Here is a 120,972-nt window from a genome sequence, read left to right on the forward strand (position 1 = left end):
GCTCTGGCCTTATATAATCCTGTGACATGAGTGTTCTTAGCAGCATTTGGGGATGAGAAAACTCAAGGAAGACAATCAGGTTGCCTTGGATCACACAGCTACTAAGAGATCGAAGCAAAACCAGGAAGTCTGACTTCAAAATACCCACTCTTGACAATTTCACACAGCTCTGATGAGTGAGGGATGTTTGCTAGGTTTCTACTTTTCAAAGTAATGGGTGGAGGACCCCAAGAGGGCCTGTCTTGGGTTGATATGTTGGCCTTATTATATCCAGAACACTGAAGAACCCCAGTTCTTGAGCCCCAGTTCTTGAACCTTCATTCAGGTTCCAACTGTTCCTCAGGGCAATGTTATGGTGAAACAAAGGATTTTTTACAGTGGTGATAATAACTTGATCGTTACAATAGACCTCCATATTCATTATCTAGAGCTGCCATCACAAAGTTGCACAGAAGGTAATTTTCTCACTGTTCTGGAGGCTGGGAACTCCACAACCCAGGGTCGGCAGGGTTGATTTCTTCTGAGATGTCTCCTTGGCTTGTAGACAGTCTTCTCACATGGTCATCCCTCTGGATGTGGGCACCCCCCAGTGGCTATGAGTGTCCACTTTTCCTCTTAAAAGGATACCAGTTTGGATGAGGGCCCACCCCAATGGCCTCACTTTACATTAATCACCTCTCAAAGGCCCCACCTCCAACACTGTCACATTCTGAGGGGCCAGGGGTTGGGACTTCAACATATGAATTGGGGAGGGGCGCAGCTGAGCCCACCACAATATCATGAAGGCACAATGACAAGTTAATACAGGATGTGTTGGCCGAAAGTAACAGAATATCTGCTGACACACCAAAGACGTGCATTTATCTCAGACATCAAGTCACCTGGGGGGCTCGGGGGCTCGGAAGCTCACCTGGGTCATCTCGCCAGGCTCCCACCTCCCACACTGCCTTCCTCAGGGGGTTAGTTTTTCACTCTTGGGCTTGCTCAGTTTTGCTTGTGAATGACTGCCTTCCCTCCAGGAATCATGTCCTTGCAGAATAACTACAAAAGTAAGTAGATAAGATGGGGACATAACAGGCATTTTTAAAAACACTTGTCTCTCTTTTTGTGCTAGATAAAACTCTTTCGCATAATGACCTGAGCAGATTTTTCTTAGTGTCATTGGTTGAACAGTGTCACATGATCTCCCCTAGTCCAGTCCCTGGCAAGGAGGAACAGCAGCGCCCCGAGTTCCTTAAATCCACCAAAAGTCACCCCTGAGGAGCATGTTGCCATCTGAATCATAGCAGGATTCTATGAGCAAGGAAAAAGGAGGGAATAGCTTGTAATAGGCAACCCACAGTGTCGGCTGCAGGCAGTACAATGTTCCTACATCCTCAAATTCACGTTTCCTTAGCACCAACTATGGGCTGAAAATGCAGCAGCGAGCCAAACAGGAAAACTATTCTGTGCCTTCTTGGAACTTACACTGACTACATGCCAAGTTCTGAGGATGCAGAAGTGATTAATGAGAGTCAGTCCCTGCCTTCTTAGGCTCTCATGATGTTCTTTCGGTTTGTGGGCTGAGTCTGCATACCCCACAGGACATACATTTCCTAAGGCAGTTAGAGGCGGTGCAGTGGTTCGCAGGGCTGTCTTCATGTCAAACTTCCATCTTCCCTCTTTATAAACACTGATAATAAGCAGCAGTGTTATTTCCCAAGAAACTCTGGCATCACTCTGGAACCATAAAAGCCTGACCACTGCTTTCTATGTCTTTGCTAATATGGGAGAGTGGACAAGTAGGCGTTGTCTCCCAGCCTGTCCTCCAGCCTCTGAAAAACACCACTCACTGGATGTTTGACACGTGCCAAGAAGTGTACTAAGTGTCTTATTAGCCATCTTTTACTTAATCTCTTTGAGGGACTCATTAGTAATCTTATTTTTACAACCTCAGAGATGTGGAGGAATTTGATCAAGGTCAACGGCTAGTTAGTGCATGTTCTTGCCCAGTACCCGGTAATGCTGCCCACTTTTTGAAGCTGTTGGTTGAGGAACAGAGTAGATATGAGAGCAAAAGTAGGTGTTTCACAATGTCTAAAATGCCTTAAAATGGGCCAATGCATAAGTGAACAGGGCAAGGGAAATATGAAGGGAAGCAGCTCTTCATACACAAGAGTTTTGATCATTTGTTGATATGTAACAAACCACTCTAAGACTCAGTGTCTTCAACATACAGATGGCCAAAAAACACATAAAAAGATGCTCAACATTGCTAATTATTGTGTATGTGTGTGTCAGTTGCTCAGTCACGTCCGACTCTTTGCAATCCTATGGATTGTAGCCCATCAGGCTCCCCTGTCCATGGGATTCTCCAGGCAAGAATACTGGAGTGGGTTAGAGAAATTGAAATCAAACTATAATGAGGTACCACCTCACACCAGTCAGAATGGCCATTATTAAAAAGTCTGCATAAAACAAATGCTGGAGAGAGTGTGGAGAAAAGGGAACCCTCCTCCTACACTGTTGATGGGATATAAATTGCTGCAGCCACTATGCAGAGCAGTATGCTGCTGCTGCTGCTGCTAAGTCGCTTCAGTCGTGTCCGACTCTGTGCGACCCCATAGACAGCAGCCCACCAGGCTCCCCTGTCCCTGGGATTTTCCAGGCAAGAGTACGGGAGTGGGTTGCCATTGCCTTCTCCAGTATAGAGGTTCCTTAAAAAACTAAAAATAGAAATACCATAGGATCCAGTGCCGGGGTCCAGCCCGGTGGATCCAGGGAATTCGAAGCTGGGACGGCATCGGCGAGGATCAGGAAACAACTGCTTAACTAAATGTTAATTAAGGATATAAAGAGTAATAGAATAAGGATAGCTCAGTGAGGAAATTCAGTGGAGAAAAGAGGCTGAAATAAGGATAGCTCAGTGAGGAAATTCAGTGGAGAAAAGAGGCTGAATAATTCAGCCAGAAGGTAAGAGAAAGAACGACATGGGGAGACCAAGTTTCGGTGAACAAGGCCCGTGACTTTATTTTCCAAAGTAGTTTTATACCTTAAGTTATGCATAGAGGATAATGGGGAAGGGTAGAGTCATGCAGTAAGCCAGGCTTTCTTCCTGCAAACTTATCATATGCAAAAGTTTAGGTGATTTGCATCATCTTCTGGCCCAGAGGCCTGTTAACATTTTAAGACTCTTTCTTCAGAAAACTTATTTTTCTCTAAAGGTGATAAGTCAAGCGCCACCCTCCAAAAGCATTAGATAAAGTTGCATTCCTACAGAGCAGAGGTGTGGTGGGCTATAACAAGAAAAAGAATTAACTCAAGGGTCCCAGGTTACAAACATTAAAGCTACTACTTACACCAATTATATTAATCAATACACTGCCAGGGACACAGCAGGTAAGGGATATGGAAACTTAGCAGCAAACATTGGCCCAAGAAGTGAAAATCCTTCACCAATACAATTTCTAATCAATCTTTTAACTGCTCAAAGGAATCTGTATTTAGACAGTTTAGAACATCTCATGCCTCTCACAGTTGGGAGGCTCTGAGCAATCACATGTGGCCGGAAAAACTTATTCAGGCAGGCTAGAGGACTTTCAAAGGAGTTGGGTTGAAACACTGTCACACCCAGGAATTATTAACTGGAGCTGTAAGCTAACTCTTTTTTCAGAGAGAGGTAGTGGGGGACAGCCCCCCGTAAAGTCAGAGGTGTAGGTGAAAGCACAAAGCAGAATGTAGGCAGACTCTGGTTTGGGGGGTAGATGCTCGAGAATTTCCAGGGGAACTCCTGAGGCTTGATCCCGCCTTTGCGTATGCCAAGCCTCCTTCCTCATGACCTTTGCCACGGGCGGAGCTCGCTCCCAGCAATCCAGCAATCCCACTCCTGGGCGTATATCCAGAGAAAACCACAACTCGAAAAGATACACGCACCCCTATGTTCATTGCAGCACTATTTACAATAGCCAGGACATGGAAGCAACCTAAATGTCCATCAACAGATGAATAGATAAAGAAGGTGTGGTACACAGACACAATAGAACATTACTCATCCATAAAAAAGAATGAAATAATTCCATTTGCAGCAACATGGATGGATGGACCTAGAGCTTATCATACCAAACGAAGTAAGTCAGACAGAGAAAGACATACACCACATGATATCACTTATAAACGGAATCTAAAGTATGGAACAAATGAATCTATCTACAAAACAGAAACAAACTTACAGACATAGGGAGCAAATTTATGATTACCAAAGGGGAGAGGGGGAGGGGATAAATCAGGAGTTTGGGATTAATATATACACACTACTATATATAAAATAGAAGATCAACACAGGGAACTCTACTCAATATTCTGTGCTAACCTAAACGGGAAAAGAGTCTGAAAAAGAATGGATGTATGTATCTGTGTAACTGAATCACTTTGCTGCACACCTGAAACCTATACAATATTGTCGATCAACTCTACCCCAATATAAAATAAAAATTAAATTAAAACACACTATTAAATGAAAGAAAAAGACTTAGTGACTTCAAATAACAGCCACTTTGATCACGTCTGTGGGTCCAGTGGGCTCGGCTCTGTGGGTCTGCAGTGCTCTGTGGGTCAGTCCTCTGCTTTCACTGCGTGTGGTTCCGGGCGTGGTTGGGGATCCGCTGGCAGCTGACTGGGACACCAGGAGGGCTGGGCCTGGGCCTCTCTCCCTCTCCATACAGTCTCAGGGCCCATCACTCACCCTCTTCTCCCTGAGATCTATCAAGATAGCCAGAACTTCTTCCGTGGCAGCAAAAGCCCCCTTAAGGTGAAGGCTTCAAGAGAGAGGAAGCCAAAGGTACAAGTCTCCATTAAGGCTGGACCCAGGACAGCAGATCTGGGCAATTCTGGCAGGTGGGTGGTGAGGAAGCCGGGATGACCCTGCCAGGGACATAGTAAGAGATACTCACAACTAAGTGCCATTTATTGAGAGCTGCCTGTGTACTGGGCTTTCTTCTGAAACTTTTGTACATAAAAACGCATGTCCTCCTCACAATAACCCTAGGTACAGGTGTTTAGCTCCATGGTACAGATAAGGAGAGTGAGACACAGAGGAGCTAAGTAACCTTCCCTGTACACAGAACTGGGCTTTGAACCCAGGCAACCTGGCTCTGCCTGTCCGTGGGGTCGCAGAGTCAGACAGGACTGAGCGACTGAGCTGAACCGAACTGAAGACACGTGCAGCTGGTGGCTGCCATATTGCACAGTGCGGATCATCATGGAACGTTCTTCTGACAGTGCTGAGTTAGCTGGAGAGCTGCCAGGATGGCATTTATATGTGACTCAGGCAGACAGATGGAGAAGGAAATGGCGACCCACTCCAGTATTCTTGCCTGGAGAACCCCATGGACAGAGGAGCCTGGTAGGCTACAGTCCAAGGGGTCGCAAAGAGTCGGACACGACTGAGCGACTTCACTCACTCACTCATCACTCAGGCAGAGAGAAGCAGGTATGACTGCACAACAAGCCAGTTTGGAGGGTACAAGGGTCAGAGAAGCACATGGTTCACAATGGTAAAAATGCAAATAGTCCAGGTATTCATTCATTCATTCATTCACATATTCATCTGTTCCACAAGAACAGAGTGCCACCCTTGGTGGCGGCGGGGGTAGCAGTGGCTCATCAGAGGTGACAAAGAGGCAGGAGTGGGAAATCCTCTAGAGTGAGGAATGTGGTGAGGAGAGTGAATGTCCAGAAGGCTTCCCAGAAGGGGCAATGCTGAGTTGAGAGCTGAAGGATGACTGGGAGTTGGCCACATGGAGAAGCTGGAAGAAGAGGCCAAAAGGGGACCCAGCTTGGGCAGACTCAGAAGCATCACACAGCCTGGCCATACCACTTCACACCAGACTATTGAAGGAGTAGGCACGCAGTAGAGGGGAGGAGGGATCGGGGGAAACGGTGGGCAAGAGAGAGGGAACCGGGGAAGAGAACTGTTCAGACTTGAAGCACTGGAGGCCGGGGTGGCTGGGAGGGAAGCAGGAAGCAGGTTGGAGTTCTAAGAGGCGCTGACTGGCAGGGCCCTTCCCTGAGCTGGGTTGAGTATCCCCTGGAGCTCCTCCAAAGTCACACACACGTTTGCACAAGTTGGCCATGTTGCCTCCAGCAGCAATCCAAAGCAAGAGACTTGGAAGAGGACTCCATCCCAGAGGGCGGAGGGCAGAGTGCAGAACCACACACCATCTGCCCTCTGGAGGGTCTGAGAGGCTCTCAGGGGGAGCAAGAAGGCGTGGTCTCCTCCCTCAGGAAGGGGGAAGGACAGGCCTTCCCAGATGTGTGCCCCGCTTTGTGCTTTGTGCTCACCAGCCATATTTTCTTATCCTGGCCCAGACCCAGCAGGTGCTACTACTGTCCCCTCTTTATGGAGGAGGGCTTCCCCTGTGGCTCAGCTGGTAAAGAATCCACTTGCAATGCGAGAGACCTGGGTTCGATCCCTGGGTTGGGAAGATCCTCTGGAGAAGGGAAAGAGTACCGACTCCAGTATTCTGACCTAGAAAATCCCATGGACTTGCATAGTCCATGCGGTTGCAAAGAGTTGGACACAATTGAGTGACTGAACTGGAAGCTACCCTCGCCGGGAGTTGGTGATGGACAGGGAAGCCTGGCGTGCTGCAGTCCATGGGGTTGCAAAAAGTTGGACACGACCAAGCAACTGAACTGAACTGAACTGAACTTTATGGAGGAAGCAACTGAAGCTTTTGAGGTTGTAGCCCTGGGCCAGAAATCACACAACATGGCAGGCGTAGGTGATTGAACATGGGATCCTCTTACCTGATCATCTGGGGAAGGAGGCAGGAAGAGGAGGCTACCCTTCCCTGGGCCACTTTTTCCATGGAGCATGTTGCATCCATAAAGCAGTCTTGGGATCAAGAAGTAAAGCTAAATTCAAAAGGAAAAGTTCTTGTGATATAAAAACAACAGCCTTGGGGGCTTCCGTGGTGGCTCATTGGTAAAGAATCTGCCTGCTGATGCAGGAGACATGGGTTCAATCCCTGATCCTGGAATATCCCACATGCTGAGAGGCAACTAAGCCCAGTTGACACAACTGCTGAGCCTGTGCTCTAGAGCCCAGGAGCTGCAGCTACTGAAGCCCTGGACTCGAGAGCCCGGGCTCTGCAACAAGAGGAGCCAGCGTGATGAGGAGCCTTTAAACTACAACTTGAGAGTCGCCTCCACTTGCCACAACTAGAGAAAGGCCTGTGCAGCAACAAAGACCCAGTATAGCCAAAAATAAACATAAATAAATAAAATTATTAAAAACACAAAAAAGACAGCCTCGGACTTCCCTGCTGGCCCAATAGTTGAGACTCTACGCTTCTACTGCAAGAGGCATAGGTTCGATCCCTGGTCAGGGAAGCTCTGCATGACATGCGGTACAGCCAAAAAAATAAATAAAAATAAAAAAACCCAGCAGCCTTATTTCGCAATTCTGTATCTTCTACTAAAATTATGGCCTAAAATGAGTTAATGTTTCCCTTTTGGAGATAATGTTATCATATCTAAATTACTTTGCAGTTTTCCAATTAAGCTAGCTTTTAAATGGTGCCTCTAATTAGTCATGGTGATAAGCTGAACAGATAACGTGGAAATCTTGGATAGCAGGGTTCAGGGTGACAGGCAAAGTCCCAGCAAAGGTGGCAGCTGCCTCCCTAGGGACAAGCATTGGTGGGGAGTTCCAGAACACAGGATGTAGGAAGCAGGGGGAGAGCCTCCCTGGGATTCCAGGAGCAAACACATCATTGCTAAACAAAGACCATAAATTATGCCATTAACATTTAACAGGATTTGTAACTTTCTCAAAGTTCTACTAAACAGCAGAGGCTGGTGTCACATAGGGTATGACAGGTAGAAAAGCGGGAAATCATAACTCCTGACCTCAGGGAGCTGACCTGACCTCAAGGAGAAAGGAATGCAGGTAATAATAATAATAACCACACAGATGTACTATATATTATCATTATATAAAATGAATCTGTCACATGTGGGAGGTAGAATTGACAAGACTAACACATAGTGGGCATTAATGTTAAAGTGGAAGTAAACTGCTATAAAGACATGGAATAAGTGGCACTTAACTCCTGCAGCACCTGAGAAGGCTTAGGGGAAGAGGTTTACAGTTGAGCTATTTTTGAAAAAAAGTGTGTAAATGTGCAAATGTATAAGAGAAGGCATTCTCAGTAAAGAAACAGCATGTGCAAAAGAGTGGTGGTGTGGCTGGCTGCAGCAGGCCACCCAGTGGGAGATAAGGTAAGGTTCTGTAGTTTATCTTGGTTCTGGGGTACTGATACGAAATAGGAACTTGGTAATCTGGGGGCCTCTGCCTGAGACGCCTCTTCAGCTAGCTCTCCCCCAATCCCTACCTCTACCCCATTCCTTTCTAGTCCTTCAAGATCTAGGTTACCAGGCACCTTAGGGTAGCAAACAGCCAAGTGTACGTGAGCAAACCTGGAAGGCTAGTCTACACAGATGTTTAAAAAATCTAGAGAACATAGCCCACTATTCCAATACTGAGGTCATTATCAGCTGCTCAGAGCTGGTCCCCAAGTATAGTACTGAAATCATCAGAAAAGTGTGCAGGACACGACGACTCAGCTGTGCAAACATGTTTCTCGGAATTTGATCCAGCAGCCTAAGCCTTCAGGTGGGATCAGCAACATGAACAACAGAGAGATTATTAATTTGGTTTAAATAGGTGTTGAGTCTATAGCAAGAATCACAGAGATGTTCATGCCCTGTGGGCAGCATCCCAGTCCTGAGAAGAGACTTGTCTGAGCTTGGCTCTCCCAGAAGCAGACCTGAAGACCGAGATTCCAGTGCATAGATGGTTTATTTGGGACGTGAACCCAGGAAATGCCTGTGAGGGAGTGGGAAGTGAGCCCGGGAGGGTAGACATTGCTGTTGTCATTTAGTTGCTAAGTCGTGTCTGACTCTCTGCGACGCTGTGGACTGTAGCCTGCCAGGCTCTTCCGTCCACGGGATTTCCCAGGCGAGAATACTGGAGTGGATTGCCATTTCTTTCACCAGGGGATCTTCCCAACCCAGGGATCAAACCTGTGTCTCCTGCTTGGCAGGCAGAGTCTTCACCACTGAGCCACCTAGGAAGCCTGTGGTAGACATTAACAGAGCATTATCAAGGCCATTACCATCTGGGACAACTGAGCTCCCTCGGTGGGGAGCTCTAGAGATGGTGTGAACATGCCTTAGAGTGATCTTGAGAGAGATGACGGATTGACCCAGTAACTTTGGTCAATAAGGGTGAGAGTTTCTCCTGAGAGGCTAACTTTCAGAAACTTCCATCCTGTTCCTTGTGTGCAGAGGGAGGCAAGGAGCCACGGGTGTCTGCATTGAGAAGCCTTACATGGTGTAAGGGGTTAAGGTAGGGCATTGCCAGTGTCTGCTGTAACCCTCAAGAGATAACTCAGAAGATGTTCATAGCAGTGTTGACTAGGATAGCAAAACTGAATAGATGGAGAAAATCACACATAAAATCTAGCAAATGGAGATGGACTACTGAAGGTCCATTCATGAAAGGAGACTCAGCCACCGCCATGCTGATTTCAAAGCCATTTAGCAACATGGAAAAGACTTCCTATAATGCTAAGAGGTAAAGGCAGGATTCAATGTGAGCTATTTATATGTATACTATGACTGTGCCTGAATAAAATGTTTATCTTCAAGAGAAGAAGCATTCAAAGGAAGCACAAAGAGATGAATATGTGTTAGGGGGATGAAACTATGAAAATTCTTTTGCTTTGTTGTCTTTTTGATCAAATAAGAGACAAAGATTCAATATGACTAACAAAAACACCAATTCATGTAGAATTGCACCCTTTCCCAAATAAGCTGCTTGCAGTTGAGTTCTGTCTCAGGTTTCTGAGGGAAGCCAGACTAGCGTGGGTCTGTTCCTAGGACTGCGATGTCTGGGCCGCAGGGCATGAACAGCATTCTGGTTCTTTTTAGGGACTCAATGCCCTATTTAAACCAAACCTGCTCTCTTCCTGTTTCCCACTTACTGATAATGCAAACCAGGATTTGGAGGCTTGGGCAGCTGGATCGGATCCCTGGAATCAGGTTTACATGGGTCCAGTCATGTCCTGCCTTTTCTTCACATACACAGAGGTTAATGCACATTGAGAGCTGACATCACCCAGATAAATTCTGTGCCCAGGAGTCTGCAATTAATCAGAAAATGAAGAACATGAAAATGGAATTTAGCCTGCAGATTTGCAATCCTTATCGAATGTCGCCAAGCACATTCCATGCGGGACATAAATTAAGCCTTTACCCAGGAGATACACTATCTCTGCGTGTGGCCTTCCACATAGATTTCTAATGAAAGTCATTTGTTGCTTGGCCCCTAGAGATAAGAGGCTAGCTCTGCCCAGCCTGTGAGTCAGCGTTGACATCGAATCTTACCCAGGGCCCTGCCCGGCGGAACGACTCCTGAGGGCTTGGAAGGCTTCTGGGAATGGTAATTGGGTTGGGGGCAGGGGTTGGTTTTCAAAGGTCAGCCCCAGGGACCTGGGATGGGGCCAGGCTGGCCAGTACAATTGAGTCCTACTGTGTGCCAGCCAAGGGATACATGGAGATTAACAGACATCATTCCTTCTCCCCAAGAATTGCACAGAATAAAATAATCCAAGTGTACCTCAACAGAAAGATGGATAAGCAATATGTGGTCTATATTACCTGCAGTAAAAAAGGAATAAAGTGAAAACTTAGAAAATATTATGCTAGACACAAAGGCACACATAGGATTCTGTGTGTATGAAACATCCAGAATGGTGAAGTCCATAAAGACGGAAAGTCGGAGTTGCCAGAACCTGGGGGAGAGATGGCTGGGAGCGAAAAACAGAAAGCGGTAACTTGGGTCAGAGCGAGTTAACAGCTTAAAGCCAAACGTTAGACCTTTGGCCACCCTGCCATGAGAATCCACTTACCTGATACCTTTTCTGAAGGCTCCAGAGTCCCACCACGTTGCATGGCTCCCTTCTCCAACCACAAATTACTAACTTCTTACGTAGCCCATCTCTTCCGGCACTGTGTTTTGTCATAATGGTATAAACCAGGCCCTGGAATCACCCCTATCACAACCCAAATGGCCTACATAGATATCTTTCTAAAGAAAAAATTCCCTAGAGAAACTCTGGCATTTTCCCACTGCTAAAGTATCATAGTAATTCTGGCAAACTTAATTAATATTAAAAGTTATCATGAACAACAAACATAACCCAGAAAGGCAAACGAAAAGCTAAGGTGGGGATATAACATATCTGAAAGACCCTTCCTTGAACATTTATTCTATAAGCTTTTTAGGAATGCTCTCCCCACCCAAAAAAAGGAAGGAAGCATCAATACCTGCTATAAGATGGATGAACCTTGAAGACATTATGCTAAAGTGAAAAAGCCAGTCACAACAGGCCACATAGTGTAGGATTCCATTTAGATGAAATTTCCAGAACAGTGGATATATGGGATGTACCATATTTTATTAACCAATTTTCTCTCAATGGATGTTTAGGTTGTTTCCAATCTTTCCTTCTCACAAAATTCTCCAACGAATAACCATATATCTATATACATGATATTTCACATATGTATGAATTTTTCTGTAGGCAAAATTCCTAGAAGTGGAACTGCAACATTACAGAGCTTTTGCTTTTAAAATGTTAATGTTTTTTGATAGATATTTCTATACTGCCCACAACAGAGGGTGTACTAATTTATAATTCCAACAGCAATCAGTGAAAGAGCTTGTTTCCCCACATTTTGGGGGTGTATTTGGAAACACTGTCAGGGACCAGTTCTTATAGGGCCTTGAATACAAAGCCAAGAGGCTTGAACTTGATCCATTGACCACGGACACCTGTTGGAGGGTTTAGGCAGTGGGTGAAGATGGGCAGGTTTGAAGTTTTAGAAGCTTGTTTTCATGATGACATCAAATAAATTTTGTAGGAAATATTTATTCTCAAATAGGCACGAGTGGTAATGTGATGAGTCAGAGAGCAGAAAAAAGTCTTCATTAGGATGAAGCCACGCTGGGAGAATGTGATTATCATCTGGGCAGAGTGGCCACTCCAGACAGTAGGGCTGGATATGAGCACAACTTGGTTTCTTTACCATCTGTAACTCTAGCTTTCCTGCTGCTTTTCTTTTATCGCATAGTTCCCACAAGCTGATGGCTCCTCACGAAACATTGAGCCATGAAGGGTAATGACATAAAACCAAGAACCAGGAATTTTTATCGGAAGCTAACAGTTGACCGAATGACAAGCAGACAGGAGATACAGCACTGCTATCTTTCTCTACAAGACTGTTTCGCAAATTAACTGGATTTGGAACTGTCATGGAACAAAGAGCTGGGGGAAGCAAAACAGCAGACACATTCGTCCTGAGTGTTTTGTCTCTTACACAAGAGGTTAGTCACTATGATGTGATACAAAAAGAGGAGGGAAGATGGATGGCAGTCAGTTGTGAAGGCACCAACATATGAAGGACCTGAGCCGGCTCCACCCAGATGTTCCAGCCGTGGTTCAAAGATGAGCACCTTGGCCGTGGTACTCCTGGGGCTTGCTCTGGAGTTTGGGGCCATTACTGCTAAGCCAGATGACGGCAGCTTTTGCTCTAAGAACCAAGTGGCTTTCAGAGATGCTTGCTACGAATTTGTGTCTCTCAGCCGCACCTTCTACGGTGCCCAGAGCTGGTGCGAGAGGCAAGGAGGTCATCTGGTCTTCATTCGTGATGAAGCCACCCAGAAATTTCTGCAGAAGCACCTCTCCCGGGACAGGGAATGGTGGATTGGACTCACAGGGAGCTCAGCTCGGAATGGAACCGCAGAAGGTAGGTGCTGTGATAATTATACTTTATGGGGAGTTTGTGGCTGTGATTCTCACCATAGCTTCTTATCCAGAGCTCCATGGAGCAAATTGCTGCTGCTGCTGCTGCTAAGTCACTTCAGTCATGTCCGAGTCTGTGCAACCCCATAGACGGCAGCCCATCAGGCTTCCCGTCCCTGGGATTCTCCAGGCAAGAACACTGGAGTGGGTTGCCATTTCCTTCTCCAATGCATGAAAGTGAAAAGGGAAAGTGAAGTCGCTCAGTCGTGTCCGACTCTTCGCAACCCCATGGACTGCAGCCCACCAGTCTTCTCCGTCCATGGGATTTTCTAGGCAAAAGTACTGGAATGGGGTGCCATTGCCTTCTCTGATGGAGCAAATTAATATGTGCCAATTCTCATGATTAGGAGATTCTCCTTTTGGTTGTTTTGGATCAAATGAAATAATTCTTGCTCAGTAGCTAGCAGAGAATCTGGCACACAGCTAACGTGCTAATGTTAAAAGCCAATGTCCTTTTCTTTACTTGTGCCTAAGACTAGCTGTGGCATCTTCACTTCTTGGTGGAACAGTGCTGGGCACTGCCCTGAGGGCTTCACATCCATTTTCACACTGAATCCTTATCATAATTGATGAGAATTATCACTGTTGTCCCTACTCGATAGACAAGAAAACTGAGCCTCAGGAAATAATGACTATTTCCAAAGCACTCCCATATGTCTTTCCTTACTTGTTATGAGGCTGAAGTGGGTTAAGTGCTTAACACAGCTCAGTTCACAACAGAAAGTCTCATGTTAACGGTCGTCCTGGAAACCCTTCCTTATCCTTCTCTCGGTTCTTGGTGGAATAGTGAGCCTTCCTTCAACCCCTCCATGTTCAGGTGAGTCCTCCTCTTTGCACCTGAAGGACCTTGTCCACTTCTGGCATGACGTCAGTTCTTAGGTGTCTTCCCCCACACTGTGAACTCTTCAAGGGAAGGAACAGTATTGTGGCCATTTTTGTTTTCCTGGGGTCCGTTCATAACAAAGAATGGGTGTTCATATTTAAGCTTTACACCTGCCCCATGAGGCGAGCACTGCTACACTTATTTTATGGACGGGGAAAATAAGTCCAGAGAGAGGACATGACTTGCTCAAGATGACAGTGTCCTGCCACCTTGCATTGCCCTGTAGAAACTGCTGGGCTTTAGTAATGAGAAGCTAGGTCTGGCGGAGAAGGCAATGGCACCCCACTCCAGTACTCTTGCCTGGAAAATCCCATGGACGGAGGGGCCTGGTGGGCTGCAGTCCATGGGGTCGCTAGGAGTCAGACACGACTGAGCGACTTCACTTTCACTTTTCACTTTCATGCATTGAAGAAGGAAATGGCAACCCACTCCAGTGTTCTTGCCTGGAGAATCCCAGGGACGGGGAGCCTGGTGGGCTGCCGTCTATGGGGTTGCACAGACTCGGACATGACTGAAGCGACTTAGCAGCAGCAGCAGCTTGGTCTGGGCTGAGCACCTGCAGCAACATGCCAGCATAGATGGAAAGGCTTTAATAAAGGAGCAGCTGCCAAAGCTCAGTTTAGGAAACTCACAACCAGGAGATCTGAATTCTAAGATGCATCTTCAGGTGACATCCTTTGAACGGTTTCTTGTTTTGTAGGCACAGAAAGCGTGGATTTCAGTGTATCAGACACTCCTTTACATGCAGTTAAAGGAGCACGTCTACTTTACATTTTTATTTGTTTATTATTGGCTGTGCTGGGTCTTCGCTGCTGCATGAAGTCTTGCTCTTGTTGCAGCGAGTGGGGGCTACCCTCCAGATGCAGTGGCTTCTCTCGTCCCGCAGCACGGGCTCTAGGGTGCACCGGCTGCCGCAGCTGTGGCATGTGGGCTCAGTAGCTGTGGCACACGGGCTTAGTTGCCCTGCAACATGCAGGATCTTCCCAGACCAGGGATCGGACCAGTGTCCCCTGCACTGGCAGGTGGATTCTTTACCACCGGACCACCAGAGAGGTCCAGAGCATGTCTATTTACAATCTCCAAGGGATACTGCATGGCTGTTACAGAAAATGGGGTAGATCTGAGTAGGCTGCGAGGTCCTGACCTCCAGCATTCAAAGTTGCTTAAGCAGCAGGGGACTGTCCTGGCCGTGTGCAGTACCATAGCATTTGAGTACTACACTACGTGCCATTTGGGTACTAGATTCCAGGTGCTCTAGAGGTGGGTGTGTGGATGCCACTTGTTCTGGAACAATTTGCAAGAGACATAACAATGATGGGAGAAGTCTGGAGTTGAAAGAGATGTTTTCATTTTATACCTTTTTGCTCTCTTTGAATCTTCCTTAACAATATGTATGGATTCTTTCCTCTAAAAAATGGTAAATGTATTCTTAAGTCTTCACAGTAAATATTTCATATCCAGTGCTTTCAAGATCTCTGGTGTCCTTGATATACTTACACACACACACACACACACACACACACACACAGAGTCTCTCTCTCTCTCAATTCTTCAGTAGCCTTGTCAGTGCATTCAAGTCTCTGAAGAGTACTGAGGCTATGAAAACTACTTCTACTTTAACTTATCACTGTCCACGTATATATAACAAGTCCCCTGTTTCTTTCTGGAACATTTCTTACCATCCCAAGGCACATTGCTATGCTCTTTTTTCAACTGTGCTTAGACATTGCTGGAAGCATCATTTATTTAATCAAACTGCCTTGCATGGGCTTGGTGCCCTGGTTTGCAGGTCAAGAAACCTGGAAGACAGGTCTTCCTGTCTTACGTTGGAAGACAGTGGCTAGGCAATGCCCCTGCACTGGCGTGGCACAGAGGCCTTCAGGCCATCCGTCAGCACTGATTAAGCACCCACTGCACACAAGGAGTGGCGTTGGGGCAAGGCCTGGTGGTCATGTTCCCATCCCAGGGCCCAGGATCTGGATGGACGCCTCATGTGTGAGCTACAGCCACTGGCGCCGAGGGCAGGATGCTTCTGCACCCAAAGCCTGCAGCTACATCGGGAAAGACCCTTCCTTTAGGTGGGTGGCCTCGGACAACTGCACGCAGGAGTTCGCCTTCATCTGTGAGTTTGGTGAGTTGGGCTCTGCTCTGGGGTCTTCCTCCACCTTTTCCTGTCTCTTGGTTTGTCTCCGTCTCTCTGCATCTCCTCTCTCGCTGTGTCTCTCTTTGTCTCTCTCTGTCTCTCTCTCTCTAAATGCCCGCAGTCTCTGTGTGTGTGATGCTCCGTGTCTCTGTGTCTCACTCCATCGTCTCTCCAGCTTGCATCCCTGTCCACTCACCTGCCTACCTCCGTGCTGGTCTCACAACCAGCATTAGATGGAGATGCTCGGCCGCATTTCCTCTCCTTTCCAGTCTTCCCATGGAAGGAGATGTGGTCCCAGGAGATTGTTCTCACTCGCCTTTGACTCCTGCTCCCTGGTCAGCCTGGCTTTGAGCCCCTCACCCCCAACTCCTGAATCCCCTCCGTGCTCTGCCTTTGTGCCCTTTCCATCTGCTGCCTGTGGTTGACCCTTTCTGGGCCCTGGGGGCTGTGTGTGTGTGCAAGTCCCTGAAGGCATGGCCTGTGGCTCCACGCTGGGTCCTGCCTGCCATGTGGGGCTTGGTCTTGGAGTTGAGCTACCCCATGGTCCCCTGACCATCAAGCCAGGCTCAGCTGAAGCTTTTGTGCTTCCTGGGCCCAGCTTTCTTCCTGTTTCTAAGCCCCTTAGTGGAGACTCTGGCTTCCAGGCCCCGTTCTGGGTTTGGACACTTACAGGGGTCCCTGCTCTATTTCCCCCATGCTCAGCTTTAGATAGGTGCCATTCGAGCTTAACTCTCCTGCCTGGCTGATTGTGAAACTCAGAAACTTTGTGCACCTGTGGGTTATGCAACTTCCCTGGCTTCTTACCAAGTCCCTCCCCAACCCCCACCAAGCTCCTCCCCCTTCCCCACCCCCACTGCAAGCCTGTCTCAGCACCTTCAGCCCCAGGAGCTGAACTGCGCATGCCTGTGTGCGCTTACTCGTCACACAGTAGAAGGACCTCTACTATTCTGTCGCAGGCCCACTACAAAGCTAAGAAAGGGAGGCTTGGAAGTTCTGGGGTAAGTTCCTGCCCCAAGGCCACAGGTCTAGGAAGTGATGAGACGAGATGTGATGATCAGAGAGACAGGGGGAGATGCTGTGCTGCTGGCTTTGAAGACGGAGGAAGGGGCCACAGTATGAGGACCGTAGGGGCCTCTAGAAGCTGGAAAAGGCGAGGGAATCGATTCTCCCCTAAAGGCTCCAGAAGCAATCAGCCCTGGCCACACCTGGATTTTAGCCCAGTAAAGCCCACACTGAACCACGACTATCAGAAGATACATTTGTGATGTTCAAGCCACTAAGTTCTGTGGTCATTTGTTACAGCAGCCACAAGAATGAACACAGATTTTGGTCTCAACCTCTGCCCTGTGGTGCTCCCACCAGGCAGACAGGCTTGAGTTTGAAGCCAGTGGTTCCCACTTTCTGCTGTTCACACCTGAGCTAGGTCAATAAACAAATGCTTACCGAGTGTGGACCACATGCCAGGAGCTGGGCTGGAGTGGGATCTCAACACAGGGACCCCACAGAGCCCAGTGTCACCAATGAGGATAACAGTACAGTTCATAGGACTGGTAAAAAGACTCAATGAAACTCACTCATTTTTCAAAAAATGCTTGTTTAGCATCTTTGTTTTCAGATAAGGCTCAAGGAAGGTACTTAAACAGGCGGAACAATAGTTGCCGCTTCTGTAGCCCTGACTCTATGTGTAAAGATTCATCTGATCCTCCTAACAGTTCTATGGGGTGTGATGTTGACTACCCCATACAGGGGAGGCACAGAGAAGCTGGGTAGCCTGCAGAAGGCAGCACAGCCAGGGCAAGGCCGGGCTGGCCCAGACCCTGGGCAGTCTGGCTCCAGAGCCACACTCATGCCCATCACATTGTTTCTCAGCCCTGCTAAGTCAGCTCCCGCTGTGTCCAGCATCTCACAGTCCTGGCCCAAGGCCCCTCCACTTCCCATCAACGGGCACTGGCCCATCTGTGACCTGTGTCCCCCTTACCTTTGCCACAGGTGTCGGCCAGAGTCTGGCCTGCGAGGGCCTCAATGCCACCCTGCACTGTGGCTCGGGGGAGGTCATCCAGATCCAGGACGCTTTCTACGGGCGCCGGACGCCCCATTACTGCATCCAGGGCGCCGGGCACCCCTCAGACCTGGAGGAGGAATGCAGCTGGGTCAGCGCCAAGGATGAAGTGGCAGGTAGGACCCAAGGGCTCTGGCTGCAAGTGCAGGACACTTCCCAGTGTCCCGTGTCCACCGAAGGGGTCTGGAAGGATTGCACGGCCTTCACATCTGAACTCCGGCCTCTTTCATGTGGGAAAACTGGCCAGTCTGCCCACACCAAGTAGGGGAGTAAGGGGGCCATGGCTCACACCTCACCTGACATCAAAGCCATCTGATGAGTCCGGTGGGCATTTTGCTCCCCATCCCAACTGGGTGCAAACAATATTGCTTTCTCTTCCGAATTTAAACTTCTAAAATTTCAAAATAATTCAAATGTACAGACAAGACTAAAAAATACTTCAACAGACTCCTTGGATTCAATACCCAACTTGGTCAGATCTTAACGTTATTCCATATTTGCTTAACATTCTCTCATTACCAAAATGAATAAAATGTTAGATTACCCACCACTCCTCTTGATACATGTACTAGCATATTTATTTCATCCATATGTGACTATATCATAGTTTGTCTCTTCCTCTGTTGAGAGATGTGTGGATTGATCCTTGCTATGCGAACAGTCCTGAAACAATTGTTTTTCTTTGTCTAATCAAACCACCATTCTGGATAGTATCTCCCCTTCACATGAGAGGATTTGTCTAGGCCCTTGTTTTCCTAAACCAGATTAAATCCGCCTCTGAGCCAGGTTTGTCTGGTGACAAGGATTTTCCCTTGGAAAACAACTTGCTCCTCTCCCCACACGTCTGACCCACATTGCCCTTGCTCCCCTTAGAGCAGGCGCCGGGGAAGGAAATGCTGGCTTCAGCTAGTTGGTTCCCTCTGACTCCTTCGTTAGCCCCACATCCCTGAGACGTGGCCCCCCAAGGGGGAATGGCCTGGGCTGGACAGGCTGATGAGTGTGCCTCCCTCTCAGGTGGAACTCAGTGGGCTATTTCCTCAAACACTCAGATGCAAGCTCTCAAACCTTGTAGCCACACCCAGGGGCACACTGGATGAAGCCCTGCATCCTTTGGGGGAAGGTTGGAGGAGATCTGGGCGGAGCCCCAGGAGGTGTCTGTTTGTACCTAAGAGCCACCATCACTCGTTCATCAATCAGTTTGCCAACAGACATTAATTGAGTACTGACATTATGCCACGCACGATAGTGGGCTCTGTGGATTCAGTGATGAATAAAACACAATCTGTTCCTCAACAGAGGTCACAGTCAAATGGGGAGACAGACACAAATGCAGGCAATTACCTAGCACTGTGCTCAGTGTCACACAGAAGGGGGCAAAGCTGCTCCTTAGTCACTCACGCAGAACTCACTTTGTGCCTACTCTATGTGTCAGGTACTGTTCTGTGTGCAGGAGAAAGAGCAGTGGACAAGAACAAAGCAAAACCAGACATCCCCTCTCTGTTGGAGACTGCACTCTAGTGCTATGGGCGCCCCTAGTAGGGAAAGAACTCACGCCGAGTGATGTAGCGAACTGGGTCCTGGCAGGAAACTAGAACTCATGGTAGGTCTCCCAGCAGAGCGGACTACCCGTCATGGAAGTGCTGAGAGGCCAAAGATGAGATAAGGGTGCAACCCTCAGAGTGCAGCAGCATGAAGCCACTACTATCCCAAAGGGCTGGAGGGACAGCCACAGTGGATGTCACACCAAAACCAGAAGTCAGGGCTGCCCAGCAGGCGCTGGAACCATGACGGAGGCTGCCCCGTGGGAGCAAGGACCATGGGGGAGGTCCTTGCCAGAGGGAGCTGGGGCTGCAGAGGAGCTACCGTGAGAAGGGGTGAGAGGCATCCTGCCCACACCTCTTCCCATCCGGGGCAGGTAGAGTTATGAACACCAAGGTTCCCGCCCCAGTCTCTGGAACTGTGGGTATGATGAAACGCCATGCCCACGAATAAGCTAAATTACGTGGCAAAAGGGTCTCTGTGCAAGTAATTATGGTTGCTAATCTTAAAATAGGAGATTATCCTGGATTACCTAAGTGGGCACAGTCTAATCACATGAGCCCCTCAAAGCAGAGAACTTTTTCCAGCTAGAAGCATAAAACAGACATGGCAGATGGATAAATTGGATAGATTCAAGCATGAAACAGATCTGATGGTCACTGCAGGCTCTGAGATACAGGGGGTCACATGAAAGGACTGGAGAGAGGCCTCTAAGAGCTAAGGGTGGTCCCAACTGACAGTCAGCAAGGACATGGGACCTCAGTCCTACAGTCCCAAGGAACTGAGTTCAGCCATCAGGAAGAATGGGACTGGAGGCAGGTTCCTCCCCAGGAGCTCCAGGAAGGAAACACAGCCCTGCTGTGATGCTGTGATTTCAGCCTGTCATACCCTGAGCCCACCAAGACCTCTGACCTCCAGAACTGTGAGGTAATAAATGTGCACTGCTTTATGCCACTAAGTTTCTGTCATTTGTTACAGCAGCCACTGGAAGCTAATACATTGCCTCCAGTCTTCCATCAGCACCTGCTAGAGCACAGGGGAGTGTGGGAAATGTAGTTCCCCGAATTTGAGACCAAGTGGGGTGAGGGTGGATATGCGGGCTGATGGTCAAAGGACTGGCCCACTTCCCAGGGGAAGTGAGATCTAACTGAGACCTGAAGATCTGATAGGAATCATGCAGGAAAAGGACAACAGGGTGAATGGGGAGGGGTGTTTAGGGAGAGGGAAGAGCCTGTGTCGGTCTCAGGGCCGAGAAAGAGCGTGGTAGGTGCAGGGAGCTGCAAAGTGTTCAGCGCAGGTGGAGGTGGGGCACTCGCACCCGAGGAACCCAGGCTGTAGCCCAAGATGTTGGGGAAGCACTGGAAGCTTTACAGCAGGGGAGGAACACAGCCAGGTGTATTTTAAAGCCACCCACAGGCTGCTGTGAGTCCAGGCAAGGGAGGCTGATGCCAGAAACCCAAGTGAGAGAGGCTGGGGGCACAGACTAGGGCAGTGCAGATGGACAGAAAGGGACAGGTTTCAGAAACAGGAAGTACTGATGGGATTCATCAATGGTGGGAGTCCAGGACGACCTTGGCATTGAGAGGAGAGGCTGCAGGAGGAGAAGCTGGTGGAAAGAGGAGAAGGGAGATCTGGCCTGGGGCTGCCTTACCAAGTACCACAAACTGAGTGGCTTAAAACAACAGAAAACACATTCTCTGGCAGTCTGGAGGCCAGTCCAAAATCAAGATGAGAGCTGGACTTCTCTAGCTCTGAAACCTGCAGAGGAGAGCCCTTCCTCTCCTCATCTAGCATCCAGGATTTGTTGGCAACGCTCCACCACAAACCCTTGTAGATGTGTCTCTCTAATCTCTGCTTCCAGCTTCACATGTCCTGTCTCTGTGTCCAAAGGACAGCGATCATACTGGACAAAGGGCTCACCCTAATGACCTCATCCTAACTTGATTATGTTTGCAAAGACTATTTCCAAGTAAGCTCACATGCACAGGTACCAAAGGCTAGAACTTCAAGATACATTTTGGGGGACACACTTGAACTCTAATTAGAGATCAAAACCTCATTTCAGGATATGAGAAGCCCAGGGTACCCTGTGACACCCATGTGTAGATGCTGTGTAGATGACTGGACACATAGGATCGGAACTCAAGAGAGAGCTAGACAAGAGACATAAACTGAAGAGTCATTGGTCCATGGCTAACAATAACAGGTGAGGCTTATTAGTCTAAAATCACTACGGATGGTGACTGCAGCCACGAAATCAGAAGACAATTGCTTCTCGGTAGGAAAATTATGACAAACCTAGACAGTGTGTTGAAAAGCAGAGACATTACTCTGCTGACAAAAATCCATATAGTCAAGGCTATGGTCAAGGCTATGGTCTTCCCAGTGGTCACATACGGTTGTGAGAGCTGGACCATAAAGCAGGCAGAGCACCAAAGAATTGATGCCTTTGAACTGTGGTGCTGGAGAAGACGCCTGAGAGTTCCTTGGACAGCAAAGAGAAATCAACCCTGAATACTCATTGGAAGAACTGATGCTGAAGCTGAAGCTCTAATATTTGGTCACCTGATGCGAACAGCTGACTCATTGGAAAAGCCCCTGATACTGGGAAAGGTTGAGGGCAGGAGGAGAAGAGGGCATCAGAGAGTGAGATGGTTGGATGGCATCACCAATGCAGTGAACATGAACTTGGGCAAACTCTGGGAGATGGTGAGGGACAGGCAGGCCTGGCATGCTGCAATCCATGGGGTCGCAAACAGTTGGACATGACCGGGCAACTGAAGAAGACAAGACAAGAGGGAGGCATGAAACCATGACACAGGGGGAGGAATCAGGGCCAGGAGAGAATCTGAGGATGGGGTGGCGCTTGCCTGGCAAAGTAACTGGGCAGGCAAAGAGCACTGAGATATGTCAAAATCTGGGACTTTCCTGGTGGCGGTGGATAAGAGTTGGCCTACTGATAAAGGGGACACAGGTATGATCCCTGGTCTGGGAAGATTGTACACGCCACGGAGCCGCGAAGCCCCCAGGCTGCAGCGACTGAGTCTATAGGCCACAACTACTGACGCCCGTGTGCCTAGAGTCTGCTCTGCAGCAAGAGAAGCTACCGCAGTGAGAAGACCAACGCGGCCACAGAGAGTAGCCCCAGATCGCTGCAACTGGAGAAAGCCTAGAGTCTGCTCTGCAGCAAGAGAAGCTACCGCAGTGAGAAGACCACACGTGGCCACAGAGAGTAGCCCCAGATCGCTGCAACTAGAGAAAGCCTAGAGTCTGCTCTGCAGCAAGAGAAGCTACCGCAATGAGAAGACCACACGTGGCCACAGAGAGTAGCCCCAGATCGCTGCAACTAGAGAAAGCCCATGCAGAGCAATGAAGACCCAGCACAGCCAAAACATATAAATAGAAGTAGAAAGAAAAGTAATTTTAATTTTAGTCGATCAGTCGTGTCCGACTCTTCACTACTCCATGGTAGCAAAGAGTTTAGCTTTGGTATCGCTATACTCTTTTGAGTATAGAGAAAGAGTATAACCATGGTATAGCTCACCAAGCTCCTCTGTCCATGGGATTTCCCAGGCAAGAATACTGGAGTGGGTTGCCATTCCTTTCTCCAGGGGATCTTCCCAACCCAGGGATTGAAGCCAGGTCTCCTGCATTGCAAGTAGTCTCCTGCATTGCAGGCAGATTCTTTACCTACTGAGCCACCCGGGAAGCCCCAATAAAGTTGTTTAAAAAAATAAATATGCATGCCAAAATCTGGAGCAAGCATGGGTTTCTAAGAGATGAAAGAGGACAAGGAAGGTGATGCTGCTGCTGCTGCTGCTAAGTCGCTCCAGTCGTGTCCGACTCTGTGTGACCCCATAGACGGCAGCCCACCAGGCTCCCCCGTCCCTGAGATTCTTAGGCAAGAACACTGGAGTGGGTGCAGGGCAAACCTACAGGATGCTCTGGAGCCAAGGAGGGAACCAGGACCTGCCTGTCCCTTCTCCAGGCCTCTCTAGGCAGCTATTACATCTACATGGGTGGAGGGAGGGGCGTTGGCATGACCCCGCAGTTTCTGACCAGAGCTCTGACCAGACCACACCCGTCTCCTGTGGACACCTGGTGCCCTTGGCAGACTCAGAGTTCCTAATCTTGTCCCCTCTTTGCCAGTTCTCAGGGTGTGGGATTCTACCTTAGGTCATCTGACTAGATGCCAGTGGACCGGTGGTTCTCAAAGTGAGGTCCCTGGGCCAGCAGCCTTGACATCACCTGTTAGAAAAGCAAATTTTCAAGCTGCTGTCCAAATCTACTGAATCGAAATCGGGGTCTAGAATCTGTGTCTTCACAAGCCCTCCTGGGGATTCTGGTGTATTCCAACATTCTGGACCCTGAGCTATTGGAGGGAAGGAATCTACTTCTCTCACAGCCAGCACCAGGCTCAGTGCTGGGTCTTCAGTAGGTACTAACTGGTGCTTGTTGGGGGCGTGGTGGGTGAATGAACAAATGCAAGGTCGTTCATCTCTTGTCTGTGTTATCCCCTGTCTCCTTCACACGGCTCCTGTTTCCTCTGGGATGTGGGTGCCTCCCAGGCCAGTGCCAGGGGCTGCAGGCCTGCCAGGTGGCAGCAGATGGGACCTACTTTGGAGACCTGTGCCCCGGCCGAGGCAGCTACCTGTGGGTGCAGTACCTGTGCCGGGAAGGTGAGTCTCCAGCTTGCCGGGGTGCGGGAATTCCCTTCTTATTTCCAAGCCATGTCTAGTCTCCCTTGGACCAGAGGGAGCAGCCATTCACGGGGCAGATCTGCTGTGTGTTAAGAGACCTCCTCGCTCAAAACTGCTGTCCTCAAAACTCCCTGCCTGGCTTAGTCTGGGGGAAAACCATTTGAGGTTCAGTTGCAAAACAAGCCACCAAACCAGAAGTTTAAAATAACTGTTTTAACTCCAAGACCTTTCAAATTAAATTTCATGGATTGAGCCAATAAACACAACAGACAAAACCGAGATTACTTGATTAGAAGGATTCCTACATGCCACACCCACTCAACCACCACCCTCCCCATAGGCTGCCATTTTAGAATGCACAGGGACTTTCACAAATCTAAAAAACCATAAACGGAACCCAACTACCACAATTTGTGCAAGTTTTATGAATCAAGAAGGAAGACTCCCCCCATTCAATTCTATGATCCTATTTGTGTTAACTATTTAGAATAAATTCTTCCCTCCTTTTAAAGTGTTTTCATAGACAGCCATAGACATGAATGTACAGATGTATATTTTCATATAAATATAATGAGTTAAACATTTTAGTCTCCAACTCAATGTTTTTCACTTAATAATATATCTTGGACCTCTCTCCAAGTCACTACTTTATCCTTTTAATGACTGCACAGTATCCCATCATAAGTGAAAGTGAAGTTGCTAGTCGTGTTCAACTCTTTGTGACCCCATGGACTGTAGCCCACCAGGTTCCTCCGACCATGGGATTTTCCAGGCAAGAGTACTGGAGTGGGCTGCCATTGCCTTCTCCCATCATAAGATTAAGTCAAAATCTATTTAACCTGTTCCCCTCTTGATGGACACTTAGACTGCATCTGAGTTTTCCTTCTTACAGATCACTCTGCGGTGATCTCTTGTGCATGTATCTTGGCATGTACCTGGGATTATTTTTAGAGGAGAGATCTCTAGTAGCAGAAATGGTGGGTCATAGGGTATGTGAATTTTAAATGTTAGTAGATATTGCCACATTACCTTCCAAAATGGCTGTATCGAGTTCATTCTTACTAACAGTGCCAATTCCCCTTGGGTTGGGACACCACATTATGCCCTTGTCCAACCAATTAATCGGTCAGAACAGCAAATTCTACTGAGGCTGTGAGTAATGGAGCAAGGAGCTCTGCAGGGGAAAGATGAGTCAGGGAACGTTGGGGTCCCCAGGGGCCATCCAGGAGAGCAGAACCCACAGAGACAGGAGGAAGAAGCCTACATAGAAGAGAGGGTACAGGACGTGGGGGTGGCATTAGTTTATGGAACACGCATGGGTGGAATAAGAGTTAGCAGGGTGTCTCGTTTTGTTTGCTGGGAAGAGAGGCCACGTGGTTTGGCAGCAGTTTCCGTTTGGTGATTTTGCTCCCGGACAAAGGGTGCCCTTGGAGATCTGCCAGTCGCAGCCTCACTGTCGTCAGACAGACACGCAGCTTAGGGCAGTGGGTGAGCTGGGTCTGGCTGCCACATGGACCAGATTTTCTGTCTTGACTTTGATTTCAAATATCCTGTCCCTTGTGAATCAGTGTGTTCTGATCACATCAGTTTTTGATTTCTGAAGGGAGGAACTTCATCCAGCAGTCTCCTCTCCCTCCACCCCCTGGCCTTTGTGCCCAGAATGGCCTGCTGCATCCCGAGTTTCCTCGGATGATTGTGAGTCAGGACCAATCAGGACCGCGGTGGCTTTCTCACCAGCTCAGGAAAGTCCTTTTCATTTGTGTCTGCTTTTTATTTCTTTTCCCTTCTCATTTGTGCCAGAAACCAAAAGATGGTATTGCACAAATTAGCCCAGGGCTGCATGAACCCCAGAAGTTCTACCCTTCACCCCATCCTCTAGGCTAACTTATGAAGCTTTAGTTTTCGTAAAATTTAAGGTGCGCTAAATGGCTAACATTGATTCATCAGCCACCCTAACCAAGGAGATTTTCCTAAAGATGCTTTGCCTTTTGTCTTTTTAAACATTATAAAGTACATTTAGACAATCAATGGATCCTAGTTAAATAAATTAGGCTACACTGTGCAGCTTTTAAAGGGTATAAGAGCTCTCTGACTGAACTCATACAGAACAATCTCCAAGATATATTAAGTGAAAAAAAAAAAAAAAAAAAACGGAAGGTGCCAAATAGTGAACAGAGCACCATCTGTATAAATAAAAAAGTATGTACATGCTTGTGCATGTATTCAGTTCAGTTCAGTTCAGTCTCTCAGTAGCGTCCAACTCTTTGCGACCCCATGAATCGCAGCACGCCAGGCCTCCCTGTCCATCACCTTCTCCCGGAGTTCACTCAAACTCATGTCCATCGAGTCAGTGATGCCATCCAGCCATCTCATCCTCTGTCGTCCCCTTCTCCTCCTGCCCCCAATGCCTCCCAGCATCAGAGTCTTTTCCAGTGAGTCAACTCTTCGCATGAGGTGGCCAAAGTACTAGAGTTTCAGCTTTAGCATCATTCCTTCCAAAGAACACCCAGGGCTGATCTCTTTAGAATGTACTAGTTGGATCTCCTTGCAGTATCTGTAAAAGGTGACCCAGGAGACTGGTTAACAGTGATTGCTTCTGGGGACCAGAACTGGGGGTCTGAGGGGTAGCAGTAGGGAAGGACTTTCTTTTCACTGTAGACCCTCTGTACATTTCAAGTTCTGTATCCTGGATGAAAAACAAGATTCAAAAGAACCTTATAAAGTAGAATAAACATGCAGAAGCTGTAAAAGCTCCACTAAGGACAGGTAGACAGAAGACAGTAAGTTTTAAACAGAAACATGCAATTTTGCTTCATAATAGCAAATGGCATTTGTGTTTTGATCTGCAGGCCTGCAGTTGATGGTGTCCAATGAGAGTTTCATCTTTGACAACATCACCATCTCCCTTACATGGCTCCTTTCTCCCTACATCGGAAACCTGTCCTGTATAATTAATATGGGAGATGGCCACATTTTCGATCCCTACTACCCACCCAGGTAAGAGGTATCTCTGAGCCTTGATTCAGAATGTATCAGTCAGTTTTTGCTGCATAACAAAACAACCTAACACTTGGTGATTTACAATAATAGTGATTATTTTCCATGGTTCTTTGGATTAGCTAGGTGGCTTTTCTTGTGTGGACTAGCTCAGATGGATGGCCTAGGAAGGCCTCATTCATGCGTCTGGCAGTAAGCTGGATGTTGGCTAGTGGCATGTGTCACTTGTCACCCACAGGCTAGTCTAGGCTCAGCTGCATGGCGGCAGAAGAGTCTCAAGCAACGAGAGAAAGCAAAGCACAACATGCAAGCATTTTTGAATCACTACCTATGTCACATTTTCTAATTTTCCCATTGGCCAAAGCAAGTTCCAAGGCCAGAGAAATAGTCTCCACCTGTTGACAGAAGGCATGGCAAAACCACAGTACAAAGTGGCATACATATGGAAATGGGAAGAACGGTGTTCACAGGTTTTCTCAGCGAAGGTCACTCCAGCAGTCATGGAGAGCCGGGTCCTTTCGGCTTGGCTCAGTAGAGTCTTCCCTGAGTCACTGTCCAAGGAGTCAGTAATGGGGTGAGGAAGATGCTCACCTGGGGGTGGGAATGTTTTTTATTGATAAGGATAATAAAAATAATAGTAGCATTACTAATAATAGAGCAGCTAAGCAGCTTTCATACATGATTTCACTTAATCCTCACAACAACCTCATGAGCTAAAGCTATGCTATCCAATATAATAGCCACTCACCATATGAGCTACTGGGCCCTTGGAATAAGGCAGCTCTCAATTGAGATGTGCTGTAAATGTAAATACACATGGAATATTGAAGACGTAGCTCCCTCCCCACCAAAGAGTGTTAAATATCTCACTAAATGATGTTTTGATATTGCTTATACATAGAAATGGGCTGTCCCCAGGCGGCGCCAGTGGTAAAGAACCCACTCACCAATGCAGGAGACATGAGACGTGGGTTCGATTCCTGGGTCAGGAAGATTCCCTGGAGGCGGGCACAGCAATCCACTTCAGAGTGTTTGCCCAGAGAATCTCCTGGACAGAGGAGCCTCTTGGGCTACAGTCCACAGGGTCTTAAAGAGTTGGACACAACTGAAGTGACTTAGCATGCACCCACACATACGTATAAATGCTAGTGTTATGGATCTATGAGGTTCAGTTCAGTTCAGTCGCTCAATCATGTCCAGATCTTTGCAACCCCAGGGACTGCAGCACGCCAGGCCTCCCTGTCCATCACCATCTCCCAGAGCTTGCTCAAACTCATGTCCATCAAGTTGGTGATGCCATCCCATCATTTCATCCTCTGTCGTCCCCTTATCCTCCAGCCTTCAATCTTTCCCAGCATCAGGGTCTTTACCAATGAGTCAGTTCTTCGAATCAGGTGGCCAAAGTATTGGAGCTTCAGCTTCAGCATCAGTCCTTGCAATGAATATTCAGGACTGATTTCCTTTAGGATTGACTGGTTTGATCTCCTTGCAGTCCAAGGGACTCTCAAGAGTCTTCTCCAACATCACAGTTCAAAAGCATCAGGTTAAAGGAAATAAATTATTAAAATTAATTTCACCTGTTCCTTCTCACTTTTTCAATGTGACCATTAGAAAGTTTACAATGATACACGTGGCTCACAGTTTCTGTTGGACAGTGCTGAGCTAGGTAAGGATTATCTTGTTTTACAGACAAAGCTGTTGAAGCTTAGAGGGTTTAGTAGCATTGCCCAAGCCATGCAGCTAGTGAGTGGCAGCACAGCCGGATATGTCAGGACCGCCTGGGAATCAAAGCCCTGGCTCTTAGACCCTAGTGGAGAACATGGCTTGCAGCATCAGGGCCCAAGGGCATTGAGTGCTGCCTCCTCTAGGGAACAGAACCTCCCCAACTCAAAGGCAGCTGCACACAATTCATAACGTTTCAGAGTCCTACCTGGGCCTGGGTAAGCTCCATTCTGCCCTGCTGGGTGCCCCAGCCAGAGGACTGACCCATCAGTTCCAGGTCCTTCTTGGGTTCTGGTTCATTTCAGGGGCTCCAGTTCAACAAGGATCCTCAGGGAAATCATGGAGGCCCATAAGCCCCTCACCTAACCCTGAAACATCTCTGGTTTCTACCTCGTGGGGCTAGGTCTCTGAATCCAGCCCTGCAGGGGCCTAGCCTTCCTGGAAGGCCTGGGTGGGGTGGGGCAAACGAAGGGCAAGCCCCACCCACAGCCCAGATCCGGTCCAGTGAGTGTGCTGGGTCTCAAGCTCAGAAATCCTCTGGGGTCTCAGGCATTGTGCCACGCCGCCAAATAAACTGCATCCAGAGGCTGGGGTTCTTATCCCAGATACAATTTGAGAATCAGAGATGATACCTGGGTTTCCATTTTCTTCCCTATCCCATTTATATTGATGGCGATCTTAATACATTTGTTGACCAGGGAATTTTTGTAGAAATTAATACCTGTGCTGTTAATATGTTTCTGGTCAATAATGTGTTAACAGTTTTACAGAATAAAACAAATTATACATGAAGATGCTTTGTGGGGAAAAAAAAGGTTTAAGTGATAGAAATACCCAAGGCATTATTCTGTGAATTTCTTCCCATTTGCTAGTATTTCATTCATAAAACAAGAAATGCTATGTTACACAATCTTTCACCCCCCAAATTTCATACAAATTGTACTTGGCATAAGTTAAAACTGACTGTAGCCCTGCTAAGCTCTTTAGTTACACAAGGACATCTTAGTAACATACAAATATAGTTAAAAACTGGAGCAAGTGGGACAAAATGCAAATATTTGTCCAGTCAGGATGCTGAATTCAAGGGTGTTTATCATACTGCTCTCTGGAATTCTCTGATTAATTTTTTTCATAATCTAAGAGAAACAGCAATAAGCAATGCTTTACGTTTGCAATCCCTCAGGGCATTCCTGTAAGTAAAAGCTACTGGTATTTTTTTTCTTCTCTTTCAAAAGAAATAGATGGTGACACCCTTCACCATTACCCCACCCAAACAATCCAATTTTGTCTACTTTAAAGATTTGTTAGACCTTGAAACTACCCACTCACCTTCTTCTATGATTCTTTTTAACATTAGGATATATATTTCTGATGCTCTCTTATCTGCACCAGCAGCCTCAGCACTCAATTTACAATGTGAAAATAGCATGAATTTTAAGTGTACAGAGGTCACATACTTTGCATAAATGTCACTATGCTCTTTTAAAATGTGTTTGTACAGACTCCTACTTTTGCTTAACTCCTCATTAGAGTACAAGGTGGGCTTTTCAAACCGAACTGTTCATCTCCATGCCAGATAAGTCACCTGAGTTAATGGGATAGGAGGACTCTCCCAGTGGCTCAGCAGTAAAGAATCCACCTGCCAACGCAGGAAACAATGGTTCTATCCTTGGGTCAGGAAGATCCTCTGGAAAAGGAAATGGCAACCCACTCCAGGATTCCTGCCAGGGAAATCCCATGGTCAGAGGAGCCTGGCAGGTTATAGTCCACGGGGCTGCAAAAGAGTCAGACCCGACTTAGCGACTAAACAACAATGGGATAGGATCAGACCTCAAACCGAAACAACAGTTAAGTCAAAGAATTTCTCCTTTAAATGCTTGCCTTGCACCTCCGTGTCTTGTGCTCACTTGCATGGCAAGCTGTTTTGTTTCTTCGTTTGTCATGGGCAACTTTCTACATTTCTGAAATTATCTCAGTGCCTTAAGGGACAATTAGCATAAAGTGAAATTTGTCCTGGTGCTGGATAACTCACTGCCACCTACTGGCAGATCAGGGTGTTGCCGTTATTCTTGGGTCTTATTTCAAGTCACCTCTGGACACCTCTGAGTCTGGAGGGCGACCTTCCCTTCCCATTAAGCTGTATCCCATTCATGTCAAAGCAATGTATACAAATCAGTAAGTGAGGGAGCCTTGAACTAATTTTTAAACTTTTCATTGAGGCACAAGGTGTGTACAGAAAAGCGCATAAAAAGATACAGCTCAATTAATTTTTACACAAAAAACTCGGGCATATAACCAGCATCCAGATCAAGAAACAAAACATGATTCTCCCCCTAGAAATCCTCCAGGGCGTCCCCAAGGATGATTTCTAACATCATTGAATACTGTGACCTGTGTTTGAAGATTATATAAATATAACCATAAAGTATATTTTCTTTTGTGTCTTACTTCTGCTCAATAAGCATGTTTCTGAGATTGATCCATGTTATTGTGTATAACTGTGGTTTCTTTTTTATCATTGCCATATACACTCTGTTGTATGAATATTCCTCTATTTATTCATTCATTCAAGTATGTCAATGCTACATGCATAGGGGTGGTTTCGCATTTGGATTATTATTAATACAACTTGTACAGCTGTGAACATTCTAGTAAATGACTTTTCAAGCACATATGTACACATTTCTGTTGGGCTTATACCCAGGAGTGGAATTGTCGGGCCATAGGATTATTAAATTTAAGTTCTTGTCTCCATTGCTTTGTTCTCCGAGCATAGCTTCTCTTTGTTGGCCGCAGTTACTAAACCACTTTGTGCTCTTCTCTCTTGGGTAAGATCACTGAGAGAGAAATCAGGAAAAAAAAAAATCCATTTCTCTGCTTTTTAGTCCTGGGCAATTTCAGTTGGCATCAGAGTTTAGAGAATGAAATAAATTGCTTCTTCCAGATGGATTGCTAAAAAACGGGCTAGATTCAAAGCTATCCTTCACATTTCTATAAAGAGTTAGAGCTAGTTTATTCTTAAATCTACATTGTTTGATATTAATAATGGACACTCCAGCATTCTTTTGATTAGTGTTTACTGTTACATCTTTCTTTATCCTTTTACTTTTAACTGAGCCATACTGTCATATTTAAAGTGGGCATCTAGTAGACAGCATATGGTTGAGTCTTGGTTTCTATTAAATTCCATCTGGCATAATAATTGTTATGTTTAGACCTTTTACAATTGATATAATTATTGATATAGTTAGATTTAGGTCTGTTATTTTGTTATTTGTGTTCTATTTTACCCTCTGTTTACTTCCTCCTTGTTTCTCCCCTTTCTTGCCCTCTTTTGGATTATTTGAATATTTTCAGTATTCTATTTTTGCTTATTTATTGGCTTTTTTGGTAATACTTATTTGGATAATGTTTTAAGTAGTTTCTTTGGGGATTATAATATATATATTTAAAGTTTCACTTTATTAACTCTCAGTGGTAAAATATTCACTTAGAGTTAATATTTTACCACTTCAGGTAAAATGTTAAGGCCTTGTTAGCATATGGTTTCCTTTGCCTTTCATCTTTTATGTTATAATTGTCAATTGTAGGGCACTTATATACACTGAAAAGCCCTTTCAACAGTTATGCGTATATCAAAGAACTTGAGAGGAAAAAACCAGTCTACATTTAAAAACCAGTCTACATTTAAAAACCAGTCTACATTTACCGAGACATTTACCTTTTCTTGTGCTCTCCCTTCATTCCTGAAATTCCAAGTCTCCCTCTGATATCATTTCCCTTCAGCTGGAAAAACTTCCTCTGGCATTTTCTTTAAAGTAGATTTTACAGCAACAAAGTCTCTTAGAGAATTTCTTTATTCCTGATCAGTTCAGTTCAGTCGCTCAGTCATGTCCGACTCTTTGCGACCCCATGAATCACAGCACGCCAGCCTCCCTGTCCATCACCAAACACCAGATAATGTGTTTATTTTGCTTTAATTCCTGGAAGATACTTTTGCCAGCTATAGAATTATGTGTTGACAGTTCTTTTGACACTTTGAAGATGTCATTCACTATCTCTGACCTCCACAGTTTCCAAAGAAATCTACAGTCATTCATATCACTGTTTGCTCTATGTGGGAGGCAGGTCACTTCAGTTGTGTCCAGCTGTTTGTGACCTATGGACTGCAGTCCTCCAGGCTCCTCTGTCCATGGGATTCTCCAGGCAAGAACGCTCGAGTGGGTTGCCATGCCCTTCTCCAGGGGATCTTCCTAACCCAGGGATCCAACCCACATTTCTTATGTCTCCTGCATTGGCAGGCAGGTTCTTTCCCAATAGTGGCCCTGGGAAGCCCCTCACTATATGTAGTGTATCATTTTTTTTCAGACCGATTTCGAGATTTTCTTTTTATTCTTTTGATTTTCAAGCTATTCAGCAATTGTGTGGGCATGCTTCAAGTTTTTTTGCTTGTTTGTTTTTTGTTTACATTTGGTTTCATAGAATTTCTTGAATCTTTGAATTTATGTGTTTTGCCAAATATGGAAAAATTTCAGCCATCATTTCTTCAAATATATTTTTCTACAGCAACCTCTCCAGTGCTAAAATAACACAAATGTTTTACTTTTAGATATTGTAACACAGATTGCTGACATTCTACTCATTTTAAAAAATTAAATATTTTTTCCCTCTGTGTTCTTTAGGTTGGATAGTTCCTCTTGCTCTTTTAGTTAGGTGACTTTTCCCTCTTCCATCTCTGTTCTGCTGTTAAATCCATCCAGTGAATCTTTTGTTTCATACACTGTGCTTTTCATTTCTAAAATTTCCATTTGGCTTTTAGTGGTTTATACTTTTCTGCTGAGAATGTCTATCTTTCCATTCATTTCAGGAGGATTTCCTTTTATTTCACAGAGCATGGTTATAATCCCTGGGTTAAAGTCTTTGGTAATTTCAATATCTGAGTCATCTCAGAGCTGACATATATCGATGATATTTTCCCTGAAATTTGGTCACATTTTCGTGTTCTTTGTGTATCAGGCAATTTTGAATTGTATTCTGGATGTTTTGGGTAGTAGGTTCCAAGACTCTGGGTTCTTTTTAAAATGCTCTGGAAAATGTTAATATTTTGTTTGTTTGTTTTGTTTTAGCAGACAACCAACCCAATTAGATTCAGACCGCACATTCTGACTTGCCTTCTATGAGCAGAGATTCCCACACCAGTTCAGTTTCCAAAGCTGTCAGGTTCCGTTCCACTCGTGTGCCACTTGGGGTGCTGGTTTCCGCTGCAGTTTAGTCCTTTACTAAAGGCTTTTACTATGTTTCTTTGGGTCTGTTCTGCACATGCACAGTTTATGGGTGAACTCGTGATTCATGCTAGGTCACACACAGAATCAGGGAGCTCTCCTCTCTCCTTTTCAGGACTTTCCCTACACTCTCCAGCTTCCACAGTCCCCTTTCCATGGTTCATCTGGATAGAAAGATCAGTTTTCTCTTAGGTATTTCTGCATCATCCCACACAGTCCGTGCAGCTCCAAGAGAGAGGATAGCTTGGGATGGGGACGGGAGAGAAGAAGAGATAAACAACACAAAACAAAAAATGGGTATTTCCCCTGTACGCTCAGACTCCCTAGGCCCCTTTCTCTGGTCCCCTGGCTAACAGAAGGGATTTCTATCTGGGTTTTTGTTTCCTTTACTCACTGTGCAGTACCATGACTCAGGCTACCACTGGGACAAAGAAAGCAGGAAACCCCCATCTTTATGGATGGCTCCTGAGCTTCTGACTTTGGTCCTGTCTGCCTGCTGGAGTTTCCTTCTCAGGGTCCTCTCATAGTTTCGTTTTGTCTTCTGCCCGTATGTTAGTTGTGATTAACGGGAGAAACAGGCTCTCCTAGGCTAACTCCAGGCCACTGTCCTCCAGGCTTTTTCACAACTGTGTGCTTCTGTAAACTATTTCTCAGCACTTGCTATGTGCTAGGTGCTGCGCCAGGTGCAGGTACACAGGGGGAACTGACAGTGACTATCTGCACCGACGGCCCCGCAGAGAAGAATGACGGGGAATAAGCAAGGTCACCCAGGAGAAGCAGAGAAGCCACAGTGTCTGTAAAGGGAATCCAGGAAAACTTCCCAGAGCAGGCAATGTTTAAAATGAGAACTGAAGGAAGACCAAGAGTATGAGCAGAGAGAAGGGCAGGAGTTTTCCCTGCAAAGAACGGCATGCTTACTGGCCTTTGGGTGGGGAAGAGGTGACAAGTCCTATGAACTGCAAAGAGGTCTGAGCTACTAGGATAGTCAGAGAAGGGGAGTGTGGCAGGGGATGAGGAGAGGGACAGGAAGGGAGATGATGGGGATGTTTGCAGGCCATTTTAGAGATTTAAATTAGTCCCCTCGGGAAAATGAAAAGCAAAACAGCCACAATTTTGATATGTTTGGACTCTGATCCCATTTTACAGATGGGGAAAGAAAGCCCAGAGAGGTAGACTGGGCACAGTATTTTACAGACTAAGCAAGAAGGCCCGAAGAGGGGGTTTGTATGGACCACAGAGGCAATAAATGGCAGAAAACAGACTTCCGGCCAAATATTCGGCTCCCTGGTTAGTCAGAGCTATTTCTTCCACTTCTCACTTGCTTTGGGAGTCTTAATGTAACCTTTGTGAACACTGAGACCCTGGCTTGGTCATGTAGCATCTTTTTCTTCATTCTTTTTATCTTTGCAGAGCAGGGAAGATGTGCCGTGGGTGAGTACATGTGTGCACACGTGTGTGAATGCATGTGTTTGTGTGAGCCTAACACTGGTAACTTTTCTGACTGTTGCTGGCAGTCTGTCCAGCAGGGTGACCCACCAATTCACAGCCCCCGGGGATTTCACCGTGTTTGCTGAGTGTTCAACCAGCGAGTGGCATGTGATGGCTCAGAAGCAAGTGACGATTCAAGACAACACGGAGAGGCTCCGTGTGACTGGGTGTTCTGGCCTGACCACGTCAGGAGCCAGCCCTCTCTGCTGGGCAGTCTTCGGGGACCCTCTGTGGATTCAGGTGGAGCTTGATGGAGGTGAGTCTACAGAAATGGTCAAGATCAAAGCAACCTTGATTTGCCCCAAATCTATCCATCCAGCTCCCAGGCTTCAATGAATACTAACAGCAATGATTTATGGAGTCAGTTTTTTTAGCCATTCATTTATCTAGCACCTAGTGTATACCAGAACCTTGTCTAAGTGCTTTATATATACTAGCCCACCCAGTATATTTTACAAAGGAAGAAATGGAAGAAATGTTTAGAAATTTGGCCTAAGTCACAAGACTAGTGAGAGCAACTAGCCTCCTAAAGATCCTTGGCATGCCCATGTCCCATTTCAAGAAATGGACTTCCAAGCCACCCCCTGTTGAGGGAATGTGAACAGTAGTGGGAGGGCTGCCAGCTTGGCCTGAGCACATCTCAGCGCTGCCAGCATTGACCAGCTTGGCACAACCACACTGCCCCCAGTTCAAGCTAATATTCAGCTGCACACACTGGTACAGCCACAGCAGCTGTTATGGCTGGTGTACCTCTGGTTGCTCAGTTTCCCTTCTGACTGGTTACAGAGGCCATTCTGCTTGGTCATCATGTCCATTTTGATTGGTCATGGTATCCATTCTGATTGGTCATGGCATTTATTCCAATTGGTCACAGCAATATTTCTCATTGGTCACAATGTCCATTCTAATTGGTCACAGTATCCATTTAGATTGGTCACAGCGTCCATTCTGATTTATCAGGACATCATTCTACTTAGTTAGTGCCCATGCAGTGGCAGTTGCTAAATATTTTGCCTATCACCCCTTCTGTCCATAGAGAATCCTTCCAACCAAGACCTGACCTCATCCGAAGCAGCGTCTTTCCTCAAGGCACAGGTCCAGTCTGAGATCTGGACAGAGGCCACTGAGTGGCACAGAGCTGTGGAGAGGACAGGTCTCAGCCCAGCCTAACACCTCCTGGAGCCTCACTCAGAGCAGTAACTCCATGGAGCTATAACTGGACTTTATTTTATTTTATTTTTTTGCCATTGCTTTTTATAACTGGACTTTAAACAGTGCTTATGGCTCCTTTCTGTTCTGGTGTTCTGGTTGGCTGAAGATGCAACCTAGGTGCACCTGGAAAAGCTTAAGATAATCTTTTTTCATTCTACAAATATAACTGAGTGACTACTCTTTGCCAGATATGGGGAAGGCAGCCATAAACACAAAAGTCAAGATTCGTGTTCTCAGAGGGCTACCATCACCATCATCACCCTCATCAACAACACCATCACTCAAACAAGAAACACACTAGCTTGGTTTCTATTGGAAAGAATATTAATCTGGGGGTTTAAATCATATTTTAAGAGTCAACCACAATATTTAGCATCCAGGTAGCACAAGCACCCGCAAGCTGTAAGGGAGCCCTATCTTAATGTGAATGGGCTGAGTTCTCCCACTGGGCAGGGTTTCAGGTGGCCAGTCATGGAGATGGAAATAATTAAGACTTTGCAGGTGAGCAGTGAGGACCCCAAAAGAAAAATCACTTGTGAACCCAATACTCAAGAGATCCGTGTTAATTATCTGGGGGAGGATATACCCTTATATATGTCTTTATATCCACATCTATGTGTGTATGTGGACTCTGACCTCACAGCTGGAGTCTGAACTGTCTCAGTATAATCTACTGCATGTTGTTACTGACATCCTTAAAAGTTTCTTACTCCACCTAGGAACAGGGGTGACTTACACCGTGCTGCTAGGTAACACAACCCTGGCTGAGTTCACCACGCAGAGGGGCCCGCTCCCCTACAATCTGACCCTGGACAGAGGAGTCCAGCACCGAACGGGCCCAGGGATGCACCACCTGGAGATTCGAGCCACCAATGACAGCACCAACTCCGCCCCCTCCAGAAACATCACCGTCCGCTTCGTGGAGGCTCTGTCGGGGCTGCAGGCTTCCTGGGCTTCTGACCACTTGGAGCTTGGGCAGGACCTATTAGTCAATGTCTCGGTGGCTCACGGCATCCCGGAGAGTTTGACCTTTGAGGTGGCAGGACTCAATACAACCTTCTCCTATGAGAAAGAGAACCTCAGAGGGTCATTTGGGACTTACCATGTGGCGGTTCCTCTTGAAGGTATTTGGGGTGTGTGGCTCCCCTTCCAAACCTCCCTCATCTTCCCTTTCCAACTTGGTGTCTAGGGTCCTCTTAGTCAGTTTCTCCATATGCCCAAGACACAAATGTGGTTTACAGCAACCAGCTGAGGTCACAAAATAAGGAAGACGCAGAGGCCATCTTCAGTCATGGAGCTTGTAGTTATAGGGATTCTCAACACGGCACTTCTCACATTCTGTTGTTCAGTTGCTCGATCATGTCCAACTCTTTGTGACCCCATGGACTGCAGCACGCCAGGCTTCCCTATCCTCACTGTTTGGAGTTTATGCAAACTCACGTCCATTGAGTCAGTGATGCCATCCAACCAATTTATTCTCTGCCGCCCCCTTCTCCTGCCCTCAACCTTTCCCAGGAGCCAGGGAAGCCCCCTCCTGACATTTGGGACTGGATAATTCTTTGTTGTGGGGACAGTCCTGTGCATCACGGGATGTTTAGCAGCATCCCTGGCCTTGACCCACTAGATGCCAGTAGCACCAAATCATGACAATTACAAACGTCTCCAGTCACTGCCAACTGCACCCTGGAGAGCAGAATCACCCCCATGGAGAATCACTGGAAGTGAGCAGGCGTACTTGGATCTCTTCCATCATTTCTAGAGGAGAATGTGTTTCGGGAAACTGCAGTCCACGCCCTGTGGGGAGAGAGACGGGTAAAAAAACGACAGGGTGGGAAACAGAGGGACAAGAAAGGAAGTGCTGGGACGCTGGCGGGAATAGACGATAGGGCAGCAGACTGGCTGGCACCAGCCAGGGCAGGAGGCCACAGCTGACGTGCAATTAATTTGGAAAGAACAGAGCTCTTTGAGGCCAGTGTGGTGAGGTCAGCAGGCAGGAATGTGATGAAGCCTGCAGAGTCTCCAGCCCACCCAGGTCCCCTGCCCTGGACCTCAGACGTGTGTGAGAAGGTGGGGTAATGAGGTGCAGGTGTGGGCCACCATGCCCTCAGCAAGGGAGTTGGTTTAAAAAAAGAGAGAGAGAGATGGCAGAAGGAACGACAGAGTCAAGAAGAGAAACACTGCAATTTTGCCAGGTACCGAAGGGTACAGATTGGAACAAGAAGAATCTGGAAATGAAATGGAATGACAATGGAAAATACAACACAGAGGCTACAGATCAAATGCAAATTAATTTTTTGTCCCCTTTAAAGTTACTCAGTGGGGGATGAGAGATTAAAATCTCCGTACACCCTCTGGCTTTTGGACTCACTCTCAGATGATAAGCAGTCTTCTCCTCCCACAAGAACAGACTGGATGCCTCTGGGATGAAGGGGGTGAGGGAGGGGAAAGGGCACCGGGTAGGAACAGATGGCCTTCATGTGACGGCACGGGCCCTACAGGTGTTTGCAGCTGCCTCTCAGAGGAGCTTCCACGGGCTCCTGCGGTGGGGGTAATGCCTCTCCTTCGGGGCCACATCGCCTCAGCTGGTGCTTCTCCTGTCACCAAGAGGGTCCCTCTCTCTGTTCTCCTCATTCTCTCTACCATCTCCAGTGCCCCCTTTCCCGAGGGCAAACGTCTGGTCCATAGCAAATTCTCACCCAGTCCTTGGCTGCTACCGGCCAACTGTAGTCATTTCCCAAATGCAGAAATGCCACCTTTCCTGTCTTCCCTTCCCCCTCCCTCCACCTGTCATAGATCATTCCTTCAAGGCCATAAGTAAGGAATTGCCCATGGGAGTCTCAGTTGGCGCTAGTGGTAAATAATCTGCCTGCCAATGCAGGAGATATAAGAGACACAGGTTCAATCCCTGGTCGGGAAGATCCCCTGGAGGAGGAATTGGCACCACACTCCAGTATTCCTGCCTGGAAAATCCCACGGGCAGAGAGGAGCCTGGTGGGCTATAGTCCATGGGGTCACAGAGTCAGACGTGACTGAGTGACTGAGCACAGCACATGTGAGTCCTCAGCCCCAAAGAATACAAACCCAGCTGTCCAAGGGCCCTCTCTGGAGACCTTCTCTCCAGGCTTGAGAGGAGAAGAATGCAGCACCCACCCCCCAATTCCCCATGAGAGAGGCAAGATGGGGATACACATGTAGCAGCAGCTCTGTCCAAATCCTCTGACAAATCTTTCTCCCCGGTCTCCACTCTCTTGACCCTTTAAAACCACAGCAAGGCCCCCTTCTTCTGGAATCTCCTCTCTCATCTGGCAAATGAGGACTACTCATCCTTTGAACTTCAGCCCTGGCCCCTGCCACACCCCATAAACATTTCTTTCTCCCCCAAGGTGGAAGCAACCCCCTAACCTGTGCCCACGCTGCTCCCCTTGCCAATTCCTACCTGGAGAGCCCCGTGTGCCTACTAGACCATATGGCCCTGAGGATAAGGACCACGTTTCATTCATGTCTGTGTCCTCAGAGCCTTGCTCCATGCCTGGCATACAACAGGGAATCATTAAATGCTTCAATGATGAAAGAGTCAGATGCTGCGCTCAGAGAACTGGAGAAGCACAGGCTGGGAGAACTGTCTCAGAGTAAGTTGAATCTCTGATTACAATGCCCATAATTCTCCACTTTTTGTATTGCAGGCACCTTTCTGGTCACTGTACTGGTGAGGGACGCCTTCTCAAACTTGAGTTTGGAAATTGGAAGCATCACTGTCACAGGTAAGAATTTTCTGAAAAGGGGTAAAAAATTTGTGACTAGGGGCATCTACACTGGCTCAGGATCTAGAAAGAGGCCCCTCAAAAACAGAGCTTTGAATACTTACTTTGTTCTACAGATAATAAGAATTTTCTGGTTACTCTAAACAGGCAATAATGTAAGCAGTGTAACATCCAACCACTGATACAGAATTCTAAAACATCCAGACTTGTATTACTTACAATCCTTTTGGCTTCAAGTAATAGAAAGCCCCATCTAAGTGGCTTTAAGTTCAAGTCACATTATCTCATGTAATTGGCTAGGAGGTAAGTAGTTCCAGGGATGGTTCAATGGCTTGATATCACCAGCAAGGACCCAGACTCCATCTGTCATTCTGCTCTGTCATCCCCAGAGCATTTGTTTGATCCTTAGGCTTGTGCCTCATGTAATCAAGATGGCTGCTGCAGTTCCAGACATCACATGTCAACCCAGCATTATCCAGCAGCAGCAGAAACCCATTTACCTGTACTCATCTCTTTTTTAAAAATAATTTTCTTTCCTTATTTAGGTCGTGCTGGGTCTTCGTTGCTGCATAGGCTTTTCTCTAGTTGCAATGAGCAGGGCTACTCGCTAGTTGTGATGAGTGGGCTTCTCACCGTGGTGGGTGGCATCACTTGTGGAGCAGGGGCTCTAGGGTGCACGGGCTTCGGTAGTGGCAGCTTCCAGGCTCCAGAGCGTGGGCTCAATAGTTGCTGTGGTGCTCAGGCTTAGCTGCTTTGTGGCAGGTGGGATTTTCCTGGCCCAGGGATCTTGCATTGGTAGGCAGATTCATTACTACTGAGCCACCAGGGAAGCCTCCGTCTTCTTTTTATTTGGGGGTGGGGTGGGTACTGTTCCACTAGTCCCTAGCAACCTTCCCTTTAAATACCATTGGCCAAGGTAGGGTCATATGCCCAACTGCAAGGGATGCTAGGAAGCCAGCATTTTTAGGCCCTGTGGGAGAAGATGGATTCTGTCAGCCAAGAGAAGGCTGTTGGTAGGCAGCCAGCAGTAGATGTCACTGTCTGAAAGTTTGCCTTGAACATGGTTGCCAAAACTTTTGAGGAGCAAGAGGCAGAAAAGCAATTCAAACTGGCTCAAGTCAAAAGGAAATTTTATCAATTCTCAGAAAAGTCCAGGGTTTAGGCACAGCAGGATCCAGTCACTCAGTGTCTTCAGAAATCTGCCTCTCTCCATCTCTTGATTCTGTGTTGGCTGCAGTCTGATTCCCTCTTCCTAAGTAGTAGCAAGATGGCCCCAGGCTTCAGTCCTTAACCCCGAAGAGAAAAAGCATCTCTTTGTTGACATTTCCACCATAAGTCCTGACGCTGCCTCTCACTTGTCCCAGCTTGGTTCATGGTCCCTCCTAGACCTGCTGCTGAGGCCAGGGGGAAGTGCTACTCAGGGCAGATCGGGGTCACACGTCCACCCTGGAACCTAATGTAGGATCAGATCCTCCCACAGGACTGAGAGTGCGGAGGGATGCTCCCCCAGGGAAAAAACATCACCTGTAAGTGCTGTTATCAAAAGAAGGTGGCAGGGACACCTGGATGGGAGGGAAACATGAGATGTCCATTCTGCTGTCCACAGCCCTCCTAGGAGTTTCCACACATGCCATTCAAGGCCCAGAGAGGTTGAGTGACTTTGCAGAAGTCACTCATAAGTCACTCAGTTGATTCATGGCAGGACCAGGGGAGCAACTATCTGGATTTCTTTATTCAGGGACCATCTTCTTTCTTAAGGTTAAGCAAGTTCTCTGGGTCTAGCATTTTAGCTTTGCTTTGCATAATTTTATAGACATTCAAACTTATCATTATGAGAATGAGAATTTACTGAGAGGGAATTTCTTTAAAGATCAGTGATACTTTGATATTAAAATATCCAAGCCACCAGGGCCTAGTGAATCACATGGAATGACCAACCCTAAGTGCTCAGCTTAATCACTACACTTTAATTAGGCAGTAATCACACTCACATTTCAGTTGTCTTCAGAGCATATCACCTGAGAGTACCTACTCCATTTTTTAAAAACTTGACACACTAATGTTCTTTATGGATGAACAGATGACAAACCAATTATATATAGCACAGCACTCAGTCCTCCTGGAGCTTTGAAAAATAAGGGTTGCCTTCAGCCTTCTTTACAGCTGTGTATGCTCAGTCGCTCAGTTGTGTCTGGCTCCTTGCAGCCCCTATGGGCTATAGTCCACCAGGCTCTTCTGTCCATGGCTTTCCAGGAAAGAACACTGGAGCAGGTTGCCATTTCCTACTCCAGGGAATCTTCCCAACCCAGGGATCAAACCTACATCTCTTGCGTCTCCTGCATTGGCAGGTGGATTCTTTACCACTAGCGCCACCTGGGGAACCCACTCTTGATGGATGAAGCATCTAATACTCAGTAACTAACCTGCTCAGGTTCACACAGCTGGTTAGAGGCCAATGAACGGATCCAGAAACACACCATGGTGCTCTGAGTCCAACTCCTATCAGACTGGCAGAGCAGCTTGTACCCATCTCTCCCCATTCTGCATTCAGTGAGGTCAATTTGGCATCTTGAGCTCTGCTTTATGGGATCATTTGCACCACAGAAATCCACAAGCACTACAAATCAGGGCTCCCACCCTCACCCTTCAAGTGCTAGGTAAACATTAATAGAAAACAGTTGCATGTCTGACCTAAATCTTAAGTTCTACCTGCACTGGCAGCTGTCTACCTCTTTCTTACCTGCAAAAGCAGTGTCTCTGGGCCAGTGGCAAACATGACAGTTTTGCTTCTGACCTGTTTGCTATGACCTGAATGTTTGCTATGCGTCCCTAAATTATTTTCAGAGACAGGCAGATGCTCTGACTCTGCCCTTTGGTGACCTTATAAATACCACCAATGTTTGACACCCATCCCCACTGTGTTCACAGCTCCTTCCAGTCTCCAAGAACCACCCCGAACAAAGGTCCAGAGAAAGAATGTGAGTATTTTTAAAAAACGCTTAACCTTACAAGAAAAAAGGTGTCTAAGTACTCTGTTTTATTGGGGTTTGGGCCTTTCGGGTGCTAACAGCAGAGCACTAGCAATCAATGAGATTTCTTCTGTTTAAAAAGAAGCCCAGAAGAAATCAAATGAAGCATGCTCTCTAACCACAACAGCACTATGCAATAAGTCAGTAATAAGTTATCTAGGATATGTAGATAACTATCAGACATTTTGGAAATTAAACAGCACACTTCTTTAAAAAAAAAAGATCAATGGATCAAAGAAAAAAATCAGGATATTTTTAAATATTTCTAAGTGATAATAATAATACAGCTTATCCAAATATATGGGATGCAGCTAAGGCAATGCTCAGAAGGAAATTCATGGCTTTTAACACTTATTTTAGAAAAAAGGCCCAGGTTCTTTAGTGTTTATAGCAAGACTAAGTCTTTGATTCCTTGCTGTTGACTTTTTTCTTGCATTCATTTCTTCAACAACAAGATTTACTGTGCCTCTACAATGTTCAATGTTCAGATATTAGGAGCTGGGGATACACTGGTGAATAAACATATGTGTGGTCCCTGCCTTCATGAAGCTTAGTGGGTGAGACTAACTAACAAATTAGCAAAGAATAAATAATTGTGATGTGTCTAACTAGAATCAATAGGGTGTGGTGACAGTAACTAACAGACTATCACATGTACTATTAAATGTGACCAGACAAGACCTGTTAAGAAGTGACATTTAAGTGGAGACCTGAAGGTAGGATAGTCAGCCACCCTGTTAGGAAGAACAAGTGCTGTCTGGGTGCATAGATGAGAAGGCTCTGAGGTGTGTCAGGGGAGGAGGAGGATGGAGGAGATTACTGAGATGGGCAGAGGCCAAATCACACGGGGTCTCGGGTACGAGGGTGTTTGGTTTTATTCTTGGGCCATGGAGACCCCTGGGGGTTGAGCTCTGTTGCAGCCTCCTGTTATTCCCAGGCCAAGCCCTCTGGGCCTGAGCTTTCAACAGGTCCAACCAGAATTGATCCTGGAGCACACTGCACTCCTGACAACCCCTTTCTTAGAATCCATGTGCTCTCTGTCACTGCCCAGCTCACCCTCCCTCCTCCTTCCAGAAGGCTCCAGGGTCCTGTCCTCTGGGAAGCTTAGCCCAATACCAGCTGTCTGCTGTGTAGAGCTAATAGCTCTGCAGCCTCTCTGCTCCAGGCACAAGAGGACGCACATCACTATTATTCTCACTTGATATGCAGCAACCCCAGGAGTCAGACAGGATCAGAACCTCCGGGGGAACAGAAGCTCTTAGCCTACTGCCTCCCTCATTTACATTCTCATGATCCCCTGAGCGCCCTCTACTGCAGCAGTTAGCACTCGGCGTTTTAATCCTTGGTCTTCTCGTCTGTCCATCAGAGGAGACGTAAGGGCAGGGGCTGGGTCTCTCTCTGTTTCTGTATCTCTAGGCATCAAGCACAGGGCCTGGCCCACAGCAGCCGCTGCCAGCACAGCTGAATGTATGATGAACCCTTAGCCGCCAGTCCACACCAGGCTAGTGACTTACCTGGTGATCCATCCCACTCCACACTTTACACTGTGGCCATCTCTTGCACAGACTGCTCTGGGGCGGAAGGTAGGGTGCCAACTGTGGAGTGTGTATCACTGGCCAGCTGCTTCTTCTGCAGAGAGACAAAGGGAAAGTGGAGCTGTACGTGGAACCTGGTCAGTACTTGGATCCTTTCACCACAGTGACTCTGGGCTGGCCGGACAGGGATAAGGACTTACGCTTCCAGTGGGCATGTGGTAGGTGGTCTTAGAGCTCTGAACTGTCTTATCTCATCACAAAGCGATGGATGGCGGTCAGCTTTTGCTGCTCTTAACCTTCACACCAGGATTATTCATGCTTGACATTTTGTGTGCCTTGTATGTGCCAGAGGTGGTGAATTCCATGGAAATGGGAGGTGCGGGGAGCAGTGGCCTTGAGGGCAGGCAACCAGAAGAGGCACTATCTATAGAGAATTTAGGAACAATAATTAGACCCTAAAATCAGTCTGCTTTTTTATTATTGCCACAAATAATGTCAGTGGTAAGACACTCCTCTCCTCTTGGACTCCATCCCTCTTTTAACCTCCACGCTTTTGATATGCCACAGTTTAGAAAGAGGAAATGATGAGGCCTTTTCTGACAAAACTTTTTTGTCAACCACTAGCACCTATTTTTAAGAAGTTGTTGTTCTCCTTTTTATGGGGATAGCTAGCTAGGTGTATGTGCTCAGTTGGGTCCGACTTTTTGTGACCCCATAGACTGCAGTTCACCAGGCTCCTCTGTCCGTGGAATTTCCCACATAAGAATACTGGAGTAGACTGCCATTTCCTACTCCAGGGGAATCTTTCCATCCAGGGATCAAACCCGCGCCTCTTGCACTTCCTGCATTAGCGGGCAGATTCTTAGATATATCTTACCTATGGATATATTCCTTTAGAAATAAAATGAATGCCATTCATACTGTATATACTGCTTTTGTTAACCATTTTTTTATTGAACAATATATCCCATATATTTTTAAGTCAACATATTCTTCTGAACCTTGATTTTCATAACTGCATAATAGACTGTCAAGTTGCTATATGGGCATTTACTCACCAGTGCCCTCTTTTTGGCCACTGAGTTTCTTTTGAATTATTTGCCCTTAAAAACAATGCTATAATGAACATCCTTACAATGTTCAATTTCTATTTGCATCTGTGATTACTTTCATCAACAAGTTGCAAAGTCACGTAATGTTTGAAATCTTTTGATATGAATCGGCAAGTCTCACAACACCCTTCAGCATGTTAGTTCTTATTATCTGAATTAATAGAGGATACAACAAGTACAGACTTTAGGCGACTGAGCTGATGGCCTGACCCCCAGGCACGTCCTGTGAATGACTGCACACTGAGGGTCGTTGGGGTAGTGGATAAACACTGATCAACAGAGTTGAAGGGCACAGATTTCCTGAGCTGATATAAAGCAGGAGATGATCTGCAGCCTCCCAGATGGAGATTCGTCCTCCCAGGTCCCCAGTGTACCCCCAGAGACAGACAGCTGTGGACAATCCCTTACATCAAGAATAAGAAGATGCCTCGAATGTTCTCCAGGCGGGGATATTTATCCTCTCAGCGCCTCTCCAGCTATAGGCTGTCCTGCTCACCAGTGCAAGTCACCGATGCGAAACAAGCCAACAAACCCTGCAGGTTTGCTTAGAGTTTGGGTGAAGCGAGGGTCATTTTCCCAGCAGCATCCTTCTGCAGCACCATTCCTGCAACCTGAAAGTGAACTGAAAAAAAAACACCAAAATCTCTATTTGGAGCCAATTTTCCTATCAATGACCCATTTCTTCTAAAAACCCAAACCAGAAGGTAGCCACATGTGTGAAGTTCAAGGTTCCTGGGTGGATTACAGTGTTGACCCACCTCTCTCTCTCTCTCAGGGCGCTGCTGGGCCCAGTGGAGTGACTGTGTTGAGAGGCAGCTGCTCCGCACAGACCAGAGGGAGCTGGTGGTTCCACCGTCCTGCCTGCCGCCCTCGGACTCTGCTGTTACCCTGCGCCTGACAGTCTGGAGAGGCCCGGAGCTGGAGAACCTGGGGGAGCAGTGCCTCTATGTGTCCGCCCCCCTGGAACTCAGGCCGCGAGTCAGGTGGGGGAGTGAGAGCAAACTCCTGCGGGGTTGCCATCGGGCCAGGGTGTTCTGACAGTCAACTCTGGCTACACTGAATAAGGGGCAGGGTTTACACTGGTGGGGAAAACCAGGCCCTGTCTCCATTCTCTCTGGAGTCACTCAGTGGTCAGTGATGAATCACACAAATGAATGGAAGGAGAGGGTGTACCTCCATGACAGCTTCCCTGACCCCCAGGCTGCCTCAGCAGAGATGTGAAGACAGAACAGGAATGAATTTGGCCAGGAAAAGGGGGCTTGAGAGAGAACAGAACAGCAAAGGGACAGAGCATAGAACAATCTAGAAGTGAAAGAGGCTGGTGTGGCTGGGGCACAGAGGAAGAGCAGGCAGGGGCTAGCTTGGCAGGGCCTCAAGGGTTGTGTGAGATGCATGATTTTGGACTTTATCCTAAGAGTTCTGGAAAGCCACCAAGACGTTTAAGCAGGCTGGGAATGTGATCATGTTTTGCTTCCAAACACTGGTAGCTGGGTACAGAAGCAGCTGGAGCAGGTAAGAGAGGACTCAGGGAGACTGATTAAGCTCATGCAGGAATCAAGAGGAGAGTTCAAAGTAGCAATGACTGCCAGCTGGGTCCCTGAAGGAAGAAGATGGCTCACTCGAACTGGGAACTGATGGGAGCTGGATAAGGGTTGATTTACAGATGTGGGCAGGGATAAGAGGACCAACCATGGATGACCATGCAGGCTGCAAGAGGAGGAAGCCATTGTCCCTCTTAGGACTCAGGGGAAAGAGGCGTGGATGGCATTCCTGTGAACCCCCTGGGGAGCTGCAGCTGCGGGAGAGGTGCCCCTGGAAGGAGCTGGGGCTTCAGCCAGAGGAGCATGGCCTCTGCCAACTACAGGCCATTTGGTGAGGAGCAGGGAGAGTGGTGAATAACTATCCCAATGCTCCCAATTGGATAGACCCAAACAGAAGACAGAGGGTGTTGGAACCTGGTGATGCAGTCTATGGAGCTCAGTCCTGGGTGCATAGAGCCACAGAGTTGATGGCGAGCGGGCTGCAGGGGCAAAGGGAGAATGTCCAGCCCACTAGTTCTAGGGTAGAGGAGAAGTCAGAAGTAGGGAGATTATTCAGCTACTATGAAGCTCATATGGAAAGGATTGGGAATGGGCTGGACACAGCAGGAATCACACTGACCTCTCATTGACTCAAGAGGGGGAATATGACAAAACAGAGAAGGCCTAGGACTCAGGTCAGGATGTGTGGGCCCATGTTCCCTCCCCCAGTCAGGATGAGTCACATAACCTCTCTGAGCTCGGTTTGCTCACCTGTGATATGGGAATGCTGATAGGGTTATGGTCAGCACTGGATAAGCCAATAAAAGTGGGACATGGCAGGTATGCTGCAAAATCATAGCATTCATTGGAGCTGAAGCTCCAATACATTGGTCACCTGATGTGAAGAGCCGACTCACTGGAAAAGACCCTGATGCTGGGAAAAATTGAAGGCAAAAGGAGAAGAGGGGGCAGAGGATGAGATGGTTGGATGGCATTACCGACTCAAAGGACATGAATCTGAGCAAACTCCAGGAGATACTGAAGGACGGGGGAGCCTGGTGTGCTGCAGTCCATGGGGTCACAAACAGTCAGACATGACTTAGCAACTGAACAACAACAATTGATCGTTATTAGAACTATAAAGAATCGTGGAGATTGATAGCTCTCATCCCCTCACTTTGCAAGTGAGGAAACCGAGGCTCAGACAGGTTAAGTGACTTGTGCGAGGCAGCCTTTCCTAAGTGGCAGGGACGAGATTGGAGCCTGGGGTCCTGTCAGCCTCCTGCACTTTTCATATTGTTATCCTGTGCAGTGAATGGAATGGGGATTCAGGCAGGCACAAACTGCTCCATCTCCATGACCACGGGTATGCCCCGGTTTGGGTTGGGGCAGGGGCTGCTTTTATTCCGCTTTGACTTGAAAAAAGGCCATTTCCTACCTTCTCAAATAATTTGAGAACTGGACCAGGCAAGGTGGCTCCTCAGACTAAGGATCTTCCCAGCTGTTCTCTGTCTCCCTTTCAGCTGTGAGGAGAACTGCGGGCCAGTGGATGCCAGCAGGGACGTTATGCTGAGGGTCACCATGGGGGACAGGTCTGCAGCAGCCATGTTCAGCTGGTATTTGGATGACACCCCACTGGAGAAGGTGAGGATACTGGCAGCCTTGCAAAAACAGAAATGTCTTCCCACTTTGACTGACCAGACCTGTGTCACAGGCCCAGGACTGAGCTGGGGGTGGATCAGTCCACTCAGCCCGTGGAGTAGGAGTCGGGGGCTGGGGGCACTGGCCTGCAGAGAGAATGGATGCAGGGGAGAAAAACCAACAATAAACATCGCAGCAGATGCCGTGGGGGCCCCAGCCATCCCTCTTACCAGGCTGATCCAGGCCTCCCCCAGGGCTATGGGGAGACTGCTGATCCATAACTGTGGGGGTCTAACAGCCAGCCCCCAAGCCTTTGAGTGCCACAATTTCTGTGGTGCAGCTTATGCTCCAGAGCCCCCCATGACACCAGGCTGAATGAAGCTGGGTGCCTCCTGAAACCACTTCTTTGCCTCGTTTCATTTTCTCCCCACCTCAACTGCCCTCTTGGTTTTCCCTGGGAGCCCTGCCTTGTAAATGCCCTGCACATGAACCCTTGTCTCAGGCTCTGCTTCCAGGGAACCTGACTGAGGACAGATACCCCAACATGCTGGGGATGAGCATTTGGGCTGACCTCGGGGAAAGAGCTGGTGCTGCTGTCCATCCATCGGAGACAAATCCGAAAGGTCTCCCTAGCTCAGAAGCCACTGCCTGGGGGGGTCTGGTGGCCTGGCTGCAGCCTCAGAGATCCTGGGCTGTGCTCTCTTTCAGGCCGAGCCCCTCCCTGAGGCCTGCAGACTCCGAGGATTCTGGCCACGTTCTTCAATCCTCCTTCAGAGCAACACCTCCACCCTGCTGCTCAACAGCTCCTTCCTGAGGATCTGCGGCCAGGCCGCCCGGATCAGAGTCACAGGTGGGAAGGCTCCTCCAGTCTCTTATCACAGACCCCACCTCCTCCAGAGTGAACCGAGAGGAAGCCAGGGGTGCTGAAACGGCCGGCAGTGCGGGGTGGGGCCATACACAGGCTCTGGCGTGAATCCCACCACCGCCACCTTCTAGCTGGGAGACCTCAGGCTGGAGATTTAAGCCTGTTTCCTCACATGCAAGCAGGGCAATAGCAAGGTCTGCTTCTGAACTGTACGGTGCAGGCTGAGCGACACAACATGGTGAGGAAGGCAGACTGTCCCGGGGTGTGCCGTCTGTGTGTCCTGCCAGGTGATTCGGCGCTTCTCACTGAAAACAAGTGCCGGACAGCAGCATGTAGACTCTCAGAAAGATAAATAATGGGGTAATTATTCCTCTTCAGATGAATTCCTTTGATTCGGTATTTCTCAAAGTGGCTCATAGGCCACTCGCCCAGGATAACCTGGTACCATTTTAAGTTACAATTCCTGGGTTCACCCCAAACCTTCTGAATTAAGTCTGGGCGAGGGAATTCATTTTAATTGATTAAAATTCTGTATGCACAACTCTTCCAGGCATGCACTGTTTTTGAAAACTAGGTGATTATAACAGGCGGTTCGGGGTGTTGGTGCAGGTTAGCTGGGGCTCTTCATGGTGCTGTGGGAGCCCTTGGTTTGGGTAGGATCTTCCTCTTTCTAGGTCTTGACTGTGGCCCTTCCAAGCTTGGTCTCTTGAGAAAGTCTTGTTTTCCAATATTTTTCCTCCTCACTAAAGCCCTGTGAGGAAGCTATTGTTATTAGCTCCATTTTACAGATGAGGAACTGAGTCTCAAAAGGTCAAAGCCAAGGTCACATGGAGAGTAAATGGCAGGACTAGGATTCTGTCTCTGTCCAATTTTGCTTAGACCCTGGAATGTCCTGCCTGAGGTGTGAGGGGTAGGGGTGGAGTAGTTAAGATATGCGGATTTCTGAGCCTTTCCCCTGAATCTCCAGAGAGAGGCTCTGGAGCAAGGCCTGGGAATCTGCGTGTTAAATAAGTTCCCAGGAGATCATGAGCCATGGTGGAGTTTGTGTGACACCCACAGCCCCTAAGCACATCTTTTGTCTCATTCTCCAGCAGTGACCGGGTGTGCCTATGGGGAGGACACCTATGTGGTCAGCTCCCTGCCTCCCCTGGAGGTGCCCACCTGCACCATTGCCCCAGAGGAGGGGACCATCCTGACGAGCTTCACCATCTTCTGCAATGTCTCCACTGCCCTGGGCCCCCTGGAGTACTGCTTCTGCCTGGAGTCAGGTACCGGCTCAGGACTGCGCTCACCCCTCACTCCTGGGCTCATTCCTCTCCAAGAGCAGACACCTGTCTCTCTCTGAGAGCTGCAAAAAATGTGTTCTGTGGGTGAGAGAGGTTTGCAGGATGACCCATAACCCCCACCCCAGGCCCACTGACCCAGCCACACACCACAGCAACATGAGAAGCAGGTCCCATCAGTATCTCCTCTGCAACGATAGAGGCCAAAAAGACCTCTGCCCTGGCATGAGGGACATGGGAAGGGTGAAATGGAGGAGGGTGGGCAGAAGTATGACTACCAGGACACCATTCCTTAGTACACACTGGAAAGAGCCCTGACTCCCGGAGCTCTTCAGGACTAACACAGCCCCGCTCACAGAATCATCAGTGATGTTAGGACCCACTTTGGAGAGGCAACAGGGAGTGGGTGATGTCACAGAGCATGCCAGGAGGAGAACCACTTGCAAAGGCCTACAGGAGGAGACGGAGCACGCTGACGCCGCCCACCGCGATGCCCTGGCCAGTGCCCTGTCGCTGTAGCCCCCACCCAGGACTGCCGCAGGGCATCTTCAGGGGAGACGGGAAAGCCACCCAAGGTGTCTCTGCTCACCTGGAATGGGGGTGGCTGGTCCTTGGCAGGCTTATCTGAGTCCTTGTCTCTTCCCAATGAACTTCAGCATTTTATGACCCTCCCAAGAGCTCTTGAAAATGTTCTAGTCAGACTGGGACCATCATCCAAACCGAGGCTCCAGGAGTGTTTCTGGGGGTTCCCCAGTATCTAGCATTAAACACCACAATGATGTAAACTGGACACCTTGACAAGGTGAAGGTGGAGGGGAGCTATCGTCAGATCATGGGTGTCCTTCAAATAGATGTGGAATGCATGTCTGTGACTGGGTCTGAGCCTACAGGGAAACAATTCAAGGAAGGTAAGTAGATTTCATTTCAAATCTGTGTTTCCCTAAATGAAGACACCAGGCCCGCTGCTCCAGTTCTGACTGGTTATTCCGTTATATTTCCTCCTTCTGCCTCACACAGGTGAGCAGGGGGAAGGAAGCGTGACCAATATAAAAATGAATTGGCATTTGCAATTCTGTAACTTTGTGAATGTTTGCACACTACAATGAAGAGATTCCAATGACAGGCGAGTCCCCTTTAAGGACAAAAAGGATATTCATTCATTCATTCATTTTTACAACAAATATATTGAATTTCAGGCTCTGTTCTAGGTCCTATATATACAGTAATGAACAAAATAGAGGAAGTCTCTGACCTCACTGTATTTATAATCAGTGGTGGAGACAGCTGGTAAACAAAGACACAGGATGAGAGGCACTGTTTTAGATAGAGCAGCCTGGGAAGACCTCTATACAGGAAGTAATATTTGAGGGAGTCTGGATACGCTTTGAACCAGTTGCTAAGATCATCTTCCTTTCCTTCTGCTCCTCTTTCTCCTTATTTTTGTAATTTGGTTTACCACTTTGAATTTTTCTAAAAAATCTATCAAGGGGGATTGTTTTTCTGAAAATCGTCATGGATTCTAGTAAGGCTATTCCAAAGTTACAGCAGCAGGTGATTTCCTAGGGAGGACAGTCAGTCAGTTCAGTTGCTCCATCGTGTCTGAGTCTTTGCGACCCCATGGACTGCAGCATGCCAGGCTTCCCTGTCCATCACCAACTCCCAGAGCTTACTCAAACTCACATCCATTAAGTCAGTGACGCCATCCAACCATCTCATCCTCTGTTGTCCCCTTCTCCTCCTGCCTTCAATCTTTCCCAGCATCGGGGTCTTTTCAAATGAGTCAGATCTTTGCATCAGGTGGCCAAAGTACTGGAGATTCAGCTTCAACATCAGTCCTTCCAATGAATATTCAGGACTGAATTCCTTTAGGATGGACTGGTTGGATCTCCTTGCTGTCCAAGGGACTCTCGAGAGTCTTCTCCAACACCACAGTTCAAAAGCATCAATTCTTTGGCACACAGCTTTCTTTATAGTCCAACTCTAACATCCACACATGACTACAGAAAATATCATAGCCTTGACTAGACAGACCTTTGTTGGCCAAGTAATGTCTCTGCTTTTTAATATGCTGTCTAGGTTTTCCTAGCTTTTCTTCCAAGGAGCAAGCGTCTTTTAACTTCATGGCTCTGGTCATCATCTGCAGTGATTTTGGAGCCCAAGAAAATAACATCTGTCACTGTTTCCATTGTTTCCCATCTATTTGCCATGAAGTGATGGGACTGAATGCCATGATCTTCATTGAATGTTGAGTTTTAAGCCATCTTTATCACTCTCCTCTTTCACCTTCATCAAGAGGCTCTTTAGTTCCTCTTCACTTTCTGCCATAGGGTGGTGTCATCTGCATATCTGAGGTTATTGATATTTCTCCCGGCAATCTTGATTCCAGCTTGTGCTTCTTCCAGTCCAGAGTTCCTCATGATGTACTCTGCACATAAGTTAAATAAGCAGGGTGACAATATCCAAAGTCATAGCAGCAGGTGATTTCCTAGGGAGGACAGTGGATCAGCATAAACTGTCTTCTCTCGGGAAGTATGGAGTCCAGAAGTCCCTGCCGTGCCCTCACGAGCTGAGGCTTTTGTGTCCTTGTCATCAGGCTCTACCTTGGTGGACTTATAGTCACCCTGAGACCTGGGAATGCTCCCTTAATTATTCAATGTCCATTTGCCAGGTTCCTGTCTACACTGTGGCCCTGAACCTGCCCTCCCATCAGTTTACCTGCCACTTGGAAAAGAAAACGATGACTTCATGTTGACAGTGGTCATTTCTGTCTCCAATCATGTGGGGGGCAGACAGCAGACCCAGGCAGTGGTTAAGGTGAGTGGCAGCCACTGTTCCTCTACTGAGACAATTTCTTTTTTATTTGTTTGGTTTTTTAAAATTATTTCTTTGCTTGGCTATGTTGGGTCTTACTTGTGGCATGTGGGACCTTGGCTGCATCACATAGAATCTTTCACTGTGGTGCACGGACTCTCCAGTTGTGGTGCACAGGCTTATTTGCCCCATGGCATGTAGGATCTCAGTTCCCCCATCAGGGACTGAACCCATGTCTTCTGCATTGCAGGACAGATTCTTAACCACTGGGCCACCAGTAAAGTCCCTGAGATAACTTCTTGACTTGTCTGAACTTCACCAAGAGGGTGGTGGGGTTGAAAGGAGCCAAGGGCATGACCATATGAGGGTTTATTCATTCATTCCTTCAACATATATTTACAGAGCACCTACCACATACCTGGTCCTGGTGATACAGCCATGGGCAAAAGACCTGATCTCTCCCTTTGTAGATCTTAGGACTAGTGGCCAGTACAGGGGAAGGATCCAGGGGATTTGGGGTGGGGTACCTGAGGGAGGTGGGGGCAGAAGAACCTAGAGATGAGTTAGACCAGTGCCTTCGGAGTTCAGAGGAAGGAGGACCAAGATCAGCCACTAGCTCTACAAGGAAGAGGTTGGATAAAATTTCAAGTCAGTTTCAAAGGTGAGAAGCCAGGTGGATGGAAAGACCTGAGGGCACGATGAGGAGGACAGTGAGAGGTAAAGTCATGACCTGCCCGAGGTTTGCTCCAGGTGGCCGTCAGCGCAAGTGGGTCCACGGCCCTCAAGCCCTGGGGGGAGCGCCCATGCCAGGTAAAGCCCTCCAGCCCTACTCTGCTTCGCCGTGTGCAGGCTGGGCCATCAGGCTCCAGCTCCAGAACAAGAGCTGGTGGGTTCAGATCCTCCTGCTCTGAGCACATCTCTGCTCTCCTGTTAGGTGGCACCTGGACACACCTGTGTGGAGGAGGAAGCATTCCAGGCCGTGGTGTGGGACAATGTCACCGCCATTCTGCAGGGCGCGCGTGGCCCTGAGCGGCTCTTCCAGCTGGCCAGGGCCGTGTCATCCATACTGGACCAGGCGCCGGGCTCCAGGCAGCTGCCGAGAGTGGACACCAGACGGAAGGTGCTTCCGATGGACCCCTCTGTCCTTTTGCTGGGGTCCTGGGGTCTGCATGCAGCCATCTGGGGAGGGGAGTGGGGTCCATGGGTCCATGGGGAAGTCTTTGGTGTCTCCCAAGTTGATGTCATGTCTCTCTTCCAGTACTTTTAGTGAGTGACATAAAACGAAGCAACCTTTCTCTGCTCAGCTTCATGGAACCACAGGTTTCTAGGGTGGGAGGGAATTTAGAGGCTACCACTCCTGTCTCTTTCTGTTCAGTTCAGTTGCACAGTTGTGTCTGACTCTATGCGACCCCATGCACTGCAGCACACCAGGCTTCCCTGTCCATCACCAACTCCCAGAGCTTACTCAAATTCATGTCCATCGAGTCGGTGATGCCATCCAACCATCACATCCTCTGTCATCCCCTTCTTCTCCCGCCTTCAATCTTTCCCAGCATCAGGGTCTTTTCCAGTGAGTCAGTTCTTTGCATCAGGAAGGGGATGAAACTGAGGCCCAGAGGAGAAAAGTGACCCTGTCTTGGTCATACGGTTCATGGTTTGATGCTGTCCCAGCTCTGTCACTTACCATTTCTATTGTCAGGCCCAAGACTGAAATTCTCTAAGCCTCAGTTTTCCCATCTGGAAAACAGGAATAGTATTTTCCTTACAAGGTTGTGGTGAATGTTCAGAATTACATTCACTGTAGCTATGAGTTAAATCACAGGAAAATTGCCAACATTCAAACAGCTTTAATTCATGAACATGGCTATTCCATGCCATACAACCTAGTATAAGCAACTCTGGCAGAAGGCATGGTTACTTCCACTCCCAGTGCATGCTCTGAGGCATCTGCCTGCACTCACCACACACAGCGTCACACACACCTGGGTGTGGGGGACAGAGGACAGACTCCTCTGGACCCTGAAGGGTTTGCACGAGAGCGCTGAGCACACTGTAGAGGACGTGAGCAGCGTTCCCGGGTCCACATTTCCAGTAGGTAGTGAAGACAAGAGCAAACCCGGGTTGGCTCTTCCCCTGCCCTCCTCCAGCCCTCTCACCCCAGCCCTTCTCCCCACTTAGTCCCCTGGCCCCAACACACATGCACATAACTCCACCTGGCTCTCATTCACCCTGAGCATGACTTACATGCTTCCCTTTGGAGGGGAACTTCCTCTTGGATGCCCTATGATCCTAAGCACAAGGACTACATAGCCTGACCCCAGGTCTTCTCATGAAACACTGGGGTCCTGGTGAGAGACAGATGTCAAGCTCTCATTGGGCAATGGAGGAGATTTTAAGAAAGGCTCTGTTGAGAAAACTGGAGGCAAGTCTTCAGAAACAAACGAGAGAGGACACAGGACCCCAGGGGCTCACCCTGAAGTGACCAGCATCCTGAAGGGGCAGCTGTGTGTGTGTAGGGGGCTCCTTGGTAGGAGTGGTGGTTTTTGAAGGATGAGGCCGGCAACCCTGGCAGGGAGGGCGCCTGCAACAAAGCTTCCTGCTCTCTCCTCCCGCCCGCTCGTCTCCTGCGAGTGAATCCACAGGCCAGAGGCCCAGCAGCCTGACATCTCCATGCAGGCAGCCTCTAGGTTGGTGACCAAGGATGGGGAAGATCTGCAGAGGCAAATGTGAGATCATCCATTACCCACCCGAGTTTCCCTCCAGAACAATCTGATACGAGTCCCCTCACTGACAGGACTATTCTTCCCTCCACCCGAGTTGTAGCCTGAATGGGAGCCTGGCTGGCAGCAGACACGCTCAGACTCCACAGCTGCTGTGAAAGACTGTTGTTTTTCAGTTGCTCAGTCATGTCTGACTCTTTGCAACTCCATGGACTGTTGCCTGCCAGGCTCCTCTGTGGGACCTCCCAGGCAAGAATACTTGAGTGGGTTGCCATTTCCTTCTCTAGGGGTTCCTTCCTAACCCAGGGACAGAACCCTCATCTCCTGCATTGGCAGGTGAGTTCTTTATCACTGAGCCACCAGGGAAGCCTGAAAGACTGTTAGGCGATTAGATGAGCAAGTTTTGAGTAGCAAGCAGGACAGGAGGGTGAGCAAAAGTTCACCTCTGTTTGTGCTCTCCCAGATGGTTGCTATGAGCCATATCTGGCCACCTATTATTAAATTAAAATGAATTTTAATGAAATAAAGTTAAAAATCCAGTTCTCTGGTTGCACTAGCCATATTCCAAGGTCTTAATATGTAGTTACATTTCGCAAGCGGCTATGTTACTGGACAATCACAAGGACAGAACGTTTCTATCAACACAGAAAGTTCGATGGGGCAGTGCTAAAATTATATTCTTAGGTTTTACCTGCCTCAACCAAAGCCAGCCCCTGGCCTGCCCCTCGTTAGGGCTTAGAAAGCATGTTCCCCCAGATGCTCCAGGAGGTCTGGCTTAAGGCTGGAGTGGCGGGGGGACTGGAGGGAGCCTTGTCCCCACTGCCCCCCAAAGCACACAGGGACCTATGGCTGCAACAAGCTCTCCCACCCACACTGGGCCATCACAATAAGCTAGTTCCTTAATTTCATGCCATTTGAGTCACAATGAGACCATTTGTTTCAAAATAATGCCAGATTTTACAGATTTGATTTGAAGAACTGGAAAAAGCTTGAGACATCCTATATTAGTTTCCTCCTGCTGCCGTAACAAATAACCATAAACTTCATGACTTAAAATGACACAAATGTCTTATCTTACCATTCTGGAGGTCAGGAGTGTGAAAGAAATAAGGTTCATTGGGGCTAAAGCCAAGGTGTTGGCAGGGCTGTGAGCTGTCTGGAGGCTATAGGCAAGAATCCATCTAGGGGCTTTTCCAGCTTCTAAAAGCTGCCCACATTGCCTGCTCCATTTTCAACACCAGCATCTTCAAACCTCCTCCCTCCACGGCCTCCCCCTTCTCCTCCTGTCTTCCGTCTCCATCTCTGCCACCTCTTCCTCCACCATCACATCTCCTTCTCTGACTCTGACCCTCCTAGCTCCCTCCTTTAAAGACCCCCATGAAGACTCAGAAAAGGAAAATATGGTTGCTGGAGGGGGAAGGGATAGTTACGGAGTTTGGGGAGGTCATGTACACACTGCTGTATTCAAAATGGATAACCAACAAGGACCTACTGCACGGCACAGGGAACTCTGCTCAGTGTTATGTGGCAGCCTGGATGGGAGGGGGGTTTGAGGGGAGAGTGGATACGTGTGTATGTATGGCTGAGTCCTTTCACCATTCCCCTGAAACTATCACAACATTGTCAATAGGCTATACCCTGATACAAAATAGAAAGTTAAAGTTTGAAAAAAATAAAGGAGCAAAAAATCACAGGGACCCCTGTGATTATACTGGTCCCACCTGGTTAGTACAGGATACTCTCCCCATCTCAGAATCCCTAATTTAATCAAACCTCCACAGAGATTCTGCCCAAGTGTCTCTTGTCATGTGAATAACACACGCACAGCTTTCAGGGACTAGGGTGTGCCTGTCTTTGGGGGGCTGTGACTCTGCCCACCACACATCCTAGGAGACGAGCAGAGATCTGTCAGCTTCGGAGGACCCCACATGAGCCCGGCCACTTTCCTGGTCACTTTCTCAGACTCCAGATCTTTCTGGGACAGCCTCATCAAGCCACTGGCATTACATTATCTCCCCCACCTTCCTCTGTCTTTTCCAAGGTCAGAGAGCGTATCCTGGGGTCACTGTCTGTGGTCAATGCCACCATGGGGGACATGCAGAGGCTGCGGGGGCTGGCTGAGGTGCTGAAAGAGGTGACCCAGCGCAGTGAGGAGCTCACGCCCTTGGCCCAGGTGAGTAGTGCCCACCCACTAAGTCCTGACCTTTATTTCTGGGACCCTGATCATTCTTCCCACTTAACACTTCCATTTGCTTGTACACCCCTTCTATGCATATACATCTATACATATACATATACATTCCTGACCTTTCACTCATGTATCCATGTGTTAATTTATTCATTCATTTAACAAATGCTCCCTAAACGCCTAGTATGTGCAAGTACTATGCAATTCATAGAAAATTCAGCAGCTAACCCCATAGACATGGCCTGCGCCTTCATGGCACTTTTAGGCCACTGGGTGACCAGATACTGACCAAATAACTTCATGAGTACATATATGATTACAAAATTGGAATAAGTGCTGTGTCCGGCCAGTCAGCCAGCCAGCCAGCTGTCCCCAGTCAGTGAATGTTTACTGAATGCCTACTGTGTGCTGGGCATTGTGCAAGGCACTCTGGGAAAGACTCCGAGATGGACAAGGTTACTGTCCTGAAGGAGCTGAGCACACGGCAGGGAAGGAACACTGGCTTCCAGTCCTCGACACGGGCAGCTTGTGTGACGGGCCCGGCCCACATCTCCCCTGGCTTGAGTCCCCACACGCTCCCTTCCACCGCAGTGCTGGGCCCTGGAGGAGTTCAGGGGGTGGTCTGTTCCAGGCAGGGCCTCATGCTGTTCTTCCTCCTCCTCTGGGTGAGCCAGCGGGAGGCCGGCTGGGCTCTGCAGCACGCCAGCGAGGGCCTGCTGGCAGTGAGTGCCGAGGCCCACCCTGAGGACCGGAGGCGCCAGACGGCCACCAGGGACCTGCTCCAGGCTGTGGGCAATGTGCTGGAAGCTTCCCTGAGGGACAGGTCTGAAGAGCCTGCACAGGCCAACAGCAGCCAGGTGGGTGTCCCGGCCCAGATGTGGACCTCATGCTAACCACATGCCCGGCTCACACCAGCGTTTCTAGGCAGATCCTCTCCACTTTGTGTAGATGAGGAAACTGAGGCGCGGCGGTTACAGGCCCTCCTAGGAGCTGACAGAAAGGCTCCAGGACAGGAGCTCCTGGGAGGTGGAGCTGTGCAGCAGGCCGAGCGCAGGCTTCAAAGGAGGCCGCCTGAGTTGGAACTCTGCCTTTGTCACTCGCAAGCCTTGTGCCTTGGGCAAGGACACTTCCTGCAGCCTTATCTCCTCATCTGTACTAAGCTGACCAGCTCTGCTTCATCAGATTGGAGAGATCCTATACTCACTCTTGCAAGTCTGAACTCCTGGTTCACTTAGCCAAGGACACAGAGCATCTTTAGGAGAGAGGCCATTCCAGCACCCAGGACGTCACAGAACAGAGACACAAAACCCATCTCCTGCTGCTCCACAGCCCTTTATTCTGTGCTACCACCATTCCATTAAAAAACTCACACATTCTCACGGTGGCCACGAAGGCACACTCAAACACATACCCACACACTTACACACATGCACAAACACTAACTCACATACACCCACACACATTCACACACACTGAGAGCCATCACTTATACTTTCACATATACCTCAAAGCACACACTCCTGTATTTACTTACACCTACACATTCAGTTACACAGTCACACACAGACTCTCACATATAGTTGCAATCACACACAAAATCACATACATACACACTCATTCATGGTAGGATACTTATACTCCCATATCCTCAAGCCACATCTACTCAGACACACATCCACACACTTCCACCCACACATACCCACATCAGTTCAGTTCAGTTCAGTTCAGTCGCTGACTTGTGTCCGACTCTTTGCGACCCCATGGACTACAGCATGACAGGCCTCCCTGTCCATCACCAACTCCCGGAGTTTATTCAAACTCATCTCCATTGAGTCAGTGACACCATCCAACCATCTCATCCTCTGTCATCCCCTTCTCCTCCTGCCCTCAATCTTTCCCAGCATCAGGGTCTTTTTCAATGAGTCAGTTCTTTGCATCAGGTGGCCAAAGTATTGGAGATTCAGCTTCAACATCAGTCCTTCCAATGAATATTCAGGACTGATTTCCTTTAGGATGGACTGGTTGGATCTCTTTGCAGTACAAGGGACTCTCAAGAGTCTTCTCCAACACCACAGTTCAAAAGCATCAATTCTTTGGCAATCAGCTTTCTTTATAGTCCAACTCTCACATACATACATGACTACTGGAAAAACCATAGCTGTGACTAGACGGAACTTTGTTGGCCAAGTAATGCTGTCTAGCTTGATCATAACTTTCCTTCCAAGGAGCAAGCATCTTTTAATTTCATGGCTGCAGCCACCATCTGCAGTGATTTTAGACCTCCCAAAAATAAAGTCTGCCACTGTTTCCACTGTTTCCCATCTATTTGCCATGAAGTGATGGGACCAGATGCCATGATCTTCGTTTTCTGAATGTTGAGCTTTACACCAACTTTTTCACTCTACTCTTTCACTTTCATCAAGAGGATCTTTAGTTCTTCTTCGCTTTCTGCCAAAAGGGCGGTGTCATCTGCATATCTGAGGTTACTGATATTTCTCCCAGCAATCTTGATTCCAGCTTGTGCTTCTTCCAGCCCAGCGTTTCTCATGATGTACTCTGCATATAAGTTAAATAAGCAGGGTGACAATATACAGCCTTGACATACTCCTTTCCCGATTTGGAACCAGTCTGTTGTTCCATGTCCAGTTCTAACTGTTGCTGCTTGACCTGCACACAGATTTCTCAAGAGGCAGGTCAGGTGGTCTGGTATGCCCATCTCTTTCAGAATTTTGCATAGTTTGTTGTGATACACACAGTCAAAGGCTTTGGTACAGTCAATAAAACAGAAATAGATGTTTTTCTTGGAGAAGGCAATGGCAACCCACTCTAGTACTCTGGCCTGGAAAATCCCATGGACGGAGGAGCCTGGTAGGCTGCAGTCCACAGGGTCACTAAGAGTCAGACACGACTGAGTGACCTCACTTTCACTTTTCACTTTCATGCATTGGAGAAGGAAATGGCAACTCACTCCAGTGTTCTTGCCTGGAGAATCCCAGGGACTGGGAAGCCCGGTGGGCTGCCATCTATGGGGTTGCACAGAGTTGGACACAACTGAAGTGACTTAGCAGCAGCAGCAGCAGATGTTTTTCTGGAACTCTCTTGCTTTTTCGATGCTCCAGCGGATGTTGGCAACTTGATCTCTGCTTCCTCTGCCTTTTCTAAAACCAGCTTGAACATCCGGAAGTTCACGGTTCACATACTGCTGAAGCCTGGCTTGGAGAATTTTGAGCATTACTTTACTAGCGTGTGAGATGAGTGCAATTGTGCGGTAGTTTGAGCATTCTTTGGCATTGCCTTTCTTTGGGATTGGAATGAAAACTGACCTTTTCCAGTCCTGTGGCCACTGCTGAGTTTTCCAAATTTGCTGGCATATTGAGTGCAGTACTTTCACAGCATCATCTTTTAGGATTTGAAATAGTTCAACTGGAATTCCATCACCTCCACTAGCTTTGTTCGTAGTGATGCTTTCTAAGGCCCACTTGACTTCATATTCCAGGATGTCTGGCTCTAGGTGACTGTTCATATCATTGTGATGATCTGGGTCATGAAGATCTTTTTTGTATAGTTCTGTTGTGTATTCTTGCCACCTCTTCTTAATATCTTCTGCTTCTGTTAGGTCCATACCATTTCTGTCCTTTATTGAGCCCATCTTTGCATGAAATGTTCCCCTGGTATCCCTAATTTTTTTGAACAGGTCTCTAGTCTTTCCAATTCTATTGTTTTCCTCTATTTCTTTGCACTGAGGAAGGCTTTCTTACCTCTCCTTGCTATTCCTTGAAACTCTGTATTCAAATGGGTATATCTTTCCTTTTCTCCTTTGCTTTTCACTTCTCTTCTTTTCTCAGCTATTTGTAAGGCCACCTCAGACACCCATTTTGCCTTTTTGCATTTCTTTTTCTGCGGGATGGTCTTGATCCCTGTCTCCCGTAAAATGTCACAAACCACCATCCATAGTTCTTCAGATACTCTGTCTATCAGATCTAATCCCTTGAATCTATTTCTCACTTCCACTGTATAAGGGTAATGGTTTTGACTTAGGTCATACCTGAATGGTCTAGTGGTTTTCCCTACTTTCTTCAACTTAAGTATGAATTTGGCTATACGGAATTCATGATCTAAGCCACAGTCAGCTCCTGGTCTTGTTTTTGCTGACTGTATAGAGCTTCTCCATCTTTGGCTGCAAAGAATATAATCAATCTGATTTCAGTGTTGACCATATAGTGATGTCCATGTGTAGAGTCTTCTCTTATGTTGGAAGAGGGTGTGTGCTATGACCAGTACATTCTCTTGGCAAAACTCCACTAGCCTTTGCCTTGCTTCATTCCATATTCCAAGGCCAAATTTGCCTGTTACTCCAGGTGTTTCTTGACTTCCTACTTTTGCATTCCAGTCCCCTATAATGAAAAGGCATCTTTTTTGGGTGCTAGTTCTAGAAAATCTTGTAGGTCTTCATAGAACTGTTCAACTTCAGCTTCTTCAGCATTACTGGTCAGGGTATAGACTTGGATTACTGTGATATTGAATGGTTTGCCTTGGAAACAAACAGAGACCATTCTGTTGTTTTTGAGATTGCATCCAAGTACTGCATTTCGGACTCTTTTGTTGACTACGATGGCCACTCCATTTCTTCTAAGGGATTATTGCCCACAGTCATAGATATAATGGTCATCTGAGTTAAATTCACCCATTCTGGTCCATTTTAGTTTGCTGATTCCTAACTGTTCATTAGATTAGTCAATCTAATCACACGGACCACAGCCCTAACTCAATGAAACTAAGCCATGCTCTGTGGGGCCACCCAAGATGGGCGGGTCATGGTAGAGAGGTCTGATAGAATGTGGCCCACTGGAGAAGAGAATGGCAAACCACTTCAGTATTCTTGCCTTGAGAACCCCATAAACAGTATGAAAAGGCAAAATGATAGGATACTGAAAGAGGAACTCCCCAGGTCAGTAGGTGCCCAGTATGCTACTGGAGATCAGTGGAGAAATAACTCCAGAAAGAATGAAGGAATGGAGCCAAAGCAAAAACAATACCCAGCTGTGGATGTGACTGCTGATGGAAGCAAGATCCAATGCTGTAAAGAGCAATATTGCATAGGAACCTAGAATGTTAGGTCCATGAATCAAGGCATATTGGAAGTGGTCAAACAAGAGATGGCAAGAGTGAACATTGACATTCTAGGAATCAGTGAACTAAAATGGACTGGAATGTGTGAATTTAACTCAGATGACCATTATATCTACTACTGTGGGCAGGAATCCCTTAGAAGAAATGGAGTAGCCATCATGGTTGACAAAAGAGTCCAAAATGCAGTATTTGGATGCAATCTCAAAAACGACAGAATGATCTCTGTTTGTTTCCAAGGCAAACCATTCAATATCACAGTAATCCAAGTCTATGCCCCAACCAGTAACGCCGAAGAAGCTGAAGTTGAATGGTTCTATGAAGACCTACAAGACCTTTTAAAACTAACACCCCAAAAAGATGTCTTTTTCATTATAGGGGACTGGAATGCAAAAGTAGGAAGTCAAGAAACACCTGGAGTAACAGGCAAATTTGGCCTTGGAATACAGAATGAAGCAGGGCAAAGGCTAATAGAATTTTGCCAAGAGAATGCACTGGTCATAGCAAACACCCTCTTCCAACAACACAAGAGAAGACTCTACACATGGACATCACCAGATGGTCAACACCGAAATCAGATTGATTATATTCTTTGCAGCCAAAGATGGAGAAGCTCTATACAGTCAGCAAAAACAAGACCAGGAGCTGACTATGGCTCAGATCATGAACTCCTTATTGCCAAATGCAGACTTAAATTGAAGAAAGTAGGGAAAACCACTAGACCATTCAGGTATGACCTAAATCAAATCCCTTATGATTATACAGTGGAAGTGAGAAATAGATTTAAGGGACTAGATCTGATAGATAGAGTACCTGATGAACTATGGATGGAGGTTCGTGACATTGTACAGGAGACAGGGATCAAGACCATCCCCATGGAAAAGAAATGCAAAAAAGCAAAATGGCTGTCTGGGGAGGCCTTACAAATAGCTGTGAAAAGAAGAGAAGCCAAAAGCAAAGGAGAAAAGGAAAGATATAAGCATCTGAATGCAGAGTTCCAAAGTATAGTAAGGAGAGATAAGAAAGCCTTCCTCAGTAATCAATGCAAAGAAATAGAGGAAAACAACAGAATGGGAAAGATTAGAGATCTCTTCAAAAAAATTAGAGATACCAAGGGAACATTTCATGCAAAGATGGGCTCAATAAAGGACAGAAATGGTATGGACCTAACAGAAGTGGAAGATATTAAGAAGAGGTGGCAAGAATACACAGAAGAACTGTACAAAAAAGATCTTCAGGACCAAGATAATCAGGATGGTGTGATCACTCAACTAGAGCCAGACATCCTGGAATATGAAGTCAAGTGGGCTTTAGAAAGCATCACTACGAACAAAGCTAGTGGAGGTGATGGAATTCCAGTTGAGCTATTTCAAATCCTAAAAGATGATGCTGTGAAAGTGCTGCACTGAATATGCTAGCAAATTTGGAAAACTCAGCAGTGGCCACAGGACTGGAAAAGGTCAGTTTTCATTCCAATCCCAAAGGAAGGCAATGCCAAAGAATGCTCAAACTACTGCACAATTGCACTCATCTCACACGCTAGTAAAGTAATGCTCAAAATTCTCCAAGCCAGGCTTCAGCAGTATGTGAACCGTGAACTTCCTGATGTTCAAGCTGGTTTTAGAAAAGGCAGAGGAACCAGAAATCAGATTGCCAACATCCACTGGATCATTGAGAAAGCAAGAGAGTTCCAGAAAAACATCTGTTTCTGCTTTACTGATTATGCCAAAGCCTTTGACTGTGTGGATCACAATAAACTGTGGAAAATTCTGAAAGAGATGGGAATACCAGATCTTCTGACCTGCCTCTTGAGAAACCTATATGCAGGTCAGGAAGCAACAGTTAGAACTGGACATGGAACAACTGACTGGTTCCAAATAGGAAAAGGAGTTCGTCAAAGCTGTATATTGTCACCCTGCTTATTTAGCTTATATGCAGAGTACATCATGAGAAACGCTGGGCTGGAAGAAGCACAAGCTGGAATCAAGATTGCTGGGAGAAATATCAATAACCTCAGATATGCAGATGACACCACCCTTAGGGCAGAAAGTGAAGAGGAACTAAAAAGCCTCTTGATGAAAGTGAAAGTGGAGAGTTAAAAAGTTGGCTTAAAGCTCAACACTCAGAAAATGAAGATCATGGCATCCGGTCTCATCACTTCATGGGAAATAAATGGGGAAACAGTAGAAAGTGTCAGACTTTATTTTTGGGGGGCTCCAAAATCACTGCAGATGGTGATTGTGGCAATGAAATTAAAAGACACTTACTCTTTGGAAGGAAAGTTATGACCAACCTAGATAGCATATTCAAAAGCAGAGACATTACTTTGCCAGTAAAGGTCCATCTAGTCAAGGCTATGATTTTTCCAGTAGTCATGTATGGATGTGAGAGTTGGACTGTGAAAAAAGCTGAGCTCTGAAAAATTGATGCTTTTGAACTGTGGTGTTGGAGAAGACTTTTGCGAGTCCCTTGGACTGCAAGGAGATCCAACCAGTCCATTCTAAAGGAGATCAGTCCTGGGTGTTCTTTGGAAGGAATGATGCTAAAGCTGAAACTCCAGTACTTTGGCCACCTCATGTGAAGAGTTGACTCATAGGAAAAGACTCTGATGCTGGGAGGGATTGGGGGCAGGAGGAGAAGGGGACGACAGAGGATGAGATGACTGGATGGCATCACCGACTCAATGGACGTGAGTTTAAGTGAACTCTGGGAGTTGGTGATGGACAGGGAGGCCTGGCGTGCTGCAGTTCATGGGATCGCAAAGAGTCTGACACGACTGAACGACTGAACTGAACTGAAGTGTTCATGTTCACTCTTGCCATCTCCTGTTTGACCACTTCCAATTTGCCTTGATTCATGGACCTAGCATTCCAGGTTCCTATGCAATATTGCTCTTTACAGCATCGGACTTTACTTCCATCACCAGTCACATCCGCAACTGGGTGTTGTTTTTGCCTTGGTTCCTTCTCTTCATTCTTTCTGGAGTTATTTCTCTGCTGATCTCCAGTAGCATACTGGGCACCTACCAACCTGGGAAGTTCATCTTTCAATGTCCTATATTTTTGCCTTTTCATGCTGTTCATGGGGTTCTCAAGGCAAGAATACTGAAGTGGTTTGCCATTCCCTTCTCCACTACATACTGACATAAACACACTAAAATACTTATAATCACACACAATCCTCCTCAACACGCACATACACAGTCACATTCACACATGTACACACACCTATCAGATGTACGTACACATGCACACGTGATCTGTGCTCTGATAGGAACTCCACACAAATGTCCAGCCCTGATGGTCCTCACGCCTTCCTTGGCTTCAGTGAGGCCACATCTTCACTCAAGGCTTGAGCAGGGTTGGGGAGGAGTTTGAGCCCGAGTGAACCGCGCAATGGTTCTACCTGTGACTTTCCATTTCCCCTCGGGTAAGACCTGGGCTGTGGGTAGACATCAGGGCCCAGTGGAGCAGCAGAGGCAGGCACACAGTGAGCCTCCCCCTGGTTCTGCGCCTTCCCCTTATCAACACATGGCCTCCATAAGTCACCACCCTCTCTGTGCCTCTATCTCGCCGTCTGCCAAACAGGATGGTAAAAGCACCTGTTCGCAGAGCTTGGAATCTTCTCAGGGCTTATGCCTGATTCCCTATAGTACCTGGTGCTTGGTGAAGTGCATCCCATCCGAGTCTCTGCCTTGCTCCTGCTGCAGGCCCACACGAGCTTGGTGGCAGCAACCAGAGGTGGTATATGGAGACCAGCCCACAGCTGTGGTCCCCTGCTTCCTTTTCCAGATGGCCACAGTGTCCCGGCTGCTGGAAGCTGCAGAGCATGTGCAGGCTGCCCTCCTGCTGGGGAGACTGCCCGGGGGCCTTCCGGCCATGGTGACCACTCCCTCCATCTCTGTGTACACAAACAGGTAATCTGCTGTACTGTGGGTGACCCAAAAAGCTCATCCCCTGACCTGGTTCACTCCACATCCACATCCCAAGACCCTGGGACAGGCAGAGCCCAGGAGACCCACCTGGTGGGATGCAGGGTGGTGAGTGATGGGACCTAGAAGTGGGAAGGGCTTTTCACTGAGAGAAGGGCCCCATACTGGGTGTTTGTACAGCATGAGAAGGGGGGTGGGAAGTGCCACTGGGTGGCCAGTGTCAGAGCCACCCATGTGTCTTCAGAGACGGGTCTTATTGAACTGTGCAGGGAAGGGGGCTGAATGAGGGGGACCAACCCACTTTTAACCTCACTCAGAGTGTGTCTGGCAAGCCCGCTGCTCCATGGACTATGGGACTTCCAGACACTCTGGCCTTAGGTGTTTCTCCGAGGAGTGCCAGCCTCCTTTCACTGAGCCCTCCTCCAGCACCTAGGGATGACCTGCCACTTCCATGCCACCCCCTGACAATCGGGGGCTGGACGACGCTGCAGGCACTGCTGGGACCCTCGGCACTGAGCACCCCGCCTTGGTTCCTCTGCCACAGTGGCCCTGGACCCCAGGGGCAGTTTCCCAAAGCAGCACTGTGATCATGACTGGGATCTGAAACCAGGTCCCCAGTCTACTCAGATGGGACGAGGTCAATGGCCAGTAAAGATGGTCTTATGGGAGGTCAAGTAGGTTGGAAAGATAGGTCTGGAGAAGTGTCTATATCCAAGCTCATTTACTCATTGAACAAAATATGTATTGACCACCATCACATGCCAGGCACTGCTCTATGCACTGGGGTGCCACAGGAGAGAAAGCAGGCCAAAGCCCTGTCCATGTGGGGCCACCTGCCCAGCCTTGAGGCATCACCTGCCTTTTATGCTGCTCCCACTGATGCAAACACAGAACCATCTGAGTAAGGCAGGGGTCCCTAACCTCCAGGGTCTAATGCCTGATGATCTGAGGTGGAGCCGATGTAATAATAATACAAATAAAGTGCACAATAAGTATAATGTGCTTGAATCATCCTCAAGCCATCCCCCTACCTGCTCCTTGGAAAATTCGGCTCCCATGAAACTGGTCCCTGGTGACAGAACTTTGGGGACTGCTGATCTAAGGGGATCACGAAAGAAGCTCTGATGCCAAAGCTAGTCCCCATGCGGTGCTAGAGCGGGCAGATCCTCCTCTGACACTGACCTTCTCCTCTCTCTCCCGGCACCTCTGCTCTCCCCTTGTGGACAGAATACAGCCCTGGAGTTGGCGAGGCTCCTCCGTACATGTTGCTGCCGCCAGCTCTGCGACCTTCACCCTGCCCACTGCCCCCTCCCTTGGCTCCATGGAGGACTATCGGGAGCCTGTGGACATAAGGGTAACAATAGAAAGAACACCCTTGGAAACAGCCCTTTACAGTTTGCAAAGCACCTGCACATATGCTTGCCCATTCGTGTTGCTAACAGCTCTATAAATTAATCAAGCCCATTTTACAGGTGAGTTCAGTGACTTGCCAAAGGTGACCAGCAAAGCGGCAGGGCTGGGATTCAGACTCAGGCCTTCTGACTCCCCAGACCATTCTTTCCACTGTATTGTGGAATTTCTCCAGCAGCCCTGGTTTAATTAGTCCTTGGAAATGAAGCTCCTCAGACTCCATTCCATAAGTAGGTAATAATAAACTCAGGGCTTTTTCCTTCCCAAATTAGGGCACATCTGACACTCGGCTCCTTGAGCCTCCAAGAAGCAGACAAACATCTTTCTCTTAGAGACCTTGCACCTTTGCTATAAGAAAGTGTCACACTGTTCATAGTCCAGTAACTGCTCAGCTGTAGCAAGTGTGGTCAGGTCTCTAGGCCCTGATTTCTGAGGTCAGAGCCCTGAAGGTCACACACACACACACACACACACACCAGGAAAGACAGCAGCAGCTAAAGACAGGGCCCTTCCATTCACCCCACAGCACAAGGGCCTCCTGTCCACCCGTCTGGGGAAACCTTTTCCTTCACACAGGGGCCTGGTTACCTTCTGGCCCTTGGGCGCCTTGGCTCTCTGTTCTTGGTTTCAGATGATGAGCTTCCCCAAGAGCCCCTTTCCAGCCCGAGGTCACTTCGATGTCAGTGGAACTGTGGGTGGCCTCTCTCTGACCAGTCCTAGTGGACAGCTCATCCCTGTGAAGAATCTGTCAGAGTATATCGAGGTAGGCTTTGGGTGTGCTCAGAAGTCAGGTGGCACTTCTGTCTTCTTTTTCAACTTGGTTGGGTCCAAAAGTTGGCTGGTTATGAAAAAAAATGACTAAAGAAGAGAATCACTGGGAATCACCTGGCGGTCCAGTAGTTAGGACTCCACAATTCCACTGCCGAGGGCCCAGGTTCAATCCCTGGTCAGAGAACTAAGATCCCATAAGCTGCATGCTGCTGCTACTGCTAAGTCGCTTCAGTCGTGTCCGACTCTGTGCGACCCCACAGACGGCAGCCCACCAGGCTTCCCCGTCCCTGGGGTTCTCCAGGCAAGAACACTGGAGTGGGTTGCCATTTCCTTCTCCAGTGCATGAAAGTGAAAAGTGAAAGTGAAGTCGCTCAGTTGAGTCCAACTCTTCGCAACCCCATGGATTGCAGCCTACCAGGCTCCTCCGTCCATGGGATTTTCCAGGCAAGAGTACTGGAGTGGGTTCCCATTGCCTTCTCCGAATCCCCTTCATAGCCCGTCGGAAAATTTGCTAAATATCTGACGGGTGCTCACAGTTTCATTGGTCTGATCTTTGGCACAGAGAAGAGAAAGGACAGAAGAACCCCTACCGGCTTGTGTAACAGCTACTGGGGCTCAGCAGATAGCGCCTTTGGGACATGCTGAGGAGCAGCCTCTCCGGAGTCCCTCAATTGTGCCCCCTGCCTCCCGCCTGTTCGCGGGAGGTTCGAGGAAACAAGAAACGAGAGATTGTAAAGGTCCCTCCAGCCGGAGAAGGCAATGGCACCCCACTCCAGTACTCTTGCTTGGAAAACCCCATGGATGGAGGAGCCTGGTAGGCTGCAGTTCATGGGGTCTCAAAGAGTCGGACACGACTGCGCGACTTCACTTCCACTTTTCACTTTCATGCGTTGGAGAAGGAAATGGCAACCCACTCCAGTGTTCTTGCCTGGAGAATCCCAGGGACAGGGGAGCCTGTTGGGCTGCCGTCTATGGGGTCGCACAGAGTCGGACACGACTGAAGTGACTTAGCAGCAGCAGTAGCAGCTCCAGCCATAGGAGAGAGGACCTCTTACCTTAACCGGAGGTCTTCTGGAATCTGAGACTGGGCCGCGTGAGCTTTCTGCTGAGTTCGTTTTTCGCTGTCCCGGTTTCCAGCACGATGGGCCTTCCCCTGCGCTGGTTTCTTCGCCTTCCGCTTCTAGCGCGGGAGCTTTGCTGAGTTGGGCTCCTGCTGTGCTTGGCCTCTTCCGCGCAGAGGTTGTTTCAGCCAGGTTAAATCCGAGTCAAGGCACCATAGATGTCACGCGAGTGTATGTTCCTCGGTTCTTTGTCTCGTCACGACAAAGATTTGGAGCAACGGACATTAAAGCTCTTGGCGCCTCACAGCTCTTGGGTCTTGGACAAACCGTGCTACAGCTCTTAGGCAAATCAGTGTTACAGGTCCATTTTATTTAGAAGATAGCAAGAGAGAGAGAGAGAGTGAGTGAGAGAGAGAGAGAGAGAGTAAGAGAAAGAGCACATGCACGCGGGAGAGAAAGAGTCTGTGATAAGCTGCATAGTGTGGGCAAAAAAAGAAAGAAAGAGAAAAGAAAAAAGAAGAGAATCAAGAGAAATTATCCTCACCCTGCTATAAGCATTGCAAGCATTGTAGTTTAACATAAAACTATGTATTTTATACAGTTTAACATAAAACTATATATTATTTGGTTATATATATGCTGTGATAAAGAATGTTCAAACAACTGGTTCAACCCCTGGTCAGGGAACTAGATCCCATATGTCACAACTAAGATCCAGCTCAATCAAATAAATACATATTTAAAAAAAGACAAAGGATGGAGGGAATTCTCTGGTGGTCCAGTGGTTAGGACTTGGTGCTTTCACTACTGTGGTCCCAGATTCAACCTTTGTGGTGCAGTCAAAAAAATTTGTTTAATTAAATAAATAAATAGTGGGTGGAAGGCATCAGTTAATCTAAAGAGCTGATTAAATGGAGAGTGGTTATGGGAAGTCCTAATGTAAGAATAAAAGCAGAGGAATACCAGTAACTAATTGAGTGCTGCTGTATATGTGATGCTTGGCTAAGGATTTTGTACATAATAACAGTTCTAATCCTCTCAGTGAGGGCTTCCCTGGTGGCTCAGAGGCTAAGAATCTGCCGGCAATTCAGGAGACTGCCTGTAATACAGGAGGACCGGGTTTGATCTCCAGTGCAGGGGACATGGGTTTGATCCCTGGTCTGGGAAGATCCCACATGCCATGAAGCAGCTCAGCCTGTGTGCCGCTGCTGAGCCTGTGCTCTGGAGCCTAGAGCCAAGCTTCTGCACTTTCCATGCAGGTGCACAGCTTGAGGAGCAGGGGCTGAATAAAGGCCCCCAAGATATCCTCATCCTCATCCCTGAGCTGTGAATACGTCACCTGACATGGCAAAATGGGACTCCGCAGATGTGATTTAAGTTAAAGATCCTGAAATAGATGATTCTGGATCACCTGGGTGGGCCCAGTGTCATTGAGAGGTCCTTCTAAGCGGCAGGCGGGTGGAGGTGGGGAGGTAGTTTGATGACAGAAGCAAGAGGTTGGGTGATGCAAGGAGGGGTCCGTGAGCCAAGAACTGCAGGCACTTCCAGAAGCTGGAAAAGGCAAAGAAGTGGGTTCTCCCCCTGGAGCCCCGAGAAGGAATCAGGTCTGACAACTGTAGCCCCATGTGACTGATTTTGGGGCTTCTGGCCTCCAGGGCTGTAAGAGAAAAAACGTGTGCTGTTTTAAGCCACAAAGTTTGTGGTCATTTGTCATAGAAGCCTCAGGAAACTAAAGAAAAGAGCAGAGCACAGGTTGGATTTCAGCTCCCCAGGGGCTCACCCTGATATTCACCGGCATTCCTGTCCTGGCACACCCTTGATGTGACTGTTTCTGATGACAGATCCTGCTGCCTCGGCTTTCAGAGACACACGGTGAGCCAACCGTGCTGAACCTGAGCAGACCTGAAGCTCTGCGGGTGAACCTGACGTCAGGCAGCGCGGCTTTGGGGATCCAGCTGCACTGGAGACCTGACGCCCCACTCACGCTCAGCCTGGGTTACGGCTACCACCCCAATGAGACCAGCTACGATGCCCAGGCTCACCTCCCGCCCACAGCTGCTTCAGGTAGTCCCACCACCCAAGGCGGCTTCTTGAGTTGCTTCCTGGGGGTGTGACCAGCTTAAAACTTGAGAATCAGAGCCATAGAGAAAAACAAAGAAAAAGAGTTTTACACTTGCTACATTCAGTACTTATTTTTGTTGGTGGTATTATTATCAGGCAATATACTAGGTGAACAATTAACTATATGTCCTGAAGGAGCTGACAAACACTCACAGAACTGAGCTCATTGCAGTCCTCATGACAGCCCTTGGGATGAGGATGACTGAAATGTTTACTTTTCAGATAAAAACAGAGAGGTTAAGTAACTGGTCCAAAGTCACACAGCCAAGGAGGAGCAAAGTCAGAATTTGTGCCCTCAGCAGTCTGACTTGGCAGCCTGCTCGGCACACTGAGCTGGGTGTGCCTCCTCTCCTATACTCCTGGGACATCGGGGAGACCATCAGTGTCTGCTTCCCTGCCCAGGCACCTGGTGCTCCCCTCCTATCACATTAGACCCAGTTTCCACGAGGCTTCAGGCTGACCTGGACACCCCCACCCCCCGTACCCACTGCTTCCTGCAGATGAGCTCTCCATGTGGATCCTGAGCCCAGAGGACCTGCATTTTGGAGAAGGCGTCTACTATCTGACTATTATCCTCAAGTCTGACCTGGAGCCAGCTCCAGGCAGGGACCTCACAGTCGGCATCACCACCTTCCTGTTCCATTGTGTTTTCTGGGATGAGGTCCAGGGCACTTGGGACAGCTCTGGGTGCCAGGTAAGGAGGGGGAAGTAAAGAAGATGGTAGAGCTGAGAGTCAAACCCAGGTCTGTCTCCAGAGCATAAGCTTTAAGCAACATGAGGCACTGCTTCTCCAGAGCCTAGCCCAGGCTCCCAGAGCCCTGGAGGCAGGTGGTTCTGTTAATAGCAATCACACCCTTGTCTCAGGGCAGCTTATCTCTGCCTCCGAGGAGCCAAGGCCTGTGACAGTGTCCTGGCAGCAGACATTGGTTTGAGGCCATCAGAAGCCATCTCTGGGGTATCAGTGTCCCCCTTCCTTCTTCCATGCCTTTGCGCATGCAGTTCTTTCCCCCAGAATGCCCTTTTTCCCTACCCTGTCTGGAAAACTTCCATTCCCACTTCGATCTTCCAATCCAAAGCCATCTTCTTGGGGCGGGGGAGGGGGGGGAGGGGCAGAGCGGAGCAGATGTCTGCAGTTTCCCTCTGCTGGACTTCCATACCCTCCCCAGGAACAACCTCCACGTCTAGTCGAAATTTATCACACACCCGTCCCTATCCCCTAGATCATATTCCTTCTTTCATTCATTCTACACATGTTCACCAGGTTCCAGGCCAACTGGTAGGGATACAATGATGAGTCAAACCAGTGAGCACTCAGTCTAGTAGAGGACATAGATGAGACGCAAATGGTGCATATGTCCAATGATAGCAGTCACAAGTAGTTTAAGAGGCCAGGTCCCAGCAGACCCACAAAAGGGGACTCAGAACCAAGCTCCTTTGGGATTTGTTTCTGCTTCCTCTTTGGCTTCCTTGTCAAATCCTGCCTGGCTTCCAGCTGCCACACATGGCAGTTCCCCAAAGTACCAAGAAGAGACAAGGGCTCATTGAGATGTCCAAGAGACGGCGTGTTTCCCACACTTGCAGCATAAGTCTTTGTACCTTGTGAATGAGACCTGAGTGTGTTGCCACCTTTGAGAGTCCTCACTATAAGTGACTTGTCTGATCTCCACGATGCTGACACAGAATGCCCATTGAAGACTGCCTTCTGAGGCCTGAGGCTCAGAATAGGATGGTGTAGGGGCTGGCCTCAAGGAGTCTGCCATTGGACAGACTTGGGTCCAATCCCACGTCATCAGTACTTGCAAGATGACTTTGGACAGGCCCCCTACCTCCCTCAACTTTCCCATCTGAAAATGGGGATAAGGGATGGCTGCCACTTTCCACAGGGGGGGATCTAGACCAGGTTAGAAGTATAAAGTACTCAGTGTGGCACCTGGTGCATAGTAGGTGCTCCACAGATGAAAGTGACTGCTGTGGCAGACACTCTGGGTTGAGAGCATGAGGACAGACTAAGGGAGGACCACTTAGCTAAATGTAAGTTACTGGGAAGTTCCTAGCTTCTGGGTGGAGTCATGGGGTCCAGGTGCTTACATGTGTTTAAGAATATACAGATACTAATGCACACACACACACGTGGGGCATACAAAAGTCATGTGGGAATGTGCCATATTACCAAAATTACATTAACCTAATATTGTGAACCTGATGGTCATTACAGAAATAGATGTTGATACAGATGAATACTGATACAGAGCCATCTGAAATAGGAAACAGCAACCCACTCCAGTATTCTTGCCTGGGAAGTCCCATGAATGGTAGGAGCCTGGCAGGCTACAGTCTATGGGGTCACAAAGAGTCAGACATGACTGAGTGAATGCGCGCACAGAGAGAGAGAGAGAGCCATAAATAATTAAATGGGGGAAAAATAAATAAATAGATCACCAATTTTGGATGGAAAAATCACCACCGTCTATTCTCTAAATAACTAAAGAAAGCTCCAAATCTGTGAACTGCAGACCTTATCAGTGGAGTAAAGGCAGAATTATTGCAAGGGGTTTGAGAACTATATTCTTCTTTACATATTTTCTCAAAGGATACTAAAGGTGCAGCGTCTGTCATGGGGGAATCTCATGAAGAGTTTCTGGTTTTTTCCAGATTAGCTTCTGGTTTTCAAAAGGGCTGTCATGCTGGAAAAGAGTAGGAAAGCCACTGCCCTCCAAGTCTTTGTGAAAACCCAGGAAAGTAAAACGTTAGGCATGGATCAGGTGTGGCCCCTGGATGCCTAGTGCTGAGAGGGTCTTGTCAGGGGCACTTGCTTGGGGTTCTTCTCCGAACCAGCCCCCCCCCTCCTGGGTGTGCCAAGGGTTTGCGTAAGACCCCAGCTGATGCAAAACACTGATCAGGATTGGGAAACAGTGAGCAAACACAGATGTGAGACCCATGTGAACTCTGTCAATAAAACAGTTGACGCCATAGCTGTCAGAGGGGTCAGCCTCGCCAGGAGGTGTGTTAAGGGTGAAAGATAAGAATGATCTGCTGAGGTACATTTGGGCTGCCACAGGTTCTTCCTCACCAGGTGTTGAGCAAAGAACTTTCCACATGTCAGTATTTTCTGTTGTCTCCTACCTTACCACCTCATGGTGGGCCCTGGAATGAAAAAGTAGTGCTGGGTTGTGGGCCTGAATGAAATCTACACCCTCCAAATAGCCCTGGGTGGACTGCAAGCTAAGGAAGGCCATAGCCTGCAAGGGAAGGCTTGCCACTAAGTGCACGAAATGAATTAAGAGCCAGATAGAGTGCCCTCCCCTGCCTCATTCCTGTCTCTCTCTCCCCTAGCCTCAGTCCCCGTACCACAAGGACCCCGAGCCCAAGCTCCATCTACATGCCCCATTTCCCCCTGTTTTGCCACAGGAAATGGCAACCCACTCCAGTATTCTTGCCTGGAAAATTCCATGGACAGAGGAGCCTTGTAGGCTACAGTCCACGGGGTCGAAAAGAGTTGAACACGACTGAGCGACTTCACTTCTTTGCCACTCAGCAATAGAAAAGAATTCTCTAAATTTTACCCACTTTGGACCAATTGCTGAGAACCAGCTTAGAATGTGAATATTTGTCCTTCCTGTTTTCTTTCCATGGTTCCCCTGATCTCTGGTGTTTCTCTCTTCAGTGTAAGATAACCTGCTGTCTCAGTTTGCCTGGGACTCAGGGGGCTCCCAGGATCTAAGACTTTCAGTTTGAGAAGCAGAGAGGTCCCTGGCAAACTGAGATGAGTTGGTCACCCTGAATGTTTTCTCAGCACCTTGCCTGGCCTGGAAGCAGCACCCCACAAATACTTGACTGGTGAGGGAGCACCAGCTGGGAGAGAGTACTGGAAAGGATGCACACCAAGCACGTGGCAGTGACTGCTTCTGGAGGTTGGGGGACAGAGGGCATTTTGGCTTTACCCTTAACACTTCCTATCCAAAAAGGCGAAGCAGATTGGCAAGATGGGCATGGTCATTCAGTAAGAATGACAGGTGCAAAAATGCTTATTACAGACATGTGTAAGTGTTAAGTCGCTCAGTCATGCTTCACTCTGTGTGACCTCATGGGCTGTAGTCTGCCAGGCTCCTCTGTCCCTGGAATTCTCCAGGCCAGAACACTGGAGTGGGTAACTATTCCCTTTGTCAAGGGATCTTCCCAACCCAGGGACAACCTGGGTCTCGGGCATTGCAAGCAGATTCTTTACCATCTGAGCCACCAGGTGAGCCCACTACAAGACATAATTCACTATATTAAAAAAATTAATGTTTCATTAAATAAAAAAGCCCAAAGAGAATCCTGAAGCTGGCCTTCAGCAGTCTCCCACCCCTCCCCAGGACAGGGTCCACCCCTTACTGCTCTCCTCCCATGGGTGGGGAAGATATACTTCCTGAGTCCTTTCACCAGAGCCTCTTTGGGGTTGCAGGTGGGGCCGCGGACCACCCTCTCGCAGACCCACTGCCTCTGCAACCATCTCACCTTCTTTGGGAGCACACTCCTGGTGATGCCCAACGCCGTGGATGTCCGCCAGACTGCTGAGCTCTTTGCCACCTTTGCGGACAACCCTGTGGTTGTGACCACCGTGAGCTGCCTCTGCGTGGCCTACCTCCTGGTGCTGATCTGGGCGAGGAGGAAGGATGCTCAGGATCAAGCCAAGGTGAGGTGGCACGATACACGGAAACAGCAGGGGGCGAGCAGTCCCCTTGCAGGAGCTCCAAAGAATGGAGCCCTGGTGGGGGGCCGAGGGGCCAGCTGCAAGTCCAAGCCTTGACCCCTGGAGTCATCTCCGGTAAGCTGGCCTCTCAGCCTCTTTACCTGTAAAATGTTCTTGTTTATCAAATTATCAGGAGGATCATAAAACTGACCACTTATTGAGGATCGACTGTGTACCAGGTACTATTCCCACTTAATGCCCACAACAGCACCAAGGGGGAGGATGCTGATGTTGAGAGTCCCCTAGACCACCCTCAAATTCAGTGATTTGCTAGGAGGACACACAGGACTTTAAATAGCTATTATCCTCATGGTTCCAGTTTACTACAGTGAAAAAGCACAGATTAAAATCAGAAAAAGGAAGGGTTCAAGAGATATCAGGCAAGAGATTCTAACTGTCCTCTCCCATTGGAGCCCTACAGACAGATGAATTCTTCTAGCAATGATGTGCAACAGCACATGTGACATATTGCCCACTAGGAAGCTCCCCAAACCTTGGTTTTACTAGGGGTCAGTCTCTTAAGTATGGCACCTGCATGACTGCCGTTAGTCTCTAGCATCCACTGCCCCTCATCCCTGCCCAGGTCAGACTGACAGAGTGTGGCCCAAAGCTCTCACCACAGATCACACTGCTAGCACATAATGCCTAGGGTGGCCCGAGGCCCCGGATAGTCAGACATCCTGATTATGCAGGATATTTCAAGAACTTAGAGGTTATCTTCCAGGAGCTTGCCAAAACCAGTCCTTTCTTTGGAATGTGTAGGGTAATTATCTAGTCCAAAGCCACCTCCAAGGAGCCAGAATTCAAACTCAGATCTGCCTGACGATAAGTCAGGTCTGAGGGTAAAAACAAGATCAAACAATAACCAATTGTGACAACAAAGTTCTGATTCTTTTTCTGATACATGCATCACATCTGACCCATAGGAGCCTTCAATACACACTCAGGAGTGAGTGAGCACATAAATGAATCTTTATGCACTGAACCTTTCAACATTGCCTCCCCTCCCTACATACAGCAACACCTCTCAGGATATGAATGGTATGAAACCTAAAAAGATAATAGTTGCCCAATTTATACTGTTGTCTTTGATTTGCCCAAGGGGTTTAACACTAATATTTTAAGTCTCTCAGCTGTAGGTTGGTTTCTGGGGAGCAGACCCTCAGATGGAGTTGAATATGCAGGGTGTTTATCAAGAAGTGCTTGGGATCAGCCCCGGGGCAGGGAAGGAAGAAGGTAGGACGGGCAGGGGGAGAAGTCAAGTTGGGATGCAGCCTACTGATAGTTGATTGACCCCTTGAGGAGCTCTGGAATTGTCCTGAACTACGCTGAGAAGCCCAGGTCTTGATCTTTGGCAATGAACCAATCTGTCCTTAGATATCGGGTTCCCTGGGAGGTGCATGACTTTGACAGAGATGACTTGCATCCCTGACAATATCATCTCGGCAACTGAGAAAACAGCCCTCCACTGACAGTAGATCTGGGGAGCTCACCACTGCCCAGCCCTCTGTAGCCTCTGACCAACTCCAGCTATTTATTTTTTGCTAAAACAACATTCATTTTTAAAAAATTTCCTTAGAGGCACAATCTGGTTACCAATGTTATGAGAAATCATTTATGAACAGAGTTTGTATTTATCAGCTCAAACATCAAACATTCTCAGCTTAATACCAAGTTCATCTCCAATTTGACTACTTTGGGTCATATTTAATAATGAATATATATTTTTTTATTTTAAAAGTTTTTGTTTTTATAAAGTAATTAGCCTCCAATTAAAATAAATAAATTTAAATTAAAAAAATAAAATAAAAGTTTTGGTTTTCACTTGAAACCCTGCTTTTATAAAGAACAGTTCTTATCTGATGCAATGAATCAATAGCAGACATAAGTGTGCTTCCCCCCCTTTAACTGTCATGAACGCCCAACTCACTCCCGGCTACGTGTGTGGTGGATGACCCCACAATGCCATCCTTCTGCCCAGGTAAAGGTCACGGCGCTGGAGGACAACGACCCCTTGGCTCAGTACCACTACCTGGTGACAATCTACACTGGACACCGGAGGGGGGCAGCCACCTCCTCAAAGGTACTTGACTCACCAGACCCCTTGGTCAGTTAGCATGTACCACCCAGCAAAGCGCTGGCCAGTCGGTTGTTGAGTTACTTTAGCACACTGGATTTTGCTGTGGGTTTTTTTTTAACTTCTGCTTTTTTTAGAGAAAAGTATCTTTTTGCTAGACAAAAATAATACCCTAAGCCCCAATATTTAAAAAGATAAAGGAGGAGTGGATTAAGGGAGATCTGGGGTCTGATGCTGCTTCCCTGGTGGCTCAGTTGGTAAAGAATCTGCCTGCCAATGTAGTAGATGCAAGAGATGTGGGTTCAGTCCCTGGGCTGGGAAGATCCCCTGGAGAAGGAAATGGCAACCCATTCCAGCATTCTTGCTTGGGAAATCCCATGGACAAAGGAGCCTGGCAGGCTACAGTCCATGGGGTTTCAAGAGTCGGACACTACTTACAGACTAAGCTACCACCATCACTGTACCCACTGGTCTTCTCATTTAACCCTACTAAAGGATAATTCAAACAGCTAGTTACCTGCACTCAAATGTGCTCACATATGCAGAACAGTCAGTAGACTGCTACCAATGAATAAAGGGGAAAAAAGAATTTTTAAGAGAAAGAGGACAAAAGAAAAAAAGAAACAACGGCAATCATTTGAAAAAAAAACCTCAGATTACATTTTTGAGGAACACAGATTAGCTGGCATCCAGCTAAGAGGTGAGGCTGTCCTTGAAAGGCTGACTAAAGGTAGTGAAGCCATGATTTCATTTGTTTACGGATTCTCCAAAATCCCTAAAAGTTTAGTTGTGGAGCACACAGCAGGTTGTTTCTGTCATGTCTCAGCATCCTTAGTTAAGTCTGGCCTGCGTCATGGCCTTCATCAGAATGTACCATCCCTCACAGCAGCCTCCAGGCTTCCTTTACTGAAACTGTGCTCCTTGGAACATAGTTTGAGAACCACGGATACTGTGTGTACTGTGCTAAAGAAAGCTCTTTTGATTTGGGGTTTTTAAAAAACTATTATTTATTTGGCTGCACCAGGTCTTAGTCGTAGCTTGCAGGCTCTTCCATCTTTATTGCAGCATGAAAACTCTTAGTTGCGGCATCCAAGACCTAGTTCCCTGACTAGGGATGGAACCCCTTGCATTGGGAGCTCCGAGTCTTAGCCACCGAATCACCAGGGAAGTCCCTCCATTGTTTTTTTAAAAATGATATTAGGCTCCATGAGAGCATGGCATGTGTCCATTTACTTTTTACTTTTTTAGTCTTATTTAAATCTTAATTTTTACTTGTGTATACATTTATTTTTATTTGAATTAAATAAATTTTTAAAAATTGCTGCACCTCAGTGCCTCAATCAGCTATCTAATGCACAGTAAGTACTCAGTAACTATGTGCTGAATAATTGCAGGAATCACTTTCATCCATCTAATGAAACACCCACCCCATTTCTGTTTGATATGAGGAACTGACCTTCCTAGGAATGAAAGAGTGAAAGTGTGTGATCCACAGGCCATTTCATGGCTCCCCATTTCACTTTTCAATTGATACTTCTTAGTTGAGTTCTTCTGGCATAGTGGTTCTCAAATGGTTGGCCCCCAGGGATGGCTGGTAATTTCGGAAGTCATTCTGGTTGTCACAATTTAGGAGAGGAAGAGATGCTGCTGGCACCTAGTGAGTGGAGGCCAAGGATGATGCTAAACATCCAACAGCACACAGGAAAGCCCCAGAGCAAGGAATTGCGTGACCAAGAATGTCTACAGGGGAGACTCTGCTTTAGAAGCTGACTCTGAAACAAGGATTCAAGCACAAGTAGTTCATTTGAGAGGGGATTCGAGGGCACCCCAGAGTGGAGTGGGAAGCCAGGCAGGGAAGGGAAGGAACGAAGAACTCATAATCAAGCCCACCACCCCTGTGGGCAACTGTAGCCCAATCCCACTGGGGAACTCCGGAAAGCAGTGAAGAACGTGGGCCTCAGAGTTATCCCAGCAGAGGACTGAGGGAACTGGGCTGTTTATCTACCAACCCCACAAGTCATCGGGGGAACACAGCTTGCAGGGGCCATTAATTCTCTGCCAGCTTTCACCTGCTGCTCTGACAGCCAAGAAACCCCCAGAGCAAGAGACACAGCAGCTGGCAGTGGGACAGCCTCACCACTGTGGTGAGGCTGAGGGACGGATATCAGTGGGGCATAGTGATACCTGCTGTAGTTGTTTTGGGCTCAGGTAATCAGGCATGGCCACCAGCAGCACCTGCAGGGCTTCAGAAAACTACAGATTCCTGTGCCCAGTATTCTTGGTAGATCTGGATGGGGCCCGAGAATATGTATTTTCAAAGTAATGGGCAGTCATTCATTCCTGCCTCAATACTGGGAACTCTGGGAGCCCTGAAAATATAGTCGTTAGGGAGAAAAACCAGTTCTTGCCCTACGGCCCTTTCAAATAAACAGACGGGAAGTCTGAAAAGTTCATCAGGAAGCATTTTATGAGTACGGCTCATCTCAAAGATGTGCATACAGATAGTGTCACCTCAAATTTTCATACAGCTGAAAAATAACTCAGGCAGGCCCACGGTGGGACGAGAGGAGGAGAAAGGGCAAGCTCCGTTGGGTTTCATTGGTTTTCAGACACCTCCAGTGAAACACGGGGCTCAGTTACCATGCAGAGTTGGCCACTCCTGGCCTCTGGGTTTCAGGTGACTGTCACCCTATATGGCCTGGATGGAGAGAGTGAGCCCCACCACCTGTTGGACCCCGATATCCCGGTTTTTGAGCGAGGGGGAGTGGATGTCTTCTTGCTCTCCACCCTGTTTCCCCTGGGGGAGCTGAGGAGCCTGCGACTGTGGCATGACAACTCAGGGGATCAGCCATCTTGGTGAGTCAGGGGTGGGCAAATCACAGGGACCTACTAAGTGACAGGTCCAAGGCTGGGCACTGTGCATATGCTGCCTTGCTGATCCTCATGAGCCTCTCTAAGAAAACAGAATGGATCCCTATTTCACAGATGAGGAAACCAAGGATCAGAGAGGCCCACCAGTCCACAGGCCACACACAATGCTCGGTCTCTCATTTAGCTCTCAGTTTCTGCATCTATAAAATGGGGATAGATGCCTACTCTAATGACAAACCCTGCCCAATATGAGGAGAGTAGATGAGACACTGGCTGATTCTCCAGGAGAAGATGTGAGAACGGCTCCACTGCAGAGCACTAAGCTAATTCCTCCCATGCTTTCCTCACTGGATGCTCACTGACCCTCCGGGACAAGTGCTGTTATTATTCTTGTTTTATAAGTGGGTGAATGCTGGGGTCCTGCCCCGGCTGATCCAGGGTATTCAAAGCGGGGACGGTGTCGGCGACCTATTTATTTAAATATTTTATCAAAGATATAAAGAGTAATAGGATGAGGATAGCTCAGTAGGAAAATTCAGTGGAGAAAAGAGGCTGAGTGGCTTGGTTTACGCGGGAGACCAATAAAACTTCAAGACAAGAAGTTTGCACCACTTACGTAGGCCACAGGCGTCCTTCCGTTCTCCCGAAGGAGAGGAGACACTGAGGCCTCCCCGGTCAGATCTTAGAAGCCCAGGCATAATTAGTAAGCACGGTGGGTTCCGCGCTCCAGATGGAGATTCAGCCAGAGTGAGAGAGAGAGCGACATGGGGAGACCAGTATTTCGAGAAACTGATCCCAATTCTTTATTTTCCATGGTCTACTTTTATACACTGAGATGTTATACAAAAGTCACGCGGGGTCAGCAGTCCTGACTTTTATCAAAGTCAGGTGCTTCATACAAATGTATACAGAGGTCTTAGGGGTGTTACATCATCTTCTGGCCAGGGGGGCCTGCTGACAATTTACGACCCTCTCCTTGTGACAGCGGTCAGTCAACCAGGACACTTATTTCTCCAGGGGTGATTATTCTCAAAACAGATGCCACCCAAATAAAGTTACATTCCTACAGGGTGAGGGTATAGTGGGTTTTAGTTACGGAAAGAATTTACTTAGCCTAAGGTCTAACGTGATTAATATCAAAGGTTAATACTTATTTCTTCTATATATTCATTAATGTGTGTAAGGGCAGGGGATGTGGAGACTTAGCAACAAACATTGGCTCAACAAATGAAAAACCCTTCACCAATACAATTTCTAATCAGCCCATTATATTTATACTAATAGTTTTCTAACTTTTCTAAGGAACCTGTTTTTAGAAGGTTTAAAGCATCTCGTGCCTCTCACGGTTGGGAGGCTGTGAGCAATCACATGTGGCCGGACAAGCCTGTCAGGCAGGCTAGAGAACCTTCAGAGGAGTTTGTAGGTTAAAACACTCTTATCACGCCCAGGAATTATTATTAACTGGAGCTCTAGGTTAACTCCTTCTCCGAAAGAGGTGGTGGGGGACAGCCCCCCGTAAAGTCAGAGATGTAGGTGAGAGCACAAAGTAGTAAAGTAGGCAGGCTCTGGTTATGGGGGTAGATGCTCGAGGAGTTCCAGGGGGACTCCTGAGGCTCGATCCCGCCTTTGCGTATGTCGAGCCTCCTTCCTCATGACCTTTGTCACGGGCGGAGTACCTCACTCTGGCCCCCAACAGGTGAATCTAAACTTGGGAAAGATTAACTGACTTGCCCAAGGTCACACAACTGGCAAGCTCAGAGCCAAGAGTCCTCCCCTTCCTGGCTTACTGCACTCCCCATTTTGCCTGAGACCCAGATGAGTGGCCTCCAGCCTGAACACTCGCCGGTGGCTGGCAGCTTTCAGAAAACACAGCATTTCGACCAGTGTCCTTAACTCATCTACAGGATTAAGACCCTCAGCTGAGGGTTGGTTCCTAGGATGCAGACTCTGAGATGAAGTTGAATATGGAGGCTGTTTACCTAAGGGATGCCTGGGATTAGCCCCTGGACAGGGAGAGAAGCAAGCAGGATGGGCAGAAGAGCTTTGATGCAGCCCAAAGACAGATCAGCTGACCACACAGGGAGCTTTGGAGCTGTGCTGAGTTGGGTTGAGATGCCCAGGTCTTGATCACACCCAGGTGCCTCACCCAATGGGCACTGGATGTCAGCCACCTCAGGAGGGTGTATGACCTCAACAGATGTGGCTCTTACATGCCTGATGGGGACTATCCTCCATGAAAGGAGAAAATGCATGTCAAGAGCTTCTTAGCATAATCCCCACTGTGCAGTAAATGCTCAATAAAGAGTGCCTACAGGGCTTCCCTGGAGGCTCAGTGGTAAAGAATCCTCTTGTCAATGTAGGAGACAGGGGTTTGATCCCTGATCTGGGAAGATCCCACATGCCTCAGAGCAACTAAGCCCATGCACCACAACTTTTGAGCCTGAGCTCCAGAGCCCTGGAGCCACAACAACGGAAGGCCAGGCGCCCTGGAACCCATGCTCCACAACAAGAGAAGCCACCGCAATGAGAAGCCCACCTACTGCAACCAAGAGTAGCCCCCACTCGCTGCAACTAGAGAAAAGCCCACACAGCAACAAAGACCCAGCACAGCCAAAACTAAAATAAAGTTATTTTTAAATAAATAAAACATAAAATTAGATAGTTTAAAAAAAAAAAAAAGAGTGCCTATTGATATCATTAGTCTCATTTCCCTGTAAGGCAACAGAGAAAACAGCTGCTGCTGAATCTGACCTCCCAGCAGAGGCAAGATGACTTCATTTCTTCCCTGGGCCTCAAAGATCTAAATCAGATTTGATGATCACCACAGAGCCCTGAGTCCCAGATGGAGGGCAGGCCCATTCTCTGGATGGAGGCCCAGGGGTGGACCGGGTTTGTGTGCTCAAGCTTGCACCTCCCTAGACACACAGTCCAAACAATTCCACTTTCCTTGCTTGTATCAGGATGGTGACCCTGGGCTTGCTGCCCTACATGAGGCTGCACAGTTTCAGAATGCACGCTCTTGCAGCATACCTGTGAAAACTTGGCAGCCTCCAAGCTGGTGGTCTACACTAGCTGAATTCCCCACATGAAACCAAATTCACCCACTGATTGGGGCATTTTGATCAAGGCACTAACGGCAATGAAGAAAAATACAAAGTCTCTTTTTAGGAGTTCTCGTTCTTGGGCTCAGGTCTGCAATATATTAACATTATCTTCAAGGGGTCCAAAGACATCTCATCTGCCTAACATTATCCTCAAAAGTGTGGGTCCCCTCCAGGTATGTAAGCCGGGTGCTGGTGCATGACCTGGCAATGGACCGGAAGTGGTACTTCCTCTGCAACTCATGGCTATCCATCGATGTCGGAGACTGTGTCCTTGACAAGGTATTTCCAGTGGCCACAGAGGAGGACAGGAAACAATTCAGGTACTGTTCTTTTTCCTTTAAAGCAAATGCTCTTTTGTCATTTCACCTCTAGAGGAGTTGCATCATAGTTCAGTCTCAGCCAAACAAAAGCATGTTTCAGCTTGCAGGTCTGGGTAGCTCTGAATGTGTGATATTAATGACTAATCGGTTTTTCTTGATGTGATAGAAGGGCCCTGGAGGGACACGGACCCTTCGAGACAGAATTATCTTCAGGTGGTGATAACAGTTATAGAACAGTTATCCAAATTTCCTTACGCATAAAGTAACTTGCCTGAGGTCACACAGTAGGTAAGAGGGCTCCAACCACTCTGTCCAGAGTCCCCATCACTAATTCTAAATGATGCTACTATGATGCTGTATTTCTTCTATAACAGAAAAAAAAACAAAAAACAAAAAAAAAACAGGTGAAGAATTTTAGAAACAAATCCTCCATCTCAGTCCAGGATTGCTCCAAAGAGCCCAGGCTTCTCCCCTATTCCTGTCTCCCTAATGCCTGTCACTCTCCCCTGGTCTGTCCACAGCCACCTGTTTTTCATGAAGACCTCCACAGGCTTTCAGGATGGCCACATTTGGTACTCCATCTTCAGCAGCTCAGCTTGGAGCAACTTCACACGTGTCCAGAGGGTGTCCTGCTGCTTCTCACTGCTCCTCTGCACCATGCTGACCAGCATCATGTTCTGGGGTGTCCCCAAGGACCCAGCTGAGCAAAAGATGGACTTGGGTAACTCCCACTCTCCAGGCATGGAGATCAGGGCTACTGGCAGTAGACATGAGCTGTCACTGCCCAGAAATGCCATGCAATTCCAGAGGCCCCAAGACTACTCTGAAGTTCAATAACTCATTAGAAGGACTCAGAAGTCAGACATGCCATTATACTCATAATTATTAGAGAAAGGATACAGATCAAAATCAGAAAAAGGAAGAGGCATGTGGGGCAGGATCCATGGGAGACTAGGCACTGAGCTTCCAATGGAGTCTGGATGGTACTCACTCCTTCAGACAATGACATGTGATCACATGTGCAGAGTAATGCCAACCATGGATCCTCTCTTGAGCCTTAGTGTCTAGTTTTTATTGGGGCATGCTAACATAGACATGGCTGACCCTGGATGACTGACCTAAGACTCCAGCTCCTCTAGACGTTGAGGTGATACAGGGCAACCAAGGCCCCCACCATAAATCACATTGTTAGCACAGAGTATACCAGATGACCCAAGAAACCAGGTAAACAAAGGCACACCCATCAGGCAGGACATCCCAAGAGCTCAGTGGTCACCACCTGCCACTCCCTACCCCCCCCCCCCAGCCTTGGTGCCATTCAAGGGGCAGACCTCTCTTCAGGCAAGGATAACCCTTGCTGCACAGCCACATTCTGGGAAGGGTGGAGGGGACTCTACTTGACCCCTGCCCTCCATCTGCCCCAGGTCAAATCGAGTTCACTTGGCAGGAAGTGATGATTGGGCTGGAGAGCTCACTCCTCATGTTCCCCATCAACCTCCTGATCGTTCAGATCTTTCGGAATACCCGTCCTTGGGTGGCTAAGGAGCAGAACGCTGGGAAATGGGATGGGAGGCGCCTCAGCCTGGCACCCTCACCACAGCCCATGGAGGATGGCCTTCTGACGCCTGAAGCAGTGACCAAGGCAGGTCTCAACCCTGGCAGCACAGGGGGACTTCTAGCCTGGGAAGAAGTTGGGGTGGGGACTGGGGTTTGAGGCCTGCAGTCCATGTTGTCTGACAGCGTCGGTTACCAAGATTCATCAACTGCACACACACGCACGTACACATATGTGCAAAAATGTGTACATCACACGTACACATGCAGGCATACACACATGCCACATGTACACACATTCACACAAACCATGGATACACCCACAAACATGTATAGAGGTACACAATGTATATCTGCACAGTGCACACATGTACACATGCACACACATACCCACATGAATGCTTACACACATGCCACATGTACACATTAACACACACCACACATCTACAATGCATACATATATGCAAACAACATACGCACATCTCCACACACATGTACACACATGTGTGTACGTGTGTTCACACACATGTACACATGTGCAAGCACAGACCTACAACATACATTCACACATGCACAGATACCTTTTTTGGGTATCTATTCTGTACAAAATATTATACTTTCACTACAGATCACAGGCTGGAAGTACCCCAAAAGGATTCCCTCTGTATTCATGCATTTGTTACGCATTTATTGAGCACCTACGTGCCACACTTTGAGGAATATAGCCTGAAATGTGTCAGTTGAAATCCTAGAATAGAGATTTTATGCAGGACAAAACAGAAGCTCAAGGTGATCCAAGGTCACGTCTCAGTAGGCAGACCTGGGATCAGACCCAGACTGTCCAACCCCAGGATGAGTGCTCTTGAGTACTCTGCTGTCCCCTTACCTGTAGCTCACATCCTGTTCCCACTGGGTGACTTGCAGGATTTGTGGAGGCTTGTCAGCTCCCTGTTCAAAGCTCTGAAGGTGCCACCCCCTCTCTTGGGCTGGGACTCCACGAACTCAATGAACATCAACCAGCTGCTGGCCTTGATGGAAGATGTCATCTGTCGACAGATCAAAGCAGGGCAGGTCTTCTCGGAGGAAGTCAGCCAGACAGGGGCCCCTTTAACACTCACTCTTGGATCAGTACAAGTAAAAGGTGAGTTTTGATATTTCTCTGCTTAGAGGGGACATGTTGGAGCCAGGTGGATGCAGGACTGAGGGCTGTGTCTGTATCACTAGGGGATCAAGAAGTCTTCCCAGGGTCTCCCTCACCAGCCTGCACTCCAACCACTCACCATAGCCTCCCTCTCTGTACTACAGGTATCCTGGTCTCCACATAATTCCAAGGTGCCTTCCCATGAAGGCCTGTACACATTGTTAGTCTTCTGACCTTTAATGTCCTCTCTCCTCTCTTCACTTGGCTAATGCCTACTCAGCTTGTATTCTTGGCTGACGTGTCCTTTCCTCTGAGCAGCAACTCAACCACTCAGCCCACAACAGGGTCTCGAGCCACGTGCTCTTTAGCTCTTAAGTATCTCCTGCACTGCTTTCACATTCAGTTCACTTCAGTTCAGCCGCTCAGTCGTGTCCGACTCTTTGTGACCCCATGAATCGCAGCACGCCAGGCCTCCCTGTCCATCACCAACTCCCAGAGTTCACCCAAACTCACATCCATCGAGTCATTGATGCTATCCAGCCATCTCATCCTCTGTCGTCCCCTTCTCCTCCTGCCCCCAATGCCTCCCAGCATCAGAGTCTTTTCCAATGAGTCAACTCTTCACATGAGGTGGCCAAAGTACTGGAGTTTCAGCTTTAGCATCATTCCTTCCATTCTGATATCCTTCAGAATGGACTGGTTGGATATCCTTGCAATCCAAGGGACTCTCAAGAGTCTTCTCCAACACCACAGTTCAAAAGCATCAATTCTTCAGCGCTCAGCTTTCTTCACAGTCCAACTCTCACATCCATACATGACCACAGAAAAAACCATGGCCTTGACTAGACGGACCTTTGTTGGCAAAGCAATGTCTCTGCTTTTCAATATGCTATCTAGGTTGATCATAACCTTCCTTCCAAGGAGTAAGCGTCTTTTAATTTCATGGCTGCAATCACCATCTGCAGTAATTTTGGAGCCCAAAAAAGTAAAGTCTGACACTATTTCCACTGTTTCCCCATCTATTTCCGATGAAGTGATGGGACCAGATGCCATGATCTTCATTTTCTGAGTGTTGAGCTTTAAGCCAACTTTTTCACTCTCCTCTTTCACTTTCATCAAGAGGCTTTTTAGTTCCTCTTCACTTTCTGCCATAAGGGTGGGGTCATCTGCATATCTGAGGTTATTGATATTTCTCCCAGCAATCTTGATTCCAGCTTGTGCTTCTTCCAGCCCAGCGTTTCTCATGATGTACTCTGCATATAAGTTAAACAGGGTGACAATATACAGCCTTGACGAAATCCTTTTCCTATTTGGAACCAGTCTGTTGTTCCATGTCCAGTTCTAACTGTTGCTTCCTGACCTGCATACAAATTTCTCAAGAGGCAGGTCAAGTGGTCTGGTATTCCCATCTCTTTCAGAATTTTCCACAGTTTATTGTGATCCACACAGTCAAAGGCTTTGGCATAGTCAATAAAGCAGAAATAGATGTTTTTCTGGAACTCTCTTGCTTTTTCCATGATCCAGCGGATGTTGGCAATTTGATCTCTGGTTCCTCTGCCTTTTCTAAAACCAGCTTGAACATCAGGAAGTTCACGGTTCACATATTGCTGAAGCCTGGCTTGGAGAATTTTGAGCATTACTTTACTAGCATGTGAGATGAGTGCAATTGTGCGGTAGTTTGAGCATTCTTTGGTATTGCCTTTCTTTGGGATTGGAATGAAAACTGACCTTTTCCAGTCCTGTGGCCACTGCCGAGTTTTCCAAATTTGCTGGCATGTTCAGTGCAGCACTTTCACAGCATCATCTTTCAGGATTTGAAATAGCTCAACTGGAATTCCATCACCTCCACTAGCTTTGTTTGTAGTGATGCTTTCTAAGGCCCACTTGACTTCACATTCCAGGATGTCTGGCTCTAGGTCAGTGATCACACCATCGTGATTATCTGGGTCGTGAAGATCTTTTTTGTACAGTTCTTCTGTGTATTCTTGCCATCTCTTAATATCTTCTGCTTCTGTTAGGTCCATACCATTTCTGTCCTTCATCGAGCCCATCTTTGCATGAAATGTTCCCTTGGTATCTCTAATTTTCTTGAAGAGATCTCTAGTCTTTCCCATTCTGTTGTTTTCCTCTATTTCTTTGCATTGATCGCTGCAGAATGCTTTCTTATCTCTTCTTGCTATTCTTTGGAACTCTGCATTGAGAGGCTTATATCTTTCCTTTTCTCCTTTGCTTTTGGCTTCTCTTCTTTTCACAGCTATTTGTAAGGCCTCCCCAGACAGCCATTTTGCTTTTTTGCATTTCTTTTCCATGGGGATGGTCTTGATCCCTGTCTCCTGTACAATGTCACGAACCTCCATCCATAGTTCATCAGGCACTCTATCTATCAGATCTAGGCCCTTAAATCTATTTCTCACTTCCACTGTATAATCATAAGGGATTTGATTTAGGTCATACCTGAATGGTCTAGTGGTTTTCCCTACTTTCTTCAATTTAAGTCTGCATTTGGCAATAAGGAGTTCATGATCTGAGCCACAGTCAGCTTCTGGTCTTGTTTTTGCTGACTGTATAGAGCTTCTCCATCTTTGGCTGCAAAGAATATAATCAATCTGATTTTGGTGTTGACCATCTGGTGATGTCCATGTGTAGAGTCTTCTCTTGTGTTGTTGGAAGAGGGTGTTTGTTATGACCAGTGCATTTTCTTGGCAAAACTCTATTAGCCTTTGCCCTGCTTCATTCCGTATTCCAAGGCCAAATTTGCCTGTTACTCCAGGTGTTTTTTGACTTCCTACTTTTGCATTCCAGTCCCCTATAATGAAAAGGACATCTTTTGGGGGCGTTAGTTCTAAAAGGTCTTGTAGGTCTTCACAAAATCGTTCACCTTCAGCTTCTTCAGCGTTACTGGTTGGGGCATAGACTTGGATTACTGTGATATTGAATGGTTTGCCTTGGAAACAAACAGAGATCATTCTGTCGTTTTTGAGATTGCATCCAAGTACTGCATTTCGGAATCTTTTGTTGACCATGATGGCCACTCCATTTCTTCTGAGGGATTCCTGCCCGCAGTAGTAGACATAATGGTCATCTGAGTTAAATTCACCCATTCCAGTCCATTTTAGTTTGCTGATTCCTAGATTGTCGACATTCACTCTTGCCATCTCTTGTTTGACCACTTCCAATTTGCCTTGATTCATGGACCTGACATTCCAGGTTCCTATGCAATATTGCTCTTTACAGCATCAGACCTTGCTTCTATTACCAGTCACATCCACAGCTGGGTATTGTTTTTGCTTTGGCTCCATCCCTTCATTCTTTCTGGAGTTATTTCTCCACTGATCTCCAGTAGCATATTGGGCACCTCCTGACCTGGGGAGTTCCTCTTTCAGTATCCTATCATTTTGCCTTTTCATACTGTTCATGGAGTTCTCAAGGCAAGAATACTGGTTTGCCATTCCCTTCCCCAGTGGACCACATTCTGTCAGATCTCTCCACCATGACCCGCCCATCTTGGGTTGCCCCACGGGCATGGCTTTCACATTGCTTGTTGCCAAATCATGAATTACATGGAGAGCTGTACATGTGTACTGCACATTATTCTGGTCTGAACTAGTCTGACTCTCCTCTTGCCCCTTTCCACCTAGATCGCTGTCTCCAGTGCTTAGACCAGTTGTCCAGTAGAACTTCTCACAGTGACAGAAATGGTCTATGTCTCTATTGACCAATATGGCAGCCATTGGCCACAAGTAGCTATTGGCACACTTGAAACACGGCCAGTGTGACTAGGGAACTAAATTAGTTTTATTTTAATTTAAATAATCACACATGGCAAGTGGCTGCCATATTTGGTGGTGTGGCTTAAGTATGCTGCCATTTTTAACACAAGACTGATCACTGTCTTAACCTTGTTTAGAATACAAAAATGGGCGCTACAGATTGGGGAGTTCGAATTCATAACTCTTTGGCCCACTTCTGATACAGTGAATTAAATTTTCTGGAGTGAGGCCAGGAATCTGCATTTTTAACCAATCACTTTGGTGACTGTTATGTGGACTGAATGTTGAGAGCCACTGCCCGCAAGACAAGGTCCGAGTTCCTTAATGGAGCACTCGAAGCCCACCTGGCCAGGCCCATGCTGACCCCATGGTCAGCCCCATTTTGACCCCTGTGTTCCAGCCATGCTGGAGGATTAGCCCCAGAGAGCTGGGCTTGGGCTGCCCATGAAGGTCATCACAGCAGGAGCTCTGCTGATGCCCGCACTGGACACTTGGTCCTGTTTGGGGGTCTTTGGGGTTTGGGGGCATAGGCATTCACAGCATGGGCCTTAGAACAAGGACTCTGGAGTTGGTCAGACCTGGGGCTCGCCCACATGCAAGAGCAGCTGTGCAGCTTTGGACAGTTGGTCAACCTCCCTGAGAAAACCATTTCCTCCCTGTAAAATGGAAGCATTGATCCAGCCCTCTCCTTGGCTGGTTCTGAGGAATCAGTGAGATTATTGGACACTTGAACTGCTTAGACCCAAGACTGACACAGAACAGGAATTCAGTAAGTGATTATCATTGGGAGTGACGGGATCTTCCGGAAACACTGCTAGAATGCTTGCAACACCAAGGCTGTTGATGCTGGAAACTAGCTGTGGCGTCAGTGAGGGAGGCCCAGGAAGGAGGGGGAGGTAGAAGGCCTGAGTTGAGTCAAGGGAGGCAGGGTCTGTGTCGCCATTCCTTTACCCACAGCTGGTAAAGGAGCCTCTACTTTCTCCACATCACTTATTTTCTCAGTCACTTCTCACTCGTGACTGGAGAAGGGTCCTGGAGCCAGGGTGCTCCATTGTGCCATCTTCTATATGTAGTTTCATGCACCCTTTATGAAAATGAACTCTGGTCCAGACCTGAGCCCTTCTTGCCCAGGAGAAAGCCCCATGGGTGCCAGTCTCCCATCTCAGGGTCCAGGGACCCAGGCCATAATCTACCTGGAGAGGCCAAGCTTCCCTTAGAAGGTATGGGGAAACAGTGGAAAGGGTCAAAAGTGTGTTTTTCTTGCATGAATATGTTTTACCTCTGTAATTTAAAACATAAAACACCTTTGCTTTTTAAAAAATTTTTTAGGAAACTGAAATTTGAAGAAAAGAACTGCAGAAGAACATTCAGAAGTAATCAGGGGAAACTTTTTCACTGGCTGTTTCATGCTGTTAAGGAATTATTATTAATTGTTTTAAAAATTGATAATGACACTGGTTTTGTTTTTAAAAGGAGCCTTTTCCTGATACAGGAGAATATTTAGTGTCAGGACATGGGGCTTGGAATTTAGATGAGATACGACTGGCCATGAGGAGATCATTTTGAGCAATGGGTACAGGTTCATCTCATTCTCTTTTCTAATTTAGAATTTTTCATAATAAAAAAACTAAAAACAAAAGATCAAGACTTATACCATCTTTGGCAACAGGCAAACTTGGCTTCAAATTAAAATCTTGTATGTATTAAAATATTTACAGATGAGAGAACTCTGTGTCTAGGATTTGCTTTTTATATACTCCAGAAAAAAAAAAAAAAAAAAAAGGGCAGAGAAAAGACTGCCAAAATATGGGTATATGCTGTGGGAGGGCAATACGTATATTATTCTCATCTCTTCTATGTGTAAGGAAATTTTGAAAATGCCCTTGATAAAAGACTAGAAGTGTGTGTATGCTCAGTTGCTCAGTCATGTCTGATTCTTTGTGGACCCATGGACTGTAGCCTGGCAGGGTCTTCTGTCCATGGGATTTTCGGGCAAGAAGAAGTACATTCAAATCCTAACTGACCATGCGGGCTGAGTACTCCATCTTTCTGAATCTCAGGTTTCCCATGTCTTGGCATATGGTAAGTGCTCGATATAAGAAAATCATCACCAACACCTCTTTTTCTATTGCAGGCAGTCTACTCTGTCATTCAGCACCAGCTGATGCTCTTTCTCTCCCTTGTCCTCCAGAAAACATGCAACGCTCCAGGCCCAAGGTGGGCCCAAGTGATGCCTGGAAGAACAGTGCCTTCCGGCAGTGTCTCTATCGTCAGCTGGAGCACCTGGAGCAAGAGCTGCTGCTGCTGGAGCCCCGGGGCTCCTCCCAGGGTCAGAACCACACCAGGGCACTAGGGCAGCTACAGACCCTGAAGGGCTATCTGGTGGCACAGGCTGGAACCCTGCCCCCAGCACACTCCAGGTAATCTACTCCCCTGGGTGCTCCCAGCCTAGGGGCCTGCCAGGACAGCATCCTGGGCAACATCAGAAGGTTATTCATCCAGATCTTTCCAGGAAGCAGCGACTCAGGACGTGCAAAATTTCAGGGAAGAGGGCATTCGATAGTGTGATTTTATCAGATCACCGTTGGAGCCCTTTGTACAGCATTTTACAGTTTATAACCATTTCCACATGGGTGCTTCAAGGCTGCACTCTTGGACAAGCCCCTCAACCTCTCTGAGCCACATTTTCCCCATCTATAATAGGGAATGATAACACTTATCTCTTGGTCCAAACCTAAAAAGAATTTAAAAGGGCCTGGCCCATAAAGAGCAGTACCACCCAGGACATCTACAAAGAATATGGGCTAGGTGTGGAAGGGCCTGGAGACAGAGTCCTCACCAGAGTCCCCTTGACCTGGCATAGTAAGCATTTGTTTACTAAACATTTGCTTTCATCTCCAGGTGAACTGCCTTCATCCCCTTTTCAAGGTCCCAAATTTCAACCTACTTCTCACATGCCACAGAACCTTCAATTGCCTAACTTGTCCTTGGGCCTTAAATTCTTCTGAAGGCCCATACATATGTAATTAAATTTGCTTTTTCTCCTGTTAATCTGTCTCATGCCAACTTAATTTAAACCAGCCAGAAGAATCTAGAAAGGGTAGAAGGAAATTTTCTTTTTCTTTCCCAAGAATAGCACAATAACTGAGAAAATGACCATTTTTGAGATGTATTCTAAAATAATTGGTGATAATTTTATATTATGTATGGAATTTATTTTTAAATATGCCAAGGGGAAAAAAGCATGTGGAAATAGATGAAATAAGTTTGACAAGGTGATGGTTGTTGAAAGTAGTTGATGGGGGTTCAGTCTACTCACTGATTTTTGTATAATGGGGAATTTTCATAATAAAAACAATTATATAGTACTAGCCTTCTAGGCTTGCCATCTGTATAATGCAGTCTGTATGGGGACTCGCTCCTCAGTTCAGTTCAGTCGCTCAGTCGTGTCTGACTCTTTGCAGTCCCATGAATTGCAGCACGCCAGGCCTCTCTGTCCATCACCAACTCCCAGAGTTCACTCAGACTCACATCCATCGAGTCAGTGATGCCATCCAGCCATCTCATCCTCTGTCATCCCCTTCTCCTGCTGCCCCCAATCCCTCCCAGCATCAGAGTCTTTTCCAATGAGTCAACTCTTCACATGAGGTGGCCAAAGTACTGGAGTTTCAGCTTTAGCATCATTCCTTCCAAAGAAATCCCAGGGCTGATCTCCTTCAGAATGGACTGGTTGGATCTCCTTGCAGTCCAAGGGACTCTCAAGAGTCTTCTCCAACACCACAGTTCAAAAGCATCAATTCTTCAGCGCTCAGCCTTCTTCACAGTCCAACTCTCACATCCATACATGACCACTGGAAAAACCATAGCCTTGACTAGATGGACCTTTATTGGCAAAGTAATGTCTCTGCTTTGAATATGCTATCTACATTGGTCATAACTTTCCTTCCAAGGAGTAAGCATCTTTTAATTTCATGGCTGCAATCACCATCTGCAGTGATTTTGGAGCCCCCCAAAATAAAGTCTGATACTGTTTCCACTGTTTCCCCATCTATTTCCTATGAAGGGATGGGACCAGATGCCATGATCTTCATTTTCTGAATGTTGAGCTTTAAGCCAACTTTTTCACTCTCCTTTTTCACTTTCATCAAGAGGCTTTTTAGTTCCTCTTCACTTTCAGCCATAAGAGTGGTGTCATCTGCATATCTGAGGTTATTGATATTTGTCCTGGCAATCTTGATTCCAGCTTGTGCTTCTTCCAGTCCAGAGTTCCTCATGATGTACCCTGCATATAAGTTAAATAAGCAGGGTGACAATATACAGCCTTGACGTACTCCTTTTCCTATTTGGAACCAGTCTGTTGATCCATGTCCAGTTCTAACTGTTGCTTCCTGACCTGCATATAGGTTTCTCAAGAGGCAGGTCAGGTGGTCTGGTATTCCCATCTCTTTCAGAATTTTCCACAGTTTATTGTGATCCACACAGTCAAAGGCTTTGACATAGTCAATAAAGCAGAAACAGATGTTTTTCTAGAACTCTCTTGCTTTTTTGATGATCAAGTGGATGTTGGCAATTTGATCTCTGGTTCCTCTGCCTTTTCTAAAACCAGCTTGAACATCAGGAAGTTCACGGTTCACATACTGCTGAAGCCTGGCTTGGAGAATTTTGAGCATTACTTTACTAGCATATGAGATGAGTGCAATTGTGCAGTAGTTTGAGCATTCTTTGGCATTGTCTTTCTTTGGGATTGGAATGAAAACTGACTTAGTCCTGTGGCCACTGCTGAGTTTTCCAAATTTGCTGGCATATTCAATGTAGCACTTTCACGGCATCATCTTTCAGGATTTGAAATAGCTCAACTGGAATTCCATCACCTCCACTAGCTTTGTTTGTAGTGATGCTTTCTAAGGCCCACTTGACTTCACATTCCAGGATGTCTGGCTCTAGGTCAGTGATCACACCATCCTGATTATCTGGGTCATGAAGATCTTTTTGTACAGTTCTTCTATGTATTCTTGCCACCTCTTTTTAATATCTTCCACTTCTGTTAGGTCCATACCATTTCTGTCCTTTATTGAGCCCATCTTTGCATGAAATGTTCCCTTGGTATCTCTAATTTTCTTGAAGAGATGTCTAGTCTTTCCCATTCTGTTGTTTTCCTCTATTTCTTTGCACTGATTGCTGAGGAAGGCTTTCTTATCTCTCCTTGCTATTCTTTGGAACTCTGCATTCAGATGCTTATATCTTTCCTTTTCTCCTTTGCTTTTGGCTTCTCTTCTTTTCACAGCTATTTGTAAGGCCTCCCCAGACAGCCATTTTGCTTTTTTGCATTTCTTTTCCATGGGGATGGTCTTGATCCCTGTCTCCTGTACAATGTCACGAACCTCTGTCCATAGTTCATCAGGTACTCTATTTTTCAGATCTAGTCCCTTAAATCTATTTCTCACTTCCACTGTATAATCATAAGGGATTTGATTTAGGTCATACCTGAATGGTCTAGTGGTTTTCCCTACTTTCTTCAATTTAAGTCTGCATTTGGCAATAAGGAGTTCATGATCTGAGCCACAGTCAGCTTCTGGTCTTGTTTTTGCTGACTGTATAGAGCTTCTCCATCTTTGGCTGCAAAGAATATAATCAATCTGATTTCGGTGTTGACCATCTGGTGATGTCCATGTATAGAGTCTTCTCTTGTGTTGTTGGAAGAAGGTGTTTGCTATGACCAGTGCATTCTCTTGGCAAAACTCTATTAGCCTTTGCCCTGCTTCATTCCGTATTCCAAGGCTAAATTTGCCTGTTACTCCAGGTGTTTCTTGACTTCCTACTTTTGCATTCCAGTCCCCTATAATGAAAAGGACATCTTTTTTGGGTGTTAGTTCTAAAAGGTCTTGTAGGTCTTCATAGAACAATTCAACTGCAGCTTCTTCAGCATTACAGGTTGGGGCATAGATTTGGATTACTGTGACATTGAATGGTTTGCCTTGGAAACAAACAGATCATTCTGTTGTTTTCTTTTGTTTTTTTTTCAAGAGAACAATTTATTATCATTTAAAATTTGTTACTTTACTCATATTTCCTTTTGTAGATTCTGTTGTTTTTGAGATTGCATCCAAGTACTGCATTTCGGACTCTTTCGTTGACCATGATGGCTACTCCATTTCTTCTAAGGGATTCCTTCCCACAGGAGGAGATATAATGGTCAACTGAGTTAAATTCACCCATTCCAGTCCATTTTAGTTTGCTGATTCCTAGATTGTCGACGTTCACTCTTGCCATCTCCTGTTTGACCACTTCCAATTTGCCTTCATTCATGGACCTAACATTCCAGGTTCCTATGCAATATTGCTCTTTACAGCATAGGATCTTGCTTCTATCACCAGTCACATCCACAACTGGGTATTGTTTTTGCTTTGGCTCCATCCCTTCTGGAGTTATTTCTGGAGTTATTTCTCCACTGATCTCCAGTAGCATATTGGCACCTACCAACCTGGGGAGTTTCTCTTTCAATATCCTATCATTTTGCCTTTTCATACTATTCATGGGGTTCTCAAGGCAAGAATACTGAAGTGGTTTGCCATTCCCTTCTCCAGTGGACCACATTCTGTCAGACCTCTCCACCATGACTCACCTGTCTTGGGTGGCCCCACACAGCATGGCTTAGTTTCATTGAGTTAGACAAGGCTATGGTCCTAGTGTGATTAGATTGACTAGTTTTCTGCGATTATGGTTTCAGTGTGTCTGCCCTCTCGCAACACCTACCATCTTACTTGGGTTTCTCTTAGCTTGGATGTGGGGTATCTCTTCACAGCTGCTCCAGCAAAGTGCAGCCGCTGCTCCTTACTTTGGATGAGGAGTATCTCCTCACTGCTGCCCCTCCTGACCTTGAACATGGAGTAGCTCCTCTCAGCCCTCCTGTGTCCAGTAAGCATTGAATAAAAGTGATCTCAATACCGTATGTGTATGTATATCAGACAGAATACAGAACAGGACAAAGAGAAAACTGAGGGTCTGACAGGTCAAGGAACTTGACCAAGTCACGAAGCTGGTGGAGGTGGAGTAGGAGTTGAACTTGAGCCCAAATGGTGCCACACTGATTATATTCACCCTCTCTTGCAGTTCCCTGCAGGCAAGCAAGCTCCCTCGAGGCCTGCCCTGGTGGTGTGTCCTGGTGGGCTGGCTCCTGGTGGTAGTCACAAGTGGGGTGGCAGCCTTCTTCACCATGCTCTACGGCTTGCACTACGGGCGGACCAGCTCCCTCAAGTGGCTCATCTCCATGGCCGTCTCCTTCGTGGAGAGCGTGTTTGTCACCCAGCCACTGAAGGTCAGGACCTCTGTGGGGCTGCCCTCATCTCCTCCTCCCCTCTGCCCATGCTTTCCCTCCTGCCACCTGCTCCCTCCTTAGGCTTCAGCAGTTCCCTTATCTCTTCATTCAACAAACCCAGCTGTAGGGCCACTTCTGGGTAGACCTGGGGCAGGAAGGTAATTACCAGGATAACCCATGCTCCCTCATGGCCAGATGCTGGCATCTTATCACTGTCACCCTCGGGAGGGTCCTCGCCTCCACTTTACAGATGGGAAAACCTGAGGTAAAGTGGACATGAGTTTGAGCAAACTCTGGGAGATGGTGAAGGCCTGGGAAGCCTCGTGTGCTGCAGTCCACAGGGTCACAAAGAGTCAGACAAGATTTAGAGACTGAAGAACAACAACAAAAGAGGATAAGGTCACAAAAAAATCTTGCCCCAGGTCACATGTAAAATAGGAATTATGTGTTTCCTCAGGGCTAGGAATGATTTTGATTGTGGCATGTGCAACTTACAAGAACTTTATCTTCAGAAAATAAAAACACCAAGTCATTAAATGTGTCCATGAACTGGAAATACACTCCTGTTCCTGAAAATGTAAAATTATGCAAGTGAGCAGTCAGTCACTGAACCTGGCCTGGAAGAAGCCAGGTGGTAGGAATACTGGCATGGGGTAGGGGGAAGCTATAGAAATGAGGGAACATTTATAGAGACTCTTTCTACCTATGAGGCATTGCAGAATCTCTCTCACCACCCACCCCACCCCCACCCCAAACAGCTCCTGACACCTGACCCAATCCAGTCTGAGAATATTAAGAACAGAGTCTTGAGCCTTATGCTTCTATACTGTGGGTGCAGAGACAATGTAACGGGAGGAATTACTTCATACAGAAAGGGAGGGCCAGACGGAGGGAGGAGGTAGGTGTATATGCTAGGGAGGTGTAAGTCACTAGGCTGAGAGGTAACAGAAAGGCTGAGCAAAAGGAGAGCAGCGGGTGGGAGGGCTCAGGGAATGCCAGAAGCAGGGTGAGTTCAAGGATTTGCCTGTCTTGGCCTGGTTGGTGACCAGGCGCACACACACTTCATGACCAGGTGACCTCTCTGCAGAGGATGGGTTGGTTCCCACCTGGCTGCCCCAGAGCATGGCTCTTGTCCCAGGACACCAATGTATCTCCCATTCTACCCAACTCAGACCAGGAATTGACAGAGTTTCCAACACGGGCTTGGGGTTCACGGTGGGTGTTTTCTAGGTGCTGGGGTTCGCAGCTTTCTTTGCTCTGGTGTTGAAGCGAGTGGAGGATGAGGAGGAGCCTGTGGTCCCCCTCCCGGGATGTCTCTCCAGCCCAGGTAATGGTGCCTGGGTGTAGGCAGGGGGCTGACGAGGCTGAGAAAGCCCCATAGAGCCCAGCCACTGGGTGATCCTGGGCTCAGACCTTTGCTCCCCATCAGACTTCAGGCCTACTGGTGAGGCACCCCCAGACCATCCTGGAACAAGTGCCCCTCCTCTGTCTCCTGAGCAACCTCATTCCTCCCCTATCCAAGCCTTTCTGACACCCAAGCATGAAGAGGCACCGTGGGGTCCGTGTTCGGCAGGGGCCATCACCCTCTGTGTAATAACAAGCAAGCTTTCCTCTCCAGGATTCAGGTCATTAGGGAACTAAAATACAAGTTGTGGGGGTGAGGGGTGAGAATGGGGGATAAGAGAGTTGTAATTAGGATTCTCAGACAAGGGTCTGCAAACAACAGCCAGGGGCCCAAATCCAGCCCAGCACCTGCTTTTGTAAGCATTTTAGTGGGACACAGCCATGCTGCCTCTGGTCAGAGGACCTCTTCCGCCCAACCTGATCTCACTTTCCAGCCAAAACTCCTGAGGGTGCCTACAATAAGAGAATTACAAAAAACAAACAGGCAAACAGAACAGAATCAACACTCTAACAGTCTATGCAGAGATTCTGACTCTCAAGGAAAAACAGGAGCAAACAAAAGCCCATACCCCTACATCCCTAGGCAGTATGGTGACTTCCTCATGGGCCTGGATCCTTCCGTCCTCCAATAGGGTTTTGGCTGTGCAGACCCAAAAAGTCCATTAAAACCATCTTCCAAGTCAAAAATTAATTTTCTCCAAAGAGACGTCAGCCTCCCAATCAATTAAATATTCATCGGTCATTCCTTTGGCATTTATCCAGGGAGTACTTGCTGTGTTCCAGGCAATACACTGCCTTGGGAACATGATTTACATAAAATCCAATCATTGTAAGTGTATAATTCATTGATTTTAGTAAATTTATAGAGTTGTGCAACTATCACCACAATTCAGAACAGCTGTGTTACCCCCAAAAGTTCCCTCTTGCCTGTTTGAAATCAATCCTTGCTCTCCACTCAGCCCTAGCAACACAGCACTGACTGGTTGGAACAGGTTACTGCTCTTAGAATAAAAGACATTTGTGGTGTTAGAGGTAAAGAACCCACCTGCCAGGGCAGGAGATGTAAGAGATGCAGGTTTGATCCCTGGGTCAGGAAGATCCCCTGGAGAAGAGCATGGCAACCCACTACAGTATTCTTTCCTAGAGAATCCCATGGACAGAGTAGCCTGGTAGGCTACAGTCTATGGGGTCACAAAGAGTTGGACACGACTGAAGTGACTTAGCACACTTGGAATAAACAGCCCATTTGGGAGACACACTAACAAATAAATGTACAAGATAACTTTAAGAAAGAATGAGGAGGGTAGAATAAGACGGTGCAGGCCTCTCTGCTGAAGGGGTACCTAAGCTGGCTCCCAAAGGATGGGACAGGGAAGGACTGAACACTGAGTATGTGCAAAGACCCGGAGGTGGAACCATAGCTTGTCGCTTTACAGCAGTTGCTGACGGGGTGGCTAGGGCATGGGGAGCTGTGTGCATGTGGAAGGAGGGGTTCAAGATGAAGGCAGAGAGGTCGGTGAGGACCAGGCCATGCAGTGCCCTGGGGCCATGCTGGGGCTTTGGAGTGTCTTAAATAGGAGATTTGTGATTTTAGGAAGATTACTATGACTGCTCTTGGAGACCAGAGATAGTGGGTCAAAGGTAGAAGTGGGGAGGCCAGTAGGAAGACTAGTGAAATGGTCCTAGATTGGGGGTGGCATGCGTTAGCAGTGGGGATGGACAGAGGGGCGTGGATCTAAAAAGTCAGTTGGGTCAATATAGCCATATCAGACTGCCTATAAACGGTGTTAATACCAAATGCAGACAAGGATGCAGAGAAGCTGGAGGACTGATACAGTCCCAGTGGGAATGTAAAATGGTACAGACACTCTGGAAAACAGTTTGGTAGTTCCTTTCAAAACTAAAAATGGGTTTACCATTTGACTTGGAAATTGCACTCTTGGGCATTTATCCCAGAGAAATAAAGATTTATTTTCATACAGGAATCTGTATACAAACTTTCATAGCAGTTTCATTCGCAATTGCCAAAAGATACTTAGCCACTCCAAGAGAAATGAAAATATATATCCATACAAAACATTCATAGACACACTATTCTTAATAGCCCATACCAGGAGTAATCCAAATATCCATCAATAGGTGAATTAAACAAAAGGTAGTATGTCCATTCAACAGAATACTACTCAAACATAAAAAGAAACTACTAATATACACAACAAGGATGAGCATCAAATATTACACTAAGTAAAAGATGCCAGATACAAAAAACTATGTACATATGACTCTATTTATATGAAAAGTCCAGAAAGAAAATCTATGGATACAGAAAGCAAATTAATGAGGCTGAGGGTGGAGATAGAGTGGGAGTAGACACTCACTTCAGGGATATGAGGGAACCTCTAGGGGTGACAGAAACACTCTAAAACTGAGTTGTGGTGATGGTGGCACAACTCTATAAATTTACTAAAATCACTGGATTGTAGGTTTCTATAGGGTGCGTTCGTGAAAATTATAGCTCATAAAGTGGTCTGAGAAAGAAGATACTTGGAATTAGACATAACAGGACTTCGAGATATTAGATACCCTCATCTTTCCAAGTTTGGGAAGCACTGAGATCCACCTTAGAGTTCAGGAACACAGGAAGACTGCATTCAGTGATCAGTGAGACCACAGTAATGGGAGGCATCTGTTCCTGGAGGAAAAGGGACGGGACCCTGGGCACAGGATAGCCCAGGCAGAGGAATGGAGGGGGAATGATGGGTCCCGTGGTACCTGGTGAGGGGAGTCTCTTGGTTGCAAATGTATGACCTGGTTCCACTGCCCATTTCGGGGACTGCTTTTATGCCCTTCACTTTCACAGACCCCTCTGCCTTGTTCCGAGCACGAAGAAACAGCAGAAGGGATACCTACCAGCCGCCTCTGGCCTCTGACATTGAGAAGATGAAAACCATGCACCTCAAGGAGCAGAAAGCATTTGCCTTAATCAGAGAAATCTTGGGTAGGCAGCCAAGATTACCTATGAGTGACCTTCCCACTTGCTGGTTCTTAACACAGACTTGAAAGGATGTGGTGCAATCTCTTTTCTTTTTCTACTCTTTTTGTTCTGTTCATTCATTTGGTTTTCCAGGCATTGGTCAACCCCCGATTAGTGTTCTAGATGTCTCTTGAGATGTGCATTCACATGAGACATTTTGTCTCTTCATCTTCTGGGGGAATCTCTCCGGGAGTCCTCTGACAAGCTCTTGTAAGGACTGGCTACTGTCATTCTGAGGTCCCTCTTCACTGGGGCCTGAGAATTCTCTTTATTATTCTACTGTGTTGAAGCTGCGGCCTGTATCTCATATTTTCGTCCTTCTTGGTTCATTCCTTTGTTTCATGAAACACACTCTCCCATAGTTGCCATGACAAGGAGGCCATACTTGTGTCTGTGCTTCCACTGGCCAAGCACATATGGCTAAAGCACAGAGTTGGGGAGCTTGAGTAGGAATTGCATACACAGAATGAAGAACAGGAGGGGTGTGGGCAGAACCCCAATAAGTCATCTTGAGGTGAGGGGAGGGGTGCCAGAATGCATACTCCCAAGCCCTGGACCCAGAGATTCTAGTTCAGTAAGGTTATGCATCCCCCATGAGATTCTAACTTCGGGCTTTCTAAACTAAATCTTTGTACCTAATGGCCCTTAGGTCACACTCATCTGTCTACTGGTGAGCTGCATGAGGGCAGGGAACACATCTGTCATCTTTATCGCTCTATCCTCAGCATTGCAACTTGGCAGAGCACCCGCCTTTTTTTGGCCGTGCCACACAGCATGTGGAGTCTTAGCTCCCCAACCAGGGATTGAACCCATGCCCCTGAAGTGGAAGCCCTGGACCACCAGGGGAGTCCCCGGAGCCCCATTTTTAAAAAATTCTCTTTAAGAAACATTCAGACAGCACAAAGTCCATGCAGGCACTATTGTAAGTGCTTTATGAACATTAACTTGTTGACTCCATCACAACTGTGTGACAGAATTTTCATCTCCGCTTCACAGACAAGGAAAAGGAGGCACAGAAGGGTTAAGTCACTTGCGAAGGGCACATGGGTAGGAAATGTCAGAGCTGGAATTTGAACCCAGACAGAGGCTCATGGCCTGTGGACTTTGCTCCTTTCTGCTGTCCTTATAAGGACTGGCTCCTTTGTCACCAGAGGGGCAAGTGGCAGGTCTACAGACCTCAACTGTTCTGAGCCATGTGCCTTTCCACATCTTGCCCTGCACTTGGTAGGAGTTGGGGCTTCTGCCTGACGAGGGGCTGTACCTCCCTTCCCAGCGTACCTGGGCTTTCTGTGGATGCTGCTGCTGGTTGCCTATGGGCAGAGGGACCCCAGCGCCTATCACTTCAACAGACACCTCGAGCACAGCTTCACCCAAGGCTTTTCAACCGTGCTGAGCTTCCAACAGTTCTTCACATGGGCCAACACCACCCTCGTAAGCAACCTGTACAGTCATTACCCAGGTATTGTGCCCAGCCCAGGATGTGTATTAGCACCTTTCACACTTCTTTCTTGGAACAGCAGTGGGTCACTGCCTCAGCCTTACAGAGAACCAATAACCACAGAACCATACGCTTTGAAGGAGAGACCCTCTGAGGGCCCCTAACCCTCCCTGAATGCAGAGTAGAGAACCTCCTTCTTAGATAACTGAGCCAGAGTTGGCCAGCGGAAATGATGTGGCAGGCAGAAAGGACCACATGAGTGAAGGCAAGCCTGAAACACTGACGCGCTACACTTCCTGGAACTAGAGTGCTGAGTGTGGCTGCCTTGTGGGGTAGGAGTAGAGGACCTGTGAGAAGCAAAGCAGAAGAGAGGAACAGGGGCCACATCATGAAGGCTCTGGAAGTTCAGTTTATGTTTAAGGAAGTGAAGAGCCATTGACAGCTTCTTTGTGAGGCAGTAACATAGTTCTGTGGTATAAACAGCACATGGAAGCTGGAGTAGAGGGTAGGTAGGTTAGGAAGCTGGGGAGAAATGATGGGACTGATGTAAGGACAAGAGGCAGAGGTGATGGAGAAACGGAGGTGGGGACATCGAAGATGCACTGCTGATGGGCCCTGTTGACTCACAGGATGAGCACTGGGGGAAAGGACAAAAATGGTCTCCAAGATGACACCTGGGTAGGGTGTGTCATTCCTCAAGAGAAGTTATGCAAAAAGTAGACCAGGTCCAAGGTGGGGAGACGGTGATGAATGGTTGAATGTGGTTGGCCATGAACTTCTCTTGGCTGATTCTACGTGGGTACACTGGAGGTCGTGTTAGCATCCAGGCCAAAAAGCTTGGAATGTGTTAAGACAGTGTTGATGGCTACATTTACCCACGTGTTTCTCATCCCCAGGCTTTGTCACTGATGGGAATGCCAAGCTGGTTGGCAGTGCCCAGATTCGCCAAGTGAGGGTCCAGGAGAGCTCCTGCCTTCTTGCCCCGCAGCTGCAGGCTTTCCTTGACAGGTGCCATGCACCATATTCCCTGGATGTGGAAGACCTGTCAGACTATGGGGAAGGCTGGAATGCCTCCGTCCTCAACAACAGCAATGACTTCTCCCAGGCTTGGCGGTACCAGAGCCAGAGCCAGCGCCGAGGGTATCCCCTCTGGGGCAAACTCACCGTGTACCGGGGAGGAGGTTACGTGGTCTCCTTGGGGACTGATCGCCAAAGTGCATCAAGGTAAGGCTCACTTGATTCATGTGCAGCAGAGGAAAGACATTTGCTTGATTCCAGGTCTGATTGGTGGGTGCAGCCTTCAAAACAGGGCTGAGCCAAGCTCATTTTATCATTGTGGGGAGGGCCTGGGGGATTCAGAGGCACTCAGGTTGTATTTTCAGGCCGCTGGGAACTATGCAGTCTCCAAGTTGGAAGAGAAATCCTGCCTCCAGGATTCTCAGCTTAGGGCACGAAGCCTGGTGGCCTCAGTTAGAAACAGTAGAGGGATGGGGAACTCAGGACCACACAAAGCACCCACCACCAGGCAAGTAGGAAGTGGTTAGGGCTCTTAAACCTTAACCACGAATTTGCAAGTTCTGAGGTTTTACCTACTCATAAGCTAACATGCTAGTTCGTTTCATGGATGCTGGCAGAAGACACAAGACTCCTAGGTCAGAGACAAAGGATTTCACTCCTCACAGCAAAAAACAGTAGCAGAGCTTCATGGCGATGGGAGTCAGTCCCCAGGAGGAGCCATGATAGATGCTTGCCCTGCAGGGAGTGACAGCACCAAGGAGAAACACTGTGCATAGAGCACTTTATCCACTGTTTCTACAGTGGCAGAAGCAAGCCTGCTCTTTGTCTGAAGGAGGACCTCACCCCATTCCTTGAAGCTGCTCACTGCAAACTCAGTGCTGAGATGAAGCCTGGGTAAAGCCCAGCCAGAGCCTTGAGTTTCTGAACACTCGGCATGAATGTGTGGGGACAGGCAGGGCTCACGCATACTGCCTCTCCCAGCACGCTCTAGTGTCGGAGGTATGAAACCTGGCACTGTTAGCGGTGTGGATCCAGGTGAGTGAGTAAACCTGTGTGAACCTCTGGCTCCTCCGCTGCATTATTACAACATCAAGGAACAGAGGTAACAAACTCCAAAAGGAAACCCCTGGCGGGGTCCCCTGGGATTAAGGACAGGCCAGAAATAGTCTATTTCCACATAAGAGGTGTTTTCCTGCTACTCAGAACTGACACATTCAGCAGGGTACAAACCCACCAGAAAAGTGAAAGTCGCTCAGTCACGTCTGACTCTTTGCAACCCCATGGAATTCTCGAGGCCAGAATACTGGAGTGGGTAGCTCTTCCCTTCTCCAGGGGATTTTCCCGACCCAGGAATCAAATTGGGGTCTCCCACATTGCAGGCAGATTCTTTACCAGTTGAGCTACCAGGAAGCCCCAAACTCACCAGGGATGGGGATATTTTAAAACAGGCCCATCATTACTGCTCTAATAACAGCTATTATTATTAATACTTCATGCACACACACACATATTTCTATTTTCTCTTCATAACGATCCCGAGGCACTGGTGTTAACACCACTGCAGATGAGGAAGCTGAGACCTTGAGATGTTATCAGCTTGCCCACGAGGCAGGCAAGTTTTGAACCCAGGTCCCTCTGGCACATGCTGTTCCCACAACACCTGTGAGCAGATCTCTGGGAACTGGTTTTGTGAACTGCCAGCCCTAGAGGGACTGTGGCAGCTATAGCTGCTGCCTGCCTAAGCCCCTAATGTTCTATGTGGCTCCTCTAACACCATGTCCTCCAACTTTAAAATGCATCGGATACTAAGTACTATGTACAAGATTGGGACTTCCCCGGTGGTCCAGTGGTTAAGACGCCATGCTTCCACTGCAGGGAGCATGGATTTGATCTTTCTGGTCAGGGAACTGAGATCTCTCATGCTACTCCACATGCCAAAAAAATAATAAAAATGAAAATGAAATAGACAAGCAACAAGGATATATTGTCCAGCACAGAGAATTATAGGCCTTACTTTGTAATAACTTTTAATGGAAGTTATTAAAATCTATAAAAACACTGAATCACTACGCTGTACATCTGAACTAACATTGTACATCAGGTACACTTTAAAAAGATAGAGATGGATAATGGTTAAAACCAACCAAAAAACCACATCATAATCCCTTGGATGGCTCACCAAAGCACAGATTCCCAGGTCCCCACCCCCAGAGATTCTGACTGGGGAGATCCGGGGTGGAGCTTGAGAATTTGCATTTCTAACAAGTTTCCAGATGATGTGATGCTAGCAGTCTGGGGACCAGATTTTTAGAAACTCTGCACTCCCAGGAGCAGCCTGAAGGCCCTGGGGCCTGGGGCACAGAGGAGAAACAGAGGGAGGAATCTTGACAGGAAGCGTTGGGCTCCTCCCTGGGCTGAGAGGGCAGGGAGCCCCTGTGTATTGAGACACCTCTAAATGCTCCTCTTCCCACAGAACCCTCCAGTATCTCTTTGACAACACCTGGCTGGACAGCTTGACCAGAGCCGTGTTTGTGGAGTTCACGGTCTACAACGCTAACGTCAACCTGTTCTGCATTGTCACTCTGACCCTGGAGACCAGCGCCCTTGGTGGGCAGGCTTGCCTGTGAACCTATCTGCATGTTCCAGATGATAGACACCCCTCCCTCTGGGCTAGGGCTCCTCACCCCCAGGCCAGAGCTCCAGGGCAAAAGGTTGTTTGGGCAATACTGCCAAAGGGTCTTGGTTCTGCCTTTGCCCCTAAAGGCAAAGTTTCAGGACTGTTCCACCCTTCTTTCTGGCTGTCTGCATTTCTCTCTGGCCTGTCTCTCAAGTCTGGGAGACAGCTGGGGTCTGAAGGCAGCTCATGTTCTTGAGCTTTCCACTCTCCTGTGTGTGGGGATGGGGGCCTAGCAGTGAAGGGCTGGGGAGGGGGTGACCTGGTAACAGATAACTTCACCTAAATCACACTTTATTTGTGGTATCTCAATGTACAATGCAAAAGTTACATGCAACCTATATGTAAAAGTTCATTTTACATCAAATTCTAATACACACATACCAATACATTAAAACATAACTGAGACAAGGGCTTCAAAAATAATTTCCTTAACTACATGTAATACTATTTTGTGTTCTATTCTTTCTCTCCATTCCCCGCTTTCCACCCTTTTTTAATGCTAATCATAATCCACTAAAAACACTGATTTAAGGCCTCTTCAGCTAATAATCAATTTTCCTAAAATCAACCACCTCTTTTTTAAAAATTAAACTTTTAAAATATGACTCTTTTTTTTTTTCCTGGCCACTCTTTGTGACATGTGGGATCTTACTCTCCTGACCTGGCATTGAACCTGGGTCCCCACTGGACTGCCAGGGAATTCTGTACTTTACATATTTTAAAAAGTAATATTTGTAGTTCTTTTAAAATTTCAGGACTGTGTAAAGTGAAAAGTAAAAGGCTTTCAACTTTCATTATCATTCACTACTGTCAAAAGTTACTTTCAAATCCTTTTTGGGGGATTTATTCGCACGTCTTGTAATTTCCTATTTCTTTTTGCCATCTCTTTGGCTGTTTAAGAACCTTTTCAACAATTTGTCCCCAACACAACCTGATTAATTTATTTCTACAAATGAGAAGCGTGGTTTCGGCTTCTGGTCTAGTTGATTCAGTAGCCCACTGATATCAGCAAGGCCTCAGGTGATTTGTGTCTCTCCCGTCTGCCATTTTTTGGAATGGCTTTATCTTTGCAGGCAGTAGCCTTATTAGTCAAATTGGTTTAGGAAAAGACATAAATGGATGAAAAAGAATTCTAAAGAAGGTTGAATTTTAGGCATATTGGTTAACAGCTAAGTTGATCTCCAGTGTTCTCTTTAGATGAAACAGCCTTAACCACAGCCTTAAACAAGCCAACTGGGAGTAAATAGATGTTAGGCAAGCAGGTGTGCTGTGGCTGGAGGTGATGAGGGCAGTGGCCGACACTGAAGGAAAAGGCCGGAGGCCTGTCTTCTGCTGTAGCACCCCCCACCCCCACACCCTGTCCCATCAGATACAGCAGCTGTTTCTTGCCCTCCCCTTTCAGTCCCTTGGTCTGTGGGTTAGAAGGACCTCTACCTTCTTTTCTGCCCGTGCCCACCCCTCAGAAGGGCTTGAGTTCACTTCATCTCACTGATGACTTCCGGTATTGAGTGGGCATGTGGCCGTGGGTGAGCAGAACACGCTCTGCTTTGCAGGAACCTTCTTTGCACATGCGCACCTGCAGAGCCTGCGCCTGTATCCCTTTACTGACGGCTGGCACCCCTTCGTGGTAGCCGCGGAGATTGCCTACTTCCTGTTCCTCCTCTACTACATGGCTGTGCAGGTGAGGGGCGGGCTTGCGGCTCCATGAGTGAGGACGGAGTGGGTGTGTGCCTGCCTGTTCTCTCTCCCTACTCCCCTCTTCCTCACAGGGGGCCTAAAGAAGGGAGAGGAAGGTGTTCTGCTTAGCTGTGTGCCATGGCAATCTTCCACATCCCCTGCTGGCCCCGAGGGCTGACCCAGCTCAGGCACCTCTCAGGAACTGAGACTTTTAGGATGGTCCTTCCTGGGTGGTCTCTAGGAATTAGGAAAAATCCCCTTTGTCACATTTACCACCATGTTGCACACTGATCCATAAACCTGGATTCCACATAGTCTCTAAGCACTGCCAATTCAAAACCACCAGCCAACAGTTACCTAATAGCAGTTTGTCCCTGCATTTCTCTAACAACATCAAAGGAGGCCCATCCACCACCCACCTCTGCTCTCCAAAGCCCTCACACTCCGCCTGCAGCTGTTTCAGAAAGCCTCTAAAATTCTTAAATCCTTCTCATCAGGCTGCTTAAACAGTTAAAAATCCCTCCATCTCTTTATAAAAGAGGTGAATTTAGCCTCTTACCAGCCAAACACATGTCCTTCTTCCAGAGGAGTGGGAAAGAGGAGGGAAGTGGAACAGACAACACAAGATTATCTTGCATGTACGGGAGAGGGCTGAGAGGGAGGGCAAGACCACACACTGTTCCCATTTAACAATAACTCCCATTCCCCCTAAGAAAACAACTTTTTTTTTTTTTTTTTTTTTTAATTGATTAGGCATTGAACCCCCTAGTGGCTCAGTGGTAGAGAATCTGCCTGCCCATGTAGGAGCCATGTGTTCAATCCCTGGGTTGGGAAGATCCCCCAGAGAAGGAAACCACTCCAGTATTCCTGCCTGGGAGAATCCCCATGGACAGAGGAGCCTGGCGTGCTACAGTCCATGGGGTCTCAAAGAGTCGGACATGACTTAGCAACTAAGCAACAAAGCATTAAACTGAATGTGAAGCTCATCCCAGACAATCTGATAAAGAGGTTGTAAAGACAAAGAAATCTCACTCTTGCATATCTTCAGGCAGATACACACCCACTCTTAAAATTAATGTTGATTAATCCTTAAGAGGACTTGGAATACCATTTATACCACTATAGGATTGTTTATACCACTAGTTCAAGCTAAGTTCACCTGTTAATTGTGGTAGCCACCTGAGTTTGCTAACTGCCTTTACCAAATGAAAAAAACAGACTTCTTCTATGTTTACAACAGGAGGTAATTTTCCAACTTGTAACCAAGTGGCTTGGCTCCTACCTTCCCAGAGAAACTGGGAGATAAGGGCTCTATCTTCCTTGATGACTATATTTCAAAGAGATGACTCCCTGGCCCTTGAGAAAAAATTTTCTGACTTTTAACATTGGGTAAGACGATTGTTTTTGTTTCCCTGGTGGCTCAGACAGTAAAGTGTTTGCCTGAAATGCAGGAGATTCGGGTATGATCCCTGGGTTGGAAAGATCCCCTGGAGAAGGAAATGGCAACCCACTCCAGTACTCTTGCCTGGAAAATCCCATGGATCGGAGGAGCCTGGTGGGCTACAGTCCATGTAGTTGCAAAGAGTCAGACAAGACTGAATGACTTCACTTCCCTTAAGAGGATTGTTTAGCTTTAAAAAGATGTACATACACCTCAAATTAAGGGTCAAGTCCGTTCTTTTGTATTGGCTTTTATGTGTGTGTTAGTCACTCATGTCTGACTCTCTACAACCCCGTGGATGCAGCCCATCAGGCTCCTTCCTCCATGGGATTTTCCAGGCAAGAGTACTGGAGTGGGTTGCCATTTCCTTCTCCAGGGGATCTTTCCAACCCAGGGATCAAACCCGAATCTCCTGCATTGCAGGCAGATTCTTTACTGTCTGAGCCACCAGGAAAGTTCTTCCATCTCAAAGAGGCAGAGAAAGAATTCACAATTATAAGTTTTCTAAAGTAAATGCTTTTTTGAGGGGAGAATTTTCTTCCTCCCTTCTCCCCCCTCCTTTTCTTTGCATCTGAGAGAATTAAGTGCTTTTTTATTAGATCCTACTTTCTCTTAAACACCCACAAATCCTGCAGCCTCGACTGATGATGGGGACAGGTGAGGTCCATGCACAGGATTGGGGAGAGGCCCCTGTGCTCTATGCATATGAGGGCAGGGATCTGAGAAACCCCTAGGGATCCACAGTCTTTGTTAGAACCTCTGGCTCCTTTCCCAGGGCGAGCTCCTGAGGAAGCAAAAGTGGTGCTACTTCCACAGCAAGTGGAACGTTCTGGAGCTGGCCATCATCCTGGCCAGCTGGAGTGCCCTGGCGGTGTTTGTGAAGAGGACTGTCCTGGTTGAGCGTGACCTCCAGCGCTACCGAAAACACGGGGAAGAGTAAGTGGCTCTGCCTCAGGCCCCAGCTCCCACCACTAACACTGACGCTGCTGCCTCCAGCTCTGAGTGGCCCAGAGGGAGGCTTCAGAAATCCTGCTGGCCCTCAGAGGATCCAGGGTTACTCTTTAAAAAATAACTCTAGCTGTAGCACTTAGACTTGGGGTCTGAAGCATACAAAAAAACAAGCATACAAAAACAAAAATAGAATCCTTTGCAAATCTTACCAAAGCATAGGACTATGTGACATTCTGTAAGGTCCCTCCCAGCTTTGGGGGCAGGGTCTTTGCAAGTATTAGTGCCCAGTCAACCCACGTCTGCTACCATTTACCAAGAGTCCACTCTGTGCTGTGCAGGAGGTACTAACATTGGCCCCTCAGGAGAAGCCATGGAGGTAAATGTTGTCATCACTCCAGTTCACAAATAAGGAAATTAGAGAGGTAACGGGACTTCCCCAACGCCACAATACGAAAAAGTGGCAGAGAAATAATTCAAACCTAGTTTATGTCTCCAGGATCTTGGTACTTACTCTGAAACATCCATTGATTGTATAGATATGGCTAACATTTATTGAGTCATTGTTGGATACCTTACACATTCATAAAAACACCACTTTAAAAGCATTATCTCATCTACTTTAATCTTCCCAGAACTTCTAAGGGATGATGTTATCCCTTTTTTGCAGATGAAGTAATTGAGGCTCAGCGAGGTTGTCTCTGCAAGGTCACACAGCAAGGGAATGCAGAGCTTAGAATCTGAACTCTGCACTCTATCCTAGACTGTGTCCTTCATTAACAAACTTCATTCACAAACGCCTCAAAGGGGAGAAAATGGAAGGCAGGAGGTTAAACAGAAGGATGGTTTTTCTCAGGCATTATGTATATTAAATGCTTTTATAAACTTCAGATCATATAATTTTTTTCTATAACCTGTTCGCAATCCATGTCAATAGATAGAGGTATAAGTCACACTCGCTAATGTACCAACATTAAGACTGAAGTGACATACACAGGCAGGCACAAGAGGGGCATGAAAGGCAGGGTGGGACAGCAGGAGGGGCCTGGACTGTGGAATGAGACACAGCTGGATCCCAACTCTCATTCTTCCACAACTAGTCTTACCACTATATCTCTAGCTATGTGACCTTGTACCAACTGTCTGTCCTTATCTGTAAAATGGAGATGTGATACCTCGCCCTGTGGTCCTGAAGGGCAAATGGAACAATGCAATTGAGGTTCCTCAGCACAGCAACTGGGCAGTACTTCCATCGTTCCTTTAAATGTAAGGATGCTGTGGATATACACTCAGACAGGTGTGCAGGAGGACATGGCATCCAGTGACCCCCAAACCAGGAGGGGAGGCTCACGGAACTCCCTTACCTCTGTCCTCTCAACTCTGGGAGGATTCCTCCTTTGTCAGTCTTCCTCAGCTCTGTGGCCATTAACCAAGATTGTCAGGTAGTAGCCCCGTGACCACCACCAGCACCGTCCCTTTTGTAACCAGGACGCTCACCCTCACCGTGACCACCACCTCATCATCACCTGGCTGGGGAGTTAGGATGGCTCTGTCCCCAGACCATGATCAGGCTAATCTTGACAGATGAGCGCTGGCTGAGGCTCTCACTGTCTCTGAGACCAGTCTCTCCATTTGGTCCCACAGAGGGATCAGCTTCAGCGAGACTGCAGCAGCTGACGCTGCCCTTGGCTACATCCTCGCCTTCCTGGTACTCCTATCCACAGTGAAGCTTTGGCATCTGTTCAGGCTGAACCCCAAAATGAACATGATCACGTCAGCTCTGCGTCGTGCCTGGGGGGACATTTCAGGCTTTATCGTTGTCATCCTTATCATGCTCCTGGCTTACTCCATTGCAGTGAGTAGCTCCTTTGGGAAAACTTTCTGGGCTGGTCTCCTCAGAAGTAAAGGCTGCTGAGTGGTGGAGAGTTGGGGGGTTAGGAAAACCCTGGGAACCTGAGGGAGATGGTGGATCTTCTTTCTGAGTCTGGAGCCTTTCAGCTGGGAGCTCATGAACTGGTCACCCCAAATGGCAGAGGCTGGACACCTCGATTGGGTAAGAGTGAGGAAATGTACTCTCTAAGACTGAAGGGACCAACTATCTGCCACGAAGGACTCCTTTCTGTGCCTACTCTGCCTTAAGGGCCAGTTCTCCGGACATTCCAGTTACTCTGACATGCACAGAGCCCTTCCTCAGGCCAGGGGATGCAGAGGTGAAGTGGGCAGTCCCTGACCCTGAGATGGGGCAGAGATGGGGGAGACAGGATGGACACGACTGCAGGCCATGTTGGTTCCTGATGCCCTACACATGAGGCATGAACTTAGAAGGGCTGAAACCACTTCATTTAGCCCCTTAACACTGAGAGCTTTTTGACAATCATGCTCTTACATGACTGAAAAAAATTTTTTTTGAACTATCAATTATTTTGTTTACTATCGAGTAAAATGAGAAACAAAGACCCTCTGCCACATGCTGATTTCCATCTAAATAAGCTTCAGCCCCATCCTCTCCAAGTCTATGATTCCCACTGTAACCCAGGCTCCCACCTCTCTATGACCCTTCATCCAGTCCCAACCCACGCCAGCCCCCTTCCCAGTGCTCACCCTGCCCCATCCAGTCTCTCACCTCTGTCATCCCCCTGATGTCCATACCATACAGCAGTCTATCATATCCTCGTCTTCACTCCACCTCTAACCTTTTCCCTGCCCTTTTCACCCCAGTCCTGGCTCTCACTCCACTGACCCCACCTCATCTTCCTCTCTCACCCTCAGAAATGGGATGAAGTGTGCTGAATAAGTGATGGAGGGTATTGGCTAAGAAGCTGGAATCTGGCTTTGTTAAAAGTACTCCATCCCATCCTTTAATTCATGTGGATTTTTTCAGTCCTCCATCTGCAGTGTGTGGGCTGCAAGGACACCGCAGTGTCCTGTGGGACCAGGAGTCACCAACTCAGGGCCGAGGAACTGCTGGGCTTCCCTCTGATGCAAGAGCTATGGGGGAATCTTTGAGGAGGGGGTAACTGTGGTGAGAGGAAACCATGGTGGGGAGGCTGGTTCTGCCCAGGAAGAAGCCTGTTGTGCATCCAACCCAAATCCCCCAGAGCAAAGAGGCTGGGGCTGCAGAAAGCGCAGCACCATTACTGAGCCTTAGAGTGACCATCTGGGAGACCACAGCAGTGGCCTCCGAGTGTTGGTGTGTGAGCCCAGGTGCATGTGCATCCCCTACAGAACTAAGTGTGCACACACACCCATTTGAAGGCCCTGTGACATGGACAGTATTGCCAGGCCAAGGATGTGGCTGATCCAGACTGCTGACTCTGCTGTCAAACAACACCCTTTGGGGGTGGCATGGTTTCTTTCCTTGTTCATAAGGACTCTTTCCTTAACAGTCAAACTTAATCTTTGGTTGGAAACTCCGTTCCTACAAAACTCTCTTTGATGCGGCAGAAACAATGATCAGCCTTCAGCTGGGAATCTTCAACTATGAGGAGGTAATGGAGGGGAGAGGCAGTGAGGATGGTATGGACACTACCATCAACACCAAACCTTTATGAAAATTAGAGAAAGCGCCCCTTCAAATGCCTCCCCAGTGGATGTCACCCCTTGGGTCCATGGCCTGGCAAGCGCAGGGCAACTCCACACAAATAAAAAGGTTCTCACAGCTCACCCTGGGGATCCCTGTCTACAGAACATCAGACACTGGCTAATCAGGGGAAGGCTGTGCTGGTGGGTGTCCAGAAGGGAATGCTCCTGGGCCTAGCCAGAATGACACTCATATTGGAAACGGCAGCAGTGGGGAAGAGAGGGGCTGCCCTTTCCATCTCCAGGCAGCTTTTGAGAGCAATGCCCACACTCTCAGTCCCCAGGCAGAAGGGAAACTGCCTGGCTCCAGGATCTGCCTAGCTCTAAGGACCAGCTTCCCTCTGAAGGTGCCTACTGAGGGAAGTGACCACTAGCACACAGGACCCTGAGGGATGATTCTGGTTCTCTTCCTGACAGGTCCTGGACTATAGCCCATTGCTCGGCTCCTTCCTAATTGGGTCCTGCATCATTTTCGTGACATTTGTGGTGCTGAATCTGTTTATCTCTGTCATCCTGGTGGCGTTCAATGAAGAGCAAAAATATTATCAGGTGGGTCCCTTTGGCTTGGTCTTCAAAAGTCACTGACCTTGAACTAAGAAGAGGCTGGCTGAGCAGCATCAGACATTAGGGGAACTAAAGGATCACTGTAGCTCAAGGCCCTCATTTCACAGGAAGGGAAACTGAGGCCCAGAAGGAGGAAATTAATTCCCCAAGATCATAGCAAATGAAAGGCAGACTAGAATCACATCTCCAGTTCCCAGCTTGGGACTCTGTTCGTTACATCGGTGATTCCCAGCTATGCCTGTAGACTAGAATCATCTGGGGGCTTCTGGAAATGCCTGCTACTGCACCTGAGGCAAATAAAAACAGAATCCCGGGGGGAAGGATCCAGCCACTGGTATTCCTAAAATTTCTTGTGTGGTCTGCATGTACAGTCAAGACTGAGAACCCGTTGGATTTTAGGTGATGACAAACAAAAGTTAATATTTCATGAAGTGGACTGTCTCCATTCAGAGATCTGCAAAATGGGGTGTAAGGCAGGAAACTTTTATAGGATAAAGAATAAAGGATAAGGAAGTAGAAAACAGAAAATATCTGATTGGCCAGGGCCACAGAGTCAGGCTTGTTTGGGGTGAGAAGAAAGAGGAATTAAGTATAGAGCCTGGAGTGGTCTAGCGTCCGGGACTGGCTGACTGGCTATACTGCATTGCTGGGGGAATCTTTACAGAGACACAAAAGACACACAAGTTTCAATTTGCTGACATGGCACCCTGGGCAGGAGTGGCTCCATCTTGGGGCTAGAAATTTATTTCAAGATGTCATGTGGTCACTTTAGCTTAAATTTGAGAAACGACCAAACTCTTCTCCGTTTCACATTCCCAGCAGCAACACAGGAGAGTCTTTGTACACAAATTCCTAATAGCCTTTGTTGGGGGTGGTAGAGGGCATCTTGTCATTTTCAATGGAGGGGAAGAAGGAAATCCCTGAGGATAAAGGCAGGAGTGAATACCCTTAAGATTCCCAGAAGGAAGTCAATTCCAAAACAAAAGCAACTCTAAACAGTGATATCACTTTGGCAGGGACCAAAGTGGATGAAAAAACCATGGTTTCCCCATAAGAAAGAAAAGCCTCTGAAGAGAATAGCTCTACCTAAGTCACATGGTTCTTTCTCCCTCTGCAGTTGTCGGAGGAAGGAGAGATCGTCGATTTGCTACTGATGAAGATACTCAGTTTTCTGGGCATTAAATGTAAAAGACAGGAGCCTGGAAGCAGCAGTGAGCAGCCTATTGTCTGAGGTCTGGCACCCACAACCTGTTTCAACTATGCCCCAAATTTAAGCTGTTGGTCCAGGCATGATCTGTAGAATAGGGGAAGGCCAGCACATTAGGCCTACACTTACCAGTGATTCTGTAATCTCTCCAGGTTAGTACTTTTCTGTGTCCATATTAGAGTCACCAAGCCTGGCAAGCAAAAAAAGATAAGAGAAATACATACATATGGTTGCCACCACTATGATACTGTTCAAATGTATTTCCTCCTAAAAATAAAACAAATATTGTCTGGAGTTCATGGGGAAAAGATCCCCTCTACAGACTAATTATTTCATCTTCTCGGTCAGTCAGGGGTTGCCTTTGAATGATTCTAGCTCAGGGTTTCCCAAACTGTGGTCCAACAGATGCTAAGGGATGTCGTATTAGTTTGCTAGGGTTGCCAGAACAAAGTACCACAAACTGGGTAGCTTAAAACAATAAAAAAGTATTGCTCCACAGTTTTGGAGGATAGAAGTCCACAATCAAGGTGCTGACAAGGCCATGCTCCTGTGGTAGGCTCTATGAAGGAATCCTCTCTTTTAGCTTCTAGTGTGTGCCAGCAATCCTTGGCATTCCTTGGCTTGTAGGTGCATCACTATAACCTCTGCCTTAGTTGTCACATGGCCTTCTCCCCAGTATGGGGGCTGGGACTTTAACCTATCTCTTTAGGGGACACAATTCAATTCATAACAGCTGTCGTCCTCCCTTAAACGTTTCTAGATCAAATGTGGGAAACACTGGACATATAAATTCTTTAGCATGGGAATTGTTAGAGTTTTTAATATGCTAAATGTGCACTGTGAATCTCCTGGGATAAGTGTGAACAATAACATGTGTAATGATTCCCAAGCCCCTATAACCAAGGCTTCTGGTATTACAGCACTTCATTCAGGGCTAGTGTTCTTTAGGCAATATTTTGCGAAGTGCTGATCTATACTAGTGTTTCTCAATCTTGCCTGCTGCTGCTGCTAAGTCTCTTCAGTCACGTCCGACTCTGTGAGACCCCATGGACGGCAGCCCACCTGGCTCCCCCATCCCTGGGATTCTCCAGGCAAGAACACTGGAGTGGGTTGCCATTTCCTTCTCCAACGCATGAAAGTGAAAAGTGAAAGTGAAGTTGCTCAGTCGTATCCAACTCTTAGCGAGCCCATGGACTGCAGCCCACCAGGCTCTTCCGTCCATAGGATTTTCCAGGCAAGAGTACTGGAGTGGGGTGCCATTGCCTTCTCTGTCAATCTTG

At 47.4% G+C, this 120,972-nt stretch overlaps 1 protein-coding gene across 1 annotated transcript; it reads left to right on the forward strand.

Moving 5' to 3' along the window:
• The first annotated feature begins 12,496 nt into the window (after positions 1-12,496).
• LOC102267266 (polycystin-1-like protein 2) lies at positions 12,497-119,716 on the forward strand. Its single transcript, XM_005907887.2, has 43 exons — positions 12,497-12,855; positions 15,761-15,925; positions 17,927-18,112; positions 24,104-24,214; positions 27,085-27,232; positions 35,751-35,980; positions 37,656-38,060; positions 40,620-40,697; positions 43,626-43,675; positions 45,362-45,479; positions 47,149-47,356; positions 49,417-49,537; positions 50,243-50,384; positions 51,491-51,667; positions 54,351-54,496; positions 55,428-55,613; positions 59,255-59,386; positions 60,076-60,258; positions 68,320-68,444; positions 69,687-69,813; positions 70,501-70,632; positions 73,543-73,765; positions 74,323-74,516; positions 78,267-78,497; positions 80,536-80,637; positions 83,309-83,487; positions 86,780-86,926; positions 87,448-87,647; positions 88,351-88,568; positions 89,405-89,621; positions 95,583-95,811; positions 100,502-100,706; positions 101,937-102,033; positions 104,971-105,108; positions 106,418-106,603; positions 107,479-107,806; positions 110,073-110,206; positions 111,830-111,957; positions 114,170-114,330; positions 115,987-116,197; positions 117,729-117,830; positions 118,339-118,470; positions 119,603-119,716. Exons 1-43 carry the CDS (start codon positions 12,555-12,557, stop codon positions 119,714-119,716), a joined length of 7,347 nt encoding a protein of 2,448 aa, XP_005907949.2. The 5' UTR covers positions 12,497-12,554.
• The last annotated feature ends 1,256 nt before the right edge of the window (positions 119,717-120,972 follow it).

This window comes from Bos mutus, chromosome 18, assembly GCF_027580195.1.
Source record: "Bos mutus isolate GX-2022 chromosome 18, NWIPB_WYAK_1.1, whole genome shotgun sequence".
In the NCBI taxonomy this organism is placed as follows: Eukaryota; Metazoa; Chordata; class Mammalia; order Artiodactyla; family Bovidae; genus Bos; species Bos mutus.

Coding starts and splice junctions, on each gene's coding strand:
- LOC102267266 (XM_005907887.2), top strand. CDS start 12,555: ATGAGCACCTTGGCCGTGGTACTCCTGGGGCTTGCTCTGGAGTTTGGG. Junction 43,676..45,361: donor CAAAGGTCCAGAGAAAGAAT/GTGAGTATTTTT, acceptor CTTCTTCTGCAG/AGAGACAAAGGGAAAGTGGA. Junction 83,488..86,779: donor TCAGGGGATCAGCCATCTTG/GTGAGTCAGGGG, acceptor GGTCCCCTCCAG/GTATGTAAGCCGGGTGCTGG.